This window comes from Lepidochelys olivacea (assembly GCF_965140295.1).
Source record: "Lepidochelys olivacea isolate rLepOli2 genome assembly, chromosome: 6".
NCBI classification, from domain to species: Eukaryota; Metazoa; Chordata; order Testudines; family Cheloniidae; genus Lepidochelys; species Lepidochelys olivacea.
This window is the reverse complement of record NC_140416.1, coordinates 5056945-5195028: the sequence shown is the minus strand read 5'-3', so window position 1 is coordinate 5195028 and position 138084 is coordinate 5056945. Positions and strand designations below refer to the sequence as shown.

General features: G+C 50.4%; 8 protein-coding genes and 2 long non-coding RNA genes across 18 annotated transcripts in view; 9 read left to right on the top strand and 1 right to left on the bottom strand.

The window, feature by feature from the left end:
* LOC311522647 (uncharacterized protein) overlaps positions 1-12449 on the top strand; it is a 12666-nt gene extending 217 nt beyond the window's left edge. Inside the window, exons 2-6 of the mRNA XM_084632098.1 lie at positions 903-1449; positions 2235-2352; positions 4320-5324; positions 9943-10065; positions 10433-12449. Of these exons, the coding sequence (XP_084488224.1) occupies positions 1042-1449; positions 2235-2352; positions 4320-5324; positions 9943-10065; positions 10433-11934 (3156 nt within the window). The 5' untranslated portion in view covers positions 903-1041 and the 3' untranslated portion in view covers positions 11935-12449. The remainder of the gene's footprint in view (positions 1-902; positions 1450-2234; positions 2353-4319; positions 5325-9942; positions 10066-10432) is intronic.
* A 1062-nt stretch (positions 12450-13511) lies between these two features.
* LOC311522920 (zinc finger protein 2-like) lies at positions 13512-21769 on the top strand. 3 transcript variants are annotated; one of them, XM_084632506.1, is made up of 6 exons: positions 13512-14089; positions 14492-14562; positions 14744-14870; positions 15440-15553; positions 16586-16816; positions 20459-21769. In XM_084632506.1, the coding sequence occupies exons 1-6, from the start codon at positions 13960-13962 to the stop codon at positions 20578-20580; spliced, it is 795 nt and encodes a 264-aa protein (XP_084488632.1). In that variant the 5' UTR covers positions 13512-13959; the 3' UTR covers positions 20581-21769. The 3 variants fall into 3 exon arrangements, with proteins under 3 accessions (XP_084488632.1, XP_084488631.1, XP_084488630.1); XM_084632505.1 differs by lacking the exon at positions 20459-21769 and having other exon boundaries at positions 13515-14089; positions 16589-20323; XM_084632504.1 differs by lacking the exon at positions 20459-21769 and having other exon boundaries at positions 13518-14089; positions 16586-20322.
* A 2611-nt stretch (positions 21770-24380) lies between these two features.
* LOC311522110 (uncharacterized protein) lies at positions 24381-30157 on the top strand. The gene is made up of 3 exons (XM_084631073.1): positions 24381-24511; positions 27482-27595; positions 27991-30157. The coding sequence occupies exons 2-3, from the start codon at positions 27505-27507 to the stop codon at positions 29652-29654; spliced, it is 1755 nt and encodes a 584-aa protein (XP_084487199.1). The 5' UTR covers positions 24381-24511; positions 27482-27504; the 3' UTR covers positions 29655-30157.
* Positions 30158-31856: 1699 nt separating this feature from the next.
* LOC311522334 (uncharacterized protein) lies at positions 31857-39328 on the top strand. 4 transcript variants are annotated; one of them, XM_084631552.1, is made up of 6 exons: positions 31857-32294; positions 32387-32555; positions 32780-32862; positions 33255-33381; positions 33752-33865; positions 34596-39328. In XM_084631552.1, exons 2-6 carry the CDS (start codon positions 32447-32449, stop codon positions 36002-36004), a joined length of 1842 nt encoding a protein of 613 aa, XP_084487678.1. In that variant the 5' UTR covers positions 31857-32294; positions 32387-32446; the 3' UTR covers positions 36005-39328. The 4 variants fall into 4 exon arrangements, with proteins under 4 accessions (XP_084487678.1, XP_084487677.1, XP_084487676.1 ...); XM_084631551.1 differs by having other exon boundaries at positions 34593-39328; XM_084631550.1 differs by having other exon boundaries at positions 33749-33865.
* A 12780-nt stretch (positions 39329-52108) lies between these two features.
* On the top strand, positions 52109-55711 carry LOC311521433. Its single transcript, XR_014711899.1, has 3 exons — positions 52109-52205; positions 54103-54188; positions 55287-55711. It is a non-coding gene; the product is annotated as an uncharacterized lncRNA (long non-coding RNA).
* An 11240-nt stretch (positions 55712-66951) lies between these two features.
* Positions 66952-68275, top strand: BORCS6 (BLOC-1 related complex subunit 6). The gene has a single exon (XM_084632686.1). It carries the CDS (start codon positions 67082-67084, stop codon positions 67796-67798), a length of 717 nt encoding a protein of 238 aa, XP_084488812.1. The 5' UTR covers positions 66952-67081; the 3' UTR covers positions 67799-68275.
* A 2080-nt stretch (positions 68276-70355) lies between these two features.
* On the top strand, positions 70356-80768 carry ITPA (inosine triphosphatase). The gene is made up of 8 exons (XM_084632503.1): positions 70356-70509; positions 71110-71167; positions 71267-71331; positions 74318-74391; positions 77032-77063; positions 78137-78252; positions 79264-79340; positions 80248-80768. Exons 1-8 carry the CDS (start codon positions 70411-70413, stop codon positions 80369-80371), a joined length of 645 nt encoding a protein of 214 aa, XP_084488629.1. The 5' UTR covers positions 70356-70410; the 3' UTR covers positions 80372-80768.
* A 5760-nt stretch (positions 80769-86528) lies between these two features.
* Positions 86529-114773, top strand: LOC311522015 (uncharacterized protein). Of its 3 annotated transcripts, none has more exons than XM_084630830.1 (8): positions 86529-86761; positions 96371-96456; positions 101391-101539; positions 106314-106455; positions 107568-107659; positions 108216-108342; positions 108756-108869; positions 109222-114773. In XM_084630830.1, the coding sequence occupies exons 3-8, from the start codon at positions 101447-101449 to the stop codon at positions 111615-111617; spliced, it is 2964 nt and encodes a 987-aa protein (XP_084486956.1). In that variant the 5' UTR covers positions 86529-86761; positions 96371-96456; positions 101391-101446; the 3' UTR covers positions 111618-114773. The 3 variants fall into 3 exon arrangements, with proteins under 3 accessions (XP_084486956.1, XP_084486958.1, XP_084486957.1); XM_084630832.1 differs by having other exon boundaries at positions 86530-86761; positions 101391-101533; XM_084630831.1 differs by lacking the exon at positions 86529-86761 and having other exon boundaries at positions 96111-96456.
* Positions 114774-115948: 1175 nt separating this feature from the next.
* Positions 115949-119758, bottom strand: LOC311522017. Its single transcript, XR_014712024.1, has 3 exons — positions 119619-119758; positions 118024-118217; positions 115949-117282 (listed from the first exon to the last, which is right to left on the bottom strand). It is a non-coding gene; the product is annotated as an uncharacterized lncRNA (long non-coding RNA).
* LOC311522016 (uncharacterized protein) lies at positions 119636-135378 on the top strand. 2 transcript variants are annotated; one of them, XM_084630834.1, is made up of 8 exons: positions 121026-121164; positions 121692-123816; positions 124084-124184; positions 127979-128120; positions 129352-129443; positions 129702-129828; positions 130216-130329; positions 130673-135378. In XM_084630834.1, the coding sequence occupies exons 4-8, from the start codon at positions 128018-128020 to the stop codon at positions 132223-132225; spliced, it is 1989 nt and encodes a 662-aa protein (XP_084486960.1). In that variant the 5' UTR covers positions 121026-121164; positions 121692-123816; positions 124084-124184; positions 127979-128017; the 3' UTR covers positions 132226-135378. The 2 variants fall into 2 exon arrangements, with proteins under 2 accessions (XP_084486959.1, XP_084486960.1); XM_084630833.1 differs by lacking the exons at positions 121026-121164; positions 121692-123816 and adding an exon at positions 119636-119746.
* Positions 135379-138084: the final 2706 nt, after the last annotated feature.

Genomic DNA, 138084 nt, shown 5'->3' with positions numbered 1-138084 from the left:
GAGCCAGGACTCCTGGGTTCTATCCTCTAGCACTGGGAGGGGAGTGGGGGCTGGAGGGTTAGAGCAGGGGGGGGGGGGCTGGGAGCCAGGACTCCTGGGTTCTATCCTCTAGCACTGGGAGGGGAGTGGGGGCTGGGAGCCAGGACTCCTGGGTTCTATCCTCTAGCACTGGGAGGGGAGTGGGGGCTGGAGGGTTAGAGCAGGGGGGGCTGGGAGCCAGGACTCCTGGGTTCTATCCTCTAGCACTGGGAGGGGAGTGGGGGCTGGGAGCCAGGACTCCTGGGTTCTATCCTCTAGCACTGGGAGGGGAGTGGGGGCTGGAGGGTTAGAGCAGGGGGGGGGGGCTGGGAGCCAGGACTCCTGGGTTCTATCCTCTAGCACTGGGAGGGGAGTGGGGGCTGGGAGCCAGGACTCCTGGGTTCTATCCTCTAGCACTGGGAGGGGAGTGGGGGCTGGAGGGTTAGAGCAGGGGGGGCTGGGAGCCAGGACTCCTGGGTTCTATCCTCTAACGCTGGGAGGGGAGTGGGGGCTGGAGGGTTAGAGCAGGGGGGGGCTGGGAGCCAGGACTCCTGGGTTCTATCCTCTAGCACTGGGAGGGGAGTGGGGGCTGGAGGGTTAGAGTGGGGGGGCTGGGAGCCAGGACTCCTGGGATCTATCCCCAGCGCTGGGAAGGGAGTGGGGTCTGGGAGGTTAGAGTGGGGAGGGATGCGGTGGGGGTTGGATCTGTGAGTCAGGAGTCCTGGATTCATTAAGTGGGTAGAAATTCCTAGAAGTTCTAAGAGACACCAACCTTGGGGTCACCCGCGCTGGGTCTGCCTCTCTCCCCACAACACTGGGGCTGGGAGGGGTGGTTCCTGTGTGTCTCATTCCTTCTGTGGCTCTAATTTCTCTTCACTCTCCAGAGAGGTGATCATCCTCTGGGCTGATCTCACCCCCCGCTTGGACGTGCCCCACCTGTACAGAGGGTGCTGCAGAGGGTCCATTGCTGATGCCAGGTGCTCCCCAGGGAGATACGGCTGTGCCCTGGCTCAGAGACGGGCCATGGCTGCCCAGGTGGCTCCCCCAGCTGCTCTCAGGCTCCAGTTCCAGCCCCCACCGGGATGTGGCCTGGTTCCCAAAGAAGAAGTGGAGGAGCCGGATGCCCACGGACCCATCGACATGGAGATGCATCGTCTGCGCTTCAGGGGTTTCCGCTACCAGGAGGCTGAGGGGCCCCGGGAGGCGTACGGCCACCTCTGCCTCCTCTCCCGGGCGTGGCTGAGGCCGGAGCAGTGCTCCAAGGAGCAGATGCTGGAGCTGCTGGTGCTGGAGCAGTTCCTGAGTATCCTGCCCCAGGAGATCCAGAGCTGGGTGGGGGGGTGTCACCCCCAGACCGGGGAGCAGGCTGTGGCCCTGGCGGAGGGTTTCCAGTTAGCCAAGCAAGAGCCCGGAATATGGCCACAGCAGGAGGTAATTTACGGATGTAAAATCATTAGAGAGTGGGACATGGGGCCTTTCCCCTCTAGGGGGTGCCAGCTCTGATCCAGTTCCAGTGGGGTACTGGCTGGCTCACGGGGAGGGGAATGGGTACACGGGACCTTTCCTCTCTGTTAGTAGAGCTACTGGGAAAAAATATTTTGTGGAGATGATTTTTCTCATGAAAAATGCCCGTTTTGCCCAACCAAAATTGTCCCTGGGGAAAAATTTCAGTTTCGTGGGAAATTTTTTTTTTTTTTTTTCTGTTGGGAAAAATCTCAATGTAGGCTTCTCGCCCCCCTGCCTGCAAGTCTCTCCTCACAGTCACTTTCTGCTGGTGAAATTGACAAAAAACTTTCTGGGAGGGCTGCCTGGGTGAAAGCCGCCTCTCCCCACACGCCTCACCTGGGACCGGAGAGGAAGAGAACCCAGGTGATCAATCCTCTGCTTCCTGGAGCGAAGGGGGAGGCGGAGAGTCATGGCTCTCGTCTTCTCCAGCCCCGGAGCTGTGGGCAGAGGCTGTGAGGTGGTCTGTCTGGTGGCTGGGAAGCTGAAAAACTTCCTCTGAGTTCTCCCCGAATAGACTTTTCTGTTAAAAACCCTTCCCCAGAAAAAAGCTGCTTTAAAAAACCCCCAACCCCAATTGGGGGTAAAAACGTTAAAAAACAGTAACATTTTTGACAGGCAGGGATTTCCCTTGTCTGGCCAGCTCTGTTTGCTGATGGGGAGTGAGGGGTATGTTGCTGCCAGCGCTGATGCGGGCGCCTTCGTTGTTCCAGGAGCTGGTGACATGGGAGAAGGAGGCTGCGTGTTCCTCTGGGGCAGGGCTGGCCCCAGAACATGGCCAGGTCTGCAGGGAGATTAAGGAGGAGGAGGAGGAGACTCTGATCTCGCCAGGTGAGGAGCTGCTTCCCCTCAGGGATCAGGAGCTGGGGGGCTCTAATGCACCTGGGGCTTTCGGTCAGGGCTCTTTCTGGGGGATCAGCCCCTGGAGCCCTCAGACCCTGCAGCACAGAGATTGTCACCCGTACAATACAGCTCCCACTGGGAAGCATGGGTGCTTCCGATCTTGCACCAGCCACACAACTCCAACCCCTTTTCTTTCTCCAGCAGAATTTCCATTTCCCATTTTGACATGACACCCCTGATGGGAAACCGTGACATTGGCTGTGACGGTTCCTGGGGCACCCAGAGCTGGGAGTCGCTCTGCTACCCCCTGCCTCCAATGCGAGGGATTCTTGCCCGTGGTGACTGGGGGTTAACTCCTGTCAGCCATTCAAGTGTTCCCCTCCAGGCTATGCCAGCCCTGTATCTGCCTTGCAGGTTAACAAGAGGTGCACCCCAGTCCCTTTGGGTTGTTCTCCCATGATATCCAACCCCTGACACTGGCTACTGACAGAAATCCCAGACCCTCTGCCCCAAAGGAGCAGGGTACCCTATGTTACTAGTTTTACCTTATATCGCTGCTCCTCTAAAGTCACCCAGTACTTGTGAGTGCTTCTAATAAAACAAAAATAGGATTATTTAAGAAAGGGTAAAGATTGAACTAGAAATGAGAGAGTGGGATGGAAACAGGTGGATACAACACACAACAAAATCAGAAAATGTGACCCTGGGTGCACACTTGAGGGTGCCCCCCTCCCCCTGTTAAGTCTGTTGCAGAGCTGGCTTGTTTCACAAGAACCAGGATCCAAATGTTCATGAAAATACGCCAGCTGCACAAGGGGTTTCCTCAGTAAATGGATCCAGGGGACCTCTCCCTCCTCTGTGTTAGGCTGAAACAGTCTTTTGTTTCTGTTCGTAGGCAGGGCGAACCCCTGTCATGTTGTAATGTTCCTTTGTTTACCTCCAGGGGCTTTTGATTGTTTACAGTTGCTTCTGATGGTTTTCCATGGATGGTCTTAGGCCTGGTCTACACTAGAAGATTAGGTTAGCTTAAGTATGTCAGAGATGGATGTGAAAAATCCACACCCCTGAACGACATAGTTCAGCCGACCTAAATCCCTGTGTAGCCTGCGCTAGGTTGACAAAAGAATTCTTCCATTGACCCAGCTACCACCCGGAGAACCTCTCCCACCAGCGTAGGGAGTGTCTACACTGAAGCGCAGCTATGCCGCTGTAGCATTTGAAGTGTAGACAAGACCTCAGTGTTGCACAAGAGTAAACAATTGAGCCTTGAACTGTATCACTGGCTAGACAGGGCAGGGTGGCAACACCCTCTCGCCTGAACGGGCCATCCCCGAGACTTATCCCCTGGTGACTAATTTCTATTCAAAGTCCTATAGTGTCCTGTCAGTAGAAATGTATTATTGCTTAAATATTACCTGCATGTACATCTCATAATGATTATGACTCGTGACACGTTACAAGCTTTCTGTAGATACCTTACATATTACCCCTTGTGGACGATTACCACGCCAGGCAATGCCTTTGGTACTGTGAGTTTGACAGGTCTCAGGTGAGATTTGTTCGCAAAGAACCCTTTGCCAAGGGGTCAGTGTGTCACACTGGCTCAGAGACCGTCCAGGAGTGAAGGAACAGCTGGGATCTCAGCAAAGCCGTTGGGAGCCCCCCAGTTCTGTCTTGTCTCACTCAGTGTCATCCCCAGCAGGTGCCCTGTCCTCATGGCAGGTGTCATTCCTGGCTCCCACTGCGGCAGGAGCCCTCCCCTCCCCCAGCCTTTCTCTGCGGGCTCAGCTGGGCTGTTGGGACAGCTCCGGTCCCTCCTCTCCCCTCAGGGAAGGGTTTGAGGGGATTCATTTCCTGCCCTTCGGGTTTTCTGCTCAGCAACAAACCCCTTTGCTGCCCCTTCCCTCCCCAGTGCAGGGAATGAGCCCCACCTGGATTCTCTCTCTCTCTCCCAGCAGATTCCAGGGCAGAGGAGGGGAATCCCCAGCAGGAGGGGTCTGTGGGATCGAAGACACGTGGGACATCACCGAGCCCCAAGCAGGGAGACCCCCTGGGTAATGGACTGAACTCATCCGCCAAGCATGAAATGAGTTCCTCTGGCCTCGAGACCCCAACGGAGGGGACAGTCAATCAGTCCGACTGTGGAGGAGAGAACCAGGGCGGGGCGTGCAGGCCGCGGGGGGAGCCCCTGGCTAAGAGCCCCAAGGCCAGGAGCCCCAACGCCTGCGCTGTGTGCGGCAAGACCTTCAGCAACAGCTCCAACCTGAAGAAGCACCAGACCACCCACACCGGGGAGAAGCCCCACGGGTGCCCCCAGTGCGGCAAGCGCTTCAGCCACAGCTCCAACCTGCGCAAGCATGAGCGCACCCACACCGGCGAGCGCCCCTTCCGCTGCCCCGAGTGCGGCAAGAGCTTCCGCGAGAGCTCCAAGCTGCTCCGCCACCAGAACACCCACGGCCGCGAGCGCCCCTTCCGCTGCGCCGAGTGCGGCAAGGCCTTCGGCGACGTGGCCCGCTGTCTGCGGCACCAGGCCCGGCACACGGCGCGGGCCTACGCCTGCGGGGAGTGCGGCAAGAGCTTCCGCCAGAGCTCCACCCTGCTGCTGCACCAGCGGGTCCACACCGGCGAGAAGCCCTTCACCTGCCCCGACTGCGGCAAGAGCTTCAGCGTCAACGCCAACCTGGCGCAGCACCGGCGTACCCACACCGGCGAGCGCCCCTTCCCCTGCGCCCAGTGCGGGAAGCGCTTCACCCAGAAAGCCACCCTGGTCAAGCATCACCGCACCCACCGGCGCGGCGAGGGGGCTGGCGACGCCGCAGGGCCCAGGCTGGTGCAGCACCTGCGGTTCTTCCCGGAGCAGGGCCCTTCGCCTGGCCAGATGTGGGAGATGCTGCGGCTGCAGCTGGGCGCCCGCTCGCCTGCCCCGGGGCCACAGTGGAGGGCTGGGGACGTGCCTATGGGCTGAGAAAGGAGGGGGACCTTGGCATGGGGCGGGAACAGAGACCCCCCTCCCCCGCCAGGAGAGAGCCTTACAGGACTTCCGGGGGGGCTACCGTCCCTGAGAAATGTCAAGACCTCAGGGGGAGGCCATGTGTGGGAGAGCGACGTTGATCTTTGCCAGGAAGACGCTCGCCTGAGAGAGAAACTGGGGAGAGTCTGCAGGCTCCGTTTCTCTCTGACTGGTATTATTTGTACTACGGTGGCACTTAGAGACTCAAGGCTGGAGCACGGGCTGCCTCAGGGGGCAGGGCTTTTCCCTTCTAGGGGGCGCCAGCTCTGAGCCAGCCACAGGATGGAGGGACTGGCTGGCTCAGAGGCTGGAGAATGGGACATGGGGCCTGGCCACTTAAAATGTCCTTGATCGTCTTCACAAACATTAGAGAGACCTTCCATGCCTGCCTAACCCCACCCCAGGGACTGGTTCCTTAATAGCCTTTATGGCCAGACAGATAGACGCTTCCAGGCAGGGGGGAGAGCCCATCTCCGTGTCTCCAGCACCTGGCTCCTCTCTCCACGAAGCATGGAGCTCAGTGGCAGCCGGGGGTGGCCCATCCTGGCTCCCAAGCAGCCGAAGAAGCTCCCAGGCTTCGGGCCAGCCCATCCCTAGGCTCTCGGCTCCAGTCTTGGCTCTCTGCTTTCTCACTGGGTGATCAGGGTCTATTGTCCCTATGCAATAAAGAAACTGTCCTAACTCTCTGTGTCCTTTGTGTTGCCCCCCCGGGCTTTGCCCCTTCACCCCCCTCACTGTTCTGTGCTCGCCCAACCTCGTTCCTTGAGAACAACCTGGCCTTGGGGTGCAGGGTTCCCAGGTGTTGCACAGATAAAACTACACAGGATCGTTTGAGGGGACAAGACCAGATGTCATGTTTATTATAAAAACACAATTTGATTTAAGACTAATAACTAATATCACACACACACACGCGCATGCGTTCTGTAGCTGCTTCATAGTTACCAGGCCTGAACGTACCTTGGGTTTGTAGTTTGTGGCAGCTAACTGGCCAGGAAAGCCGGGCACAAGGAAGAGCTAGGTCTCTGTTGGGCATGCACCCATACCCTTCCATGTTGGCAGCAGAATGTTACCCTCCAAAGCCTTCTGTCTTCTCCATGCTTTTTGTAGGCTTGAGTTTGAATCCAGAGTCTATAGGTCTTGCTGTGTCATGCTGCTTCTGGGTTCGGTGTGATTGATCACCGTCGATTGCAGACATGAATTTCAGCCTGGGACCTGGCTTTGATGTTCCTTCAATTGTACTTCTGTTCTTTTTAGGGTGGACTCTTCTTGCTTGGTCAGGGCTGTCTTCAGCCATTGGTGTTTACACTTTATTTCATCAGGACGGGCTGGGGCTGGAGGTTGAGTCCATCATCCATCCATACCTCATTCACACATCTAAACTAATAAGAATACAGCAGGGTTTAGCAAAAATGACGTGAGCATTTAAAAATGGAGTTTGGGAGAAGTTAAAATGGAGTTTGGGTTACAACATGGACAAGTGTAAGGAATGGCAGACAGTGAACAGAAGTTACAATATAGACAAGTATAATGAATGGCAAACAGTGAGCAGAAGTTACAATGTGGAAGCAGTGCAAGTTTCCGTGATTTAAGCAGCAATTGGATTGAAAGGGAAACTCAATTAGCCAGTTATTGGGGTACCTGGTTTTATGAATGAATGTAGTTTCATTCATAAAACTTTACTTATGTTTATATTAATAAAGTGAACAATTAAAAACAATTGCATTGATCTGTTCTACACAGGGGGGTCACTCATTGGGAACTGGGGTGCGGAATCCACCTGTCTGCCTGCAGCTGGGGGTGATTCTGGGTTTCCCCATCTGGTTGCCCCAGATCCCCCACTGGCCCGAGTGCTGCTCCTCATTTTCCCATGTAAACAAAGTGCCCCTAACCCTGGATCTCCCTGTACCCCAGACTAGCCCCCTGGGGCTTTCTGCCCCGCTCTAGGGCCTGGGCCCTGCAGGAGTCTGCTGCTGTCTCTGCCCTCATTGCCCGCCTTTAGCTCAGGTACTAGAGCAGTGGTTCTCAACCCACAGCCCAGTCAGCACACAGCTGCGGCCCGTGTGACATTCTCAGGGCCATACGGGTAGTATATAGATTGTGTGGATGTGACCACGTGACCTCTAGAGAGCTGCATACAGTAAATAGGTTGAGAACCAGTGAGCGAGAGGCCGGTGTCGTAAGACCCAACTCCAGTCTGATCCTCACATGACACTCATCCAGGGACTTGCGCTCTTTCTGTCTCTTTCCACACAAACCTTTATCTCCCTTGAGTTTTTAACACACCCCACCCCCTGCCCCATCCTGGCCTGGGAAGGAGCTGGATGGGATGGGAAGGCAATGGCTTCCCTCTGCAATGAGTTTGTTGGGTCTCAGCCCTACTGGGCCCCACAAATTTGCTCATGTGCGCTGACCAGCCTGTGCCCTGGCAGCTCGGACAGGGAGGACAAGGACTGGACAGGCCAAGGGAGAGGTCTCCAGCATCCCCCTCTCATATGAAGGGGAAAGACTCAGTACTCCACCCCCCAGGCTAGCCAGGCCCCTGCCCTGGGGGCTGTAGGACAGTGATTCTCAACCAGGGGTACGCAGAGGTTTGCAGGGGGTACAGCAACTCATCTAGTTATTTTCCTAGTTTTACAGCAAGCTACAGGCTTCCCTTGGGGGAAGGGATAGCTCAGTGGTTTGAGCATTGGCCTGCTACACCCAGGGTTGTGAGTTCAAACCTTGAGGGGGCCATTTAGGGGCCAAAATTGGGGACTGGTCCTGTTTTGAGCAGGGGTTGGTCTAGATGACCTCCTGAGGTCCCTTCTAACCCTGATATTCTAGGATTCTACATAAAAAGCACGAGCAAAGTCCATACAAACAAAACCTGTGACCTCGGGATCAAACGGCGTGAGGGTCAGGTGTAGCCGTTGCCAACCCCTCCGGATTGGCCTGGAGTCTCCAGCAGGTAAAATCTTGAGTTAAAGATGATGCCATGTGAGGCAAGCTCCGGGAGTACATGCCGCCCCGCCTGGCCCACTCCTGCGCCCAAGCTCCCCGCGTGACCTCATCAGCCGCTGGGGGGCGCCACCGAGCCACGCTGGGGGCACAAGTCCAAGTCACCCCTGGAGTTTCCCCAAAGACCCCTCACCCCGAAAGGGACCCTTCGCTCCCCGCTGCCTTCTGGAGGCGGGCGCGAGACAACGGGGGACCGGCGGCCGCTCCGCCCGTGGAAGGGCGCGGCAGTGCCCAGCCGGCGCTGACCCGTGCAGCCGCCTCTGGGGCGCGGCGCAGCGGCTGTTCATCGAGGGGGGGGGGGTCCCTCCAGGCCCCCGGGGGAAGCGCTGGGGTCGGATCTAGCGGGTTAAAACCATAGAGCTGCCAGCCGGGCCGGGGGAGGGGATGGGGAGGAGGCAGCGAAGGGAGCCACTTCCTGCTGCAAAAGCCAGCGGCTGCGGATCCGCTCGGCAGCGGCGGGGCTGAGCGCCCCGGGCAGGCACGTGGGTCCCCGGGCGCCGGATCCGGGTCTGTGAAGAGCCCGCCCCGGCCGGGCAGCCCCGATCCGGCCCCCCGCGGCCCGGTCCAGGCGCAGGGGAGACGCAGAGTCCCAGCGAGACGCGGCCCCGGGATTGAGAGAAACAGAGGCAGCAAATCGCTGCTTGGAGCAAGCGGCCACGGCAAGGAGGCTGGGCTGGCGGGGGCTGCGGGTCGGGATTGAGGGGCGCCGGCAGGGCTGTGTGGGGGGAGCCCAGGGCTGGGCTAGCAGGGGCTGTGGGTCGGGATTGAGGGGCGCCGGCAGGGCTGTGTGGGGGGAGCCCAGGGCTGGGCTAGCAGGGGCTGTGGGTCGGGATTGAGGGGCGCCGGCAGGGCTGTGTGGGGGGAGCCCAGGGCTGGGCTAGCAGGGGCTGTGGGTCGGGATTGAGGGGCGCCGGCAGGGCTGTGTGGGGGGAGCCCAGGGCTGGGCTAGCAGGGGCTGTGGGTCGGGATTGAGGGGCGCCGGCAGGGCGGTGTGTGGGGGGAGCCCAGGGCTGGGCTAGCAGGGGCTGTGGGTCGGGATTGAGGGGCGCCGGCAGGGCTGTGTGGGGGGAGCCCAGGGCTGGGCTAGCAGGGGCTGTGGGTCGGGATTGAGGGGCGCCGGCAGGGCTGTGTGTGGGGGGAGCCCAGGGCTGGGCTAGCAGGGGCTGTGGGTCGGGATTGAGGGGCGCCGGCAGGGCGGTGTGTGGGGGGAGCCCAGGGCTGGGCTAGCAGGGGCTGTGGGTTGGGATTGAGGGGCGCCGGCAGGGCGGTGTGTGTGGGGGGAGCCCAGGGCTGGCATAGCAGGGGCTGCGGGTTGCGATTGAGGGGCGCTGGCAGGGCTGTACTGGGGGGCAGTGTGCAGCCAGCCTGCTGTATTCACTTCTAACCCCAGTCTGCTGGCTCCTGAGAGCCGGGTCCTTCCAGCCAGCCGGGTCTCCGGGGTGGGCAGGGGGCTGAATATTTCTTCATGGTGCTTTGGTTATTTGTGCCTCTCCAGGAAGACTCCTCTCCCCAGTTCCTCTCGGTCCTGGCTCTGTGGTGACTGGTGTCTTTGGGTGTTTCCAGGGCCTGAGATTCGATGGCGCAGCCGGGCAGCCTGTCCCAGGAGGAGATGGAGCAAAATACACCCCTGGCAGCAGAGAACCAACCGCTTGCTGAGCATCCAGAGGATCCCGAAGCACAGCAGGGAACGGGTAACCAGTGGGGGCTGGGCAGTGCATGCACCAGATTGCGGGACCATGACGCCAGAGCTCGGGTCACCCACGGGGGCTGAGCGGTAGCTCTCACTCGTAGAGCCTGAGCTAAGGGAGAAGCTTCGCGGGCTGGCAGGTGGCCGCCAGTTCCTTTCTGTGGTGGAAGGATGCAGTGAGCTGCTCGGGGTTATGCTGGGCTATTGAGGCAGACCTGGCTCCTCCTCCTCTCCCCTCTGGGGTAGGATTTGGTGGGGTGGTGGTGTGTGTTTGCTTCCTGTCCAGCAGGTTTTCCGCTCCCTTTGCTGCCCGTTCTCTCTCCGGCGCAGGGAATGAGCCCTGGCTGGATTCTCTCTCTCTCTCCCAGCAGGTACCGGGACGGAGGAGGAAATTCCCCTGTGGGAAGGGCCAGTGGAACCGGAGCCGCACGGGCCGTCCCGGAGCCCCAAGGCGGGGGAGGCCAGCGAATTGGGCCGGCAGAGGCGGGCGAAGCGGGATGGTGAAGTGGCCCCGCCAGGCCGCTCCTCCCGCGAGGGGCCCATCATCTGCGGGGACTGCGGGAAGAGCTTCGCCAAGGAGTCGGAGTTCGTCAAGCACGAACGCACCCACACGGGGGAGCGGCCCTACCAGTGCCCCGACTGCGGGAAGGGCTTCACCAACAGCTCCAACCTCCTCCGCCACCAGCGCATCCACAGCGGTGCCAGGCCGTACCCCTGCGCCGAGTGCGGGAAGAGCTTCCGCCACAAGGAGCACCTGACCCGCCACGCCCACGTCCACGCCACGGAGAAGCCCCATGTCTGCGCCCACTGCGGGGAGGCCTACAGCACCCGCACCAACCTCCTGCGCCACCAGAGCGGCCACACGGGGGAGCTGCCCTACAAGTGCCCCGAGTGTGGCCGGCGCTTCGGGGAGGCGGCGGCGCTGGCGGGCCACGCGGTGATCCACAGCGGGAAGCCCCACGTCTGCCCCGAGTGTGGGAAGGGCTTCCGGCGCGGCTCGTCGCTGCGGGAGCACCAGCGGGTCCACACCGGGGAGCGGCCCTACGGCTGCCCGCAGTGTGGGAAGGGCTTCAGCCAGCGCTCCTCCCTGGTGCTGCACCGGCGCACCCACACCGGCGAGCGCCCCTACGTCTGCGGCGACTGCGGGCGCAGCTTCAGCGTGAGCTCTGCCCTCATCACCCACCAGAGGCTGCACACCGGGGAGCGCCCGTTCCCGTGCCCGGAGTGCCAGAAGCGCTTCAGCGACCGTAAGGCCCTCAAACGGCACCAGCGGGTCCACACCGGGGAGCGGCCCTACCGCTGCACCGACTGCGGCAAAGGCTTCAGCCAAAGCTCGGCGCTGGCCACCCACCAGCGCATCCACACCGGGGAGACCCCCTATGGCTGCGGGGCCTGTGGCAAGCGCTTCGGAGACCTCTCGGCCCTCAAGCGGCACGAGCGCATCCACACCGGGGAGCGGCCCTACCGCTGCGGCCAGTGCGGGAAAGCATTCAAGCACAGCTCGGCCCTGGCCCAGCATGGCCGCACCCACACTGGAGAGAAACCCTATGTCTGTTCCCAGTGCGGCAAAGCCTTCTCCCAGGGCTCCACCCTCATCCAGCACCAGCGGGTGCACACCGGCGAGCGCCCCTACCCTTGCCCCCAGTGCGGGCGAAGCTTCTCCCAGGGCTCTGCCCTCACCCAGCACCAGCGCACCCACACCAAGGAGAGCGACCCTCTGACGGGGCCCGGCGGGGCCCGGATCTACCGGGACCCCTTTGTCCAGCCGCGGGATGAGGACGACGAGGAGGACGGGGTGGGGGAGGTGCTGGTGCTGCCTCCTGGGACGTGGGACGCAGAGCTGGATGTACAGATCAAAGAGGAGCCGGAGTGATGGAGGCGGGTGGGAGCCGCCTGCCGTCTCCTGATTCAGCATGGCTGGATTTGGGTGTCATGGGGAATAGTCATCTCTGCACCAGGAATCCCCTCTGTACTGGAACTGGGGGCAAATTACCTGGGGTGGGGGCATCTCCCCCTTCACCACCCTCCACTCAGCAGGGATTATTAACCCCCATAGGCCCAGCCTATTGCTACCTGGATCTCACCTTCTCTGGGCCTTATTCTCTGCTCCTTCCCCTCTCCCAGGGCCGGCGAGGGGTGCAGGGGCTGGGAGCTCTAGGGGCTGCTCCCCACAAGGCCAGAGAGATGGATGCTCCCAGGTGGAGGGCAGCCCATCTCCTTCCCGATGCCAGTAGCCACCCCCTGAGCTAGTCCCCAAGGACTGATGTGTATGGCCTTTGCCCCCAAGGCTCCCGGGCCTGTCTGGTGTGACGGGCACAAGTACGTTTTTTATCCATTGTCTCTGTTTCTACTTCATCTTAAAACAATAAACCCCCAGTACCTCCCTCACACACAGTCCATGGCGGCTCTGCAGGGCCAGCGGCTGGCTCATGCTGTAGACATGCAAAGGGCTGCGAATGAGAGTGGTTAGATCAGTGAGGTGGTGGAACTTGGTGTGTATTTAGTGAGCCAGGTCTCCTGGGTTCTACCCCTGGCTCTGGGAGGGGAGGGGGTTTGAGTGGGGGGAGGGGCCAAACCAGGGAGTTAGGACTCCTGGGTTCTAAGTTCCGCTGCTGACCTGCTGTGGGATCTCAGGCAAGTCACTTCCCCCTCTATGCCTTGGTTTCCCCTCTGCACGGCCAGGATGAAGCTAATTAGCTCTGTTGTATGGCACCCAGATCTAGGGATGAATGATGCTCTGTAAGAGCCAGGAGCTGTTACTCTTTGTATTACAGTAGCACCTACAGGCCTCAGTCAGGGAGCAGGACCCCATGGTGCTGGGTGCGGCCAACACATCTCCTCGCACAGATTCAGGGCTGAGAGAGGGCTGAAAACTCGTGCGGTTTTCCCCTACAGACTACCTTGGAACCTTTGGGTCCCAACATTCCACCCGCAGCTGCCACGGAACCCTCAGGCCCCCAGCATTCTGCTCCTAGCTGCCATGGAATCCTCAGGCCCCCAGCATTCCACTCTGAGTGCCATTTTCAACCACCACGGAACCCTTCATCCCTGCCACCCCCATCCTGCTGCTGCAGCCAGGCTGGCACTGCCAAGCTCACTGCAAAGCCCTGTCTCCGATGCCTGCGCTCTGGCTGCTGCCACCCAGGGGGAGGGGTCCTTGGCAGCAGCCATTTTACTATCCATTGGGCCTTTTCTCCTTGAACTGGGGAGGGAATTTGGAACAGGAAGAGGAGGGGCATCCGTGAGCAAGGAAAACCTTGGGGGTGGGGGGGGGAGGCCAGCAAGGGGTGTTCACCAGAGTTGGGGTTTGGCCCGAGGGTCCAGGTCCAGACTCTTGGGATAAGTCACGCAACATGGGTAAATGGACGCAAGGGGCGTGGCCTTGGGGTTAGATGCCAGCTGAATCCCAGGAGCTCACTACTGAGTGTCTAGATTGCAACCCCACTAGAGTGCTGGGGCATTGACTTAAACTACTGACCCACAGGGGAGAGGGCCCCTACTAAGCCCCCTCCTGCCCCCTACAGCACAGCACCCCCTAGCACCACGCTGGGGCCAGCACGGACTGTGGGGGGGGAGAGTGCCCCCTGATAAGCCCCCCCAGCACTACATTCCCTACCACCGCATTGGGGTCAGCACTGCCTTACAGGGGAGAGCGCCCCCTGCAGCACAGCAACCGGTAGCACAGGGCTGTGATTATGGGGAGAGATGGGGCAAGCCCAGGGGCGGCGGGCTGCGATTGACGAGGGAGGGGGAGGCCCAGAGCTGGCATAGCAGGGGCTGCAGGTCGGGAGTGAGGGGCACGGGCAGGGCCCATTCATTTCCCTGGTCTAAGCGGATTGGCTCCGGGTGACACACGTGGGGACGTGACGCCGGCAGACGGGACAGGATCTCAGGCCCGATGGATCCCCCGCGCTCCCAGCGGGAGCCTGGTCCCTGCCCCGGTTCCCAGCCGGGGGGCGGAGGCCGGCGGCTCCCCCGGGGCTCCCCGGACCAGCCGCTGCCGGAGCCCCGCGGGCGGCAGGACGTGGGTAGGGCGGGGCTGGGCGCAGGGGCGGCGGGGCGCGAACCGGGTGCGGCAGGGCTGAAATCGGGAGTCGCTGGAGCTGCAGAGCTGGGCTCCGTGTGTGCGGCTGGAAGAGACTCGGCGAGTGTTTGTGTCTCGTGCCCCCGGGGCTGCCCGCAGGGTTCACGTGCCCCAGATCATGGGGGAGCAGCAGAGAGATGGCTCCGTGGGGCTGGGAGCTGTGCCAAGGGGGCTGGCGATCCCAGCAACCGCCCATGTGCCCCAGGATGAGCATGACCCCAGCAGGGCCCCCTGGATGTTGTGCCAGCCACGGGTCTCCAGCAGAGCGGTTTGCTCCATAGGGGGCCATGCACACGTCCCCGTGGGGCTGTGCCCTGGCCTCTGACCCCCCGTGTCCTCCCCACAGATCTGCCTGCCCTGGGCGAGGAGGGGAGCGGCCTGGCACAGGAGCTGGTGGTCGCTGCGGCTGGCTACCAGGTGAGATGCGCAGCGGGATGTGCTATCGGACAGTGAGCACTGCACCTTCCCCCTGGATCCTGCTCCACAGACTCCCCCTTTGGGCTCTCCCAGCTGTGCCCCTCGCTGCCCGCCCTCCGATCCAGCGCTGGGGGCCGTGGCTGGAGCGTCAGGTGCTGAGCGGGGTCCCTTCTGGTTCCAGGCGCCGGTGGGGTTCGAGGAGGTGGCCGTGTATTTCTCCCGGGAGGAGTGGGGCCTCCTGGACGAAGGGCAGAGGCAGCTCTACAGGGACGTCATGCAGGAGAACTATCAGACTCTCATCTCGCTGGGTGAGGTGCTGTTGCCCCTCGGGGATCAGGAGCTGATGTAGCGGGGAGCCCCGGATAGCTTCGTCTCAGGGCTCTTCCCTGGCCCTGTAGATTTCTGGGGGATTGGCCCCTGCCCCCAACCCCACAGGAGAGACTGTCACCCCCACAGCCCCTCATTGGAAGGGGATTCACATGGGGTAGTTTGATCCCCTCCCCCAGGGCTCTCCAGGGCACAGGTGGCTGCATGTCCTTGCTCCAGTTCACACAGGCACTGAATCCCTGTATCCCCCTCCCAAGGCAGCTCCGTGCCCAGCAGGGGTTCTGCTCTCTCTGCCGGGCTAGGAATGGCCCAGCGACTCCCTGAGCCATTCGGGCCTCTCACTGTGTGTTGAGATCCCTGACTCCCTTATGGGGGGCACAGCCCATTTCCCCCAGGCATCACCCTGCCCCAAGGGTCCCTGTGAACATATCCACCCCCACACCCCAGCAGAAAACAGGGTCGGGATTAAAACGAGGGCGCCTTCTTTGCACTGAGCCCTCCAGGGAGACTTCACGAAACATCATCTTGCCTGTTTCCTTCCCCCGAGCAGGATTCCCCGTCCCTGACCTGGCCGTGATCTCCTGGATGGAGCGAGGGGAAGAACCGAGGGTCCTGGATCTCCAGGGCTCCCAGGAAAGGGAGATCCCAATAGGCGCCCACATAGGTGAGGAATGAGTTACTCTGGCTCATAGAGCATCCGGGAGTAAAGGGAAAAGCTGGGATCCCAGCAAAGCCACTAGGAGCCCTCCAGTTCTGTTTGGTCTCGCTTAGTATTGTCCCCAGCAGGCACCTGTCCTCACGGCAGGCGTCACTCCTGGATCCCAGCAAAGCCACCGTGAGCGGCCCCCCAGTTCTGAACAGCAGCTCCCAGCCCCCAGGATTTAGAAGAGTCTGTCATGTCTTTTGCTCTTTGCACAACAGCAATAATCTGAAGAACCAATTCAGGCCCAGCTGCCCTGGTGTAACCACCAGGACTAATTACACACAGACGGTAAAGCCTAGCTAGGGGCATATTACACCTCTAGTGGCTTCTAAAACACAGTGAACACCACTAGAGGGCTCGCATGCTATTTAAAGGAATACTATGCAGTTCCTATACACCACAGAGATAACTTGAATCTCTAAGCAGCCAGGTGGGACACATTGGGGTCAGTACAGATTGTGAGGGGAGAGAGCCCCTCACTGAGCCCCCACTTTGCTCCTGGCAACACGGTGCCCCCTGTCGCTGCATTGGGCCAGCACTGACTGTGAGTTGAGGGCGCCCCCTACTGAGCTCCCAATCCTGCTCCCTGCAGCTCAGCGCCCCTAGTGTGGCACTGGGGCCAGCCCTCACTCAGCTGGTTGTTCCCTCAGTAGAACGGGTGGCTGATGTTACAGGACAGGTTTGTTCCTAGAGTTGGGGGACAGGACCCCAATGCCAGCTAGCAGTGCTTGAGAGACTGGCATGGGGAGAGGCCAAGACCCCCTAAGCCAACCAGTCATTCCCCCCATCCTGGTCAATTTTAAAACCAAGTTTGGATGTTTTTCTAAAAGATCTGTGCTACTTCAAAGAGGAAGTAATTCGGGGATGTTCTCTAGCCTGTGCTCGATAGGAGGTTGGACTAGATGATCTCTTCTAGCCTTGGAATCTATGAAGCTATGCATTTTGGACCTTGGTAAAATTATGATTCCCGCCTGGATTCTCTCTCCCTCCCAGCAGGTGCCGGGATAGAGAAGGAGAATTTCCAGCAGGAAGGGCCTGCGGGAGCGGAGCCGAATGGGACGTCCCAGAGCCCTGAGAGGGGAGATGGCAGCAGAACAGGACGACAGCGGGCAGAGAAGGAGCCAGGGCACAGGCGCAGGAGGGCAGGGCCCATCAGCTGCGGGGATTGTGGGAAAAGCTTCACAAAGAACTCGGAGTTAATCAAACACCAGCGCACGCACACGGGTGAGAGGCCCTACCAGTGCCCTGATTGCGGGAGGTGCTTCGCCATCCGCTCCAGCTTGGATCGCCACCAGCGGGTCCACACGGGCGAGCGGCCCTTCCCCTGCACCCGCTGCGGGAAAAGCTTCAAGCTTAGCTCGGCCCTGAGCCGGCACCGGCGCGTCCATGCTCAGGAGGGGCCCTGTTTCTGCGCTGAATGCGGCAGGGGCTTCAGGCACAGTGCTGCACTGACCCAGCACCAGACTGAGCACCTGAACCATGGAGACCCCACCAATGGACCTGTGGGGACACGGGTCTACAAGGACCCCTTTGTCCAGGCACAGGACCTCGAGGGGGAGGCTGGTGGGATGTGGTATACTGAGCCTGTGAAAGAGGAGAGTGGGTGATGGGATCTGCACTTGGGTTGTTGGTCTGGGGAGTGAGAAGAGAGCAGCTATAACGAATACAGGGACTGAACCTGTGATCTCTTGATCCAAAATCTGGAGCTGGGCTGTGAGGCAGTGTGGTCTAGTGCAGTGGTTCTCAACCAGGGGTAAACGTATCCTTGGGGGTACGCAGATGTCATCCAGGGGATACATCAGCTCATCTAGTTATTTGCCTAGTTTTACAGCAGGCTACATAAAAAGCACTAGCGAAGTCAGTAAAACTAAAATTTCATACAGAATGAGAAAGTGAGCAGTTTTTTAGTACTAGTGTGCCGTGACATATTTGTATTTTTATGTCTGATTTTGTAAGCAAGTCGTTTTTAAGTGGAGGTGAAACTTGGCAGTACGCAAGACAAGCCAGAAAGGGGTCCAGTAGTCTGGGAAGGTTGAGAAGCACTGGTCTAGTGGACAGAGCACTACATTAGGACTTTTGGGTTCTCTTCCTGGCTCAGCCTCGGGCTTGCTGGGTGGTCTTAGGCAACTCACGGCCACCTCTATGCCTCAGTTTCCCCATCTGCAAAATGGGGACAATGATACTGTAAAGTTCTTTGAGATCTTCTAATGGAAATCACTAGATAAGAGCCAGGCATAATTATAATGGCTGAAAAAATTTCATTTAAACTTTATTTTGATGAAATATTGGATTTTTGATTAAATGAAGTTTTTCCATGAAAAGTGTTCGCATTCCATGGAAAATGTTGAATTTTTTTGTTAAAGAAACAGATGCCCGAAAATAGAAAAATTTAAGTCGGAAACTGAAATGTTTCAATTTGTGTATGTGCCCTGATGCTTCCTGAGAGTTGTGGTTTGGTTGTACTCTATGGACTACATCTCCCATGATGCACTACCTCCCATCTCCTGGGGGAGACCAGAGTACATCATGGGAGATGTAGTCCAACCAGGTAGGCCACTGCCAGCCTATGGAAGAGAATGGGAGCATGAGGCACCAAAACTACAACTCCCATGAAGCATTTCCAAATTTACACTTTCTGTTTTGTCTGAAATTTTCCAATTTTTGCTGGAAAAAACAAAATTTTCCTTGAAAAATTTAGGCAAGTGATTTTTCCTCCTTTTCTCATCAAAAACTTTGGGGAAGGGGGGAAAGGGGAGAGGAGAAAACCCCCAGAAACATTTTCCATCGAGCTCCACCCTCAGTCCCCTTTGGCTTAAGTTAATTGACCAGACCCATTAGTTGGGAGGCAGTAGCGTAACCCACTGGTGATGTGTCATAGCTCCCCTTCTGTCCCTGATCCACAAAGGATGTGAGTCTGTTATAGCCCTGGTTAAAGAGGGTTTGGTCTTTGCTGTAACAGCTTATACTTTTATATTTTGAAGTCACTGGTGCAATCCTGGATGGTCTGACTGCCATTAGCAGCTGTGTTATGTGAATAAGCCACAAAGCAGTTGATGGAGGAAAAAGTGAGGCTGATTGTTTTGCTTCACAACAAACACCTCCAGGAATTAGTGCAGCCCTCAAGGTGCAAACTGCTCCAGAATGGGGTTAAGTTCCCCCTGCTCTGCCCCTTGCTCAGCAGGAATCATTAACCGTCTCACACACTGATTCCTGGCTCTGCCACCAACTTGCTATGTGACCTTCAGCCAGTCATTTTGCCATTGTCTCCCCTCCTATTCCTTGTCTTATTTAAATGGTGAGCTTCTGGGGTCAGGGACTGTCTCTCACTGTGTCTATGCAGCACCTGGCACTATGGGGGTCCTGATCTCAGTCAGGCCTATGCAGTGCCTGGCATGATGGGGACCTGATCTCAGTTGGGGTCTGTGCAGTGCCTGGCATGATGGGGACCTGATCTCAACTAGGTTTGTGCAGTGCCTGACACAATGGGGGCCTGATATCAGTGGGGGACTGTGCAGCGCCTGGCACATTGGGGGACTCAATCTCCGTTGGGGTCTGTGCAGCACCTAATACCACTGGGGCCATGATCTCGGATGGGGTCTGTGCAGCCCGGGCACACTGGGGGCCCTGATCTCAGTGATGACCCTTTGCATTAGTAATATAAATAATAAATTACAAATCCATCCTGATCCCTAATCTTAGGGCGTTCATGATTCACATCCCCAGCTTGGCTTTGCATTGTCTGTATCTAGAGGGGAAGCTTGCCCTCGCTCCTCCCTCTTCCCCTCCAGAGCCTCCTGCACGCTGTGAAACAGCTGATTGTGGTGGGCAGGAGGCACGGTGAGGGAGTGGGAGGCGCTGATCGGTGGGACTGCTGGCGGGCAAGAGGCGGGGACCTGATGGCGGGGCTGCTGACATATTACTCTGGCTCTTTGGCAATGTACATTGGTAAATTCTGGCTCCTCAGGCTCAGGTTGGCCACCCCTGATCTGGGTCAGTTGGAGCTTGGCTCAGGATTTGACGGATCTGGAGAGGAGTGGTTACTGACTCTCTGGCTTGAGAGATGTGAATTTCCTACCTTGTTACAGAGACAAAAAGGGTGGAATATGTTAAGTCTGGAAGGCACTGGAGAGATCAGGACTCCTGGGTTCTATCCCCAGCTCTCGCAAGGGAGCATAGTCTCGTTGGTTAGAGCAGGAGGACAGGGAGTCAGGACTTATAGGCATTCTGGCTGTGACATGCTGTGTTAAACTTTAAAAGTCACTTCTACCAGTACCTCACTTTCCTCATCTGTAAACCGAGGGTGATAAGACCTCCCTTCCTCCATGCAGAAGTTTGAGAGCTATGGCTGAAATGTTCTATATCTGTGTAAAATAAATGCTCTGTATGTAAGTTTTACGTGGTCCTAGGTTTAAAACACCATGGCTCTTCAGTGTGTGTCTAACACACGTGTTGGTGATGAATGCAATAGAACTATTAACGTTATATAAATTAAATCTACTCCCCCTGTTTGTCAGATCTAGCTTACTGTTATCTGTAGAGGACTAGAGGTGGTTAGAAATATGTTGATAAAATGTTTCCATCAAAAATGCCAATTTGCCAAAACGAAAACTATTTGTGGGAAATTCTTGACAAATTTCTTGACTGGAAAAAACCCCAACCCAACAGGTTTCAAATTGTTCAAATGACTTATTTTGACGTTTTTTAAATTAAAATTTTAATTTTTCCATTTCAACGCAGCTTTTCGTTTGGAAATGTAAGCTAATTATAGGGGGGAAATGACAAAAAAAGGTAAAAATTAAAGTGAAATATCATGAAATTATAATAATGAAATCTGAACCTGCTTTTTCTTTCTTTTTTTTTTTCCAGATTTTCAGCTCACTAAAGATGTCAAAATTTTAATTTGCATCCCAATTCAGGATGGGAAAAATTTCCAAAAATTTGAAAATTTTAATGGGACAGAAAACGATTTCCTGTCCTGCTCTGTGTAGGATCTCCTTTTGGATTTTCTCCTCCTCCTTTCTGATCACTACTCTTGTGTGCCCACCCCATAGCATGGGTAGGCAGGCCGAAGCTGGGATCTTTAGCCACTAAAGACGGTATAGGCCTCTGTCCCTATGAACTAAAAGATGGACTTATTTAGCAGGTAGCAGTAGTAGGTTATTCTCCATGCAGCTCCATGTCCCGGGGACAGATGGCACATTCTTGGCTCGTGGACATATTCCCCCTGTCCGTTCTTGAGCATCTCCATTCAAGTCCTTGCTCAGGGTCTACAAAGTGCAAGGCCAGGTGGCCCCATAGCTAGAGCTGCTCTCTCTAGTGTGTCTGGCCTTTCTGTCACACCCCGCTTGTATTTCTAGGGGCAGCTGCTACCACCCTAAAGGAGGCATGTGAAGTCCTGTCAATATGGATGCCTGGTATGGCTCTTTCCCTGCTGACTTTGAGCATGCCCAGGAGAAGCCCATCTGACCTTCCCAAGACAGCTGTGGCATCTGGCCTAATCCGGAGCCCGCTCGCCCTACTGTGGGCTGATCTGGTACCTGTCTAGTAACACTGGGTTCCTACAACAAGTCTTAACTGGTTCTAATTTAGCAATAACTAAGGATCTCTTCCACAACAGCCCATCAAGGAAAGGGGGTCACACTGGCACAGCAAATGTCTCCTTCAACTGCCATGGAACCTTCAGGCCCCAACATTCTGTCCTCCCGCCATTTCCAACTGCCACGGAAAGCCACTCCATATGGGTATCCTGCATTGTCTCCTCCTCTTGGACGAGGTCTGCCAGCTGCTGCTACCAGCAGCTGTGGAAGGGGCAGGAATGTTTTTTAGGTTTAGCTTTGGTCTTTTTATTAAGACCAAAGTTTAGATATTTAAGTCAAACCAGACTGCGAAGAGTTACAAAGGGATCTCACAAACCTGGGGGATTGGTTGGACAACCAAGCAGCAGATGAAATTCAATGTTGATACATGCAAAGTAGTGGATATTGGGAAACATAATTCCAACTATACATATGAAATGATGGGGTCTAAATTAACTGTTACCACTCAAAAAAGAGATCTTGGAGTCACTGTGGATAGTTCTCTGAAAACATCCACGCAATGTGCAGCAGCAGTCAAAAAAGCTAACAATGTTAGGAACCATTAGCAAAGGGATAGAGAACAAGATATACTTCCTCTATATAAATCCATGGTACACGCACACCTTGAATACTGCGTGCAGATCTGGTCGCCCCAACTCAAAAACATATATTGGAATTGGGAAAGGTTCAGAAAAGGGCAACAAAAAATGATGAAGGATATTGAACAGCTTCCTTAGGGGGAGAGATTGAAAAGATTGGGACTTTTCAGCTTGGAAAAGAGATGACTAAGGGGGGGATATGATACAGGCCTATAAAACCATTATAGGTGTGGAGAAAGTAAATAAGGAAATGTTATTTACTCCTTCACATAACACAAGAACTAGGGATCACCCAATGAAATTAATAGGCAGCAGGTTTAAAACAAACAAAAGGAACTATTTCTTCACACAATGCACAGTCAACCTGTGGAACTCATTGCCAGAGGATGTTGTGAAGTCCAAAAGTATAACTGGGTTCAAAAAAGAACTGGATAAGTTCATGGAGGATTGCTCCATCAATGACTATTAGCCAGGATGGGCACGGATGTAAAACCATGCTCTGAAGTGTCCCTAGACCAGGGTGGGCAAACTTTTTAGCTCGAGGGCCACATCTGGGTATGGAAATTGTATGGTGGGCCATGAATGCTCATGAAATTGGGGGTTGGGGTGCGGGAGGGGGTGAGGGCTCCAGCTGGGGGTGCAGGCTCTGGGGTGGGGCCAGAAATGAGGAGTTCAGGGTGCAGGAGGGGGCTCTGGGCTGGGGCAGTGGGTTGGGGTGTGTGGGGAGGGTAGGGGCTCCAGCTGGGGGTGCTGGCTCTGGGGTAGGGCTGGGGATGAGGGGTTGGGGATGCAGGAGACTGCTCTGGACTGGGACCAAGGAGTTCAGAGAGTGGGAGGGGGTAGGGTGACCAGACAGCAAATGCGAAAAATCAGGACCGGGGTGGGTAATAGGTGCCTCCAAAATAGGGGTAATAGGTGCCTCCAAAAGACAAAGCCCCATATATCAGGACTGTCCCTATAAAATCAGGACGTGGTCACCCTAGGAGGAGGATCAAGGTTGGGGTGCGGGAGGGGGTCAGGGGTGCAGGCTCCAGGCTGTGCTTACCTCAAGCAGCTCCCAGAAACAGTGGCATGTCCCCCCTCTGGCTCCTAAGTGGCTCTGCATGCTGCCCCTGCCTCAAATGCCACCCCTGCAGCTCCCATTGGCCGTGGTTCCCGGCCAATGGGAGCTGCGGAGGCGGCACTTGGGGTGGGGGCAACATGCGGAACCCCTGGCTGCCCCTACGTGTAGAAGCCGGAGTTTGCCCACCCCGGCCCTCGACTCTGTTTGCCAGAAGCTGCCAATTGGAACCACGGCCAATGGGAGCTGCAGGGGCAGTGCCTGCGGACGGGGCAGTGCGCAGAGCCGCCTGCCCATGCCTCCGCGTAGGAGCTGGAGGGGGGACATGCCGCTGCTTCCGGGAGCTGCTTGAGGTAAGCGCTGCCGGAGCCTGCACCCCTGACCCCCTCCCATGCCCCAGCCCTGATCCCCAACCTGCTCTCCGAATCCCTCGGTCCCAGCCTGGAGCACCCTCCTACACCCCAAACCCCTCATCCCCAGCCCCCCCCCCGACTCCGCACCCCCAGCCGGAGACCCCAACCCCCTGCCTCAGCCCAGAGCCCCCTCCCACACTCCGAACCCCTCAGCGCCAGCCCAGAGCCTTCTCCTACACCCCAAACTCCTCATCCCCAGCCCCCCCCGACTCTGCACCCCCAGCCGGAGACCCCAACCCCCTGCCTCAGCCCAGAGCCCCCTCCCACACTCCGAACCCCTCAGCGCCAGCCCAGAGCCTTCTCCTACACCCCAAACTCCTCATCCCCAGCCCCCCCCCGACTCCGCACCCCCAGCCGGAGACCCCAACCCCCTGCCTCAGCCCAGAGCCCCCTCCCACACTCCGAACCCCTCAGCGCCAGCCCAGAGCCTTCTCCTACACCCCAAACCCCTCATCCCCAGCCCCCTCCAAGTCTGCACCTCCAGCCGGAGCCCGCAGCCCAGCCCCCTCCTGCACCCCAGCCCCCTCCTGCACCCCAACCCCCTGAGCCAGTCGGGTGAAAATGAGCTAGTGAGGGTGGGGAGAGTGAGCACCCCCACAGGGGATGGAATGAGTGGGGTGGGCGGGGCCTCCGACAAGGGGCGGGGCAGGGGGCGGGGCAAGGGTGTTTGTCTCAGCAGGAAATGCTCCTTTGGGGCATGGGGGCCAGCCCTGACTGCGAGGGGAGAGCGCCCCCTGCTGAGCCCCCCACGCCAGCCGGGGTCAGCAGTGGGCTCAGCGGATTCCTCTGCCAGCGGCCGGCAGGCAACCCCAGAGCGCAGCGTGTGCATTTAACGTCCTGCAGTGTCCCTTCCCAGACTGGGGGTGAGGGCCCCCCCAGAAATGCTCATGACGCGCAAACTTTACTTTTGAATCAGTCTCATGCGAGTCAACCCAGCTGACGTGATTTTTAAACCACTCCTGCTTTTTCACCCGGGTCACAGGGGTTTTCAGGCTAATCTCGTGATTGTGAATTTTGGGGCGATTCCCTTTCGCGGCTGACAACACGGGGGGGGGGGGGGAAATGCAGGGTTAAGGCCACTGAGTTCCCAAGCCGGAGAGAGAGGCGCAGGAAGTGATCTGAAATGGGGACGCAATAACCCACGGACCTTCCTGGGCCAGCCCCCATCACCCGGGCTCGCTTCGGAGTCACTCCCTGCAACCTGTGTGCAAAGGGGCTGAATCCCCGTCTGCAGCCCCAGGGCCCCGGAGGGAATCGCCCTGGCCGGAGCGGTGAGAGGGGCGGGGAGTCCCAGCGAGAGGGGCAGGCAATGGGTGCAAGCAGCCAAGAAGAGCAAATGAGAACAGGGCTGTGGGTTGGGATTGAGGGGTACCGGCAGGGCTGTGGGGCAGCACGGAGCCCAGGGCTGGGATAGCAGGGCCTGTGGGTCAGGATGAAGGGGCACCAGCAGAGCTGTGGGGGAGCTGCCAGCTGTACAGTGACTAGACTGTTTCCCAGACCCAGTTCAGGTTGTCCCAGGGTGGGGATGCGCCTCCTCAACAGAGGAGCTCCAGAACGAGGAGGGGGAGCTGCTCCCCAAGTGGCTGGAGCTTGGGGGCTGCTAATGTGGCTGATTGTGTTTCCAGCAGGGCCTGCTCCTCGTGAGAGTGGCCCTGGGCTCTAGCAGAGGGGTTTGATCCCTAAGGTACCTGGGCCAGAGTGGGTCTGGTCCCTGACCCTGTTTCCCTTCCAGATTAGCACCGGCTGTCCGGTCCGCATGAGGAGGGGAGTGATGGAGGGCAGGAGCCCCTGCCCTGGCTTCTTATGCCTGGCTTCTAGGTGAGCTTCTGCCGAGCCACCTGGGTTATCTGGCCTACCAAAGTCTCCCCTCCCTTCTCCTCCATTTCTCCCCCATCTATCCCCTTTATGCCCTATCCGCAGGGTTTCCCACCCCCAGGGGATGGTGGCGACTTGGCAGACCCTTCTCATGGGCGCAGGGGCCACTGATTCCCCCCTCCCACCCCACCGAGAAGCAGTTGTTGCCCATTGGTGATTGTATGCCACAGATCTCCCCTCAGTGCCTGACCCACAGAGGATAGGAGTCGGTTTCAGCCCCCTTTGCAGAGCCTTGGTTCTTCAGCTCAAGCTGCAGCAGCGTGCTCTTAGTTCTGCAGGTCCCTGGTGTGTTGGCTGAGATGGTGGCCATCACAGCATCTTGCGTGGAGATGAGGCCTCTCTGCTCAGCAGCACAGCCCAAGTCAGAGGCAGGAATCCCAGCTCCCTCCACCTGCCAGGGAACATGCTGGCTTCTCCACGGGCCTCGGTGTGAAGTTGTGGGGAGGATGTGGGGTGGCGCAGTTGGTTCAGAGGAGCAGAGGTAGTGGAGTGAAAGGCGAGAGAGACCATCTCATGGAGAGAGGGGTATCCTGGAGGAGACAGAGTTCAGGGGTGGACAGACAGACGTGTTTCGCCCAATTCCCACAATGCTTTGTGCTCTCAGAGGATCATGAGGCGGGAGGAGAGTTTAGCCATTTTATGACATGTGGACCAAAATGGAGGCTGAGAAGCAGCGAGGCATTGTGGAGGAGCAGAGCTGTTGTCAGGTGGCTATCAGCTTCTCCGTTCCGGGCCAGCCGAAGCGCTTGTGAGATCACAACTCGAGGCTACAAGTGAAGAGTTGTAGCAATCTCCAGAGGCTGAGCATGTGCATGAATCATCCCGGCTGGCCGGGTCTACAGGGCGGCAGCCTCCGTCTTGGCCACTCGCAGACAGGAGACTGTTTGGAAGCCGTAGCCAATCTGAGTGCGAAGCCCAGAAGGCTGTAGAGGGGAGGTACTTTGGTTGGGGTCAGCTCTTCAAAATCTCTCCCTTTGCCAGCCAACATGATCTCCCTAACTGGGAAGGGTCCAGAAGGTGTAGCTGGAGTTGTCTATTTCTTTATCTTCCTCGCTTAGAGAGGGCAGGTTTGGTACCAGGAGCCAGTTAGCAAGGACCAGAGGATTTAGAGAGATACAGGGTGCCCCGGAGTCTCCCACCACTTCCTCTCAGGTTTCACTCTAACTTCCACATGTTGGAAAGGGTAATCCACCATGTTCCCACAGAGCAGCCCTGGCTCTCTAACAAGATTGATTTAGCTCACTGAAGAGAAGGTGAAAAGGTAACTTGATCACAGTCTATAACCACCTTTTGTAGGGAGGAGATTCTTGAGGGCAGAGGACTCCATTAACCTAGTAGGCAAAGTAGGAGCAAGATCCAAAGGCTTGAAGTGGAAGCTAGATTACTTCATCCTGGAAATAAGGCACACATTTTAAACAGGGAGTGTGATTAACCAGCTTCTCAAAGGAGGGAGTCTTGAAATCCAGATGGGACCTCTCCTTCTAAAACTTATGCTCTAGTTCAACCACAAGTTATTGGGCTGGATACAGGAATTGCTGAGTGAAATCCTCTCACCTGAGTTATCCAGGGAGTTGGACGAGATGGTCAGAACAGTCCCTTTTGGCTTCAATATATGGATCTTTTGATTCTGTTGTAGGAGCATATCCCTTCTCTTCCTTTCCTGCCCCAGCCCACTTCTTAGTAATCTCTCTCTTCCAAAACCGACACCAAGGAAACCTCTCGCTGCTTCCTTGCTCTCTTGGGGTTTCGCCATAAGCTTTCTGTGGTGCATCTTGTGGCTCATGCACTGATTTTGTGGAGGGAAGGGAATTGGTGCAGTGGGTTGTGATGGGGGTCCCTTGTGGTTCCAGGTGTCAGTGACTTTCAAGGAGGTGGTCGTGTGCTTCTTCAAGGAAGAGTGGGGTGACCTGGACGAAGGGCAGAGGCAGCTCTACGGGGCGTCTTCCATGAGCATTATGAGACACTGATTTCGCTGGGTGAGGAGTTGCTTCTCCTTGAGGATTAGGAGCTGGGAGAAGCATGTGCCCACTGAACTGCCCAGGGCAACTGCTGGGGTCATCTGCATTCTTGGAAGAGACTCGAGTCAGTTAGCAAGTTTTAAAATGGCTTAATAGTTTCCATTTGCATGAGCCCCCCCAGCCTCTTTGTGTTTGCATCCTTGACTCCCCTATAGGGGAGCAGCCCATCTCTCCCCACTGGCATCTTACTGCCCCAGTGCGTCCCCATGAACTTTCCCCCTCTGGGATACTGTGTTTCTCCCAGCAGAGAACATGGTCAAGGTTAAAATCTGGGAGCGTTCCCTGTATCAAGCCCCCATGGGAGATTTCACCAAGGGCCATCTTGCCTGTTTCCTTCCCTGTCAGCAGGATTCCCCATCCTTGACCTGGCCATGACCTCCCGGGTGGAGCAAGGGGAAGAGCCGAGGGTCCCGGATCTCCAGGGCTCCGAGGAAGGGGAGATCCCCAGAGGTGACCACACAGGTGAGGAATGAGCGACACTGGCTCGGAGACCGTCCGGGAGTGAAGGGAAAAGCTAGGATCCCAGCAAAGCCACAGGAGGCCCCCCAGTTCTGTCTTCACTTGCTCTGTATTGTCCCAACAGGAACCCTGTCCTCATGGCAGGTGTCACGCCTGGATCCCATCTGCCCTGCCTAACTCCGGTAGGAGTCCTCACCTTCCCCAGCCTTTCTCTGAGGACTCAGCTGGGCTGTTGGGGCAGAACCTCTGCTCCCCTGCCCTCAGGGAAGGGTTTGGGGGATTCGCTTCCTGCCCATCAGGTTTTCTGCTCAGTGACAAACCCCTTTGCTACCCCCTCTCTACTCAGCGCCGGGAACAAGCCCCAGCTGGATTCTCTCTCTCTCTCTCTCTCCCAGCAGGTGCCGGGACGGCGAGTGAGAACGAGGAGGAGAATCACCAGCGGGAAGGGCCCGTGGGAGCAAAGCCACATGGGACATCTCAGAGCCTCAAGCGGGGAGAGGCCGTCGAGAGCCAGGGTGGGGTGGGGCTGGGACAGGGGAAGGCCCAGGCTAAATCCGCACACCAGGCACGGCACAGGCGGGTGGGCCGTGTCATCTGTGGCGACTGCGGGAAGAGCTTTGTGAAGAACTATGACCTCTTCAAGCACCAGCGGGTCCACACAGGAGAGAAACCTTACAGCTGCCCTGACTGCGGGAGGAGCTTCGCCTTCCACTCCACCCTCAGCAAACACCAGCACATCCACACCGGCGCCAGGCCCTTCCAGTGCGCCGAGTGCGGGAAGAGCTTCCGGCAGAAAGGCCACCTGACCCGCCATGGCCGTGTCCACGCCGGGTTAAAGCCCTACGTCTGCGCTCACTGCGGGGCGGCCTACAGCACCCGCACCAACCTGCTGCGTCACCAGAGCGGCCACACGGGGGAGCTGCTCTACAAGTGCACGGAGTGCGGCCGGCGCTTCGGGGAGATCGCCGCCCTGGTGGCGCATCTGGTGGCGCACACCGGGGAGCGGGCCCACAAGTGCCCCGAGTGCGGGAAGAGCTTCCGGCGCGGCTCATCGCTGACGGAGCACCGGCGGGTGCACACCGGGGAGAAGCCCCACGTCTGCCCCCAGTGCGGGGAGAGCTTCATGCGCCGTGCCACCTTCAACGACCACGTGCGGGGCCACTCAGGGGAGCGGCCCAACGTCTGCGACGTCTGCGGGAAGAGCTTCACCAAGCGGCACTCGCTGCTGCAGCACCAGCGGTCCCACACCGGAGAGAAGCCTCACCAGTGCCCCGACTGCCCCAAGAGCTTCATTGCTAGCTCCGCTCTGGTGCAGCACCGCCGGATCCACACCGGCGAGACGCCCTATCGCTGCGAGGAGTGTGGGCGCAGCTTCAGCCAGCGCTCGGTGCTGACCACGCACCGGCGGCTGCACACCGGCGAGCGGCCCTACAAGTGTGGCCAGTGCGGCAAAGGCTTCAGCCAGAGCTCGGCGCTGACCCAGCACCGCCGCACCCACACGGGGGAGTCGCCCTATGGCTGCGCCCAGTGCGGGCGGAACTTCAGCGGTATGTCGGCCCTCAAGCGGCACCACCGGACCCACACCGGCGAACGGCCCTTCCGCTGCAGCCAGTGTGGGAAGGGCTTCAAGCAGAGCTCCACGCTGGTCCAGCACACCAGGATCCATACGCAGGAGAAGCCCTTCTCCTGCACCCATTGCGGCAAGAGCTTCAGCCAGCGGTCGGCTCTCGCCAAGCACCAGCGGACTCATGCCAAGGAGAGCGGCGGCTCCCACGAGGCCGTGGGGACGCGGTTCTACAAGGACCCCTTCATTCAGCCGGGGGAGGGTGGCAGCGAGCCCGAGGAGGTGGTGGTGGTGCTCCCGCCGGGGACGTGGGATTGTGAGATGACCCCACGGGTGAAGGAGGAGCCGGGGACACCCCTGCAGGTGAAGGAGGAACCGGAGCCGCCTCAGCATATTCAAGATGGGCCCTATCAGGTTAAACAGGAGCAGCCGGAACTGCCACGGGAAATTAAAGAGGAGCCGGCACCCTCCCTGCAGATTAAAGAGGAGCCTGAGTGAAGGGAAGATTTTTGGGAGGGGCTGGATTGAGGGTTTGGGCATCGGATGGTGCAACAGGAATTAAACGTGGTGGGGCTCTTTCCAGGGACACTGAGCCACCCGCCTACCCAGACAGCCGGGGACAAGATGGAGGGGTCAGAGCCCGGGAGGTCGGAATAAAAAATGAAACACAAACTTTATGAAGGAAAAATGTAAAGGGCAGTTATGTTCTGCTTCTCAGGGGTCCCGGGCATCTCTTCGGTGGAGGTGGCCAACAAAGTGCCCCAAGTTGGGGTAGTTTTCCCCCTTCCCCACTTGGCAGGGATCATTAACCCCTCCCAGGCCCAGCATGGTCCCTAATGGTAGAGCTGTAGCATTTTTAGCCTTGGTAATGGAGACCCCTGGCTCTGTGCCACCCATGCCTAGATGAGAGTGAAAAAATGCTTTTCATCAGGAGTTTTTGCTGGTGGTTTTCTTTTTCTTATTTCTCCCCGGTCAATAAACAGTATCTTAGTGAAGATGAACTCTTCTCTGTAGTGTGGTAGCCCCTAGGAACCCCACTCATGGACCAGGACCCCACTGTGCTCGGCGCTGTACAAACACACACCGAAAAAGCAGTTACCAGAGCGCAGATTTGACTGTGGAGATGGAGGGGGCGATTGCCAACGTGCTGGCAGGGGAGACAGGGTGTTGGGGGGAAGAAAATAAAAATGCCATCCTCCACGGTACTCCGAGTCACGAATGGCCTTGGAGAGGCTACAAGGATTATCTTCGTAATAGATCTGTGGAGGGCACGGTATGCCTGCCTATAAAGTACATAGATTCTCTTCGCTGTGATGTCTGAGACTCTTTCTCCACAGCTGCAGGAGATTACTGATCTTGGAGATTTCCGATTACTGATCTTGGCATAGAGCTTCCTTCAGCTGTCATGGAGCCTTCCTGGCCGCAGCATACACATTTCCCGCCATTTCCAACAGCCACAGCCACCTCCCCACCCACCAGGCCCTTTTCCCTCCATTTCCAACACCACGGGCCCCAGTGTTTGAACCTCCCACTATTTGCAACTGCCACAGACCCGTCAGGCCTGAGGTCCTCCCCAGAGTCTGCTGAGGGGAATTGGGGTGGGCTTTGCAATGGCTGGGCTCCATAGCTGATCTTTCACCTCAAATTATTGCACAAACTGTGAGGCGGGAAAGGGAAGAGACTCCTGTACCCCGTGACGCTGTGTGGGATGGGGAGGGGGTGAGGAAGTGACTAGGAACATCCAGGGGTGGATTGAGCCGGGACACCAGAGTTCAAGCCCCAGCCCTTCGGAAGAGATGTGTGATCGGTACCGAACCAGGCACCATCTCAGCCCAGCACTCCCTGTACAACATTGGGGTCAGCACTGGCTGAGAGGGGAGAGCACCCCGCACTGTTTAAACTGACAGGGGTCAATAGTGGGCCAACAATGGAAAGCAGAATCGTATTCCCCCAAAGAAGGCCATGCATCCATCAGTGTGACCATAGAGGGACATAGGCGTGGGGCGTAGGCTTGCGGGGAGCGCTGCAGCACCCCTAGGTTTTGCATCCCCAGCTTGCGCCCCTGCCGCCCAGGGTCCCTGCTGCTGGCCCTGCACCCCTCTGCCCCCTGAGGTTCCAGCTACAGGCTCCGCTGCTGCCCGGGGGCTTCGCTGCCAGCCCTGCACGTGGGGTGCTGGCCCTGTGCCCGAGGGCTTCACTGGTGGCCCCAGGGTCCTGGCCACCGGCCACAGGCTGCTGGCCACCAGCCCCGCATGCGAGGTTCCGGCGACTGGCCTCATGGCCAGGACTCCACACTTGGCCCGAGCTGTGGCTCCAGCCTCTGCCGTCTTACCCCGTCCACGTCCCCCAGTCCCAGAGACAAGGCCCTGCTCCTGGCCCCAGCTCTAGGGGGCGGTAAGGGGCACGGACAGGGGTTAGAGGGGTGCAGCTTAGCACTCCCCACTCCAAAAACTGCTCTAGCACCACTGTGCAGGGAGGGCTGGCGAAGGGCAATTTCCAGTGGAGTTGCAGGCTTCCCTGGGGGAGCCTATATCCCAGATCCTCAAAGATATTTAGCCTCCTAACGTCCATTGAAATCTCCCCCTTACAACCAGTGCCCCAAATCACTGGAAGTTAGGAGCCTAAATACCTTGGAGGGCCTGGTCTGTGGTGCACAGAGCCAGCAGGGATGGGCTCACTCATCAGAAAAGCAGTGTTTTCCGATCTGGGAAGTTAATGGGTTAAAACCAACAATCTCCCAAACCTGCCTGTGGAGAAGCGGGGACTGTAATAGCACTGGGACCTTCCTGTCCAGCCCCCTGCATCCTGGACTCAGAGTCAGTCTTGTGCATCCCTGCAGCATCCTCAGGCCAGGGCTCAGGGGAATCACCCCAGCTGGCTGGGCAGTTAGCTGGGGGCACCAGGTGCTGGGCAGTTAGCTGGGTGCTAACCAGGTGCTGGGGGCACAGAGAGCAGCAGCCATAGGTAGCTCCAGGGGAGGGAGAGAAACAGCAGCAGAGGCAGGAAATCGCTGCCTGGAGGCTGGAAAGAAGCAGCCAGGATTGAGGAGCAGAGGTGGGGGAGTTTGCAGGGCCCACGGCAGCTCCAAGCCAGAGCTCTTAGCCTGGAAACCCCAGAAGCCTTGAGGGTTGCACCACGGTGAGGCCTGAGCTCTCAGCTGTGCTTGCCCTTTGTGGCTAGGATGCAAGCACCCCTCCACGTAATGCTCCCCTGTTATCTCTTTCTCCCAGGCTCTGTTCAAGTCCTGTTTGCAGTTCAATGAAGCTGGGCAGGAAGTGGTTTCAGACAAGATGGATTCCCCGAGCCTCCAGCTGTTGCAACTGAAGTGTGTATCCCAGGAGGAACTTTCAGGATCCTGGAGCGCGCCGTCCCAGGAGCCCCGAGAGCGATGGGAAAGGGGTACTGAGCAGGGTGCTCGGGATGGGGTGGGAGAGCAGCTGAGGGGGCACTGGAGGGCTAAGACCTGTGCCAAGGGGGCGGCCCTGCAAGGGGTGAGTGGGTGCCAGGGGCTCAGCACGACCCCAGCACGTGGGAGCAGAAGGGTTTGTCTTGAAGGGGGAGATACCCGCATTGGGACCCCCACATAATACATTCTTCACATTCCCCTCCCTGGCCCTTCCCAGATCAGCTTCTGCCCCAGATATCTGAGGAGGAGAGCGATGATGAGCAGGAGTCCGTGTCATCAACCCCCATGGTCGGCTTCCAGGTGAGCTGCGTGGTCAGCCCATCCTCGCTGTCGAAGGATGGAGCTCAGCGTCTTTCCTACGGGACATTAACTGGTTCCTCTCTGAGGCTTGGAGGGATCATTCAAAAGCCCTCTGGGCACCAATCCCGCTCTGTCTGCGACTTTATTTTGAACAGCAGTAGGGTGCTGGATCCTGAGGCACTGAAATCTGTTGCACAAGCCCATTGGCTACAGCAAGGGAGGGATTCAGTCCTATTTTGGGAGTAGGGAGAATTTTTTCCCTTGTGAATATCATCCCATCCCCTTTCTGCCCCACTCTCCCTCTTCCTCCCTCCCTCCCTCCCTGACACTCCTTCCTCATTCCTGCTTCCCGCTGCTGTCAGATGGGACTGTTGGGTCTCTTGTGGTTCCAGGTGCCAGTGTCATTCGAGGAGGTGGCCGTGTTTTTCTCCCAGGAAGAGTGGGGGCTCCTGGACGAAGGCCAGAGGCAGCTCTACAGGGACGTCATGCAGGAGAATTACCAGGCTCTGATCTCGCTGGGTGAGGAGCCGCTGCCCCTTGAGGATCAGGAGGTGGTGGGCAGGGTGGTTCAGAGGTGGCCAAGGTGGTTTTGGCCCATCAGATAAGTTATCTATGTGGGGTTAGATCTGGGTTTTATTTTTGTCGTCTGCCTGCATCCAGCTCACCTGTGCGTGGGAATCCCTGACTCCCCTACGGGGTACAGCCCGTCTGCCCCCAGGCGTCTCATTGCTCCAAAGGGTCCCTGTAAACATTCCCCCCCTGCTTGGATCCTGCGCTCTACCCAACAGAGAGCGGGGCCGGGGTTAAAACCAGGGCATGTTCTCTGTACTGAGCCCTTGGATGAGATTTCACCACGTGCCGTCTCGCCTGTTTCCTTCCCCGCCAGCAGGAGTCCCCATCCCCGACCCGGCTGCGATCTCCTGGATGGAGCGAGGGGAAGAGCCGAGGGTGCCGGATCTCCCGGGCTCCCAGGAAAGGGAGATCATGAGAGACGCCGGCACAGGTGGGGAATGAGCGACACCGGCTTGGAGACTGTCCGGGAGAGAAGGGAAAAGCTGGGAACGCCCGCCCAGATCTGTCTCAGTTACTATGGCAACGCCCACAGGCCCTGTTCAGGATCTGAGCCCCACTGAGCCAGGGCTGCACAAACACAAAGATAGACATGGTGCCTGCCCCAAGGGGATTACCCTCTTGAACGACAAAGGATGGGCGAAGGGGAGACAAAGGATGGGCGAACAGGGTCTGGTTGGTATCTCTAGACATGTTAGACCCTAACAAGGCAGGGCCAGATCCTCAGCTGGTGTAAACGAGTGTTACTGCATTGGTGTGTATGCAGTGATGCTAATTTATACCAGCTGAGAATCTGGACCCATTGACTCCAGTGGAATTACAGCCAGTATATACTGGCTGGGGATTTGGCCCATTCTCTTCACTGCATTGGGGTCAGCACTGACTACATGAAGAGAATGCCCCTTATTGAGCCCCTTTCCTTCCCCCACTCCCTGCAGCACAGCGCCCCCTACTGATCAATGCTGAGGCGAACTACTGGATGCTCTCTCTCTACTTACGATGTGAGCCATTAGATCCATGTCACCGTCGTGGTTCTGCCGAGCTGTGGTAATGTCCAGCTTCTTGAATGAAGGGTTCCCGTGAGATGAGCCTGTTTCTGATCCCAGTGGAGATATGGAAGCACATGGTCAGACCCTGGCTGGATTCTTTCTCTCTCCCAGCAGGTGCCAGGAGGGAAAACCCCCAGCAGGAAGGGTCTGCAGGGGTGGAGCTGCACAGGAAGTCCCAGAGCCCAGAGTGGGGAGAGGCATCTGGTGGCGTGGGATGGCAGAGGGGGAAGCTGTCTCAGCAGGAAAGCCCCAAGGCCAGTGGTCACCCGCGGCCAAGAGAGGGGCCCATCATCTGCGGGGATTGTGGGAAAAGCTTTGGGAAGAGCTCGGAGTTCATCAAACACCAGCGCACCCACACGGGCGAGAGGCCCTACCAGTGCCCTGACTGTGGGAGGAGCTTTGCCATCCGCTCCAACCTCCTCCGCCACCAGCGCATCCACACCGGTGCCAGGCCTTACCCATGTGCCGAGTGCGGGAAGAGCTTCCGCCACAAGGAGCACCTGACCCGCCACGCCCACGTCCACGCCGGGTTAAAGCCCTACGTCTGCGCTCACTGCGGGGCGGCCTACAGCACCCGCACCAACCTGCTGCGTCACCAGAGCGGCCACACGGGGGAGCTGCCCTACAAGTGCACGGAGTGCGGCCGGCGCTTCGGGGAGATCGCCGCCCTGGTGGCGCATCTGGTGGCGCACACCGGGGAGCGGGCCCACAAGTGCCCCGAGTGCGGGAAGAGCTTCCGGCGCGGCTCGTCGCTGACGGAGCACCGGCGGGTGCACACCGGGGAGAAGCCCCACGTCTGCCCCCAGTGCGGAAAGGGGTTCATGCGGCGCTCCATCCTCAATGGGCACCGGCGCACCCACACTGGCGAGCGGCCCAACGCCTGCGGGGAGTGTGGCAAAGGGTTCACCCAGCGCTCATCCCTGCTGCAACATCAGCGCACCCACCGGGGCGAAAGACCCTACCCCTGTCCCCAGTGTGGGAAGAGCTTCAGCCAGAGATCGGCGCTGACCACCCACCGGCGGCTGCACACTGGGGAGCGGCCCTTCCGCTGCGTCCAGTGCGGGAAGAGCTTCAGCCAGAGCTCGGCACTGATCCAGCACCAGCGGACCCACACCGGCGAGACCCCCCACTGCTGTGGGGACTGTGGGAAGGGCTTTGGGGACCGCTCGGCCCTTAAGAGGCACCAGCGCACCCACACGGGCGAGCGGCCCTACCGCTGCACCCAGTGCAGCAAGAGCTTCAAGCAGAGCTCGGCGTTGACACAGCACGTTCGGATCCACACTGGGGAGCGGCCCTATGTCTGCCCCCACTGTGGGAGGGGATTCTCTCAGGGCTCGGCTCTGGCCCAGCACCAGAGGACTCATGCCAAGGAGAGGGGCCTGTCAGACGTGCCCACTGCCAGCCGCCTGTACAGGGATCCCTTCATCCAGCCAGGGGATGTGGAGGAGGGGCAGCAGGGCTGCCCCTGGGGACACAGTGCACCCAGCCAGGCTGAAAGAGAAGCCGCAGTGATAGAATCATAGAAATGTAGGACTCGAAGAGACCTCAAGAGGTCATCAATTTCAGCCCCCTGTGCTGAGACAGGGCCAAATAACCTTATCTCTGGTAGGTGTTTGTCCCACCTTTTTCTTAAAAACCTCCAATGACGGGGGTTCCACAGTCTCTCTCGGGAGCCTATTGCAGAGGTTAACTACCCTTAAAATTAGAAAGTTTTCCCTAATATCTAACCTAAATCTCCCTTGCTGCGGATAAAGGCCGTTGCTTTGTGTCCTTCCTTCAGTGGACAGGGAGAACAATTGATTTTCATCCTCTTGATAACAACCCTTGACATATTTAACGGCTGTTCTCAGGTCCCCCCACAGCCTTTTCTTTGCTCTAGACTAAATGTGCCCAGCTTTTTAAGAGTTCTGCTAGGTCAGGTTTCCTAAACCTTATATCATTTTTGTTGCTGTTCTCTGGACTCTATAATTTATTCACATATTTCTGTGGTGCCCAGGATTTGACACAGTTCTCCAGCTAAGGCCTCACCAGCGCCGAATAGACCAGGACAATTACCTCCTGTGTCTTACGTAAGACACTCCTGTTAATCCACCCCAGAATGATACTAACCATTTTTGGTCATCTTTATTGGTTCTCACTCATCTTTATTGAATTTTATTGATGCAGGTGGGCAGGGTGAGAGGCTGGATTTGGGCATTATGGGGAACAGGAGGAGGCGTTTTAAGTCATATCTATCAGAAATCCCGTTCTTTCTGGGGGCACGTCCCCCTCCCATACTCCTCTCCCAGCAAGGATCATTAACCCCCACAGGCTCAGCCTGTCCCCTAATGTCTGTGCCCATCCCATGTGGGCCCCGTCTCTTCACTCTCCAGGATCTCACCAGATCTAGCCATCCTTCTCTGCTCCTTCCCCTCTCCTGGAGCCAAGGTCAGGGGTTCGCAGACTGATCCAAAGCCCATTGAAGTCAGTGGGAAGACTCCCATAGGCTTTAGTTCAGCTTATTAATTTCTCTGAGTCTCTGTTCTTAAAGTGTAAAATGGGGCTAATCAAAATTCAGATGATGAGCTCTTTGGGGCAGGAACTGTCTCTCACTGTGTGTCTGTGCACGGCCTGGCACAACTCATTTATTTATCGATTCATTGATGCCAATGCCAGAAAGGACCACTGTGATCATCTAGTCTGACCTCCCGTGTAACACAGGCCAGAGAGCTTCTTCAAAATAATTCCTAGAGCAGAGATTTTAGAAAAACATACAATCTTTATAAAAACTAATTTCCCCCTACTGTTACTCACACCTTCTTGTCAACTGTTTGAAATAGGCCACTCTCACTACCACTACAAAAGTGATTTTTCCTCTCTTGGTATTCTACTGTTAATTGAATTGTCTCGTTAGCACTGACCCCCCACTTGGTAAGGCAACTCCCATCTTTTCATGTACTGTATATTTATACCTGCTACTGTATTTTCCACTCCATGTATCTGATGAAGTGGGTTTTAGCCCACGAAAGCTTATGCCCAAATAAATGTGTTAGTCTCTAAGGTGCCACAAGGACTCCTCGTTGTTTATGCTGATACAGACTAACACGGCTACCCCTCTGAATCTTGATTTAAAAATTGCCAGTGATGGAGAATCCACTGCAACCCTTGGTAAATTGTTCCAGTGGTTAATTCCTCTCACTCTTCAAAATTTATGCCTTATTTCCAGTCTGAATTTGTCTAGCTTAAAATTCCAGCCGTTGGATCATGTTATACCTTTGTCTGCTATACTGAAGAGCCCATTATCAAATTTCTGTTTCCCAAGTAGGTTCTTATGGCGTGTAATCATGCCTTTCCTTAACCTTCTCCTTGTTAAGCTAAATAGCTTGAGCTCCTTGAATTTGTCACTGTAAAGCAGATTTTCTAATCCTTTAATCATTCTTGTGGCTCTTCTCTGACTTCTTTCCAATTTATCCATACCCTTCTTGAATTGTGAGCACCAGAACTGGACACAGGATTTCAGCAATGACCGCATCAGTGCCAAATACAGAGGTAAAATAACCTCTTTATTCCTCCTTGAGATTCCCCTGTTCATGTATCCTAGGATCGCATTAGCCCTTTTGGTCACAACATCACACTGGGAGTTCATGGTCAGCTGATTATGCACAACAGCACCCAAATCTTTTTCAGTCATTGCGTCCTAGGAGAGAGTCCCCCATCCAGTAAGTATTTTGAGGTGGAGGCCATCCAAACTATACAGCCCCCCTTGCCCCACAGAAGATGGGCAAATGTTCTACAAAACCAAAGCCCTACATCCTACACCACTTACCAAGCCAGGGGTTCACTTCCAGAATCTTTTGTCTTCCTTTGTGCCAGGGACAGGAAGGATCTCAGAGAAGATCACTTAGGCCAGTGATTTTCAACCTGTGGTCCGTGGACCCACTGGGGTCGGTAGACTATGGCTAAGGAGTCTGTGAAAGGTGACTATGAAAATAAAGTTTCAGATCCCAGAAAAGGCATTCTATTTTTATGATCAATCAAAAGTATGTGAATACTACAGGTTGAAACCGAGAATTGTTGTCGTTACCGTAGAAGCCCACAGTTTAGCCCCCTTTCTTGCGCTGTGTCAAATGCCGTGCTGAGCACGTGCAATATTTATAGTTGAATTCTGTTCAGCCAGTTTTCAGTCTAAGACTTCTGTGGAAGGGGTCCACGGACCACAGGCTGAATTTTGAAAGGGGCCCACATAGCCATTCGAAATTTTTTAGGGGTCTGCAAATGAAAAGAGGTTGAAAACCACTGACTTAGGCATTCTCCTTCTTCAGCACATTTCCCAGTCCTGTGGTGTCATCTACAATCTGCAAGATATCCCATGAGAGATCTGCAAAATATCCCACAGCACAGTGGGGACCCCAAGCTCGGTTGGGAGTCTATGCAGTGCCTGGCACAATGGGGCCGTAATTTCAGTTAGGACCAGTTAGCTCTATTGCAATACACTCAGTAATAAATTTGGAGATCTCTCCACTAGAAATCAGACCAAGATCTATTCTGTCTTTTCTTAGCTTGCTTTGGTTCCGGTGGTTTCATATTTCCCATGGATGCCCCCTCCTCCTCATATAGTTATGCATCTAATCCATACATCCATCCGTTCCCACCTACCTATCCAACCAATTTATATTAGACCCATCTCCATACATACTGTCTAAGACCCTCCTAACTGGTTATGTGTAATTTCTTGACACTCTCGTTGGTACAATTTTGTGCATTCTAATTTTAGTCTCACCACTAATTTAAGAGGAATCTTGTGTGTACAGAGCACATCAGCAAGTTTTTTTGATTTGTGCATAACTTTTATTCTGGAAAATTCAATAAACAAGATGTCAATTTAAAAAGAAAAATCATCTTCCTGGGTTTTTTTGCTTGTATTTTTGTCCTCAGATTGTTCCAGATGTCTTGATTTTGTATCCAACTACCTTGAAATTTGTCCAGGTTCTGGGCAGTAGGGCAGTACTCCTCCCAGTAGGAGTAGTGGGGGGGCAAACATCCTGATGAGCTTGAAGATGGAGCTTGATAAATTTATGAATGGAATTACTTGACAGGTTTGTCTATGCTAGTGGAGGACTGGAGTCAATGGCACAGGAGGTCCCTTCCTCTCCTAGGTTCCTATGAGCCTCACTGACTGGGAAAAAATAAAAATATAGCTCTCTGTGATAAATCTGAGAATGCTCTTTAATAATTACCTCTATGCTGTCTGGAGCTGTCACTAGAGCCATATGTCTATACCATATAATGAAGTAGATATTTCACGCTAGGGGTGTGAAGGAGGGCAGACACTTTTTCTACTAGTTGCCTAGCAGCTTAAAATGTATAGATTCTAGTCTGACCTGTATAGCACAGGCCATTAATGCCACCCAGTTATCCCTGTAACGAGCTCAATGTGTTTGATTGAAGCATCTTCCAGAAAGGCGTCCCATCTGGATTTGAAGAGATGGAGAATGCACCAGTCCCATTGAGAGTTTATTAACCTTTGCATCACTTATTCCCAGTGGCTATAGCTAGAGTTGAGGGGGGCAGAGTTAAGGTTGCATTGTGTGTGTCGGGGGTGATGTATATATACCTTAACTCTTTCCAGGTTTTCGGTGGGTTAAGTTTAGCCACTCTCCACACTCTGGAAAGGTCTAAGACAGCAGTGGACAACCTACATTCTGCCTTAACAAAGTTTTTGGTTTAGCCTGAAGAGCAGCTAGTCTTTATGAAGGCCAGCAAGAGCTCAGCTGGGTTAGAGAGCTGGAGCAAGGCTTCTGTGGTAGAGGAAAGAACTGAGTTATTAGGCAATTCCCAGTGTCCATCACAGCTCCGCAGCCAATACAGAACAGCTTTCCATGTCTTTCCCAAGCTCTTCCCACACATTCCTTGCAATCTCCCGGAACGTCTCCATACCCCGTTCACTCCACCGCTTCAGGCAGCTTCCAAAATGATAGCTGGACTTACACACAGCTATGACACCCTACACTGCCCTGCACTCTTATCTCCCTTCTCACCAAGCTTTCTGTGTGTTGTTAATTGGTATTTAATGCGCTGAAAGATAGCCAATCTTTATCTGTCTCCTACGTGTGGTGGTTGCTGTTGGTAATAATACATAGTGTTTGATCATTTGCTTGCAAATCCCAGTCAGGAATCATCACAATTTTCACGCAAGGTGACAAGTTAACAAAGCATGGCAGAGTGCTGTATAGAAAAACACATCACTGGTGCTCATTGACAAAATGTTGCCTCAAAGCCTCCCTGATTCGAATAGCCTCCCATAATGCCCCTCTAATAGTCCTGGTATCTGGTTGCTCAAATTCAGAAGACAGGTGATCCACCTCCACACTCCACCCCGGGGGGAAACTTTTCACCCTTAGCCTCACAAATATTATGGAGTGCGCAGCAGGCTGCTATGACCACGGGAATATTTTCTTCATTTAGGTCTAACCTGTCGTAAAGTCAGTGCCAGCATGCTTTTAATCTGTCAAAGACACATTCTACGGTCATTCTGCACCTGCTTAACCTATTGTTGAAGTGCTCCTTGCTGCTATCTGGGTTTCCCATGTAAGGCTTCATGAACCATGAAAGCAAGGAGTACATTGGGTCTCCCAGGATCACTATGGGCATGTCAACATCCTCTCCTGGACTTTTCTGGTCTGGAATGAAAATCCCTGCTTTCAGCTTTCTGTACAGGCCAGTGTTCCTGAAGATTTATGTGTCATGCACCTTCCCGAACCACCCCACACTGATGGCAGTGAAACACCCACGATGATCCACAAGTACCTGGAATACCATAGACAAGTACCCCCTTTCTGTTGATGTACTCTGTCACAAGATGGTCCAGGGCCAAAATTGGAATATGTGTGCCATCTATTGCCCCGTCACAGTTAGGGAATCCCATTGCTGCAAAGCCATCCACTATTTCATGCACATTGCCAAGAGTCACAATCCTTCATAGCACGATTAGCTGCTGCCCAAACAGTTGACTTCCTGACTCCAAACTCATTCGCGACTGACCAGTAGCAGTCTGGAGTCGCCAGCTTCCACACAACGATTGCCACATGCTTCTTCACTGAGAGGGCAGCTCTCATTTTGGTGTTCTTGTGCTGCAGTGCTGAGATGAGCTTCACACACAGTTCCAGAAAGGTGGCTTTCCGCATCTGAAAGTTTCTGCTCCTACTCGAGATTCCCCTGGTCACGCATCCAAGACTTGCCATAGCTCTTTGGGCCACAGCACTGCACTGGGAGCTTGTTTCAGCTGATTGTCCACAATGACCCTTAAGTCCTTTTCAGAGTCACACCATGCCCAGAACATGTGGTGAACTTGACTTGACTAATCTTAAGGAAACCCAGAGAGCAGAGTGATTTCTTTATAGAACTGCTTTAATTTTTACAGTTAGGTGGTCCCTAGCTTCTAGATGGTCACTACAGAAAGTCCATTCTTGGATGACAGTTCCTTCACAAAATCCGCCGTGGTAGCCACATTGTGGATGGTCTCCAAAAATACAAAAACAGGAAATGTGTGAGGCCCATGATGGAAAAACTGGTACCATCCTTCCATGTAACTAATGGCTCATCAGCACCTACGCTCCCTCACCATTCTCTCATTAACACATGGCAGTTTCTGGATTCTTGCATCATGAAAAAATAGGGAAGCAGCTGTGAGGGCCTAATCAAGGTAAAAGTTTATGACCCACTCCAGAGATGGTTAACCTAGAAATACAGAGCTACTTTTAGAGTTTCATTAGAATAAATCCCATTCACAATATAACAATGAAAGTTTTCTCAGGCCCAATTTGAATATGTGATATTTCCCACCCAGAAGCAAATGTCCTAATCTGGAGGCGGGGTGGGGGGTGGGGGTGGGAAGCAGCCTTTCGATCTTTACTGCCCACAGTAGCTGACAGGGGATTGATTTGTCTGGAAGATCCAGTAACCACCTGGAGTATCTTGCTATTTCAGATATGATGCTCAGATCAGAAAGCCATCCCTTCCAGCACTGTGTCAGTGAGCCAGCAGTTCAGGGAGATGGTCAGTGACTGGGGTAACCAAGGATTCCTGTTACCCATAATTCCAGGCACTTGATGAGCTACTGCTCAGCAGATGCTGATCAGCAGCTACCTGACCCTCGCTAAAGTGTGTGCGTGAAAGGTTTTGAGGCAGCTGGAAATGGTGGGAGGATGGAATGTTAAGGGGATGAAGGTTCTTTAGTGGAAGCTGGAAAATGGCGGGAAAATGGAGTGTTGAGGGGATGAACGTTCTTCAGTGGCAGCAGGAAAATGGCGGGAGGATGGAGTGTTGAGAGAATGAAGGCTCTTGGGTGGCAGTTAGCAATGGCAGGAGGATGGAACGTTGGTCCCAAAGGTTCTGTGGCAATGGGTCGAAACATTAGAACGGGGGCCAAATGGAGAAAATCGGGAAGACTTTCCCTTTCAGGGCAGCTGAGGAGGAGGAAATTTCAGTAGGCAACATATCCCCTATCCAACCCAAACCTACCAGAGGCAGAGGAATTTTCTTCCCTCTTCCCCGCAGCTTCCCTGGAGGGCAAATATTTAGGGGAAAGATGTAGGGTCTTGGCCTTGCTTCCGCTTCATCCAATATTCCACCCCTGTGCAATAAAGTACTGTGTGACCAAAGTTCTGTTGCACAATCCTTCTGGTAAAGGAATGGAGTCCCCCCTTGAATGTTAGTTGCTGATGCGGAGTTGCGATGCTCAGACCTATGTAATATGGATGTGGCAGGAAAGCTTTGGCTCTGTGCTGAATAGATTTGTATAAGGGAGTGAGGAGATAAATCCTGGAGAGATCGGGCATGTCTGGATTCCCTGTGGTTTTCTACAAACACTCATAACCATTATGAGCTCCTTCTCTCTCTTTGAATATTGCTAAAAAGCACCCAAATCTGGGAGCACCCATCTGTCCAGCTTGTTTGGGAGGAGTCCCTCAGGTTCCCAGCGGGCTGTTGAGCTCACCCTGACTGCTCCCAAGCCTTGAGGCTGTGAATCCCCTCAGACAAAGCCTCTGGGAGAAGGGAAGGGGCAGAGAGAAAAGCCCAGAGTCAGCAAGATACAGGGGAGCGACGGAACGGGGTTCCTCCTGGGATGGGTACAGACGTTAAGGAGTGAGATGGGCCTGCAGGGGTTCATGATCCCTGCTGAACATGGCAGATAGAACACTTTGGCCCCAGCTCCAGCATGGAGGGGGCGTGACGTTATATGATTACAATATAACCATATAGAACATTGTTGCAACCACTGTTATATATTTTCAGCAAACCTTGTACAAAGGTTGTCAAGTGAGGTATCTACGAAAAAGTTATGATTTGCTGGTTATGATTATGCTATCTGTATGCATGTATCATTTTTGTATGTGAAGTTATAAGTATTGGCTCTATACTTGGATTTCAAATGTTGGCGCCTGGGGTAACATCCACAAGGCAGCTAGCCAGCACATCTTGGAGGGACTGTTCAAATTAAGTGGTTCATCAAGAAACACTTGGTTAACAATGGGCCATGGGAGACACCCAACTAAACTGAGTGGACTGTCATGTAAACGTGCTGTCTGGAGTGCAGGTAATGGTGTCCGGCAATGACTGAGGGAAATTGGGCATGAACATGTGACTTAGAATCATAGATGATTAGGGTTGAAAGAGGGTCATCTAGTCCAACCTACTGCTCAAAGCAGGACCAACACCAGCTAAATCATGCCAGCCAGGGTTTTGCCAAGCCGGGCCTTAAAAACCTCTAAGGATGGAGATTCCACCACCTTCCTAGGTAACCCATTCCAGTGCTTCACCACCCTCCTAGTGAAATAGTGTTTCCTAATATCCAACCTAGACCTCCCCCACTGCAACTTGAGACCATTGCTCCTTGGTCTGTCATCTGCCACCACTGAGAACAGCTGAGCTCCATCCTCTTTGGAACCCCCCTGCAGGTAGTTGAAGGCTGCTAACAAATCCCCCCCGCCCCACTCCTCTCTTCTGCAGACTAAACAAGTCCAGTTCCCTCAGCCTTTCCTCATAAGTCATGTGCTCCAGCCTCCTGATCATTTTCGTTTCCCTCTGCTGGACTCTCTCCAATTTGTCCACATCCTTTCTCTAGTGGGGGGCCCAAAACTGGACGCAGTACTCCAGATGTGGCCTCACCAGTGCCCAATAGAGGGGAATAATCATTTCCCTCGATCTGCTGGCAATGCTCCTACTAATGCAGCCCAGTATGCCATTAGCCTTCTTGGCAACAAGGGCACACTGCTGACTCATATCCAGCTTCTCATCCACTGCAATCCCCAGGTCCTTTTCTGAAGAACTGCCGCTTAGCCAGTCAGTCCCCAGCCTGTAGTAATGCATGGGATTTTTCCGTCCTAAGTGTAGGACTCTGCACTTGTCCTTGTTGAACCTCATCAGATTTATTTTGGCCCAATCCTTCAATTTGTCTAGGTCACTCTGGACCCTATCCCTACCCGCTAGCGTATCTACCTCTCCCCCCAGGTTAGTATCATCTGCAAACTTGCTGAGGGTGCAATCCACACCATCCTCCAGATAATTAATAAAGATGTTGAACAAAGCCGGCCCCAGGACCGACCCCTGGGGACTCCACTTGATACCAGGTGCCAACTAGACATCGAGCTGTTGATCACTACCTGTTGAGCCTGACAATCTAGCCAGCTTTCTATCCACCTTATAGTCCATTCTTGCCCATGTGACTCCAAACTCCATCTTGTTGCTGTGATTTTCCACAGTAAGAACAATGGGATGCCCTCCATATTGCAAAAGTTATAAAAGGCCCTGGAAACACCTCCATTTTGTCTTCAATCCTGCTTCTTACCTCTGGAGGAGCTTTGCTACAAACTGAAGCTCTGAACAAAGGACTGAATGACCCATCCAAGCTGTGGATGTACTCCAGAAACTTGACCTAAGCCAGCAGTTTATTCCATCACTGCTACAAGCCTGAACCAAAAACTTTGCCATTACTGTATGTAATTGATTTCTTTAACCAATTTTAACTTTCTTTCTTTCTTTCTTTCTTTCTTTCTTTCTTTCTTTCTTTCTTTCTTTCTTTCTTTCTTTCTTTCTTTCTTTCTTTCTTTTGATGAATAAACCTTTAGCTCGTAGATACTACAGGATTGGGTGATTTTTGGGTAAGATCTAAATTATATATCAACCTGGGTGTGTGGCTGGTCCTTTGGGATCAGAAGAACCTATTATTTGGTGAGACTGGTTGTAAAGAACCACTCATCTCTGAATCCACTGTTTTTGGTGGTGACATAAGAACTGGAATGCCTGAGGAAACTGCCTTTATATTTTCTTGTTAGCCAATGTGGTGAAACTGGAGTTTACTTTTGTGGCTGGTTTGGTATATCTTATAAAAGAATAACCACCAGTTTTGGGTTGTGTTTGCCCTATTTCTTGGCAGTTAGTCCTGAATTTGGCATCCCCATTTGTGACCCACTAAGGCCCAATTACAAGGGGTTCCCAGTGTCCACGTGTTTAAAACAATGTTAAAATACTGGAAAGGGTGGAGAGAAGATAACACACATTTAAACCTTTTAACACTGGGAAATATACAGGTAAGATAGGTGCTATAGCCCAGCCCTACCGCCTAATATTTCACACACTCACATATCTGCCTTTTCCAACTGCCATGGAACCTTCATTCCCCAACATTCCATCTTCTTGCAATTTTCAGGTCCCTCAACATTCCATCCTCCTGCCATTTCTAATTGCCTTGGAACCATCTGCCTCTTAGAAATGCTTCTCCAGCTCCACAAAAAGTCATTACTTGGTGGGGAAAGACACGTCGTCATTTGGCCCACACACACTTTAGAGAGGGGCTGCCTGCTTCTGGTCAGCATCTCCTGAGCAGTAGCTCACCAAGTGCCTGGAATTGTGGGTAACAGGAAGCCTTGGTTACCCTGGGCACTGAACGTCACCCTGAACAGCTGGCTCACTGACACAATGCTAGAAGGAATGGCTTTCAGGTCTGAACATCATGCCTGAAATAGCTAGGCACCCCGGACGGCGTCTGGAGTTTTCAGATAACTCTATCTCCTGTCTGCTGTCATGGACGGTAAAGATTGAAAGGCCATTTTTGCCAGAATGGGAGGTTTGCTTCGGTGTGATGGCTCACATATTCCTCCCTGCCCCCAAGACGCACACCTCTGTTGTGTATTGGAAAGGAAGGATGGTCCAGTGGCCAGGGCACTACCCAGAGACCTGGGTTCAATTCTCTGCTCCACCACAGCCTCCCTATATGGCCCTGGCCAAGTCACTTAGCCACTCTGTGCCTCAGTTTCCCATCCGGACATTGGGAGTAGTAGCCCTGCCTGGCTTCACAGGGGTACTCTAAGGATAAATATACTGCAGTTTGTGAGGTATTCACTTATTGCAGTGTTGGAGGCCAGATAAGAACCTTAGTGTGTGGTGGGCCAGCTGCATTTCAGTGGTACTAACCCTGAGAAATTCAGCCAGATGCTTGTGTCCCAGCGTAGGTCTACTCTACAAAGAAAGGCGCGCTCTTAACCGGAGTTAACTTGGGTTAAGACAGCTGTAAACACATGGTAGCTTGAGTTAAAGTCTAGATGGGTCTGAGCAGACTTCAATAGGGGAACAACACTGCCATTAAAAACCCACAGCTGGCCTGTGCCAGCTGACTCTGGCTCACAGGTCTGGTTACTTGCAGTACACCTCCGGGCTCAGGCTGGGCTGAGGTGGGAAGTCTACACTGCATTTAAACACCCCTGCAACTGGAGTCACCTGGCACAGGCCAGCCGCGGGTTTTTAATTGCAGTGTAGACGTACCCGGAGTGACTCCTGCATCGTGTTTGTGCAGGGGTGAGTCTCCGTCTTCAGCCCCGAGCCCCAGAGAGAATTGCTCCAGCCGGGTGGCGAGTAGGGGCACTGGGCACAGGGGAGACGCAGCGAGAGTTGCAGCAAGCGGAAGCCCCAGGGAGGGAGAGAAACAGCAGCAGGGGCAGGAAATCGTTGCCCGGAGAAAGTGGCTGCAGTAATGAGGGGATCAGAGCCTGAACTGCAGCTGGGCCTGGAGAGACACATTACCTCCCGCCCCCTCAGCCAGCTCCAGGACAGGGTGTCTGTGCAGCTGAGCCCAGCAGGGTGTAATCCATGGGGCCAGATCACCAGCTGGTGTAAATGCCATAGCTCGTCTCCAGTTCACACTGGCTGTGGATCTGGCCTTGGGTGTGTCCGTCTCCACAACGGTGCTTTGCTCTGTAGCTCCCGTGTCTGCCCCTGGGGTCCCACTCTCGCCCCAGGGCATGTGACAGCATCTTTGTTCCTCACAGCTCTGCCCCTGCCCTGATGGCCATCTCCGGCGAAGAGGAGAGGAGGGAAGGGAGGATGATGGACTTGCTCCATGCGCTCCACTCTCAGGTGAGCTGGCTAGTGCTTTGCCCTCCTGGGGTCCCAGCTTTGCCTCCTCTGGGTGGTACCCCCGTCCCAGTGCCAGCCCTGCAGCAATGGCTGTGCCCAACACACCTGCCCAGGCCCTTCGTCCTTGGGGAGAGGCTGTGCCAGGCCCTGGCAGCTGCCTGGTCTGTCATGGCACTTCCCGCAGGAGTCCAGCTTCCCTCACCTGGCTCATTCGCTCCTGTGGCCCCTCGCTGGAGGAGGAGAATGGTGTTCAGCCAGGCCAGGCCGCTGTGGCTGTGGTCAAAGCACTGGGCTGGGGCTTGAGAAAGCTGTGTTCAGTGCCTGTCTCTGCCACAGGCCTCTTGCATGGCCTTGGGGCAGTCACTTTGTCTCTCTGGGCCTCCATTCCCCCTGTATAGAATGGGTATAACAACCCTTCCTTGGTCTTTCTTGCCTCTTTAGACTGTGAGCTCTCCAGTGTAGTGTCTCACACTGCAAATGTGTGCAGCTCCCAGCACAATGGGGGCCCCGATCTCGGTTGGGGTCTGTGCGGCACCTGGCACAATGGGGTCTTGATCTCTAACCCTTTCTCCCTTGGTCTTCTCTCTCCTCTGTTTCATCTTGCATCTTCCAGCTGCCCATTTCCCTGTCCCCAACACTGATCCACCTCCCATCTCTCCACCACATCGGAGTAGTAACACATTCTAGGCAGGAGCCTGGTGCTAGTACCTCCCCTCACCTGGATCGAGCCCACCGCAATGGAACCCATGTCATGACTCTCCTGATGTGGCTGGTCCCCTTGCAGCCTGAGCTCTCAGATTGTGGCTAGAGCGGCAGGTGCTGAATAGGGTTCCTTGTGGTTCCAGGTACCAGCGGTGTTCGAGGAGGTGGCCGTGTATTTCTCCCGGGAGGAGTGGGGGCTGCTGGACGAAGGGCAGAGGCAGCTCTACAGGGACGTCATGCAGGAGAATTACCAGATTCTGATCTCGCTGGGTGAGGAATCTACTAAAGATTTCCCTTCGGAGTGGGTGTGTGTGTGTGTGGGGGGGGGGGGGGCATGACTTAATTGCCCGGTTGGGCTCTCTGACTCCAGGCTGTGTCCACTCACTTTCATTCCTGGGGGAACATTCCCAAAGGCTCCAAAGTGTTCGTAACAGGTGCTATGTCTGAATCATATATGTGTGTGGGGATCCCTGACTCCCCTACAAGAGGTGCTGTCCACCTCCTCCAAGTGTCTCCCTGCTCCAAAAGGTCCCCGTGAACAATTCCCCCTCTATTCACATCACACGTCCCCTGCCAACTTCAAGTCATGAGCCGAAGGCTGCAGCGAGTCCAGTCTCTGACACAAACTTAAATTATTGTATTTGCTGTTTCCTTCCCCACCATCAGGATTCCCTGTCCCTGCTGTGGTCTCCCAGATGGAGTGAGGGGAAGAGCCACACATCCTGGATCTCCAGGGCTCTGAGGAAAGGGAGACCCCAAGAGGCTCCGGCACAGGTGAGGAATGAGCGATAGCAGCTTAGAGACAGTCTGGGGGTGAAGGGAAAAACTGGGATCCCAGCAAAGCCACTAGAAGCCCCCCAGTTCTGTATTGTCTTGCTCAGTATCATCCCCAGCAGGGCCTGTCTTCATGGCAGGTATCACTCCTGATTCCCACCCTGCCCGCACCTTTTCCCTGAGGGCTAAGATGGGTCACTGAGGCAGAACTGGCCCTCCTCTCCCATTTGGAGAAGAGTTTGGAGTGATATAATTAATGCTTATGAGCATCAGTTTATGGAAAATAGATCCTGGCAAACAAACATTTTTTTTTTGGGCAAGATTTCAAGTTTGGTTGATAAAGGTAACAGCATTTATGTAATATATTTAGGCTTCTTTATGGCATTTGGCTTTGTACTGCACAACATTTTGATTACACAACTAGGACATTAAAAAATGAACATGGCACACATTAAATGGATTCAAAACTGGCTAACTGATAGGCCTCAAAATGTAACTATAAATGGAGACTCATCATCAGGGAGGTGTATTTGTAGTGTGGTCCAAGAGGGATCAGTTCTTGGCCTTAAGCTATTGAACATTTTTATCAATGGTTTGGACATAAAATAATCACTGCTAAAGTTCACAAGTGACACAAATATTGGGGGAGTTGTAAACAATGAAGAGGACAGGTTATTGATACAGAGCGATCTGGCAGCATGTGTGTTTCTAGTACTCCTGGGGGAATTCTGTGCCTAAAAATTCTGCAACAGAAAATTAAAAATTCTGCACACAATATTTTCAAATTCTGTAAAATTCTGCATATTTTATTTGTTAAAATAACAAGACAATATAATCACACCAGTTTCATTTATTTTTGGTCATTTATTTCAAAATGCCTGTCAACAAATATGTCTGTAACAATACAGACAACAAAAAAGATTCAGAAAATGTTGTTTGACAAATAGATTCCTTATTAGGCATATTAATACAGAACTCTGAGTAATAATTCATTTAAACTATAATACAGAACCGTATTTCTCGTACCCTTAGAAGCAGTGCAAAGGCTTGGGGGAGACAGGGGTAATGGAGGAGCTGAGGGAGAAGGAAGTAATTGCTCAGAAGGAGCCTGGATGTGAACTTGGAGGGTTGTTGGATATGGGTGGGAAAAGTATGGAACAAGCGGGAAGGGACATGCAAATCCTGGCTGACCCCTAGCCTCTCCCATTCAGTCAGACACATCTGCCCTGTCCTCATGTGTCCCTGCACCCCCATGTGTCCTTGCACCCCCTGTCCACATGTGTCCCTCCACCTAAGTTCCCTGTAAGCTGTGTGGCTGGGCAGAGTTGGGGGGGGGAGAGGGAGGAAGAGAGGGGAGAGGGGTGCTGATGTCAGGGTGTCCCCCTCCCCATGCCCCTGTACCCCATCTCCACAGAGTATGTGTGGGGGACACACGGCAGGGCTCAGGATGGAGGGAGCTTGCTGGCAGCTGCTGCTGTGTCTGAATTTGCTGATCTACTTAAAAGGGCAGCATACTTAAAGTGGGGTCAGCATATTTAAAGAGACAATGCGTGTCTCTGTCACACACACACAGTGTGTGTCTCTGTCATGCACCCACACACACCTGGTGTGTGTCTCTGTCACACACACACACACACACACTGTCTTTCACACTCACCTCCCAACACATACTTGTATTTTTGTTGTTGTTGTTGTTACTTCTTGATACTTCTTTCAAAGTGTGTAATTTTAGTTTTTTGGCTGCTCTATGCATTTCATAATTTTTATTTCTCTCTTAAATTTAAATTTAATTGTTTGAGTTCTAAAATGCCTAACCTGTCCTGTCTGGAGTAATTATCCCTATGGCAACTTTTAAAAAATATATATTATATCTAGGTTTTTGGTTTCTACTGGTGGTGCACATCCACACATTACCTCGATATGGTGCACATAACAAAATTCATTCTGCACAGCGATGGAAAAAATTAGAAGGAACACTGCCCTCCACCCCCACTCAGACACCCTCTCCCCCCTCCCCCTGTCCCCATATGTCTCTGTGTCCCACTCAGCAACTCCCCTGTCCCTATGTGGCCCTGTACCTCCCTCCTCCCTGTGACCATGCACCTCCACTCCCATTCAGCCCCTTCCCCAATATGTCCTCCCACACTAGCTGTTATGAGCCCCTGTCTGACCCGCCCCCGCCCCCTCCCCCAGGACCGCACGGTGTCTACCCATAGCCTCTGTCTCCTGACCCACTGTGAAGAAGGCTCTGCAGGCTCTTTCTCTTCCCTAGCTGGCTGGAAGTGACTGCTGTGTTCTAGCGCCACAGTGCCCTCTGGTGGGCAAAAGGTGAAACTGCAGAAGTTATTTTCTGCTGGGAGCTGCTGCCTTGTTCTAGAGCCACAGTGCCCTCTGGTGGGCAAAAGATGAAACTGCAGCAACATTCCAGCAGAAGCTTTTTCCTACCCAAAAAATTAAAAAGTTGTGTGGCTCATTAATTATGAGCGCACGCAGTAGCGCAGAATTCCCCCAGGAGCTGTGTTCCCTGCGTGCTTGGGCGGCCACGCAGGAGAGATTTAAGTGCCGCCCAGCTGATAGCAGAGCACGCACAGCTGGCAGCATGTGTTCAGGTGCCCTTCCCCCCACAAAAAGAAAAGGACTAACACGGCTGTTACTCTGAAACCTCCCCCCACGTTGCTCCATCCTGCAGCTGCTTCTAGGACCCTCCTGTTGGCTCTGCAGAGCAGGGGTGGGGGTGGGGGAGGGAGCTGATGTCAGGGTGTGCCCCTCCCCCTGCCCCTGCCTGCACCCCATCTCTGCAGAGCAGGCCAGAGGGGACAGCCTGGCTCAGAAGGACTCAGAGCTGCTGAGCTCTGAATGGTGAGTGTCTGAGTGCCTTTCTTAAAGAGACAGGTTTCAGAGTAGCAGCCATGTTCTGTGTGTATATAAATCTCCTCACTGTATTTTCCACGGCATGCATCCGATGAAGTGAGCTGTAGCTCATGAAAGCTCATGCTCAAATAAATTGGTTAGTCTCTAAGGTGCCACAAGTCCTCCTTTACTTTAAAGAGACAGTGCACTTGTCAAGGTTCCTCCCCCACTCTGAACTCTAGGGTACAGATGTGGGGACCTGCATGAAAAACCTCCTAAGCTTATCTTTACCAGCTTAGGTCAAAACTTCCCCAAGGTACAAAATATTCCACCCGTTGTCCTTGGACTGGCCACTACCACCACCAAACTAATACTGGTTACTGGGGAAGAGCTGTTTGGACGCGTCTTTCCCCAAAAAATACTTCCCAAAACCTTGCACCCCACTTCCTGGACAAGGTTTGGTAAAATGCCTCACCAATTTGCCTAGGTGACTACAGACCCAGACCCTTGGATCTGAGAACAATGAAAAAGCATTCAGTTTTCTTACAAGAAGACTTTTAATAAAAATAGAAGTAAATAGAAATAAAGAAATCCCCCCTGTAAAATCAGGATGGTAGATATCTTACAAGGTAATTAGATTCAAAAACATAGAGAACCCCTCTAGGCAAAACCTTAAGTTACAAAAAAGATACACAGACAGAAATAGTTATTCTATTCAGCACAATTCTTTTCTCAGCCATTTAAAGAAATCATAATCTAACACATACCTAGCTAGATTACTTACTAAAAGTTCTAAAACTCCATTCCTGGTCTATCCCTGGTAAAGACCAGCATATAGACAGACACACAGACCCTTTGTTTTTCTCCCTCCTCTCAGCTTTTGAAAGTATCTTGTCTCCTCATGGGTCATTTTGGTCAGGTGCCAACAAGGTTACCTTTAGCTTCTTAACCCTTTACAGGTGAGAGGAGCTTTCCCCTGGCCAGGAGGGATTTCAAAGGGGTTTACCCTTCCCTTTATATTTATGACAGCACTGTTTCTGAGATTTCCCCAGGAGCCAGCTCACACAGTCTCAGTCTCTGTCTCTCTCTCTCTCACACATACACACTCCCCCCTCCCTGCTCATGTACCCCATCTCCACAGAGCAGGGGAGAGGAGACAACAGGGCTCAGGAAAGAGCAGGAGAGCTTTCAGTGAGTGTCTTAAAGAGACAGGTTTCAGAGTAGCAGCCGTGTTAGTCTGTATTGGCAAAAAGAAAAGGAGTACAAATAAATTGGTTAGTCTCTAAGGTGCCACAAGTACTCCTTTTCTTTTTTTAAAGAGACAGTGCATGGCTTTCCTCAGCAGCCAGCACACACACTGTCTGTGTCACACACACACACTGTATCAAATACACACACACACAGCATCTCTGTGTCTCAAACACACACACTGTCTACGTGTCACACACACACATACTCTGTCTCTTGCACACTCAGCTCCCAACACATACTTGTATTATTGTTGCTGTTGCTCCTTGGTACTTCCTGCAATGCACGTATATTCGCTGTAATTTTATTCTTTCAAAGCATTATTTTAGTCTTTTAACTAGTCTATGCATTTCATGATTTTTATTTCTCTTACACTTAAATTTAATTCTTTGAGTAGTGAGTTCTAAAGTGCCTAACCAGTCCTGGCTGGACTAATTATTCCTATGGTAACTTTTAAAACATATATATTCTATCTAGGTTTTTTGTTTCTACTGGTGTCGCACATAGGCACATACCTCGGTGCACATAACAAAATTTATTCTTTACATGGATGGAAAAAATTAGAGGGAACATTGCCCAGGAGTAGTCTAGGCCCTGAGCTGTGGGATGAACTATGTTCCAGGCATGCTGTCTCTAACTACATATTTTCTCTTCTCAGGTCTGCCCTGGTGGTTGGCCCTTTGGGAGGAGCAGAGTGATGGCTGTTGGGAGGCTGAGGTTTTGCATGGCAGGTTCAGCCTTCAGGTTAGCAGCACAGCGGATATAACTGCTCCCCCCCCACCATCACCCATGGTTCCTTCTCACCTCCTGTCTGCTCCGTTGCAGCTTTTTCCACCTTCCCACTGACTACCAGCCCCAGGTTCTCTCTGGGGCAGGGTTTGGGGAACATTTTAAGCAAGGACCCTTTGCACGTTTAAGTGTTATGAGTTCTCTTAGAGTGAGGCACTAACCACAGACCTTGGGGACAAGCCCACAGCCTGCTAAGCCCTTTCTAGGTCTGGCCAGGAGCATTGCCCTGAAAAAGAGCCAAGAGATGCTGCCATTTGTTCCAAGTTACTCCAGCACTCTCACTTCAGGGCAATGTGTGTTTCAATAAAGCCAAATATAAAGTCACATAGTGAGGAACAAAGAACTCAGACCATACTTACAGGATGGGGGACTTCATCCCGGGAAGCAGGGATGCTAGACAAGGACTTGGGGCTCCTGGGGGATAATTTGTGGAACAGGAGCTCCCAGCAAAACAGAGCGAATGTGATCCATGGATGTAGATGTAAGCAGTGTCAGGATGAGCTCCACCCTGACATCTGGTGGTGAGGTGTGGCAAGTTGTGGAAAAGAACTTCAGGGGCCGATCTCATTTGCATAGGCACACCCACCACGCCTAGAATGAGACCATAGCTGCCCAAATGGTCACTTTGGCTGCTGTGGGATCCCCAGTGTCTCTGTTATTGGGGCAGGAAGAATAAATTGTTATTACCCTGATTATGGGAACTGTGCTTGGAACTGTACATGGCCTTTTGTTATGATGGAGGGATTCACCATCAACTAAGTAGCACTCGCTAGGCAAGGGTCATGGGTTCCAAAACTGTGTGAATGGAGAGAGGCTGGGGACAAGTATTAATGCTTGGTGGCATGGGCCCCCTGGTGAGGGCCTTACATGCTAATTGCACTTCCTCCTCTCTCCACTGTGGAATATCAGAGCTAATTTTGATTTCATTAGAAGTCTAGTTATAGGCTGCTGAGCTCACTTTGGGCTGACAGTGCACCAGCACTGGGGCTCCCCTATTATAAGCTGAATTCACCTAAGAGCTGAAATCACTGAGTGTTGTGTTGTGTTAAGTAGTGGGGGAGCCTGAAGATATATTGTGGAGCAGTTTGCGGGACGGCTGGTGAAGCAGTTCGATGCGGCGCAGTGTGTGGATGGCAGGAGCTGCTTGTGGGCCGTGGAGCTGAGCGAAGGAGTTCGTGGGGCGGCTGACGGAGCGGAGCGCAGCTGAGCGAAGGAGTTTGTGAGGCGGCTGGCGGAGTGGAGCGCCGCTATGGGGCGGTCAGCTTCAGATCACGTAAGGTGCTTCTTACCCCTGTCCCATTTCCACCTGGGTTGGGAGGTAAAGCTCCGCAGATAAACTTTCGAACTCTGGGGCTGCCCTGACCAGGGACAGAGACTTTTGGGGCATTGGACTTTTGGGACTTTGGGTGATTTGGGGTTGCTGGACTCAAGAACCAAAGGGAAAAGGGCATGCCCCCAATTTGCCTGGGGTGGGTTTTTTGCTCATGGGTTGTGCTATGAATCCTGTTGGTGGTGTTTCCCCAACATAATGCCACATTGTTTCTCTCTGTTATTAAAAGACTTTTGCTACACTCAGACTATGTGCTTGCGAGAGGGGAAGTATTGCCTCTTGGAGGCGCCCAGCGGGGGTGGTATATATTGGTCCCAGGTCACTGGGTGGGGGCTCGAGCCGGTTTGCATTGTGTTATTGGAATGGAACCCCTAGATATTGAACCCGGCCCTTGTTGCTGCCAACTCTGACGGGCAGAAGGGTTACATATAAACAGGGGAATCTGGAGTAGCAGAGACTTTACTTTATCTCTGTATTCGGCACTGGTGCGACCACTCATTGAATACTGTCTTCAGTTCTGGTGCCCACAATTCAAGAAGGATGTTGATAAATTGGAGAGGGTTCAGAGAAGAGCCATGAGAATGATTAAAGGATAGGAACACCGGCTTTATAGTGATAGACTCACGGTGCTCAATCTCTTTAGCTTAACAAAGAGAAGGTTAAGGGGCAACTTGATCACAATCCCTGAGTACCCACAAGAGAACCCTTCCACACCACGCCTTTCAAGATCCGTGGGTCCTACCCATGCCTATCAAAATAAGTGGCGTACCTCATCCAGTGCACTACATGCTCCAGTAACAACGATGTGGGTGAAACCAGACAATCACTACACTCTTCAATGAAGTCACACAGGAAAATGATGAAAGACGAAACCACCCTGTCACCTCTGGGTGAACACTTTTCACAAAGTGATCACTCCACATCTGACCTCTCAGTCCTCATCCTCAAAGGAAACCTGCACACTTTCAAAAGGTTTCAGAGGAGCAGCCGTGTTGGTCTGTATTCGCAAAAAGAAAAGGAGGACTTGTCGCACCTTAAAAACTAGCCAATTTATTTGAGCATAAGCTTTCGTGAGCTACAGCTCACTTCATTGGCTGCAATCAAAAGCTGACCCTGGGTGCTTAAATTCATACCTTTGAGATACACTAAAAAGCATGGGCTACGTCTACACTACAGACCTATATTGGTATAACTATGTAACTCAGGGGCATGAAAAATCCACAAGCTAAGGTTGTGTCTACACTAGCACTTTTGTTGGCAAAACTTTTGTCGGTCAAGGGTGTGAAAAAACACCCTCAGACCAACATAAGTTTCATCAACAAAAGCACCGGTGTTGATGAAATAGCACTATGTCGGCAGGAGAGCGTCTCCCACTGACGTAGTTACTGCAGCTCGTTGGGGGTGGTTTAATTATGCCGGCAGGAGAGCTTTCTCCCGCTGGCATCGGGCGGCTACGCAGGAGGCTTTACAGTGGGGCAGCTGCATCGGAACAGCGGTGCTGCTGCAAGGTCCGTAGTGTAGACATAGCCTAGCCCCCTGTGTAGACAGCACTATGTCGATGGGAGAAGTTCTCCCATCAGCGCAGGAGCCTCTTCACTTAAGCGCTACAGCGGCCTTGTGAAAGTAGAATGAATTATATTGAAATTATAATTCATTAAAGAAATGCTACTTGAAGGGTTTGTTGAAATATAGTTGTCAGGAAGAGAAACATTAAGGAGTGTGAGACAATGGGTCCTCAAACTAATTAACTTAGAGCTCCTACTGAGCTAGGAGATTGGTAAACGTTAGTATGGAAATAAGATATGTATGTATATTTGTCAGTTTCTGCTTCCTTTTGTCTCTTATGTCAGATTGGCTTTGGCTTATTTGTATAAATAAGTTAGCTTGAGCCTCAGAGAGGGACTCACATATCTGGGTGCATTGGCAAAGCGCTTTGCTAATAAACAGAGTGGTCTGACAAATTATGTGAGTCCTGAATCTGACTTTGACAACCTGCACGTGGTCTTAATACAGAGACTGGATTTATGGCTTATTACAACAATCTATAACCCACTAACCTCCCTTTTCCTCTTATGACTATAGTGGTATTAACGGGCCACTTCACCTGGAATGGTCCCTGTGACAGGATCCCCAGGGTGCAGTCTGGGACTATGGGACTGCTGTGCCCCCTAAACTCTCCAACCTGGGCTGTCTCTCACAATGCTTTGCTTTGCTAGTGACAAACAGCAAACCCCTCCCGGCACTGTGATCACTCAGCACAACCGTATGTGGAGCACCCACACCCAGCTAGATTGCATGAATGCTCCCAGAGCCACTCATGAATCTAACAGAAAGAAAGGCACCGGCCAAATTCCCCCCAACTCCTAGCCTTGTGCCTCAGGACTATACCATCTTGCACTGCTCAAGACCCTTTCTTGAGCAATGCAAATTTATTAATTAGTTCACCACTTCATCAATGGAAAGTGGACATACACCAGCCTTTCTAACCTGAGCAGATTTACTAAAAACTTCAAGCAAACTCACTGGTAAAAACAAACAGTAAAACAAATTTATTGACTACAAGGCCAAAGTAAAATAAAATATAAGCACGCAGACTAATCTCTCAACCCTATTAGACTGGGCAACATCTAGATTAAGCAGTTTTTCTCTCCCTACTGGATATTGCAGTTCATAGTACACAGGTTTCACCCTTGAAACCTGGGCCAGTCTCCTCCGTTGGAGTCTTCAGTCTTCAGAGTATCCTTGTTGCTTGCAGCGTAGGTGGAGGAAGAAGAAAGGCCAAGCATATGGCTCCTGTTCTGTTTTATATCCTTAGTCCATGTGTTTGGAGAACACAAGTCCAGGCATGTCTGGTGAGCACTGCTGAGTCACCAGGCAAGGTTGAGCAATTCCCCTGGTGTGGCCTTATGCAGGTGAGTCACTGAATTGTAACTCCTCCGCTGGACAATGACTGTTGATGGTTGTTTGACACCCTCCTGGGCATTGGTTACTTTCCTTGCTGTTGTCCCTGGAGAGCTAATATCTGGCCAATTCCCCAACTTACAGCATGTTTTACTGACAACCATACAGCACACTCTCATAACTTCATATGCACTAATGGTGTACATATTTAGATAGAGCAGAGACTTTCACCAGATCATAACCTTTCCCCGATACCTTACATGGCATGCTTTATATGCAATATCACAAATATATATATAAATGAGGAATATGGGGGTTACAGGGTGCTTCCCCAAGGTATAGAATGTCACAGTCTCTTAGAATATGTGTTAACGACTTACGCTAAACTATCTCCTCCACCTTATGTTTAGCTGTGATACTCCGAGGCCAGGCCTACACTACACACTTACTTCAGTGTAACTATGTCACTCAGGGCTGTGAAAAATTCACACCCCTGAGCAATGTAGTTATCCCAACCTCAGCCCCCTGTGTAGACAGCGCTATGTCAGTGGGAGAGCTTCTCCCACTGACATAGCTACCACCTCTCACGGAGATGGAGTAACTAAGCCGACTGGAGAACTCTCTCCCATTAGCTTAGAGCGTCTTCATCAAAGAGCTACAAATGTATTAATTTAAGTTAAATTTATTAATTAATAATGTATTAATTTATTAAATTAATTTAAGCAGCAGTGTTTGTAAAGTAGATCTGCCCTAAGTACCTTTCCCAGACCAGAAGAAGAGCTCTGTGCAGCTTGAGAACTTGTATCTCTCTCCAGCAGAAGTCGATCCTGTAAAAGTTATTACCTCACCCACCTGGTCTCTACAAAGGGATCAGATATTTGATAATGGGCTCTTCTGTCTAGGCGAGGGAGAAATAACAAGATCCAATGGCTGTAAGCTGAAGCTAGACAAATTCAGACTGGAAATAAGGTGTAACATTTTTACCCGTGAGGGGAATTAACTGTTGGAACTATTTACCAAGGTGGTGGTGGTTGTGGTGGATTCTCCATCACTCGCAATTCTTAAATCAATATTGGATATTTCTCTAAAAGCTCTGCTCTCGTGCAGACAGGAATTAACTCAGGGAGGTCCTATGGCCCACATTATAAAGGAGATCAAATAGATGATCACAGTGGTCCCTCCTGGCCTTGGGATCAGTGACTCAGTGAGCCCAACAAGGATGATGCTATAAGAACAAAGATTTGAGAAATTGCGTGCTCGGCCTCAGACCAAGCAGCGGGGTGGCAGCTGGAGAGTCAGGTGCTGAGCGGGGTTCCTTGTGGTTCCAGGCACCGGTGGCGTTTGAGGAGGTGGCCGTGTATTTCTCCTGGGCAGCGTGGGGGCTCCTGGATGAAGGGCAGAGGCAGCTCTACAGGGATGTCATGCAGGAAAATTACGAGACTCTGATCTCGCTGGGTGAGGAGATGGTTCCCCTTGGGGTTTAGGGGCTTGTGGGTGGGGGTAGGGAGGGGGAATAAACAAGGGGAAATAGGTTACTTTTTATAATGAATCAACCATTCCCAGTCTCTATTCAAGCCTAAGTTAATTATATCCAATTTGCAAATTAATTCCAATTCAGCAATCTCTCTTTGGAGTCTGTTTCTGAAGTTTTTCTGTTGTAATATCGCAACTTTCATGTCTGTAATCGCGTGACCAGGGAGATTGAAGTGTTCTCCGACTGGTTTATGAATGTTATCATTCTTGACATCTGATTTGTGTCCATTTATTCTTTTACGCAGAGACTGTCCAGTTTGACCAATGTACATGGCAGAGGGGCATTGCTGGCACATGATGGCATATATCACATTGGTGGATGTGCAGGTGAACGAGCCTCTGATAGTGTGGCTGATGTGATTAGGCCCTATGATGGTGTCCCCTGAATAGATATGTGGGCACAGTTGGCAACGGGCTTTGTTGCAAGGATAGGTTCCTGGGTTAGTGGTTCTGTGGTGTGGTGTGTGGTTGCTGGTGAGTATTCGCTTCAGGTTGGGGGGCTGTCTGTAGGCAAGGACTGGCCTGTCTCCCAAGATTACCGGAAAGTGACACTACCGCTGCCCCGACTGTGGGAGGAGCTTTGCCCACAGCTCCACCCTCAGCAAACACTGCAGGAGACACACCGGGGAGCGGCCCTATCAGTGTGCTGAGCGTGGGAGCCGCTTTGCTCAGAGGTTCACGCTCATGCAGCACCAGAAGATCCACAGGGGAGCCAAGCTCTGGAGAGGGCTGTGAGCACAGGGGACAGCCCGGCTCACGGCCATATCTAAGAACGTTCACTTCCCCGGCTCTGATGGTTTTGCGCCTGGCTTTAACGTGGTGGTTCCAGACACTGTAATTTCTCTGTCTTGTGTGGATCTAGACCCTGCCTTCCCTATGCCAACGTGCCAGCCATCTCTCACCAGGATCAATTGGAACTGCCTCTCCGGCTCAGACTGATTGAACTCAGGACCTCAGAACCAAAGAAGTACCTGCCTGCACTAAAAAAGCAGCCACCTTAAAGGGAAGCCAGGAGCAGACTCATATCCTTTCTAGGGTGACCAGATGTCCTGACCATCCCGATTATTAGGGGCTTGATATTACCCCCTCCCATTACCTCCTTCCCGCCCTCCCTGATTTTTCACACTTGCTATCTGGTCACCCTAATCCCTCCACTAGGAGCCAGAGCCCAACATGGGTCACCTGCTGCCGCTGCTTCCAGTGCTCAGCCACCACTTTCACAGAAGCAAGATAAAATCCTGAGTGAGACACTTCTGTAATGGAATACACCCCTGTGTTCGCACCCTACTGAAATAGCGGTTGTACAAAGTATGCCTGGTGAGGTTTCATTTGAAAACTCACACCTGGCTGATCAGTAAGAGCATGCTAAAGTTCACATCGCAACATTATATGTAAAGGTCTGAACGTAAGCTGAAATCATGACTGAAGTGTGTTTCCCAGTTAAGTCTGGGGAGTGGTTAACCCAGTTTCTCAAAGACAAGGGGCAAGCTGATGCCCCACACAGGTGTCAACAAAGCTAATGGGCCATTACCTACCAAGTGGCCATGTCTGGCAAGACCAGGTGGCAGGCACAAAGATCTATATTGAGCAAAGAGAGAGCATGAAGGGTTTTCCTCCTAAGACTAGCTGTCTCCTAGTTCGCAGCCAGAAATGCTTTTCAATGAGGAACAGGAAACTATAAAAAGGAGAGGCAAACACCCCAAGACACCCCTTTTTCTCTCCCTCTCTGTCTCTGGCATCACGCCTAAGAAGTCAAAGGAAAACAGCTATTGGACTTTGGGGGAAGGAGTCCCGACCTGATGAGTTTGGCCAGTAATCTTTCTTGATTCATGTGGTCAGAAATTTTGCTTAAAACTAATATAGTTTGTGAAGTTAGGCACCAGTAAGCGTTTAGCTTTACTTTTCTTGCAGCCATTTCTGACTTTTATGTCTCATTGCTTGCATTCACTTAAAATCTCTCTCTTTGTAGTTAATAAACTTGTTTTATTGTTTTATCTAATCCAGTGTGTTTAAGTTAAAGTGTTTGGGTAACTCTATTTAAGATAACAGGCTAGTGTATATTATTCCCTTAAAGGACTGACAGACAATATATTTGGACTGTCCAGGTGAGGGCTGGGCACTGAAAAACATACATTTCCGAGGGAAAGTCTGGGACTACGTTGGGGTCACCCTGCTGTATAACCAAGGTTGGTGAGACCCAGGGTGTGACTGGCAGGCTTCAGTTCTACAAACATGTCTGCGAGTGACCTGCATGCTGGTGGCTGATTGTGAGCAGTCCAGGTTGGAGACTACAGCAGCAAGGCATTGCAAGGCCCCCCTAGTCATGGGGGGCAGGCGACACAGCCTCTCACTGGTCTGGATTGTACCCCTGTATGTCACAACTCTGATCCTCCTTTATTTTCGTGACAATGTCAGGTCAGTAATTGCATTTTAAAAAATTATATTAATTAGGGATTACCTTTCCCCCCACCCCACCTCCTTATGCACTTTGTAGTTTGTATTAGCCCAGATCCCCTCAAGGATAGGCAGCTGCACATATAAGAACTTAAGAACGGCCATACTGGGTCATATCAATGGTCCATCTAGCCCAGTATCCTTACTTCCAACAGTGGCAAATGCCAGGTGCTTCAAAGGGAATGAACAGAGCAGGCAATCATCCATCCCCTGTTGTCCATTCCCAGCTTCTGGAAAATGGAGGCTAGGGACACTCAGAGCATGGGGTTCTCCATTGATGGACCTATCCTCCATGAACTTACCTAGTTCTTTTTTTAACCCTGTTATAGTTTTGGCCTTCACAACATCCCCTGGCAAGGAGTTCCACAGGTTGACTGTGCGTTGTGTGAAGAAGTATTTCCTTTTGTTTGTTTTAAACCTGCTGCCTGTTAATTTCATTTGGTGACCCCTAGTTCTTGTGTTATGTGAAGGAGTAAATAACATTTCTTTATTCACTTTTTCCACACAATTCATGGTTTTATAGACCTTTATCATATCCCCCCTTAGTCACCTCTTTTCCAAGCTGAAAAGTCCCAATCTTTTAAATCTCTCCTCATATGGAAGTTGTTCATTACCCCTCATAATTTTTGTTGCCCTTTTCTGTACTTTTTCAAATTTCAATATATCTTGTTGAGATGGGGTGACCAGATCTGCATGCAGTATTCAAGATGTGGGCATACCATGGATTTATATGGAGGCAGTATGATATTTTCTGTCTTGTTCTCTATCCCTTTGCTAATGGTTCCTAACATTCTATTACCTTTTTTGACTGCCGCTGCACATGAAGTGGATGTTTTCAGAGAACTATCCACAGTGACTCCAAGATCTCTTTCTTGAGTGGTCACAGCTAATTTAGACCCTCATCATTATATATGTATAGTTTGGATTATGTTTTCCAATATCCACTACTTCGCATGTATCAACATTGAATTTCATCTGCCACTTTGTTTCCCAGTCACCCAGTCTTGTGAGGTCCCTTTGTAACTCTTTGCAGTCTGCTTTGGACTTAACTATTTTGAGTAATTTTGTATCATCTGCAAATGTTGCCACCTCACTGTTTACCCTTTTTTCCAGATCATTTATGAATATGTTGAACAGTACTGGTCCCAGTACAGACGCCTGGGGGACACCACTGTTTACCTCTCTCCATTCTGAAAACTGACCATCTATTCCTACCCTTTGTTTCCTGTCTTTTAACTAGTTACTGATCCACAAAAGAAACTTCCCTTTTATCCCATGACTGCTTACTTTGCTTAAGAGACTTTGGTGAGGGACCTTGTCAAAGGTTTCTGAAAATTTAAATATACTATAACCACTGGATCACCCTTGTTCACATGTTTGTTGACCCACCTCAAAGAATTCTAATAGATTTACAAAAGCCATGCTGACTCTTCCATAATAAATCATGTCTAATATCTTAGGTTGGTTTGCCAACTGTGTGGTTTGCTTTACAGTAGGACTTTCTCCTCTTTTCTACTAATACACCTTGTTTTTAGTTCAGATCCTTGCAGTATTGACTTGTGTCTGGGATGTTCATGCAAAGTTGGCCTGAGTGAGGTCACCTAGCACCCCACATCACTGGAAACCTCATCCACTGCCTCACCTGTCCGAAACCCACCCGACATAGGAATCTTAGCCAAACACACAGATCAACCAGTCCTTTCTTCTAACAGGCAGCCAAGGCCAGGGCTGTGGCCTGGAGCTAGGTCTGAGCCCCAGAACCTCACCTGCAGGCTTTCCTTGTGGGGGGAAAAGTTTCAGACCCTGGGTCACATCCTGGCCTCACTGCAGTGAATGGCAGACCTCCCACTGGTGTCAATGGATTTCACTTCATGAGTGAAATGAGAAGGGCATAAAACGATAAGGAGACATGCACAGATTGGGGTCTGTTTCTTGGCTGTTACATCAGTTCCAATGGACTCATACAAAACGTATGTAATATAGGGGAGACTCAAGTCCTATCTATCTGCCTGTCTCCACACACTCACCTCTATCTGTTGACCCATACACATCCCTATATCCATCCGCATACACACCCCTTTATTTATCCATCCATCCAACCCCCCCTCCCCAAGCCCCCACCTATTTATCAGGACTGAACACTGCTGGGATCTTGCCCCGCTTGTCTCCATTCAGAATGCTGCTGCAAAGATCGCTCTCCTAGCCAGTCGCTTTGCCCGTGTCACCCTTCTCTTTGAATTCCTCCACTGGCTCCCCTTTCTCCAGCTTGTCAGTCACTTTCTCCAGCTGCTTGTCTTCACTGGCAAGAGACTGCAATGTTTATTCCCCATCCTACCTATCATCTCTCATTCAGCACCAAGAGGTCGACTCCCTCCTCTGGTTGGCCCATGATTCAGCCTACTCATGAAATTCGCAAACAAGCCCCTTTGTGCTTTTTAATGTGCTGCCCCTCAGGCTTGGGAGGAGCTCCTCAAAAACATCTGCAAAACGACCTCTTCCTCCTTCTCCTTCAAATGCCTCCTCATAACACTCCTTTGCTGCAATGCCTATAAAAAACTCGACAACTGTCAGACTGCTGGTGCACTGAGACCACTGCTGATCCTGTGACCCATTATTAGCTCATTGGTTCCTTTTACTGCCCTGTCTGTCTCTGCTCTCTTTTGCTTTAAACTCATATTGTATGCCCTTTGGGGCAGGGGATGTATTTTTGTTTTGTGTTTGTACAGTGCCTAGCACAGTAGGACCCTGGGCCATGACTGGGGCCCTTAGGAACCACCATAATACACCTCATAGACTTTAAGGCCAGAAGGGATCATCCTGCATGTCGCAAGCCACAGAACCTCCCCCCGGCCCTCCCGTAATAGACCCCTAACCTCTGGCTGAGCTACTGATGTCCTCAAATCATGAGTTAAAGACTTACAAGTTACAGGGAATTCACCATTTACACTAGTTTAAGCCTGCAAGTGACCAGAGCCCACGCTGCAGAGGAGGGCAAAAAACGGCCCCAGGGTCTCTGTCTATCTGACCCAGGGGAAAAATCCTTCCTGATCTCAAATATGTCTTCTCTCTTCTGTGTTGTATCTTTTGCTCTTTAGACAACAATAATCGGAAGGAATCACAGCTGGGTTCAAAATAACTGTGTTTTCTAAACATACGCTAGAGGGGCATGAGCTCTGGGACTCCTGGTATCCCTCCATCCCTGAATGCCCTCCTCCCATCCTCTCTATTTCAAGGTCTCCCTGCAACCCCCCAAACCCTGCAATGCCAGGGCCTCTGTGTGCCCCCTTCCCCTATACCCCCCAATTTCCCTCCCCTCACAAGGGGTTGGGTGCCCCCTGTGAGGGGTTCTCTGTGCCCTCCATTTCCCCATACCAGGATCCTCTATTCTCCCCACCATGCCAGGGCTCTGTCCCCCCCATTTCCTCATCCCCCGTAGCAGGATCCCATTCTCCCCACCATGCCAGAGGCTCTATCCGGCTCCTGCCAGGGAAATACATCCTGCTGCTCTGACTGCTTATGAAATCAGACATAAGAATACAGAAGTGTCGCAAGCCACACTAGTACTGAACAATTGCCGACTTTCTCATTTTTACCATGTCATTATAAAATTAATCAAATGGAATATAAATATTGTACTTACATTTCAGTGTACAGTGTGTAGAGCAGAATAAACACGTCATTGTGTGACATTTTAGTGTGTACTGGCTTCACTAGTGCTTTTTTGTGTAGCCTGTTGTAAAACTGGGCAAATATCGAGATGAGTTGATGCCCCCCCCCCCCCCGGAAGACCTCTGCCTAGCCCTGGCTGAGAACCACTGCTTTAGGCAAACACAGGTGACTGGGCTCAATACGGAGGCAACTGGGTGAGATTCTGTGGCCCATGCTATGAAGGAGGTCAAGGTAGATGATCAGATTCCTTCTGCCTTAAGATCCATGAACCAGCAGGAGAGTGAATTTGTGTGGGGGGGTGGAGGGTAAGAAAACCTGGATTTGTGCTGAAAATGGCCCACCTGATGATCACTTTAGATTAGCTATTACCAGCAGGACAGTGGGGTGGGAGGAGGTATTGTTTCATATTCTCTGTGTATATATAAAGTCTGCTACAGTTTCCACGGCATGCATCCGATGAAGTGAGCTGTAGCTCAGGAAAGCTGATGCTCAAATAAATTGGTTAGTCTCTAAGGTGCCACAAGTCCTCCTTTTCTTTTTGCGAATACAGACTAACACGGCTGCTACTCTGAAACCCTTCACTTCCGTGACCCTTTCCCTCCCCCTCTTCTCCCTCCATCCCTCTTCTGTCTCTTTTTGCTACTTTCTCTTTCCTCATCCTATTCTCTCCCCATCCCATCCCTCTCAATCACATTCACACCCTCTCCTGTCTCGTCTCCTCCCCCTGTCCTGGTGTTGCTCCTTGTGATTTGCTCTCTGCCTCTGGGAGAGCCCAATCAGGGATCCCCCTGCCCGCAGCTCGCTCCTCCTTCTGGGAAAGGTGCACAGAGGAAGCAGGGAAGTGGGCAGACTGGATCGCTGGCTTTCTCCCTGAGTCCCTCCCCAGGCTCCTCCTCCGGTGCCTCTGTCCCCCTCCCGCGCTCTCCCGGCCTGTGCGCGCTGGGAAGCCCCAGGCCGGAGCATGGAGAGGGGCGCAGGCCTGCCGCAGCACATCATGGCCCAGGTGCGCGTCCAAGCCCCGGGGGCCGCGGCCAGCCGGGAGGATCCGTGCCGGGAAGGCTCGCGGAGGCAGCAAGCGGCTGCCGCCGGGGACAGGCTGGCCGGAGGGCGGCTGCTGGACAGCCGCAGCTTGGATGGGATCAGCCAGGCGTACGGGGCCAGCCGGGCGCAGGAGGGGCGCCGCGCCACCATCTCCAGCGCCCTGGAGCTGGAAGGGACGGTCAGCCACGACGGGGACCTCACCCACTTCGTGGCCAACAACCTGCAGCTGAAAATCAAGCTGAGCTCCCGGGGCAGCCTGGAGGAGCCGGAGCCCCCGGGCCAGCCCTTCCCGGGGCTGGGGCGGAGCAAAGCGGCCGACATCCCCCCCATTGACCCCGCGGTGCTGTCGGAGCTGGAGCGCCTGACCCAAGAGGTGGCCCACAAGGTGGACCAGATGATGAGGAGCTTGAACGGCAGCATCCAGAACATGACGGCCCTGAGCGTGGGCTACATCCAGACCTACCGGGACGCCGTGGACAGCTTGGGCGAGTCCGTAGACATGAGTATCAAAGGGATGTACACCCTGATGGCCCGCTGCGAGGAGCTGGACCGCTCCATGCAGCCGGTCCACGCCCTGGCCAAACAGATCCGGGAGATCAAAAGGACCCTGGAGATATTGGAGTCACTGTGCAAGTAGGGCCGGTGGAAAACATTTCGCAGCTGCTTTGTTACTATCGGGGGAGGGGGGCCGCTGTGCTGGTTGCAAACTCCAAAAGGGAACATGTAATGTGTGTGGTTGTGTGTTTCTTTCATGTCTTGTGCTGCCATAAGCCTGTTACACTAAAAGCAGACACTGCTTTGCCGAGGATGTGTCTGAAAGGGGCTAATGTCCCCTGACCAATTACTTGAAAATTTCCCACCCTCCCTGTTCGTTAGAGGGGATGATGCATGCTCAGGATTTCAAAGGACCCTAAGGGAATGATGCTCTCAAATTCAGTAGGAACCCAACTTCAGTGAGAGTTGGGCTGCTTTCAAAATCCCAGCTGGGAAGAATTGTCAGCTGGACAAGGAATAGTGAACTGGATTCCCTCATCTGTGTATTTCACCTTTCCCTGTAAAATAGGAATATTTATACTTAATAAAACCATTCTGCAATTTGCCAAACAACTTAAAATGTGTCCATAGGAAAGAACTTCTGCTATTGAGGCTTCCCGGTGTTATTTTCAAAAGAGCCCAGCATTGCTCTTGCCTTGCTCCCTTTGAAGTCAAGGGGAGGTTTACCTTTCATTTCAATGGGTGAAGAACAAGGCCCACCCTGAGTGGTTTTGAAATTCCCATGCTCTCCATATTCAGCAGCTGAGGAGTTTGCCCTACAAGTGGATGTGCAGGATGCCGGCTCAGAAGCAGATTCTGAATCCTCTCTCAAAACCTCTGATGACTCTCACATTCACTTCCACATTTAGCAGCTTAACCTGTGACCTATATTAAATATGGAAGAAATGACAGCTGTGTACATATGCTCTGTGGACCTTATACCCTTCAACTGGTTAATTTCCTTGTTTTAGTACAGCAGGGCTGCATGTATTTAATATTTGGCATGTGGTATGGAAGTGCTCCTTTCAGTGTATCTGGGGAACAGAAAGAATTAGCTATAGAGCCCCAAGGCCTTCCTCAGTTCCAGAGAGGACCAGGGTATGCTGTATGGGGGGGAACTTAATAAAGACAGGAACTTCCTGCTCTCAGCTGTTTCCTCATCTAGAGGTGTTAAGTGACTCCCCTGGCTCTGAGTCTCTCAGCCCCTTGGTGCACTAAGGCATTTCTCTCCTGGTAAGACCCTACTGGAATGGCACACCTCTGTCTGAGCATTGCTAAAGCCCAGGGGAGTCAGGTCTAAAGAGGAGTGGAAGCGGGAGGGGATCAGAGCCTGAACCCCCACTAGGCCCAGAAGGGATCCCCCCCAGCAGCCCAGGGGCAGCCCGGAAGTGTGGGGGGGATGTGCAGCTGGGCCTAACAGAGTCCCCCTCCCCGTGGGAGCCTGCAAACTGGAGTAGGGCTAGGGTGACCATGTGTCTGATTTTCAACCGGAACACCTGGTTGAAAAAGGACCCTGGCAGCTCTGGTCAGCACCCTCAACCGGGCTATTAAAAGCCTGGTCAGCGGTGCTCCAGGGCTAAGGCAGGCTAGTTCCTACCTGTCCTGGGGCACCACGCTGTGCCCCGGAAGCTGCCAGCAGGTCCGGCTCCTGGGCTGGGGGGCCATGGGGCTCCATGCGGTGCCCCCATTCCGAGCACCGATTCCTCACTCCCAGTGGCCAGTTCCCGGCAAATGGGACCTGGAGGGGGGCAGTGCCTGCAGGCAAGAGCAGCGTGCACCACGGAGCCTCCTGCCCCCGCCTAGGAGCCAGAGCTGCTGGCAGCTTCCCGGGCACAGCGCAGTGCCAGGGCAGGCAGGGAGCCTGCCTTAGCCCTGCTGCGCCGCTGACCGGGAGCCGCCCAAGGTAAGCCTGGGCCCCAGTCTCCTACCTTAGCCCTGAGCCCCCCCAAACCGAAGCCCCCTCCTGCACCCCAAATCCCTCATCCCTGGCCTCACCCCAGAGCCTGCACCCCCAGCCCAGAGCCCATACCCCCTCCTGCACCCCAGAGCCCTCACCCCCCTGCACTTCAATCCCCTGCCCCACCCCAGAGCCCCCTCCCGCACCCTGAACCTCTCACCCCCTCCCGCCCCCCAAAACCCTGCCCTAGCCCGGGGAACGTGAGCGAGGGTGGCGGAGAACGAGCCACCGAGGGAGGGGGAACGTAGTGAGCGGGGGGCGGGGCCTCGGGGGCGGGGGGCGGGGCGAGGGTGTTGGGTTTGGGCCAATAGAAGGTTGGTAACCCGAAGCAGGGCAGCGGGGAGGTAAAACCCCTGGCGACCCCCCGGCCCCGATGGCGGCAGAGGGTCTGTTCCTGGGGGGCGGGGCTGCGCGGGGGGCCCCGTTACACCCGGGCAACAGCATCGCCCTGCGGGGTCTCCGCAGCCCCCCGCCCCCTCCGGCGGGGCATCGGTTACCGGAGCAACCCGACCCCGCACTTCCGGCCTCCAGGGCCGTAGAGCTCGGGGTGGAGTGGGGCAGACAGGCGCTTCCGGTCCGCTCCAGCGAGTAGCGGCTTGGGAGACCGGAAGTGTTTTGTCCCCGAGCATCCATCGCCTTCGTCAGCGGAAATGCGTACCCGGCTCCTTTCGGGCCCCACGGCGGTCTCTCCTCTCATTGGCCGGTTCCGCGGGGCGGGGCTGGGGGCGTTGCCCTGGGTGCCGGGCGCTGAGACTGTGATGGGCAGGTCAGCGCGCAGGCGCTGTGGCTCTGTTATGGCGGCCGCCGCCGGGAGGAACGTGGTGTTCGTGACCGGCAACGCCAAGAAGCTAGAGGAGGTGGGTGCGGGGGCAGGGAGCCGCGCGGATTGGGCGGAGGGGGCCACCGTACCGGAGTGAGCACGGTGTCCGCCAACTCCCGGAGGAGGGGCGGGGCCGCCTCCCGCGTGCGGTGCTTCCTCCCGCCCCCGCAGCTAGCCCCGCCCCCTGCAGTCACTGCCCGGCCGCTGCGGGTGCCGCCATCGTTAGGCTCCAGAGTTAACGGCCGGGCGGGCCGTGGCTCGGCCTCCCGCGCCCGCAACCGCCGGGACTGTCGCTGCCCTGGGGACGCTCCCGACGCTGAACCTGTCCCCGGACGAGCCCCGTCGGGGGGGCGGGCCCGCTCCCCTGAACCAGAGCCTGGTGGGAGCCTTAGAGCGAGTCCCCCCTCGCCATCCCTGGTCCTGGACAAACACTGCTCCCATCCGGCGCTGCCCAGCGCCCGCCCTGCTGCCAACTTCCTGCCACCCCCCCATAGTGCGTGGGTCTGAGGCAGGTGGCGAGAGCCCCTGTGGCTGCGAGGGATGGGACCAAACTATCCCCCAGTATCTCACACACTGGGTTAAGTGCTGTCTCCCACCCGCAGAGCTTGCTGAACAGCCGCTGTCTTGTTCCCAACAGGTCCTTCAGATCCTCGGGGATGCGTTTCCCTACAGACTGGTCGCAAAAAAAATGGACTGTAAGCTCGTGATTTTGTTTCTCGCTCGTTAAACAGTAACATTTCAGCAGCCATTGGCCAACCTCCCCCCCGCAATAATCCCTCCTGTTGTTGTTGCAGTGCCAGAATACCAAGGGGAGCCAGACGAGATCTCCATTCAGAAATGTCGGGAAGCAGCAAATCAGGTCAAGTCCTTTTCCGCTTTTCCCACTTCCACAGGTGTAAGTCAAAAATGAATACAGATTAACAAAGAGTTTAGGCTAAATGGCCCAGCTGTTACCCACCGCATGACAACCCACCCGTTTGGCACAGAGTTGGTGGGGAATTAAATGGCCATGGACTGACTGGTGCCAACAAAAAGGACGCAGAAGATTTGAATATAGCTACAGAGACATTCCAATGGAAGCCCATATGAGAAAGGGTCATAAATGGGGTCTGCCGCGGCAAAGGCCCTTCCCTGGCCTGATCGCACTGATCTCTAGGACTGAGAGTGAGGTCTGCTCAGTTTCTTTGGCAGAACATTCCTACAACTGGCTCTGTCCTAGATTATTAGTATTCTCATCTTCCAATCCGGTAGAGCAGGGACATGGTGAAGGGTAGTGTGTCCATCCACAGATCTCCGGCCTCTCACATCCCTAGAACAGAGGCTGCCACTGTTACTAGGTACAGTAACTCCTCGCTCAACGTTGTAGGTATGTTCCTGAAAATGCTACTTTAAGCGAAACAATGTTAAGTGAATCCAATTTCGCCATAAGAATGAATGTAAATAGGGCGGGTTAGGTTCCAGGGAAAGATATATATATTTACACATACACACATGTACACAGTATAAACTGTTTGTTTAAAACTTATAATACTGTACGTAGCAATGATGATTGTGAAGCTTGGTTGAGGTGGTGAAGTCAGAGGGTGGAAGAGGGTGGGATATTTCCCAGGGGGATACCTTACTGCTAAATGATGAACAAACACTCCACTGAGCCCTCAAAGGTTAACATGTTGTTGTTAATGCAGCCTCACACTCTACAAGGCAGCATGAATGGAGGGAGGGGAGACAGCATGGCAGACAGTCACAGTGTGAGAGAGAGAGGCGCATTGCCCCTTTAAATATGCTGACCCCACTCTAAGTACACTGCCTGTTTAAGTAGATCAGCAAATTGAGACAGCAGCTGCTGCCACTAAGCTCCCTCCTTCCTGATCCCAGTCGTGTGTCCCCCCACTGCTCTGTGGAGATGGGGGGCAGGAGTGGGCAGAGGGGGACACCCTGACATTAGCACCCCTCTCGCCCCCCTCCCCCCCCCGCAGGAAGCAGGAGGCTCCCAGGAGTAGCTCCAAGGCAGAGGTCAGGAGCAGCACGAGGCAGTGGGGGGAGGGACAGCTGAACTGCCCGGCATAGGGTGGCTGCTACACAGGGAACTTAGGGGAGCAGGGAGCTGATGCGGGGGGCTGCTAGTCCACCCAAGGTCCAAGCCCCCACCAGCTAACTGCAACGATCTGCTCTTCCTGCAAGCAGTGGACAAAGCAGGCGGCTGCCAAACAACGTTATAAGGGAGCATTGCACAACTTTAAACGAGCATGTTTCCTAATTGATCAGCAATGTTACAATGAAACAGCGTTAACCGGGACGACGTTAAGTCAGGAGTTGCTGTACCTATTGCGGGCAGGAGCGGCAAAAGCTCCTTAAAAATGTGTGTGTATGGGGGGCCACTGGCACCACCCATTTCTCCTAGGCTCCACCCTTGCACTGTCCCTTCATCCTGTGCCCCACCCCTTCCTGCCGAGGCCTTGCCCCGCCTCTTTCCCAAGGCCCCGTCCTTGCCCCGCCTCTTCCCACTGAGAACCCAGCCCCTGCTCGCTCCTTTCCACATGTCCTACAGCCAGTAAAAAGTGGGAGGACATTGCCCTCCCTCTTTTAAAAGTGATGGGGCTATGGCTGCATGGACCCGCTGTTCCGGTGCCCCTGATTGCAGGTACAGGGTCAGCGCCTTTGATCCCCTCTTATCATTTGGGTGGCAATGAGGTAGTATTGTGTCCAGTTTTGGGCCCCACACTACAAGAAGGATGTGGAGAAATTGGAGAGAGTCCAGCGACGGGTAACAAAAATGATTAGTTTCAGAGTAACAGTCGTGTTAGTCCGTATTCGCAAAAAGAAAAGGAGGACTTGTGGCACCTTAGAGACTAACCAATTTATTTGAGCATGAGCTTTCGTGAGCTACAGCTCACTTCATCGGATGCATACTGTGGAAACGGCCGTTTCCACAGTACGCATCCGATGAAGTGAGCTGTAGCTCACAAAAATGATTAGGGGTCTGGAACATATGACTTATGAGGAGAGGCTGAGGGAACTGGAATTGTTTAGTCTACGGAAGAGAAGAGTGAGGGGGGATTTGATAGCTGCTTTTAACTACCTGAAAGGTGGATCCAAAGAGGATGGATCTAGACTGTTCTCAGTGATAGCAGATGACAGGACAAGGAGCAATGGTCTGAAGTTGCAGTGGGGGAGATTTAGGTTGGATATTAGGAAAAACTTTTTCACTAGGAGGGTGGTGAAACACTGGAATGCGTTACCTAGGGAGGTGGTGGAATCCCCTTCCTTAGAAGTTTTTAAGGTCAGGCTTGACAAAGCCCTGGATGGGATGATTTGGTGGGGATTGGTCCTGCTCTGGGCAGGGGGCTGGACTAGATGACCTCCAGAGGTCCCTTCCAACTCTGATATTCTATGATTCTATGATTCTCCACCAGCCAGTGGCAGGTTGTCATCCAAAGAGCACAGGTGCAGATTTCTTTCAGACTCAAGAAGCCAGTTAGGCCTCGGGCTCCAATGAAAGCCAGGACTGTGCAAATGTAGCCCCCTGCATGTTAGGTTCCTCCAGCACTGGCCCCCCAGTGAGGGCGATACCCATATGAATGCTTTAGATTAGTTCTCCTCCGACTTCCAAAGGAAAGCTTATTCCCTCTGCCGTGGTAGTTCCCGTTTTAACTGCAGATGCGGAGCACAGGGTTCGTCGCTTGTTCTCTTAGCCTCCGATTTAAGGAGCTTTAATGGATATTGTGTTTTTATGAAGCCTCTAACACCATGTGGAACTGTAATGGATTGTAACCTAAAAGGCCGTTTAGGAGAGGGTGCCTTCCCCTTAGATCTAATATTTCTGTTTTTTTGACTTCCCTCTGCAGATTCAGGGACCTGTTATAGTAGAAGATACTTGTTTGTGTTTCAATGCCTTGGGGGGCCTCCCAGGACCATATATGTAAGTAGGAGTGAATATGCTTGTAGTTCTTTCCTGTACTGCGGTTTGACTGGGGCTATGGGTTTCTGAGATGTGAGTCCTGGGGGCTCTCCAAATCCCACTAGCAGAACTCTCTTTTCTGCTGTTTGCTGTCCGAGCTCCTGCAGCTTCATCCTGAAGAGTGGGGCAATGGGGAAGGGATTTGTACTCACCTGGTCCCTGCTTTGCACTTCATGCGTGGTGCACGGGATGGATTGAACAGCTCAGTGAGCCTGATTTACTCCCAGCTACTGGCCCTGCAAAGGAATCCCTGGAGGCTGATCCATGCACTCCAAACTCAGCACGGGCGTCATTTGGAGGGTTGGGCTCTTAAACTGAAATGATGGTTTAAAGTGATTGGACCAAACTCATCCTTTGTGTAACAACTCTTTACATAATGTGCATGATAATAAAGTTGGGCCATTTCCTGCACAAATCCAGGTTCTCTCACCCCCTCACCCCCCTCCCGAAAACCACACGCACAAACTCACTCTCCTGCTGGTAATAGCTCATCCAAAGTGACCATTCTCCCTACAATGTGCATAATTAAGGTGGGCCATTTCCAGCACAAATCCAGGTTTTCTCACATCCCCCCACCCCCATACACACACAAACTCACTCTCCTGCTGGTAATAGCTCATCCAAACTGACCACTCTCCAAGTTTAAATCCAAGTTAAACCAGAACATCTGGGGGGGGGGGTAGGAAAAAACAAGAGGAAATAGGCTACCTTGTTAGCCACTCCCAGTCTCTATTTAAGCCTAAATTAATAGTATCCAATTTGCAAATGAATTCCAATTCAGCAGTTTCTCGCTGGAGTCTGGATTTGAAGTTTTTTTGTTTTAAGATAGCGACCTTCATGTCTGTGATTGCGTGACCAGAGAGATTGAAGTGTTCTCCGACTGGTTTATGAATGTTATAATTCTTGACATCTGATTTGTGTCCATCTGCAGTTTCCACGGCATGCATCCGATGAAGTGAGCTGTAGCTCACGAAAGCTCATGCTCAAATAAATTGGTTAGTCTCTAAGGTGCCACAAGTACTCCTTTTCTTTTTACTCTGAAGTCATCAGGGGAGGAATTTTGTCCATTCTGCCACTGCAGTAGAGAAAGAGCTTCAGAGTTTTGTTAATTCAAATCGCTGGATTTATTTTATTATATAATGGGGGACCCTGGAGGCTGCTGTAGTTCAACTGGTAACAAGATTTCTAAATTTAATCGCTCATAACTAAGGCTAAGGTTTAGTCACGGGTATTTTTAGTAAAAATCATGGACAGGTCACAGGCAGTAAACAAAAATTCACGGGCCGTGACCTGTCCCTGACTTTTATTATAAATACCCCTGACTAAATCTTAGCTGCTCTGGGGGGGCCCCGAGGGACTGTTGCTTCAGGGGAGCCCTGGGGGCCAATGGCTGACCCCTGCTCTGGCAGTTGGGGCTGACTGCTGACCCCACCCGCTGCTCTGAGGCCCCCCGGGACCATGGCTCTGGGACAGCCCCCAGAACCGCTGCTGCTCCAGTGGCCAGCCACATTGACTGCTTTTCCGGCGGCCCTGGGGCCGGCTGCTCAGGCAGCCCTGGGGCCAGCCACACCAGCTGCTGCAGCTGTGGAAGTCCTGGAGTTCCCAGAAAGTTACGGAATCCATGACCGAACCACAGCCTTACTCATAACTCCTCTAGCAAAGACCTACTATAGCTCTTGGTACTGCTTTTTAGTTTTGCAATTTCTCCACAATTTGCTCTGCTTGTTCAGGTTACTAGGGCAGAAAACATGGAAGGCGGAATGTGATTATGTACTTCTGTAACTCATCTTCTTTATTTCTTACAACAAAACTGGGCAAATGATCACTCCCCAGATGTGAGTTAATTGGCTTAGTGATTCTGGAAGGAGGAAAAAAAACTTAAGATGAAGGATTTTTTTTTACCATCTCACTGCTCATTTGTGGGAATTACACTTCTGAACACTTGGCCTCTGGAATACTTAGCGCTTTTATAGTTCTCTTTATTTAAAGAGCTCCCAAGTATTTTACAAACTCACCTATGCGAGGTAGGTATTCTTCCCATTGTACAGGGGGGATTGCTACCGCATGGAGCGCTTAAGTGATTTCCCCCAAATGTACAGCAACTCAGGAAAAGAACCCAGGTGTCTTGGGTCTCTGCTTTAACCATTAGACTATGCTTCCTCGCTAAAATATTGAACATACATGCTAGGTGGTACGGCACAACAGACTGGCACGTAATCTGAATAGCAAAAGTACTGGAGTAGAATCTTGGGCTAAAGAGCCACAGGCTCAGTTCTTTAAGAAATAGGCACCAACCCTGCAATGAACTCTATGCAAGTTGACCCCTGGCCCAGGGAGGAGACCCATTGATTTAGTATGACCCACGTGGGTCTGTAACTTGCTGGCTTGGGGTCTAAGTCTGCATTTCATAATGTTTGTTAATATATAGCCCGGAGTAAGGTTTACTAAACAGCGCAAGTTCAACAGGGATTCATGGTGCTAGGAAACCTGTGCAGAGAGAAATCAGACCTAGAATGTTGCGCTGGACATATTTCCATTGTTGATGGCAATGGCAGAAAATAACCCTGCTCCTGACACTTGTGTTCTCTTCTTACATTTCAGAAAATGGTTTCTAGAGAAGTTAAAACCAGAAGGTATTTCCCTTCGAATTACTGCTCTGAATGGGATTTGCTGTTCAGAATCACATGCTCCTGTGCAACCTAGCAATAATGTGAAATTAATCCCTTTCCTCTCTGGGCTTTCATGGCTCTGCACTTGACTGGTTGCTTTGCCATCTCTGGGACCGCTCACTTCTCCCCATTCCTCACGGTCTCCATGTGTCCCATCATGTTCTGCCCTTAGCCCCTCCCTTTGCTCCATCTCCACCTTATCAGTGAGTAAGATCATCTGCTCTGATGGCTTCAGCAGCCATCTCTGTGCCGATGATTCCCAAATCTACCTCTCCCACTCTCTTCAGAGTCATATCTGTCTTGGTACTGATGACTGCTCTTCCTAATTGCCCTGTAGTTATCAGTTCAGCATGGCAACACAGTAGTACAACCTTCGTGTCACCCCTCTTTCCTTTCCCCTCCTCACATCTAGACTATTACTGAATCCTGTCACTTCTTTTCCAACCTATCCAAAATCCATCCCTCCCCTGTATGTGCCTTCCTGATCTCCTTTTTACTGATCTGATCTTCCTGTCACCCACCTCGTGTCCCTCCAGTACCACCAAATTCCCCTTCTTTGTCTGCTCTTCTGACTACACTCTGGGAGCTCCCTCTCTGCTGCATAATGCTGTCACAAGTATGGACAATGGGAAACAGACTGACCCCAAGTGACAGGAGATGTAACCTTTAGTATCAGATGAATAAAACCATTATCTTAGGCAGTTATGTAGCATGTCATCTAGGCATTGCAAAACATTTCAAAAACATTCATTAAGCCCCCTTGCAAGGATTCTGTGGAAAACTCATGAGTAGAGTCCAGGAATCCTGATCACCAGTCTCCTGAAATACCCGTGAGACACCATTCCCTGCCTAATCCCGGTAATACTCCCTCACCCTTGTGAATGTGGATGCAGTCCGTGGGAGGCCTGCCACGGGGGCACAAAATGTTATCTGTTTGGGGTTCCCCCTCCCCTCGCTCGTCGCAGATTGCCTCTTGTCAGTTGTGCTGTGTGCTGAATGAAACGTGGAGATGATGGAATCCTTCTTCTGTTGCTTAGGTCTGTACAAGCTGTTAGCGGGGTTTGAAGACAAGTCTGCTTATGCTCTTTGCACCTTTGCATTCAGCACTGGAAACCCGGAGGACCCGGTGAAGCTGTTCAAAGGCCAAACTTGTGTAGGTATTCAGATCACTGTGCAAAAGAAGCCTCTGCAGATGGGAGTGAGGGGGCTTGTAACGTGAGTCCGTTAACAGCACTAATTCACATAGGGCTCATCTTGGCCACCTACATCCTTATTTAGTTACCTACATGAATGGCCTGATTTTTCCAGGGTTGCTGAGCCGCTGCAACTCCCAAAGACTTCAGTGGGAGATGTGGATACTCAGCACGTCTGGAGATCGGGCTACTCATCGTGGTGCCGAGGGGCACCTGAGTTTGAAAACGTTGGTTAAAGGTTCTGAATGATCCTCCAAGTTCTCTTGTCTCCACTCCTGAGTCTGGTGGCTCTTCAGCCGTCCAAGCCCTTTAATGCTAGGAGCAGAATGTGTGGCTGCACCGTTTCAATGAGCTGGTAGCGGTGCTCCAAGCCCCATCACTCAGCTGCACATAGTTAACCCTTTCCTCAGATGTCCGTCTTTCCAGACCCTATCATTTTCATTTGGATATGTGGTTGCTCTTCTCCGAACTCCCTCTAATATGGCTACATCTTGCTGGTACTGAGAAGCACAGAAGTGACCGGTCTTCTCCCACCATCCATGCCCAGAGTTTTCTCCAGCCAGCCTTAAATCTTGTTGCAGTTGCTCTCTCCTGCTCCTATGCCTGTTTGCTAGTTTATCCTTCAGACAGTCAGGAATTCTTATTGGGGGCGGAGTCCTGAAGCCTCAACGCCCTGGGATGTGTATGTTGAGCAGGCCTGCCAGGGGAAGGTGGAGAGCAGTGCAGGAGGTCTGTCTGCCTACGGCATGGACGTAAGAAGATGGAGCACTAAACCAAGAAGTCCTAGTTGTTTACCTTGGCCTTGTTTTGCGGGAATGCTAAGCAATATTGTAGCTTTTGGTGGTTTTACAAAGCAGAGGTCTAAAATGTAAGAGGTTCATTTTTCCACGTGTAATGATCTGGAATGTAAATGTGGCAGAGCAGTGCTGAGAAAGAAACCTCTTATTTTTTCTTCCTCCTCGAATTGGCAGGGTCGCATTGTTGAACCCAGAGGCCCCAGAGACTTTGGCTGGGATCCTTGCTTTCAGCCTGACGGTTATGACCAGACGTAAGTGACTCTTTGCCTTTAATTCTTTACTTAAGAAAATCCAAGAAACCAAAGGTTCTGTTAATGCATCAAGTGGAACCCACTTACAGTGAGCTCTGCCAGAGGGAAGTTGAGATGGGCTTAAAGCAGAATTTTACATCTGAACAGCTTTGACCATGGGGGACGTGGCTCGGAACCTCACAGCTCAGACTGTCTCAAGCCTGTAGGGCAGAAGACCTGAGTGTGCAGCGTGTTTCTAAAGAACTGTTTCCCACCCTAGGACTCCTCACAGACTTTGGAGAGATGCAGGGACGGTTCTGCTCTTGTTTTCTAGTAGCTGCTGCTAGTTAGTGGACTGTTGTAGGAGTCAGATATGTTTTTAATTGACTCTGACTTTAAGTGAGCTGCATCAGCCTGCCTAGAGTAGTGTTGTTAAATAAATGGACAGAGGTGGCCTTGCACTAGGGCACATGACTGCACAAGTCCAGGACAATGGAGACCCAGGCCCAGGGTCTGACTCTCCTTTGGGAACTGAGCTGCACTCAATTCCTTGCCCTCTGAATAAGATGACAAAGGGCTCAGTGAGTTAAGCCTGGCAAGAGAGCCTGCTTGACTCCCAAGTAGAAATTATGTGACAAAAGGTTGGTGCCGAAGTAAAGCCCAGAGTCAACAGAGGGCGCCCTAATCTGCACGTACAAAGCAGGCCAAGGGAACCACTTCTGCAAAGGAATGTAACAGTTACAGAATGCACGGATCTGGTCTGTTACCAGCGGCATCTCTAAGGCCTGGCATTACACTAGCCGGTGAAGGGAGCGGTCTCAGCTTCTCAACAGGCCGCTGGAGCTCAGGAGCACGCAGTTACCAAGTAAACTGTGGTTTAGACTGTTGGTTGGGATTGTGGCCATTCCTGTTTTCTCCTCCTCCCCAGGTATGCTGAGCTGCCCAAGGCAGTGAAGAACTCCATCTCTCATCGCTACAGAGCACTCAAAGAGCTCTCCGGCTACTTCAGTCAGCAGAACAACCCAGCAGAAGCCACCTCCACTCCCAGTTAGGCTTCCGGTGTCTTGGGCTACGTCCACACTGCAATAAATACCCCACGGCACCGAGCCTCGGAGCCCGGCTTGATTGACTCAGGCTCGCGGGGCTTGGGGTGTGGGACTAAAACTTGCAGTGTAGTTGCCTGGGCTCGGGCTGGAGCCTGGCTTTCGCTGGTTTTCGGAGCCTGGGCTCCAGCCAAGTCTGAACATTTCCAGTGCCATTTTTAGCCCTGCAGCCCGAACCCCATGACCCCAAGTCAGCTGACCCAGGCCAGCCGCGAGTCTCTGATTGCAATGAAGATGTGCCCTTGGGGACACCAGACTTTTACAGAGAGTTGTATGTGAGATATGGGGTCCATTTGTGGTTGTCTGTACTGTCTATGTAGAATAAAGCTGCCCACTTTAAAACTGGGATGGTTTTCTGCTTCCTTTTGTTGCTTCTGAGGAGCCTGAAGAAGCCAGTGGGTCTACACTGATTTTTAGGGGCTGAAGTGCACTGGATACAGAGTTTGGTGTTCACGTTATCCCACAGCTTGTCCCAGGCCGGTGGCGTATTTGCAGCTCACCCTGCCTCTTCTGTTCTCCCCTATGCTGTTGCCCTATCAACAGGATTTTTTTGGGTGGTGATGGGAAGATCAGTCAGTGGTCATTGCACAAGATCAGTGGGAAAAATGACGATCATTTCCCCTTTGTGTATTGTAATCCTGATGGCTAAAATGCCTGTGAAAAGTATCTGACAGCTTGTCTAATGACATGAAAGTGTGATGCAAAGGTCACTACCACATCCAGATTAAATTTACAGCGCTAGTTTGCTCACCACCCTTCCCACCCCCTCCTCTGAGCCTGCTGTGCCCTCGCGCCTCCACCACCTTTGCCTTTATTTCTGTCTTTCCTGAACAGCACGTACCACAGGCGCTGACTTTGTCATTTTCCACGGGGTGCTCGATCCACGCTCCGCCCCAGAGCTGGTCCCACCCCTACTCTGCCTCTTCCTGCCCCCGGTCAGCTTATTCCTGCCATGTTCTGCCCCTCCTCCGAGCACCTCTTGCCACCTCTCACGACTAGTCCACCATGTTTCTGTTATCCCTGTAATATCTGGTTTCCCTTCCTGTGTCAGTAGTTCTAATTCATCCGTTTTGTCACCCAGGCTCCTTGCATTGTGTACAGACATCTTTGTGGTTTCTGCTTGGCTTTGCCCAGATTCCTCACCTGATTAGGAACAATCATTCTACTGCCAGTATCATCTACCTGACTGTTAGTATCATTGGTATTGGCACTACCTTTCCTCTTGATGTCCATTCTCTTCCCCTTTGTTGTTCCTTTCTCCATTGCTGTATCCTCTTTTACTTGATTTTCCTCCCACTAGTATTAGACTCGGGCGTGGAGATCCCAACGGTCTCCCCAGAATTCCTAGTTTAAAGCTATTTGAATCAGTTGTACCAACCTCCATCCCAGAAGTCTATTTCCCTCCCTATTCAAGTGGAGTCCATCCCAGGAGAACAGTCCTCTGCCCGTGAATTCCTCCCAGTGGTCGAATATCCCAAAGACCTCCTTATAGCATCATTGCCTGAGCCATCTGTTGATGATCATAATCTTCTCTCCTACTCTTGGGACAGGTAGAATCTCACTGAAGATCACCTGAGCCTCCATTTCTTTAACGTCTTCCCCAGCCTGGCCTAGCCTCCCTTGATGCGTTCTAGTGGGAAACTAGCCGTATCTTTTTTTTCCTCACACGAAGGACAATCTGTGTGTCCTCATTACATAAAGGGAGCCCCACACAATATACCCAACAGAGATTCCTGCCCTTTTATGATGAGGGAGCCCAATGCAACCCTTCTGCCAGGGGGAGCCAGCAGCAACAGGGGCTAGGTTCAGTATCTAGGGGTTCCTCTTAACAATACAAAATAGAACTGGCTTAAGCCCTCATCCAGTAATCTGGGAAAATTTAACACCATCCGTAGGTGCCTCTAAGACAGAGGTTCTCAACTGTGGTCCACTGTTTGTTCAGGGAAAGCCCCTGGCATGCTGGGCTCGTTTGTTTATCTGCCACGTCTGCAGGTTTGGCCGATTGCTGCTCCAGGCCAATGCGGGGTGCGGGCCGAGGGATGTGCTGGCTGCCCTTCCTGCAGCCCCCATTGGCCTGGAGTGGCGGACTGAAGTCCTCTCATGACTGTCTGTTCTTGGTTAACAAAAAACTCAGAGATGTGTTCATAAGGGTTCTAGGGTTGTCAACTTTCTAATGGCACAAAACCAAACACCCTTGCCCTGCCCCACCCCTTCTGCGAGGCCCCGTCCCCGCTCTCTCCATCCCCCCACCCTCACTCACTTACTCCCTCACTCATTTCACTGGGCTGGGGCAGGGGGTTGGGGTGCAGGAGGGATGAAGGCTCTGGCAGGGGTGCAGGCTCTGGAGTAGAGCCAGGGATGATGGGCTTGGGTTGTAGGAGGGGGATCTGGGCTGGGGTTGAGGGGTTTGGAGTGTGGGAGGGGGCTTCAGGCTGGGGCAGGGGATTGGGGTGTGGGGGGGAGGGCTTCAGTTGGGGGTATGGGCTCTGGGGTGGGGTTTGGGATGCAGGAGGGGGCTCCAGGTTGGGGCCAAGAGGTTCAGAGAATGGGAGGGGGTTCGAAGCTGAGGCAGGGGGTTGGGGTGCAGGAGGGAATTTGCATGTGGGAGGGGGGTCAGGACTGGAGCAGAAGGTTGGGATGCGGGGGGGGGGGGTGCTGGGTTCAGGCCTCAGCTCTTGCACCAGGCCCAGTGCTCCAGGCTCTCTTTACTACAGCTTCTGGGCTAGCTCCTGCTGTGCCTTAACAGTGCTTGTAACTACTACTTGTTTCCTCATCTTTAGATTGTGTATTAATTATACTGATTACTTAAGAATCCCCAGTTATCACTTTGAGGGTTGACGGGTTCTTGCCCCAAGATCAGGCCCAGTATTTATTATATAGTTGGGAAACCCGATGTGCACAGTTGTAACACTCACACTGTAGGAACTCTTTTATACTTACAAATATAGTTTATTAATACATTTAACATAGTCACAAACACTCCAACTCAGTAAGATATACTACAGAATGTATCTCTGCACTTCCATATACTCTCACCATCTCCTGTAGAACAACCTGCAGTGTTAGCCATCACCTTCCTCATCACCATCACTGTGCTCCTCATCACCAGTAGCCATCACTCTGTCACCTCCCAAGGACTACATCTCTTGCTCCTACTGCCCCTAGGCTGGGATGCCACTTTTATAATACGTTACGCTGATACCGCTACGTTTGATGCATATTCAGTAGGGGATTTTCCCCCTTTTCCTTATTTGTATTTCCTCGCCTTACTAATGTTGGAGTGTCTTTTTCCTACTGGTCAGTATATCAGTGATCACAGCTTATTATCGTATATGTCAATTCGTTACCATGGCCCTTTTGTGATTAGGTATCACATTTGTTATTTCTGTCCTAACCGGTTATTTCAGTTCTTTCCAAGTTGTGGTGTACCAGTTAATTTTAACCTGTTAATTTTAAAAGGGAATGAATTTAGGAAAGCCCCTATGCCAACCTACTTCAACGCATCCTGTATGTTAAAGGTCGCAGCCATACATGGACCTTATGCTTTAGCTCATCACCATCTATCCAGGTGAAAAGTCCAAAACATATGTACGCTAACTTTGCCTTAGGTCAACAAACAGGATGTGGCCTGCAGGTCCCTTGTGTTAGAGCCAAAATATACTCTAATATAAATCTATAATAATATAACAAATAATCACACCCATACAAAAATAAGAAACTTATAAGAAAAGATATATAGGCAAGCAGCCATTTATAATAAGGCTCCTTCATGGGCTCCAGGTTTGTATAATTTTTGGTGGTGGCCAGAATGGGTCCAAGACCTGTCCCTGTAGCAGGGCACTGATTCACCGGCACGGTGCCTCCTGTTGGTTGTCTGGGAATTAGCTCTTTTTTTGCCTCGGAGCGCCCTCTGCTGGCCAGTGGCTCGCCTGATCAGGCCCCATGTCCCTACCGGACCCCAGTGCCCCTTTACCTCGGTGTTCTGCCCTAGCAGTACCCCCACACTCTGGGTCTTCCTTCCCAGGGGGACCCCCAACGCTCTGTGCCTGCCTTGCCTCAGTGGCTACTGCCAGTCATCATCTAGCCCCCTCTCACTGGGGCAGACTGTAGTCTGTAATGGCCACTCATCATTGGCAAGGGGGATTAGGAGCAGCTGCCTCTGCCAATTCCCAGGCTGCACCTCTGTAGCCCCAGTACTTTTGTAGGCCTTCAACAAGGCCTTCAGCCTGGGGAATTGCCAGGCTGGAGCTCCCCAGCTCCTCTTGCCTTTCCCCAGCCCTGTTCTGCTTCAGGTACCTCGCTCCCAGGCAGCTAGCCGGTCTCACTACAGCCACACCTGGGGCCACCTACCTCTCCAGCCTCCCTCAGTTGCTCTTAATTCCTTTTACCTTGGAGTGGGGCAGCTGCCCCACTACAGTCCCCCACACCTTCCTTGTAAGCCGATATATAGCCTTACCCCTGTCCACCCCACCCCCACAGCTGGGGCCGGGAGCAGGGCCATGTCCCTGGGAGGGGGGACCCAGACAGGAGAAAGGGGGATGAGGCTGTGGCCACAGCTGGGACCCCGAGTGTGGGGCCGGGAGTGGAGACCCAGCTGGCAGCCGAGCCCCGGGCACAGGTCTGGCAGTGGGTCTCCGGACGGCAGCTGGGACCCTGTGTAAAATGTTTCCACATCCCTAGTTCCCGCGCCTATGAAAATAAGGTTAAGCATGCCTTTCAAGTTGATGCTCAGTGGACAATTATGAACAGAGATATTGTTCACATCAAAATGAAAGTAAAATATTAGCCCAAACATTGGTGGAGCTGGGCCCGTGTTCCTGAATATTGGTGGAGCACGGGCACCACAAGCCCATAAAACTTGCCGCCTATGGGCTCCTTTACATCACTCTGGTAATGTAGGGGCCTTAAAACTTTCACAGTTTTAAAGCTTCTGGGGGACTTGACTAAGAATGGGAACAGTTAACTAACAATAGGAACATTAACAATGTTACTACATAGACAGACTGCTACATTTCTGCCTCAGAGAATGAGATCAATTAACCATCAACAGCAACTTTAACTGTTAGGAAACAGTCAGGCTGCTACATTTGTGCCTCAGAATATGAGACCAATTAACTAACTGGCAGGCTGCTACATTTCTGCCTCTAGCCGGCCTTGTGCATAATAAAAAGCCCTACCTTTCCATGCCAGTGAGCTGCAGTAGCAAGCGAGAGGGACAGAGTCTCTCTCTCTCTCTCGTTGGCATGCACGTACATCCAGCCCCGCTCTGCCTCCCCATGGTGATCAACCACGCAGGCACGCACGCCCAGCCCCCCTCCCCTGTTCTGAGGCTGCTCCAGGAACGCTGGAACAGACACGCTGCCGGGGAAGAGACGCGTGTCCCCTGGCAGATTTTTTTTGCGTTTTTCTGCACGGGGAGGCACAGAAAACTGCGGGCCACATGAATTCTGTGCCCGCGCAGTGGCGCAGACTTCTGTCAGGAGTGAAGTCCGGCGTGGACTTTGGGCGCATACTTGGCTTGCGAGCCCGTTCTGAAGCCTGTGCTGTGCTGGAGTACAGGCCGTGTGGGGCCAGTAGACCTCGGTGCCACACAGGGGGCGGCAGGTGACCCCCCCCACCCTCTTGGTAGGGCGGCACAGCCATTGGTTGTGGGAAGGGGGTGCTGTGGCCGTTACAGAGGGGGACAGGGGAAGTTCTTGCCGTGGCCATTAGATGCGGGAAGAGGGAGGTGGTCGCTGTGGCCCGCAGCACAGCCTTCATCCCCCGCTGGCTCAGCACCGGCTGGCAGAAGAGGCAGCAGGGCACAGCCCCACCCTGGTCCTGGTGCGAGGGGCCGTGGGGGCTCTGGACCAGAAGGGTCTGTCCCTGGTCTCTTCCCCAGGAGAGGTGACGGGGCTCCCCGCTGCTCTGAGCGCCCCCAAGCCCCCCTTCGCTGATCCCAGCCCCCCACCCCCCTTCTGCAGCTCCCCCCTCCCTCAGGATCCTTGCCCCAGGGGCTGCTCCCCCCAGCTGCTCCTCCCACACTCCCAGCCCCAGGACACTGCCCTATGCCCTCACCTCCCCCCTCCCGCCAGCCTGGGGGGACAGGGACCCTGCAGGCCGCTGAGAGCTTCCCGCGCGGCTCGCTGCCCCGGCCAGTAGGGGGCGCGGCGTGTCCGGCTGTCCGAGGCACGTGTCCTCACCCCGCCCGGGGCGGCGATGCCTGGGCCGTAGAACGCTGCTATTGGTTAGCAGGCTTGTCATTCCAGTCTCCTCTCGGCTGCCGATTGGGGGAAGCCCAGGAGGGTGGCGGGAGGCTCGGTCCCCGGCTCCCGGGGACTTGGCCGCGCGGCGCTGCCGGTGAGAGCGCGGGGCGGGGCTGGCGGCGGCGGCGGGTTTCCCATCTCCCCCCCCCCCCCGCCCCATGCCACGCGCCCTGTCTGCATGGGGTCGTTGCCGCGGCAGAGGGGAGGCGGGCGCCCTGGCGGTTACTGAGGGGAGCTGTGGAGGCGGGCGCGGCGGCCGTTACGGGGGGGAGGGGCAGGCGGGCGCGCGCGGCGGCCGTTGCGGGGGGAGGGGCAGGCGGCCGTTCCGGGGGGGGCCGGGGCGCTCCCTGCCAGTGGCCGAGGGGACCCCCGCGCGAGGGCGGGGCGACTAGCAGGTCGCCGGGGGAGGGGGAACATCTGCCCTGGCCGCAGTCCCAGGGCGTGGGGGGCAGAGGGGCTCCCCCCCCTTTCCGGGGGGGCGCAGCTCAGCACCCGCTCCCCGAGAAGCGCCCCCCGCGCTGGGCCGGGGCAGGTTGTCCCCAGCTGCTAAGGGAGACCTGCCCCCCTGCAACATCCACCCCCCCCCGCCCCCGAGGCGCTACTGCTGCGCCCTGGGTTCCGTGTTTAAAACAATCCGGATTCGGTTCCTGTGTCTACACAAAGCCTCCGAGCCCGCCCCAAGTGCCCCCTCCCTGCTGCTCTGACTTGCCCTGCCCGAGCCCCCCGCCGTACGCGGCCTTTCCCGCCTTTCGCCGATTTGTCCGGTGTTTGCCGGCTCTGAGCATCCCCTCATTTACCTTCCTGAACGTTTTGCCGCTGGATGCCCTTGTGCTACTCCTATTTTAATAGGAAATAATCACTGGTCATATTAATAGGTGCTCCTAGCTTCAGCAGTCCTATCTCACGGTGTTTCTAGTATAGTGCTTCCTGTTTGTCTTGCTGTGTTAGATTTTCATTCTACGTTTTTGTCTTTAATCCTTTTATTGATATACAAGTTTAGTGCTGTGGGAACAGAGGACTTCAAGGTGGACTGATTTTCTGGGTTGCTGTCCAAACTTCTTCACTTTCCTTTGATCTGCCAATGGGGATGGCCTTTGTCAACTGTTACTTTGTCTCTTTATCCAGAACCCTAATGCTATTTCACCTCACCACTGGAGTGTACTATTTGGTTCCCAAAGATTTATTAAAGGCCAGTTTTTGTAAAGTTTGAAAGCACCTAGATGCTTTTGAACATCCCACTAGTCATCTAAATACCTGGCCCTATATATCTAAAAATTATCTTATGTAAATCCTTCTCAAAGGCAAATTTCTACTGTAATTTTTTTTTTTTACTAAATATAGGTATAAAGCCCCAAGATAGACTGACAACCACAAGCATTCAAAAATCATGAGTCATACACCTAAAAGTCATGAAGTTAAACACATACATACATTTTGGGTTCTTTTAATTTGCCTTTTTGTTTCTGAGCCTTTAGGGCATACTAGCTTCATGCTTTTGCTGTATTTACCCCAAAGATTCCATATACTGAAAAAAGTTGTACATTCCTACAACATTCAACACCATTTTTGACTTCTGGTAATGTGTTTTCCTCCCCCTGTTTGTAACTGCAAACTTATTAAAAATTCTTATTTCTCTAAGTAATTCCCCATCCTGCAAATATTGAAGTTTACACTTTCCTCTACTATTACTTCATTTGTTGCATACATAGATATTAATTTTTGTACCAAACTGTTTATTCTTCTAATTACATATTTTAATTTCATTGTCTTTTATGTATATTTTGTTATGGCACATTTCAGTGATGTTCTTCATTCTGACAAGTTTATTGTTCTTTACTGCCAAAGTCAAGGATTTTTTTAAACAATGAATATACTGTTACTTTTTTGCATTGGTTGGGTGGGGACATGGTGGTGATATCACCTAGCTTGTCTTTTGGTGAAACTAAAAGTGCTTTGGGTCCACTGTGTTTTTACAGGTTTCAGAGTAGCAGCCGTGTTAGTCTGTATTCGCAAAAAGAAAAGGAGTACTTGTGGCACCTTAGAGACTAACCAATTTGAGCATAAGCTTTCGTGGCATCCGATGAAGTGAGCTGTAGCTCACGAAAGCTTATGCTCAAATAAATTGGTTAGTCTCTAAGGTGCCACAAATACTCCTTTTCTTTTTGTGTTTTTACAGTGGGATAGGTAATGCATGTGATTAAAAGCATCCCTTTTCTTAGCACCTAGGACACAGATGTTAAATGAACCATTATTATTCAGAACTTGACAACCCTGTTACTGATTATGTGGCTAACACTGCTCCTTTGCCATCAGATGTATTTGCGTCTGAATGCCTGCAGCCCCCCAGTTACGTGGGTATCAGGAAAAAACAGTTAAAACATTTTAAACTAAAGCATTAATAGAGATTTTTCCTCCCTTAATTTCACTTATTTCCTTCCCTTTAAGTTATTAAAGGCTAGTCTACATGGTGTGACACTAAAGGTGTGACATTAGTGAACATAAGTTACAATGCCTTACACCTCTGTGTGAATGCTCTCTTTCAGAATTGGCCTTAGATTTGCACTGAGAGGGCCATCATAGAAGATTGTAGGAGTGTTTCCCCTAAAAACTATTAATCATCAGGGCTTTTACTTGTTTTCAACATTTTTAAAGTTTTGTATAGTCCAGGTGCCATCCACATTTGATTTTTTAAGTCCAAAGCGAAGGGGAGAAGCAGTGGAGCACTCATCTTAGCTCTTCTGATTGTTGTCCCCTGTAGAAAAGCATTTGCAATATTTCACAGGTATCAATTTTGACCCAAGAAAATTTCAATAAATTGAAATATAAGGTTAAAGGTTAAATTTTGAGGCGATCTCTTTCCTTCTCTCTGCCCTGCACTGGTCAGGACATCTTTCATGAGCAGGAGAATGAAGGCCTCATCATGTCATGTATAATGGGGCTTTTGGCATCTTACTGAAAATTAGTGGGTTTTTTGGTTGGCCCTCTCCCAATATAAAAAAGGGGGGGGGGGCTGATGAGAACTCAGGATCCTGAGACTGACAGTCCCCAGGGCCAATGGGGAGAGGGCAGTGCTCCAGGTCAGCCCGATTGACAGGGCAGGCAAGCCAGTGAGGGAGTCAGGAACTCGGGGGCCCGTCCTCTATGTGAGCTGGAGCTGCCTGAGCCAGATCAGGGCATAGCTAAGGAGAGCAGCAGCCTGAGCTGGGCTGGAGGCAGTGCAGCAGCACTAAGCCAGAGGAGCCAGGTTGAACTGGAGGCAGAGGAGCCAGAGCTAGGGGTCTGAAGCAGCACAGACCAGCTGTGCCCATGGTGAGCCAGGGCTGAGCTACAGCAGGGAGCTGTGGGGTCAGAGTCAGGATAGCAGATGCTGGCTGTACCACAAGTAACACTGCAGCCAAATGAGGTGAGCAGCTGGGGAGAGTGAGAGGGGAATCCTGGGCAGAGGGCCCAGTGCAGGGAGACGTTGCCAGACTGGAGAGGGCACGGGAACTAGGGTTGCCAGGTGTCCGGTTTTCGACCAGATCAGCCGGTCAAAAAGGGGCCCTGGCAGCTCCAGTCAGCACCGTTAAAAGTCCAGTCAGCGGTGCAGCAGGGCTAAGGCAGGCTCCCTGCCTGCCCTAGCTCTGCGCAGTTCCCGGTAGTGGCTGGCATGTCCCTGCAGCCCTTAGGCGCAGGTGTGATCGGGGCGAGCTGCCCCTGTCCTGAGTGTCGCCTCTGCAGGTCCCTTTGGCTGGGAGCTGCAGGGCGGTGCCTGCAGGCACGGGCAGCGCGCACCACGTGGAGCTGCTTGGCTGCACCTCCGCCAGTCTGCGTAGGATCCAGATATGGCAGCTGCTTTCTGGGAGTCTTCCTTAGCCCTCTGCACGGCCAACTGGGAGCCGCCTGAGCTAAATGCCATTTGGCCAGAGACCACACCCCGAACCCCCTGCCCCAAGTCGGAACCCCCTCCTGCACCCTGATTCCCTCTTACAGCCTGCACCTCCTCCCACACCCCAACCCCTGCCCCAGCCCTGAGCCCGCATCCAAACTCCCTCCTGGAGCCTGCACCCCTGCCCCAGCCCTGAGCCACCTCCCAGAGCCTGCACCCCTGCCTGTGCTGGAGCCCCTCCTGCACCCTGAATCCCTGATTTCTGGCCCCATCCTGGAGCCAGCACCCCCAGCTGGAGCCCTCACCCCCTCCCGTATCCCAAACCCATGCTCCAGCCCAGTGAAAGTGAATGAGGGTGGGGGAGAGCGAGCAACGGAGGGAGGGGGGGTGGGGCCTCAGAGAAAGGGCATGGGGTGGGGCAAGGGTGTTCAGTTTTGTGCAATTATAAAGTTGGCAACCCTAATGTGAACCCTATGGGAGGGCCAATATGGGGAGAAGGGTCTTGCCACCTATAGCCTGAGGGCGTGTGGCCACCACCGGAGCAGGTATCTGACCTGTGGTATCACCACAGTGCAGCAAAGGCCTGAGAAGGAGGCCTGGGATGTGTGAGAAACAGACTGTGAACGTTTATGGCTGTTTATGGTGTTCCCCATGCTCATATGGTGGGGTCCTTTGTTCCTTTAAGCTTTTCTATTTTTTCCCTTATTTTTCTCACAGTTGCTGTTTAATAAATTGTATTTGGTTTGAACTAAATGTAGTGATCAGTTGGTCAGGGAAGTACCTGGTGGGGAGAGAGAACCTCAGAGTGGGGACACCCCAGTGCCTGTCCTAAGGGAGCACAACAAGACTGCGGGTTAAGCTCCCCCAGGAATCCTGGGTCCAGCCGTGTCGGGGTTACAAGGAGTCTGCACAGAAGAGTGGAAGGGGAGTCTTTGAGGTCAGGCAGGTCTCCATGTAAAGGGAATGGGAGCGGGGACTCGGATCCTTTTGCTGTCTGATTCCACCACGGTAGTGTAGGGAACTTTCCTGGCTTCTACAACAGCGGGATCATCCCCCCCCGCACTTACACTGGTAGATCCTGCTGTGCACACAGAAGGTTTTGGCCTAGCTGTACAGTGATCCACTCTATGAGCAATGCATATGAAGTGGTGGCTCTCTTGTCCTATTAGAATTAACCAGTTGATCCATATTTTTGGTGCTCTAACTGTAAAGATTCCCCTTTGATCTCACCTCTCCCTGCTTGCTAACCACACATGATATAAGCCTTTTCTTTTACTATGTGTTCTCAGGAAAATATAACTTACAAACATAGCTTTGCTTCTTACACTTTTCATATATTATGATACTAATATTAATGAGACCAGATTGCGATATTTGAAAAGGTGTGAGGTTACAATTCAATAGGTGGCAACAAAAATATTTGCAGGTCACTTAAAACATTGTGATGTTGTGTCTCTTGGGATGTGGAAGACCCAGCATCAATTTCTTCCTCAGGCAGAAGGGGAGAAAATATTTGAACAGGGGTTTCCCAGATCTCATGTCAGTGCTTTAACCCCTGGGTTAAAAGTTACAAGGTGGGCATTACCTCCTCCTCTGGCTGTTTTGTGTGCAGTTAGGCACCTACCCAGCTCATTCTCAAAAGAAACAGATTGGGCCTCTAGGCTACCTGGCTCTAGGAGAAGGGTTCCCGTTCGTGGACTTGGGGATGAACAGTGTCTGAGGAGTGGGGCTTAGTACACACCCCTCTGGTGAGTGTCTCCCATCAGCAAGTTTAGGTGGCTCCCCATCTAGCATCCTGGCTTTTATGGATCCCACTCTGTGGTGCCTCTCTCTCCCTGTTCATTGTATAGGGAGCATAAGTCTCTTACTCAAGCTTTGTGAATCACAGAGGTGTTCCTGTGACTTTTTAGGCACCAAAAACATAGGCAATGCAATGCTCAGCGTCACAACACCTAAGTCCCGTTGTAAATTTAGTGCTTAGGCCTTTTCTTCACTGTTAAAAGTGATTTATGTATTTTTTTAATTTCAGGGTAACTTAAGGTGCGGGAGCTATTCTGAGGTAAAAACACACCGAGGCCAAGGCACTTGGTTTTAGCAGTGAGGAAAAGGCCTGAGAAAATGTCTCTGGAATATCAGGGGGCGCTGTGCTTATGTGTTTGTACCAAAGTAGAGAAGTACAAATTTTGTTTTGAAAACTGGATCAATATGTGTAACAGTTAGGGATGTAAAAGTTTAACTGGTTAACCAATAAGCTTGATGCTTATCGGTTTCCGTTAACGATTAAACTCCACTGCTGCCCCGTGCGCCCCAGGGTCCCAGCTGCCGCCCCGTGCGCCCAGGGGGCTAGCAGCTGGGACCCCAGGTGCACGGGGATGCTGGGCATGGGTGGCAGCAGAGCCCTCGGGCGGCAGCGGAGCCCCACATAAAACATGGAGGTGCTGCAGCACCCCCTGCACCCCTAGTTCCCTGGTTAAACATTTAACCGATAGAATTTTAATAGGTTACATGGTTACTTTTTTTACACGCTATTTACATGCCTAGTAACAATGACAATGGAGGGAACAATATATAAGGAACAATGGTTGATTTTCTGCCTAGTTGGTGTTTCATGTGCGTTAAATTTCATGTTCAGTGTTTCATGTACATTAAATATTTGTTTATTATAGAAATTCTATGCAATTCTCTACAATGCAGAGTTCAATAAAGAAAAAACTACACCTCCATTCAGGTTTTTACTTACAATAGCCCTGATGTGCACAGTTGCAACACTCACACTATAAGAACTCTTATATTTACAAATATAGTTTATTAATACATTTAGCACAGTCACAAGCATCCCAACTTAGTAAGATAGATACACTACAGAATATACATCTGCACGTCCATTTACTCACACCATCTCCTGTAGAACAACCTGAAATGTTAGCCATCATCTTCATCATCGCCATCACCTTCCCCCTCATCACCAGTGGCCATCACTCTGGCACCTCCCAAGGACTACATCTCTCTCTCCTACTGCCCCTAGGCTGGTTGCCACTTTTATAATACGTTGTGCTGACGCCACTATGTTTGATGAATATTCAGTAGGGGATTTTCCCCCTTTTCCTTATTTGTATTTCCTCGCCTTACTAATGTTGGAGTCTTTTTTTCCTATAGGTTAGTATATCAGTGATCTCAAATTATTATCACATACGTCAATTTGTTACCATAGCCCTTTTGTGGTTAGGTATCACATTTGTTATTTCTGTTCTAACTGGTTATTTCAGTTCTTTCCAAGTTGTGGTGTACCTGCTGAGTTTAAAATGGTATGAACTTAGGAGAGCCTGTATGCCAACCTGCTTTAAGCCATCCTCTATATGAAAGGTCGCAGCCATACGTGGACCTTATGCTTTAGCTCATCACCATCTATCTAGGTGAAAGGTCCCAAACATATGTATGCTAACTTTGCCTTAGGTCAACGTACAGGATGTGGCCTGCAGGTTCCTTGTGTTACAGCCAAAATATTCTCTAATATAAACCTATTATAGTAAAACAAATAACCAAACCCATAAGGAGATATATAGGCAAGCAAGCAAGCTGGCCTTACATGTATCTCATGTACCTGTTATCTACATCAGTTCGTTGCCAGGACATTTCTGTGGTTGACTCATGTACCTGTGGTCAGAATTTGCCCTTAAACTCTATTTTCAGCTCCCCAAGTACTTGGAGTTTTCGTTGGGTCGTTTATCTGTGCAAAGTTTATCTGTTCAAAGTTCACAGGCTACCCCTGCAGGGCAAGAAATCTCTGTCAGGCTTGGGGTTGGGCTGGGGATGAGGGGTTTGGGGTGCAGGAGGGAACTTCGGGCTGGGGTGTGGGGAAAATGAGGGCTCCGGCTGGGGGTGGGAGAGGGGGTTGAGGGGTGTGGGGGGTGAGGGCTCTGGCTGGGAATGAGGGGTTTGGGTGTAGGAGGGGGCTCCGGGCTGGGCCAGGGGATTGGGGTGCAGGTGTGTGTGTGTGTGGGGGTATCAGTGGCGCTTATCGTGGCTCTGAGGAAGTGGCCGCCAGGTCCCTGCAGGCCGTAGGTGCATGGGTGGTCAGGCAGCTCTGCGCATTGCACTCTGCCTTTGCACCCACAGGTGCTGCCCTCCACAGCTCCCATTGGTCACTCTTCCTGGCCAGTGGGAGCTGCAGAGCTGGTACTCAGGGCGGGGGCAGCGTACGGAGCCTCCCTGGCTGCCCATGCATCTAGGGGCTGCAGGGACCTGGTGTCCACTTCTGGGAGTAGCGCAGAGCCAGGGCAGGTAGGGAGCCTCCCTTAGCCTCGGGCTCCTGCTGCACCGCCAACCAGACCTTTAACGGCAAAGGAAAAGAAAGAATGGTGGGGCAGAATTGTAAGGCATGGAAGGCACACAGAGCCTGGGACAATGGAGGACCCTGGTATGGGGAATGGAGGCACACAGATCCCCTCGCATGTGGCTGAGGGGGAAGTGAGGTGGCAAACTGGGCCCCTGATATGGGGGAAGGGTTGGGGAAGGTTTGTAGGGAGTCCCTGAAATAGAGTGAGATGGGATGGTGGCATAAAGGAAGCTTGGGGAAGGGAATGGAGAAATGTGTGTGCAATCAGCTTGGCCAATAGAAGCAATGGAGTTATGTTTGAGCCAATGAGTCAAAAGGCTTCTGAGCCTAGCTTGGAGATGGCCACTTAGTTCTCAGATCATTCACTCATAGAAATGTAGTGCTGGAAAGGACCTCGAGGTTATCTAGTCCATCTCCCATGCTGAGGCAGGACCAGGTAAACCTAGACTATCCCTAACCAGTGTTTTGCAGCCTGTTCTTATAAACCTCCTATGATGGGGATTCCACAACTTGTGTAGGTAACCTGTTCTGGGCCTTAACTATCCTTATAGTTAGAAAGTTTTTCTTAATATCAAACTTAAATCTCCCTTGTTGCAGATTAAGCCAGTTGTTTCTTCTCCTGCTTTCAGTGGTCAAGGAGAACAATTGATCAGCATCCTCTTTAAAGGAGTCCTTCACATATTTGAAGATTGTTATCAGGTCCCCCCTCAGTCTCCCTTTCTCAAGACCAAACATTTCATATTTTTTTATTCTTTCAGAAAGCCTATTTTATGAGGAATTTTTTTTTCTTTGCTCTCCTCTCCAATTTGTCTTAAAGTCTGGCACCTCAAACTGGACACTTTAAGAAAGTGATAAGGCATGTAAAAATAGAAAATATAACACTATAGAAATGACAAAGTTACAAAGCAGTAGCTAATAAGGCAAATGTTTAATCCACATGAACAAAAAAAGGATTGTCTCTGTCTCTCACTGTCAGTCCCTTCTACACTAGCCAACTATATACTTTGAAAAGGGAAAGCTGGAATATCCATATCTTATTGCTTATTACTGAAAAAGGAGAAGTAACTCAGGACATTGAGTGGGGGAGAAAAAAGGGGAAGTTCCTTACTCCAGCATGTTCCTGTTGTAACAAGCAGACCCAGAGGGGTAGAGTTTGCTTTAAGGTTAAAGCTTCCTGGTGAGGACTCTGCAGAATAATTTCTTCAGTCTGACTGGTTGAAAATGGAAAGAGCTATAAAGAACTCTCCTCTGATAATCATTTTTTGCTGAAAAAGGAGGAGGAGCTCAGGACTCTGATGTGAGTGAAGTGGGAAGTTCTTCCCTGCAGCTGCAGACACAGAGCAATAGAGTTTGCTTTAAGCTCAGAGTTCCCCGTGAAAGCCTCTGAAGAAATAATTTCTTTGGTGCAATTGGTTGAAAACCGACTGTATTTGAAAGGTGTTTCCTGAGTTACAGAAGTATTTTACTCTATTAGAATCTTTCTGTTCTCCAATCTCTAGAAAGCACCAGGAAGAAACCCAATCAACTCAGAGACTCAGCAATGGCAAGAGGAACCACTGGAGTCCATGGCTAGACAAAGAAAACTGTACGTACTAATTTCCTTTTAGTCGCCATTCTGCCTAGTGATATTTACATCCAAACTTGCATTTCACACTGCTGTGCCTAGCAGAATGGGGTTGTGGTCCATGAGTAAACCTCTGAGGCACTGTGGTAATAAATACTACATTACAGGTCCACGTGTTGTAATAACTGGGGCAGTACAGGACTGTGGGAAAACTGCTAAAATTTTATAAAATGTTCCAGTCACCTATAACAAATGCCAATGGGAAACGGTTCAAAAGGGAGACAGACAGATTGGGTTACTCCCAACAAACAGGCTTACTAATCTAACTCAAAAGTCTGTCAAGATCATGCCTGGTAAACAAGAGGAATGTGGAATCAGAAATCAATGGAGGAAGTTTTTCCATCCAGCCACAGTTTTAAGTTTGTTTTAGCTAAAAAAGTAGTGAGTTGTAAGTTCTTAGCTTTGTTAACCTCTGAGAGGTTTAACTGTGATTTTGAAAGCATCTAATCAAATAAGATTTGTAAATCCTATAACTCTAGGATTGTGTTACGATTGTGTCTGGTAAACTAGAGGAGTGTGGGATCAGAAATCACTGGACCAAAATTGGTTAAGGTTAAGGTATGTATTCAGTAGCTGAAAATTCTGGCAAACTAGCAATTGTTGTCCAAGTGTGTTTTAGCTTGTTTGATTGGGCTAAGCATGCAAAGTCATCTGCTAATGTTCTTATTTGAAAAATCAGAGCATTTAACAATTTTGTTTGAGAGTTATTGCTGTTTTTAAAAACTTTTTACAAATGCTTTGTTTCTCTTTTTCTTTTGTGTATTTTAAGGTTTGTAGTTTCTGTAACTGGTAATAACTTTGAACCTTCAACGTAAAGGCATTTTTAAGCAAAATGCAAAAGTGATAAAATAAAGTGTTTTAAATTGGTAAAGGTTAAGCTGCTAAAGCAAACTTCTGCTCAGACAACATCATGAGTAACTCTTTTTTAACAGAATGCCAGCTTAATTCAGGGAGGCTACTGCATTGACTATACATTGAGTTTTAAAGCATCGGAAATGGTTGTTGCAGCCCCCAAGTTTTTTGTGATTGGAAAAACAACACAATTTGTCGGTGGTTGTTTTTGTGTATGTGAATCAGCACAGTTCTAGTGATTCAGCTTAGATCTCTGGGAGGGGCTAAATTGCCTCAGTGGCTGTGAAATGTTGGTGGGCAAGGTCTATCATAGACTAAAATCCCAGTGTATTTTACTACCTTTGAGTGTTATAAATGGCTCATGAATGCAACAGTGGTTCTAAAGAATGTTAGCCTTCTACATCTTTTTAAGAGGAGGAAAAATATAGGGCTAAAATCCCTCAAGGGGATTGCAAGTCAGCAATTTTAACCACTTGTGTATGATATTTTCATGGTTTATGTAAATGTGCAGCTTTAAATGAGGAGGAGGGTGTAGCCTATAGTATTAACCTGCTTGCTTGCATACATATACATATAATCTTTCTTTATAGTTTAATATAAATCTATAAACCTATTACAATAAACCAAATACTTAAAGTAAGTTTGGCTGTAATGCAAGGGACCTACAGGCCATATCCTGTATGTTGAGCTAAGGCAAAGTTAGCATATCTATGTCTGAGACCTTTCACCTAGGTAGATTGATAATGGTAGAATGGCATAGGGGGTTTCCAAGTCTGTACTCTCAAATTTAACAGGTACACCACAAGGAAAGAACTGAAATAACCGGGAGAATAAAAATAACATGTGTGTATATGATCTAATGTCATTAATATGTATGTACATGTCATCAATATACACAAACATACTAGCCCATGGAGTAAGTGTACCCTAACATTTTTGTGGGTGGGAAATAAAGTTTGAGCATAGAAGGAGGGTTCAGACACCTGCGCCCTGTAAAAGAGGGCCTTGCTAGAGAGGCTGTACTTGTTTTTCTTAGAACTTTCTAAGTTCCAAGGGGACTAGGCTAAACTTGGTTTCCCTAAGCTTTTGTTCTTAATTTTCTGTATTAGCTTTTAATTTTAAGTTTAAATTAGTTAAGTAAACTCTAAGTTAGCTTCGATAGCTCTTAGCTCTAGCTTCTTCTAAGCTTTGCGCCTCTCACTCGAACCTGAACTGCCAAACGCGAGGCTGATCCTGTGTCTCTCACCACTGGGTTATCAAGGAAGGGTATGAATATATTAAGCAAAGCTTTGTAGCATATAATACCATAATACCATGTGTATCTTTTGAATAGCACTCATACAATTGTAACTTTGTAACTCTGACTATTTTACCATTTAATTACTACTTCATTTATCTTAATAAAAAGTCTTTAAGGCTATATCTGTCTCAGTGTAAGCTTCCTATCATACCCCTAGGCTCCTTTGTAAATTCTGTGGATACTAATTTGGGACAAGAACCTTATTATCTTCTAATCAAACAAACTGCTGAGCCTAAAACCCATACTATCCAAATTAGTATTATTAACCTCCTAAATCAAGCAACAGACTGGCGAGCCAGGTAGGACACTCAAAGAGTGTGTGACAGGGATTTTCAGGGATTCCAGGCATCTTTAGACCTCTGGAAATCTCACCTGAAACATAAGTGAAGAGTTAGAATTAGAGAGCAAGATTGTGCGTTTTACTCACTCACTCTTAAGAACACAGGAACCTGATTTTCTGTGACTGCTTCTTGGCAGCGATCCCAGAATTTCCTGTTATGTACTGTAGTTAGACTTAGAGTTTTAGCTTAGAGGTTTTGAATTTAATCTTGCAAGATTAAAGAGTAATAGTGTTATTATTTAAAGTGATACATGCATTTAAGGGGCTTTGTTGAAGGTTGAAGTTATAATGAATGGCACCAATAAGATATTAGCAGTAGCATCAGGCCCGATGACCCACAGTAGTGGTGGCAGGGGAGTTAATAAATCTATATATTAATTGCTGCCAAGAGGCTGCAGTAACTCAGAACTTGTATGTTTCGAGTTACCTTATTTCAGTCCCCTCAACTCTCCTGGGCTGCACCTCTGATCTGTCTGCCTCAGTTTCCCCCAGCTGTTTGGCAGGCCCTGACAGAGGGAAAGAGACCTCTCGAACAGCTACAAGCCATCGAGGGAAGAAAGGAGAACACGCCCCCACCCCTCTATCATTTACTTGGGACTTATTGAACTAAGTGTAAAAAACAGTTTAGGGTGTTGTTTCCGTGAAGAGATGCCTTCAGTTTCAAAGTAAAGAACAGCAGAGTGTTCATTATATAGTTTATTACATAGGCTCATCAGTAGTGAAGTTTTAGAATTGAAATAAGTTCTACGTTACGTGTTAAGATGAGTGGAGCAAGGTCAAGAGTAGAGTCTGTTGGAGTTACCCGCAGTCCGGCTTTAAAAAACTTTGCCAGAAAATACATTCAGGAACATGGAGGAGGTTTAGTACAACTGAGAAATAGCTAAATGATCTCTAAACATTGTAACCCATGGGGTTTTGTAAGTGAGGTGTTTAATGTAGAAACAGAGTAAAAAAAAAGAAAGGCTAAACTGGTGAAGGGAATAGCTGTTGAATGTCTGTTCGTGGCTTGTAGTTTGCTGGGAAAGAAATTGAATAAAAAATTAGAGTTACTCAGAAAAGTCCAGCAAACTTTGGATGAGAGAGGAAAGGTTATTCAGGATTTAACAAATCGGTTACATGTAGCGTCAGAGAAGCGGTCAGTACTTTCCAAAAGAAGCAGGAGATAAAGAAAACGTTAAAACGGTGCAGGTACCAAATACAGGAAGCAGGAGAGGAAGCACGTTGTTGGCAGGAGCAAGTGAATGCCAGCTTAAAATCACTGGACGGCTACAAATCAGACCAAGGTCGGCTGTTGAAAAGAATCGAAGAGTTGGAAAAGACAGAAAATGTATTAGAGGACGACAAAGGATCAGTTCCTATCCCTATTGGCATGGTGAAACTGATGAAGATAGAGAAACCTGCAGGGCCAATTACTAAAAGTAGGGTGAGAGCGTTAGTTCAGGCTGATACAGTATCTTTAGGAGTGGAGTTGGAGATTGAGTCTCAGAAGCCACTGGCATGGTGTCTCCAGTGGAGGGGTATGATTTAAACAAAATAGTGGCTAATCATGCAAACCAACCTAAGTTACAGGCTTTACTTCGCAAGCATGCGGATGCCTTTGCTAAACACAAACATGATTGTGGATGTATGGCAGTCACTATTGTTGTAAAAGGAAAAGATGTATCAGCCCAGACCAAACTAGACAAACCCATACTTAGAAAAGACTATCAAGTCTTTGCTGACACAGGAAATACTACGTAGATGTACTTCCACTGGCAATTCCCCTATTTGGCCTGTGAAGAAACCAGATGGTTCTTGGCGTCTCACAATTAATTACAGACACCTAAATCAGGTCACTTGTGCCCCTACAGTGGTCAAAATGCCAGATATAATCGAGTCCTTTGATCCAGAGGCTGTGTGGTTTACTGTCCTTGACATCAGTAACAGCTTTTGGACATTACCATTGGCCCGCATTTCACAGTACCGTTTTGCATTTAAGTTTCCAGGGGGTCCAGTATTCCTAAACATGTTTACCCCAGGGATACAAAAATTCTCCAGCTTTATTCTATGCGCAAATGAGGTGGGTACTGTTGCAATTTTCTAAACCAACTATTCTGTTTCAATACGTAAATGACCTTTGTTTAGCAACACAAACCAAGAAGGAGCATCTGAAAAGGCTTGTCAAGCTCCTGCAGATCCTAAAGGAAGCAGGACTAAAATGCAATCTGGCCAAGGCACAGCTAATGGCCGACCGTGTCTCTTTCTTGGGCTTGACCCTGACAAAATGGGGTAAAATCCTGGCGTAACAAAAAGTAAATGCAATTCAAACATTGCCTTTACCACAGGACCAAACGGCTTTAAAATCCTTTTTGTGTTTAACTGGGTACCACAGGAATTTCATTCTCAATTTTGCTTCCATTGCAGGTCCCTTGTACCAACTGTTAAAGAAAAGTATCCAATGAAAATGAAATGAACAACGCATGGAAGCAGTATCCCAGCTAAAACAGGCCATTGTCAAGGCTCTGGTGTTGATCACTTCAAATCCTAAGATATTCTATCATCTAAAGGTAGTGGTAAGCATTAATACATTAGCGGCTGTGGCTTCACAAGAGAGGCATGAAAAAATCAGACCTGTGGCCTATGCCTCATGTTTAATGTCATCAATTAAACTTAAGTATAACAATTGTAAAAGTACCTATCGGCCACCAGTTAGGCCATACAATACTTTTTTTTTTTAATTGGCCTCAGCCCAATCATATTACACTCATTGCACACTCCCCTTCAGTTCTTACTGTCCAATAGGGTATAAGATGGGCAAGTCTCAAATGCTCGCCTAGCCCACTGGGCATTGGTACGGCAAAAACTATTGCAGTAAAACCTGTTAGGACACCATCTTTGTTACCAACTGCCCTACTGTACCAAGGGGAGCCACATGTGTGTCCCGATCTTAAGCAGTTGAATCTAAGGGGGAAGGAAAAAAAAACCTTTTCCAACCATTAATCCAGAAAACTAGTTATTTACCATCAGGGCAAACCTTATACCGGACTTAAAATCTATGCAGTTCCTCCTGAGGAGAAAAAAGAGCCTTGGAAGAAGGCATATTCATGCATTCCACATTTGGCTCAATATGCTAAATTAGCAGCGGTGGCTTGTGTGTTGGAGTACTGTGTGCAGTTCTCCATCACCACATACCAAAGTATCTGTCTGTTTGCAAACTCCGTATGGGTATGCAATTCTCTCGCAAAGTTTCTACCACGTTGAAAAACAAATGGGTTCACATCTTCTAATGGCTCACCTATTAGGTATGCATCGCTGGTAAAATACATCCGCTGGTTAGCAGTAACAATCGCTGTGCCAGGATGCCAATTAAAGTAAAAAAAATAAAAGCTCACTAAAAATTAAAACCCTATGCTACAAAAAATGGGGGAGCTAATAAATTAACCCCAAAAGAAGCCCAATCAGGGGAATTCTAAAAAAATAAATACATCAAAAATATTCTGTTACTGCCCCTCGCCAAGGCATATTCTCAGGGAGGCCCTAAAATAGGTCGGCATGGAGCCCCAGTTGCAATACTTCAGGAACCACAAGCTAATCCAGAGGTGAGCAAACTATGGCCTGCAGGCCACATCTGGCCCACTGGACTGTCCTTCCCAGCCCCTGAGCTCCCGGACGGGGAGGCTGGCCCCCGGCCCCTCCCCTGCTGTCCCCCTTCATCCCCCATCCCCCGCAGCCTCAGTGCACTGCGCTGCCAGCGCTCTGGCCTGCCGCTCCTGCCAGGCAAGGTGGCGGTGTGGCTGCGAGCTCCTGCTGCTCTGAGCGGCGTGGTAAGGGAGCAGGGAGGGGTTGGATAAGGGGCAGGGGGTCCCAGTGGGCAGTCATGGGACAGGGAGCAGGGGGCAGTTGGATGGGGCAGAGGTTCGGCAGGGGGACGGTCAGGGGACAGGGAGCAGTGGGGGTTCGATAGGGGGTGGGGTCCCGGGAGAGAGCAGTCAGGGGACAAGGAGCAGGGGGTTTAAATTACGAATTGCATTTGTTAAAAGGAGAGGTTGGGGGCGTAAGGGTTTCTTGAAAATTAAAAAGGGGGTGTGATGCCGGAAAGTTTGGGAACCAATGGTCTAGAAGGTTTACCTGGTCCTGTCTTAGCCCAGGAGATTGGACTGGATGACCCTTTGAGGCCCCTTGCCACCCTACATTTCTATAATTCTATGAAATGCAAGTGAGAAATTAAAAGATCCTATGTTATGCTTAGGTAGTTTTATATTTGGTATGTATAACCTTGCAATTCCAATTGTGAATGCAAAGTCAGTCTAACATCCATAAATTGGAGTATTAATTAGATTCAACAAGGAGTTTTGGAGTTAAATGTTCTGGGGTTACTTATTGGAACTATCCCTTTATGTTATTGCTTCCATAAAATTTAATTTAAGGTAAAAATAGAATAATAGAATATCAGGGTTAGAAGGGACCTCAGGAGGTCATCTAGTCCAACCCCCTGCTCAAAGCAGGACCAATCCCCAACTAAATCATCCCAGCCAGGGCTTTGTCAAGCCTGACCTTAAAAACCTCAAAGGGAGGAGATTCCACCACCTCCCTAGGTAACGCATTTCTGTGCTTCACCATCCTCCTGGTGAAATAGTTTTCCCTACTATCCAACCTAAACCTCCCCCACTGCAACTTGAGACCATTGCTCCTTGTTTTGTCATCTGCTACCACTGAGAACAGTGTAGAGCCATCCTCTTTGGAACCCCCTTTCAGGTAGTTGAAAGCAACTATCAAATCCCGCCTCATTCTTCTCTTCTGCAGACTAAACAATCCCAGTTCCTCAGCCTCTCCTCATAAGTCATGTGTTCCAGTCCCCTAATCATTTTTGTTGCCCTCCGCTGGACGCTTTCCAATTTTTCCACATTCTTCTTGTAGTGTGGGGCCCAAAACTGGACACAGTACTCCAGATGAGGCCTCACCAATGTCGAATAGAGGGGAACGATCACGTCCCTCGATCTGCTGGCAATGCCCCTACATATACATCCCAAAATGCCATTGGTCTTCTTGGCAACAAGGGCACACTGTTGACTCATATCCAGCTTCTTGTCCACTGTAACCCCTAGGTCCTTTTCTGCAGAACTGCTGCCTAGCCATTCGGTCCCTAGTCTGTAGCGGTGCATGGGATTCTTCTGTCCGAAGTGCAGAACTCTGCACTTGTCCTTGTTGAACCTCATCAGATTTCTTTTGGCCCAATCCTCTAATTTGTCTAGATCCCTCTGTATCCTATCCCTACCCTCCAGCGTATCTACCACTCCTCCCAGTTTAGTGTCATCCACAAACTTGCTGAGGGTGCACTCCACACCATCCTCCAGATCATCAATGAAGATATTGAACAAAACCGGCCCCAGGACTGACCCTTGGGGCATTCCACTTGATACCAGCTGCCAACTAGACATGGAGCCATTGATCACTACCCATTGAGCCCGACTATCTAGCCAGCTTTCTACCCACCTTATAGTCCATTCATCCAGCCCATCCTTCTTGAACTTGCTGGCAAGAATACTGTGGGAGACCGTGTCAAAAGCTTTGCTAAAGTCAAGGAATAACACGTCCACTGCTTTCCCCTCATCCACAGAGCCAGTTATCTTGTCATAGAAGGCAATTAGATTAGTCAGGCATGACTTGCCCTTGGTGAATCCATGCTGACTGTTCCTGATCACTTTCCTCTCCTCTAAGTGCTTCAGAATTGATTCCTTGAGGACCTGCTCCATGATTTTTCCAGGGACTGAGGTGAGGCTGACTGGCCTATAGTTCTCCAGATCCTCCTTCCCTTTTTAAAGATGGGCACTACATTAGCCTTTTTCCAGTCATCCGGGACCTCCCCAGATCGCCATGAGTTTTCAAAGATAATGGCCAATGGCTCTGCAATCACATCCGCCAGCTCCTTTAGCACCCTCGGATACAGTGCATCCGGCCCCATGGACTTGTGTGTGCGTCCAGCAAAAGAAACAGTGAAAAAGCAAGAGCACCAGCTGCATTTCTGGGTGTGCAGCCAAGAGTTGATTATACTCTAAAAGAGGAACTAAAGCCTGATCTCCACTAAAACTTATGCCGGCGTCGGTAATTAAAGATTGCTGGCCAATGTCTTCAGACAAAAGCACCAAGGGAATTTGTAAAGATTTAGTCCATACCTTGATTATACTAGCATAGTTTGGAAATTACTACCCGCTAAGTAAGAGATGGCTTAGCAAGCAGGCACCCTTGTCCAGATGATCAATGTGAAATGTAAAACAAAGTGTGTCTTCAGTTTTGAGGGTCAAAACTTTTTTGATCTGAATATGACAAATACATCTTGAAACATGAAGCTGGACACAGGTAAATCATACTGACATACATCAGACTGGCTTTCTCATTTAACAAGAAACATAGAACAGATGGTTTTCTGGGTATTTTAATGTTACTCCAGAGTTCAGCATCTTCTTATGACAAGGCTTTGTCTGACACAGAGGCCAAAGGTAACCTAACCGTTCTGGTATGATGTTGACTGGAGTTCCTTTATGGGAAAAGCACTCAATTAAATCAAACTAGAGCTAATCTCTCACTACCAAAGACAAGTACACTGGAAAATGTAGAGCACGGGTATAAAACTTTGTTTGGGCCAAAAAGGGTCTTGAAAGAGGAACAGTTAAATCTGGATCTGGTCGAGGTTCAAACAAAAAGATTTTAATTAAATAAAATTCTGTTAATTCATACTCTTGAGAAAATTGGATACCCCTTTGAGTGATGCTCCTCAAATGTAGAGAGATTATGTTACAAGGGAAGCTCTTTCAGGAATCAAATGTCATTTTTCTCTCTTTGTACAGCACCCAATACAATGGAATCCTGGCCTATGACTAGGACTCCTGGGCTCTAGGGTAATACCAATAAATAATAATAATCTTAATTAAAAAGCATAAAAAGAGCCAACTACCTGCATGAGTGCAATTGTGATCTGATATTCCTAGGTGCCATGACCAGTCCAATAAAAGCCAGAATTGAGGTAACATCACCTGAGTGCGGAAAGGGTTCACTAGGAAGAAAAAAGCAGCACAGGAAGGAAGAAGGCTTGGTTTGGGCAGAAGGCTACAAGGAAGAAATACAAAACAGAGGGATCTCTTCTAGTCATCAATGGGCAGAACCCAACTGATATTGGTGAAAACTGGAAGATGGAAATGTGGGGGAGACACAGAGCCCCTTTCATGTGTGTGGCAGGCCCATCAGCTTTCAATAACTCTGTTTAGTAGAGAATCTGAGAGGCACTTGTCACTGCCCCTCAGATGATACCTTTGTCCCTCACACAGAGCTAACAACATATTTGTTTCCCAGGTCTCAGTTTGTGTGATCGGAAGAGAAGGGATTTCTGAGACGATGGAGCCGCTGTCCAGCTCAAGGTCTCAGAGCTTCCACCACCCAGGACCACAACTGAGCTGTGACCTCAGAGAGAAGCTGCAGTATTCACGGCAACTAGGTAATAAGTTGTGTGTGGAGATGCGGTGATGTTGCGGAGTATGGATATCACAGCATGGAGGTTTCAGAATAGCAGCCGTGTTAGTCTGTATTCGCAAAAAGAAAAGGAGTACTTGTGGCACCTTAGAGACTAACCAATTTATTTGAGCATAAGCTTTCGTGAGCTACAGCTCACTTCATCGGAGCATGGAGGGGAGTCCCCAAGGCAGCCTGTTTGAAATCATCGGAACAGCATTTGCTTGTCTAGTGGCATGTGGAGGCTGGGTGAATCCCTGTTCCTAGTAGAGTCGTGAGGTCCAGGAGCGTATGTGTCTGTGTGGGTCCCTCTTACGCAGTGGTTCTTAACCTGGGGTGCACGCACCCCCTGGGGGTGCGAGATGCCCTTTCTGGGGGTGTGAGACATACCAAATTTTTTTAGAAGGTAAATCATTGAAAACACAAATTAAGCACAGGCACATAAGTACAACTGCTTTGTTTCATGAAACCTATGTATTTATTAGCATTATACATTTTTTAACGATGACTGTAATCTACAAACAAAAAATTTATTTTCAAGTTTTTAAGCTAATGGTAGTGAAATTATCTCGCTACAAAATACAGTGTACCAGCAGTTGCGGGGTATTTCTTGATGCATACACAGACAATGATGTGGCAGCGCTGTGGCTTTGTTTGAATTCAGTTAGCTGCTAACTGTTAGCGCGTTGGCTACAGTTTACTTCCATAGCAAAACTCCAACATCTCTGGGAAGTACTTGCCTATTTTTGGGTGCCTACTGTACTATTATTTGTGGTGAGTAATAACATAAAACTATTTTACATATATTTAATATGCATTTAAAAGTGTATAGGTCCCCCTATCTTTATATATATTTTTTCATTTCAGTAACCCTTGCCACGTCCAAAGAAACGCAAATGGAACGACAAAATTACTGCGAAATTAAAATAAATATATAATTCTCTCTTTCATTCTATAGTTATGATATATCTAGGTTTAAAGAACTGACCTACTTCAACGATTTTTGATAAGCGAGAACATATTTTGAGAACCAAAGGGGTGCAAGCTGCAGTGAAGGTTAAGAACCACTGCTCTAACGGTATCTTTGTCATCCTGTAGATCTTCCTGCGACCTATTTGATTGTTTCTTACGATAAGGGGAATGAAGGAGACCAGGATATGGTGGCCTCGCTCCATAGGTTCAGCTTTATGGTGAGTTGTGAAACAGTCCGCGCAGTTCCTCCTGCTGGGCCATGCTGCTTCCTTGTCTGTCCTCGCTCGTTGCTCTCACCTCCTCCTGGCTCCTCCATTGCTCAAGGGTCTTCCCAACGTTTTCTTCCCCATCAATAAAATAATCACACCCCTTTCTTTGGGAGGTGCCTTGTGCATATGGAGCTTTTCCAACATCCCGGATAGCTCACTTCATGCCCCTCCAGTTGCTCAGGATTAGCTCCTAGCAGTACATCCCATGACTGAGCGGTGAGACTATCATGGGAACAGCATGTGCTGAGTGGGGCTCCCTTGTGGCTCCAGGGGCTTGCTTGAGTGGCCTGGATTGGGACTAAGAGCTCTGAGGGGATGGGTAGGCTGACTCTGGCATCTCTTGCTGTGTGGAGGAGGATGAGATAGTGGGAAATGGGATTCCTTCCCCTCCTCCAGTGCTGCGTTGATGGTGATGGCTCTGCCCTTTGCTGCTCAGCTTGTGCCTGAATGGTGGGATTGTGGCCAGACCAGGCAGGTGCTGAGTGGAAGACCCATGTCATTTCAGATGCCAGTGACGTTTGAGGAGGTGGCCGTGTACTTCTCTGAAGATGAATGGGCTCTTTTAGGTGAAAAGCAGAAGGAACTCTACAGAGATGTCATGCAGGAGAATTACAAGACTCTCATCTCGTTAGGTGAGGAGTTGCTATCGTCCCCGTAGTGTAGACATGGCCTAAATCTTTTATAAGCAACACAGCTCATTTCCCACCATACAGCCTGCTTGCTAAAATGTGATACACGAATCTTTTATAAACTATATGGATTATGTCTTTCCCCTTCAGCAAAGACAATCTTGGAATGTTCTTTGTAGTTAAGTGATTGACGAATACTTAGAATCATAGAATATCAGGGTTGGAAAGGACCTCAGGAGGTCATCTAGTCCAACCCCCTGCTCAAAGCAGGACCAATCCCCAATTTTTGCCCCAAATGGCCCCCTCAAGGATTGAACTCACAACCCTGGGTTTAGCAGGCCAATGCTCAAACCACTGAGCTATCCCTCCCCCCAACTTAACACGTTGTGATGCATGTACCTCTTTCCAATGAGCAGGATTTACAATCGCTAAACCAGATGTGCTGTCCCAGATGGAGCAAGGGGAAGAGTTGTGGATCCCAGATATCCAGGGCTCTGAGGAAAGGGAAATCCCAAGAGGCACTATGACAGGTGAGGAATGAGTGACACCAACTGAGAAACAATCTGGGACTGGGGAAAGCTGGGGTCCCAGCAAACCCACGGAGTCCTCCCCCTGTTCTGTCCCATCTCATCTGGCTCACTGTTGTGCCCTGTCCTCCTGGCTCCCAGTCGTTCTGCCTGACCCCTGGCAGAAGCCTTTTCCTCCCTCAGCCTTTTTCTTAGGGCTCAGATGGGACTTTGAGGCAGAACTTGCCCCTCCTCTGCCACTTGGTGGAATATACTTCCTGCCTATCAGGTTCTGTTATCAATGATAAATCCCTTTGCCGCCCCCTCTGTCTCCAACGCATGGAGTGAATCCCATCTGGATTCTCTCTCCCAACAGGTACCGGGACGGCAAGTGAAAACAAGGAGGAGAGTCCCCAGCAGGAAGGCGCTGTGGGAGTGAAGCTGCACAGGATGTTCTCAGGAAGGCCGCGGTGCCCTGGTGGGGCAGATGCCAGTAAGAGTCAGGACAGAGTGGGGCAGCAGAGAGGAGACTCTCCAGGCAGGAGTAATTCTACTCACAGCAAAAGAGGTTTGAGGAAATCCACAGACACCAACGCCCACCCGGTAACCCATATTGTGTTGACCGCAAATACCATCAATGAACTGGGGGAAAGAATCAGTAACAGCTCGCTCCTTTTTCAACATTGTCAGGAAACTAGTGTAGAGAAGAGTGCCGTCAGGTGTAGTGAATGTGGCAAAAGCTTCACTCGACAAGAATACCTTCAGATACATCTGAAAATTCACAGAGGGGAGAGACCCTATAAATGTAACAAATGCAAGAAAAGTTTTAGACACAAGACAAGCCTTGTTCTTCACCGTTACACAGTCCACAAGTCGGAGAGACCCCATAAATGTCCAGACTGCAGCCAGCTCTTTATCCTGAGAGAGAGATTTATTCAGCATCAGAGAATCCACAACGAAGTGGCATCTAGAGGGTTCAACGATGGGATTGTGAGTGAGAACAGGGACAAGAATCCCCAGAAGAAGGGGTCTGGGAGAGCAAAGCCAGACATGATGATGTCGGGGAGACCCCAGTGCCCTGAGTGGGGAGATGCCCGTGAGAGTAGGGGCAAGGTGAGAGAGCAGCATGGAGACCCTCCAGATTGGAGACAAAGTAAATCCACTTGCAGCAAAACAGGCTTAAGGAAATCCAAAGACGCCAGCACACAGCATAGAGACTGCATGGAGAAGAGACCAAATACAGGCACTGAACTTGGGGAAAGTTTCAATAACTGCTCTCTCCTTATTAAGCATCATCAAACTGGTGCAGAAAAGAGTGCTTACAAGTGTAGTGAGTGTAGGAAAAGCTTCACTCAAGAAAAATACCTTCAGATACATCTGAGGACTCACAAAGGAGAGAGACCTTATAAATGTAAAGAATGTGGGAAAAGCTTCAGTCGGAGTTCAGTGCTCAAAGATCACTCCATGAGTCACAGAATGGAACAACCTTATAAATGTACTCAGTGTGGGAAAAGATTCAGAGAGAAGACAATCCTTGTATATCATCTTTACATAGTCCACAGGGTGGAGAGACCATATAAGTGTCCATACTGTGGCCAGCAATTTGTCCTGAGAGAGAGACTTATTCAGCATCAGAGAATCCACAAAGAAGAGGAACCTAGAGGGTTTAATGATGGGATCATGAGTGAAGATGAAGCTAAGAATCTCCAGCGGGAAGGGCCTCCCGGAGCAGAACCACAGAGGACATTCTCAGGGAGACCCCGAGGTCCTGAGCAGGGAGAAGGCTGTGGAAGTCAGGGCATGGCACGAAGGAAGCAGAGACACCCTGCAGGCAAAAGAGGCAATATATCTAATCAATGTGAAAGAGATTCCAAGAAATTGAAAAGCACCATCACGCACCAGGAGACCCATACTGGAGCACAAACAAACACAAATGGTGACAATGAGAAAAGCTTCAGTAGCAACTCAGCCCTTTCTGTGCATCAGAAAATCCACCTGGAAGAGAAACGTTACAGCTGTGCTGAATGTGGGAAAAGCTACCACCAGCATGCTCACCTTCGAAGGCATCAGAAAAACCATACAGGAGAGAGACCCTATGTATGTGCTGACTGTGGAAAGAGCTTTGTGTACAGGTCAATACTCAGCAGACATGAAAGGACCCACAAAGAGGAGAAAAACTATAGCTGCACTGACTGTGGGAAAAACTTCAGTGAGTACTCATACCTTACTATGCATCAGAGAATCCACAGGGAGGAAAGACCCTATCAGTGTCCTGACTGCGACAAAAGCTTCAGGCTGCGAGGACACTTTACCAGTCACTGTAGAACCCACACAGGGGACAAACCTTATAAATGCACCGAATGCGGGCAAGGCTTTGGGCGGAAATCAACCCTGACTAAACACATGAGGATCCACACCGGGGAGCGGCCCTATAAATGCACGCAGTGTGAGAAAAGCTTTCGTCAGAAGTTCGCCCTTTCCCAGCATCAGTTAATACACCAGGGAGAGAGGCCTCACAAATGTACTGAATGTGGGAAAATCTTTCTTCAGAAGTCCCACCTTACCACGCATCAGTCAGTGCATCAGGGAGAGAGACCTCACAAATGTACTGAATGTGGGAAAAGCTTCAATGACCGATCAAATCTTGTTAAACACTTGGCAAAACTCCACTTGAAAAAGAAACCCCATATAGCAAATGTGGCAAAGAGTCCTGTGGCACCTTATAGACTAACAGACGAAAGCTTATGCGCCAATACTTCTGTTAGTCTATAAGGTGCCACAGGACTCTTTGCCGCTTTTACAGATCCAGACTAACACGGCTACCCCTCTGATACCATACAGCAAATGTAGCTTCAGATTAAATAGATCTACAGCTGTAATAGAAAATAATGGAGTGGTACTTTTTTGATTCTGGTGAAACACTTTTCCTTTCATACTTATTCTAAAATACAAGGTTTAAGGAGGATGGGTTGGTAGTATTGCCTAGTTTCTGATTATGGGAGTAAGATGTGTGAGGGGGACAAAGCTGGTGAAGAGAGGAACTGATCTTTCAACGGTTTTGGGGATGGTTAGTGGGAATTTCAGGGGAGTGGAATTGAATTTTGCAAGTTGACCAGCGGCATGCCATCTATGGATTGCATTCCCATGTGAGCCCTGAATAGGACTTCCTGACTGGCTGTGCCAGTGGGACGATTCCATCCGGCCCCTGAACACACTACAGAACAAAATAGCATCCTCCGGACATTATGAAGACACGGGTATTTTAACATGGCACTTTATAAATGGATTAAAACCTGGCGAACTGAGATGTGTCAAAATGTAACTGTAAACAGGAAATCCTTATTGAGCGGGTGTGTTTCTAGTGGGGTCCTGCAGAGATCGGTTCTTGATCCTCTGCTTTGAAACATTTTTATCAATGACCTGGAAAAAAACATAAAATGATCACTGATAAAGTTTTCAGATGACACATAAATTGGAGGAGTGGTAAATAATGAAGAGGACAGGTCACTGATTCACAGTGAACTGGATCACTTTGCAAACTGGGCAAAAGAAAACTATATGCATTTTAATGTGGCTAAACGTAAATATATACATGTATGAATGAAGAACGTAGGCCATACTTAAAGGATGTGGGATTTGATCCTGGAAACGTGGGACTCTGAAAAAGATTTGGGGTGTGGTGGATAATCAGCTGACTATGAACTCCCAGTATGATGCTGTCTCCAAAAGAGCTCATGCAATCCCGAGATGCATAAACAGGGGAATCTCGAGTAGGAACAGAGAGGTTATTTTACCTCTTTATTTGGTACTGAGGCAACTGTGTTTTTTAAACATGTCTCAGGGTTTATCTACTCCGGAAGTTTTACTGGTATAATTTTGCCAGTATGGTTATAGTGGCATAACTTCCTGTGAATAAGTGTGTCAATATGGGGCGTTATGAGTGCATCTTCACCTGGATCTTCCATCCCCAGCATCAGTCTATTCCATGGCTCTTGTAAGGGGTTAGGCACACTGTGATTTTTCCTGTGTGGCAGGTACCCTTAATTGTGCCAGTGTAACTGGTAATGCAAGTCCTACTTCCTCCCTGAGCTGTGCATTCCAGAGTCCACTGACGGTGTCTGAAAAAAATACCCATAATCTTTGGTACAGGGACCTGCCGCTCATCCTGCATGGAATTGCTGCCCAAAATGTTTCACAATTTACTCCTAAAAACAGAGTTGGGCAGAGTGCTGGGTATGAACTGGAAAACAGAAAATGCCCTGTTTAACTTACAGCTGGTTAAGCCTGAGTGTGATTTGTTAGCTTATGAACTGAAGGCCCCTAAGGCTTTGCAGCTATACAAAATGTATAAAGGATATGTGTGACAGATTGCAATGCTTGCTGGTGAAAAAAGTAATGGAGAGGTACTGAGACTGATGTTTTAACCATTAATTGCAAGTCCTAAATATTTTGCTGTGTAAGGGACATGCGAGTGGTATGAACAAAACAAGGAAGTAACTAGGTTGTAAACAACTGAGGTATATGTGATGGTATAAACAAATTGGAACAGACACAGATGTTGACACTTAAAGATAGGTCAGAAAAGATTTTTACGGCTTGCCTTGGGACAAGATTCCCATGATGCTTTGCAGTTAACATAAAGCTATCTAGCAAAGAATGGAATTTTACAATGCAGTAACTGATGACATATTTTATATAAGATATATTTTTGCAATGTACTAACCGCAACATATTTGAAAGATATGTAATGAATAAAAATGTCCAAAAAAGGCCATAAACAATGATTAACTACTTGGTGTTCAAACACTTGGAAAATTACAAGGAAGAGGGAACTGAGGAAAGAGCCTTAAGGGAAGGTCTACACTATGGGGCTAAGTCGACCTAAGTTACGCAACTCAAGCTATGTGAATAACATAGCTGGAATCGACGTGCCTTCAGTGAATTTATTATGGTGTCTACACCGTGCTGGGGTTAATGGGAGAAACTCTCCCATCGGCTTACCTTATGCTCCTTGTACCGGTGGAGTACCAGAGTCGACGAGAAAGCAATCGGCGGTCAATTTAGCGGGTTTTCACTAGACCCACTAAATCGATCCCCGGAGGATCGATCGCACATTGATACCCTGTAATGTAGACAACGCCTAAGATATGGAGAACTATACACCAAAAGGAGGCAATAAATAAGAGTTGGAATGTTGAACTAAGAAGAGTTTCAAAGTAGCAGCCGTGTTAGTCTGTATCCGCAAAAAGAAAAGGAGTTCTTGTGGCACCTTAGAGACTAACAAATTTATTTGAGCATAAGCTTTCGTGGGCTACAGCCCACTTCATCAGATGCATAGAATGGAACATATAGTAAGAAGATATATATATATATACACACACACACAGAGAAAACTGTATATATACACATACAGAAAACATGAAAAGGTGGAGTAAGAGGCTAATTAATTAAGATGAGCTATTATCAGCAGGAGAAAAAACCTTTTGCAGTGATAATCAAGATGGCCCATTTAGACAGTTGGCAAGAAGAGTTACCAGGGTATAACTACCACAAGAAATCATAAGAAAGCAAGACCATTGGCAGACAGGATCCAGACTATCTGAAGCTATGGAGAAGGCCTTCCACAGTTGTAGGTAATTGTATGCCTCTCTGTATGTGCTGTCTTGACTGTTTAGTAAATTCATTCAAAGCTGACTTGTTAACCAAATCTAAATTTAAGAGAAGGCTATTCATTAAACATATAATCACACTTAAAATCCTTATCCATTATTAGCTATTCATTTATTAATTATTGACAAATTATTGGTTGATTATCAACACAAGAAATATGTAAACTACAGTCACTGGAAGACTGTTTTCTGTACTGGTAATGTCTGACCTTTCTGTATTATGCTGTTTTAGTGTTAATCAATAAAGTGATTGAGCTGAGTTCTCTGAGGTCTCATTAGCGGATGACAAACTTAACCAGCAACCGCCTCAAACCACTTACAAGATCACATTTCTAGCTGTAATGGGAATGGGGCCTCAAAGTGACTGGATTTCATGAGGACAGAGGACAGTGTCCCAGCTGTGTGACGCATTAAGGGGAAGGGATTACAGATCAAGGAAGAGATGCCTTTTTTAAAATTTCTCAATAGACTGATTTAACAAAGGTAGCACTACTTTACACTATTAACTCTGGGTGCTATTAATTAAACATGAATGCCCCAGTGAAAGTGGGTGGGCCTGTTACGAAACAGTGAGTTTGTGTATTTCTTTGGTGGTGCTGGGGACTGTTGTGACATTGTAACTCACAACAAAAACACCCGCATGGCTCCTAGTACTAGGGAACACGTTGCTTTTTCTCTGCAAGGTTGTGGGAGTAAATCCCTGGTTCCTGAAGAATTTCTAAGGGGATCCGTTTTTGTTCAGCTGCCTGCTCGTTCCCTCTCACTGGGAAGAGTCTGGGATCTGAGCCCCTCTTCTCTTACCTGTCTGCAAAATCAACTCTTTCTTCAACTGCCATGACGTTGTTCAGTCCCAATAGCCACATCAGAGCAGACCAGTTGTTCAGCTAGTCCTGTGTCTGACAGCGGCCAGCGCTACACGCTTGGTTGGATCATGCAGGAAACCCCGTAGTGGACAATTATGGCAAAATCTGTCCCTAGCAAAAGTTTCTGCCTAATCCTGTCAACCAGTTGTTGGCTTGTGCCCTGAAACAGATTCGTCATATATACATTATATATTAGTTCAGCTAGTGTAACTCTGGAGGTTCTCATGATCTATATTTCTATCCGACCCTTTTTCAAAATTCCATGATTTCCAAATCTCAATGCTATCTAGTGGAAATGAGTTCCATAGGGTTATATATCTATATATGAGATAATCTAATCTGATCTCCTGTATATCACAGGCTTCTACATTTCACCCAGCTACCCAATAACTTACTTCAGAGTAGCAGCCATGTCAGTCTATATCCGCAAAAAGAACAGGAGGACTTGTGGCACCTTAGAGACGAACAAATTTATTTGAGCATAAGCTTTCGTGAGCTACAGCTCACTTCCTCGGACGCATGATGGATTCATCCGATGAAGTGAGCTGTAGCTCACAAAAACTTATGCTCAAATAAATTTGTTCGTCTCTAAGGTGCCACAAGTCCTTCTGTTCTTTTTGCCAATAACTTATGTTTGCCTAAAGAACACCTAGAAAGGCATCCAGCCTTGATCTGAAGACATCAAGAGACAGAGATCCACCACTTCCCTCACAAGTTTGTTCCAGTGGTTAATCACCCTCACCTTTAAAACTTGGGAATTTATTCCTAATTCAAATTTGTTTTGCTTCATTTTGCAGTCCTTGGCAGTGGCTCTTCCTCCATTACATTAAACAGCCCTCTAGGGCCCAGCATTTTCTCCCCGTAAAGGCATTTAAATTGTAATCAAGTCACCGCACCTCTGAATCTTCTTTTTGAGAAGCTGCACACATTGAGCTCTAAGTCCCTCACTGTGAGGTATTTTGTCTAGCCCTGTGATCATTTTGTGGCTCCTCTCCAGTGTTTCAACATGATTTGTAAAATGTGACTACAAGAACTGTACACAGTATTATCGTATCAGTCTCACCAATGTGGTACACTGGAGTAAAATCACTCTTGCCCTACTTATTACTCCTCTGATTATACATCCAAACATCACATTAGCCCTTTTCGCCGCAGGATCACACTCGGGGCTCATGTTCAGATGTCTGTCAACTGTGACCCCTAAATCCTTTTCAGAGCCACTGCTTTCTAGGATACAGTTGCCCGTTCTGCAGCCAAGACCAGCATTCTTAGGCGGACGACCTTGTGTTAGACCCGCAGTAGAGGTCTCCCTACGGGACGGGAAGCAAGTAGATAGCGGATGCTGTGTTGGTATAGAATACTCTAAATGCTCTTTACTGATTACAAAACAAACCTTTCTCACTCCACATTCACACCCCAAACATACTATGCCAGAGTCCAAAGGTCAGAATGGTCCCAATGGTCAGTTGAGGTTCCTTCCGTCAGGATAAGATCATAAGATGCAGGGAGCCAGCAAAAACCACATCTATATCCACATGGGGCTCTGGATCAATAAACAATTCTGATTTGTAAAAATCATAGGAAACCATTTATACGCATTCCATTGCATCATCCGTTCTTTGCCTTCGTTTACTAGTCCTTCTACCCACACAATTCCAAAGACACAATCCTGGGCAGGCCGCCATGATCCAATGTGCCATTTCCTCCAATTCTTATACAATTTTATATCAGTCCAGCTGGTGTTGTTTCCTTTTCTGATGATTTTCTGTATTTTTCTTGGAACATAAGATTATTTTTGCCCAAATAGTTCTAATAGTCCTTGACCTTAAGTTCTTGCTTCAGTTGCCAACTTTCAACGCACGTATTCATGTCAAGTACGCGTCATTCATATCAGGCCTCAATGACCTATAACACATTACATGGTATATGAATCACGATGTTTGTATGTGTATGTGTATATATATCCCAACACTTGTATGTGGCTGTATTGTTTGTTTGGTTCTCCTTGAATTGTTATTACCTGGCAATAAATAACTTTTATGGTTAAGCTGGTTGTTTCCCTCCCTCCGTCCCCGTCTCTTTTGTGTTTTTGGCTTCCCCATTTACTCTGCAGCAATGCTCCTCTTACCTAAGCTAGAGATCCCTGCAGTGCCCAACAATCCTGTGGGGTTTTCTCATCAAGCGGGTTACTAGCAGAACAATTGTAACGGGAAAGTGGGGATAGGGACGTGCTGAACCTGTGGCATAGGAGGGTGGCAACTTGGAAGTGCTGCTCGACTCAGACTGTTGTTCTTCGAGGTGTGTTGCATGTGTCTATTCTGCGATCCACCCTCCTGCCCTCTACATCGTAGTTTTCTGGAAAGAAGGAATGGAGGGGGCGAGGGGATGGCTGGGTGCCTTAACGACAGGTATCGCTGAGGGGAAAATTTTCAGCAACTGTGCTTGGGGTGCACACGCACCTAGAAGGAATGGACGTGTGCAACATGTCTCAAAGAACAACCTTTAGAGAAGGTTAGTAAACACTTTTTTAAAAATTAAAGCAGAGATTCTCACATGATCACCTGACTTCATGAGCAAGGCTTTAAGAAAAGCACCAAATATTGCAAGAAGGGATAAAATGGCTAGATATGCAAACAATGCACTCACCTCAAGACACGAACAACTTCTTCAGGGTTCCTAGCTTCCTATCTTCCAGCTCTGCACTGCAAAGTGCTAAACAAATCCAATATGTAGACTGGAAATTCTTTGGGGGCAAGGACCTTGTCTCCTTATTTGAGGAGTGTCCTATGGAGACCAGGAATTTCTCTCCTTTTTAGGTGAATAAGCACACTCTTTGGCCTCTGTAAAAATAACAGATGATAGTTTTCTTTTAATGAAAGCTGAGATTCTGCTGTAATCACATGACTCCTGGAACTGGGGCACTAAGTAGAGACTTGTAGTGTCTATCCCTTATTTAAATGCCTCCCAAAGTCATTAATGCATGCCAAGTTAGGGCTGCTCAGTGGTGCCTCATGTCCTTCCAGACTGAAAAGTGGCTAAACCTAAACCTTTGAAAACCAGGAAATACAAAGTGAATGCCATATGTGCCAAGCCCCTACCACTGGTGTTAAAACAAAACCAAAACTGATGTGTCCATGACTGAATACAGGGCTTCAGAGGGAAGACCAACCCAGAAACCCACGTGGATGGCAGACTACCTGGATTCCTAGGAGTTTCAGCAGTAATATTTTGGTTGCTGTTTTCAAACTCTTATTAAATGGAAGTGGGGAATGGTGTAATGATCAGTGCAGATAGCACCTCCACCAACAGCTGGTGCATCTTTATCTTAGGCTTAAGTTGTCTTGTTTTCATAGTGTGTGTTGTCCTGGTTGGGAAGGGCAGGGTTAAGGGTGGGGAGGCCACTAGTCCCGTATTAAACCAGATGGTCCTCTTTTTTGAGAAGCGTGTCCTCCTTTCAGTACTGGGACAAAACCAGACATGGTATTGGATGGGGGACAATGTTCTGTCCCCTCTGACTCTTAGAAATGGCACCCTTCATGCAGTATGACCTCGCACGTAGGTCATGCCAGTGAGGACAGCGCATTCTTAAAAACAGTGGTCTCCGTGTGGCGTGACTTCGCACTCACCATGAGTATGAGGGCACACCAGCAGGGGCAGGGTGGGTATGCTCTTAAAGACGATGTCCCCCGTGTGGCAGGATCTCACACTCACGTTGTCTCCACAGTTTCTGGAACTATCATAGGGTTTTCTTAGGGTTGCCACCTTTCTAACTGCTGCTAACTGGATCCTTGAAGCCCTGCCCCTGCCCTGCCTCTTCCACCAGTCTCCCCCTCTTCACTCAGGCCCCGCTCCTGGATTTGCTTCCCTTGCTTGCTGGATTGTCTCAACCTCCCCGCTCCTGCCACTGGGCTCCCTCTGTTCTGGGGCTGGGGTGGCAGCTGCTGCAGCCTGAAAAGGAGCCTGCCTGCAGGCAGGAGGTGATCCGGGCTGGCACGGGTTAACGACCTGGCGTCTGATCCCGACTCAGGGTCATTGGACTTTGTACTGACCAGACACTGCCACATCCCCATTTTGACCAGACTTGCCAGTCAAAAAGCTGGCACCTGGCAACCTTAAATGGCACCTGGACACAGAAGCGAAAAACCGGACTGCCCAAGTAAAACCCAGACAGGTGGCAACCCTAGTCCTCCGGAACATGTGAGCGGCCACCTTGGTTCAAGGGCAGAGGAAACCTGTCTTACCCGTGTGTATTGGAGTTGTTAGTTGCAGTGTCCTGGTAAATCCCGTGATTTCTCTGGTTGACCTATGGCAGCATGTCTGGTGAATGAGAAGAAACCACCACAGAGGTGGTCAAATAAACCCATGGACGGTGAGTTATATGGGCCCATGGTGCCCATGCTCCAGAAAATTCAGGGCCTGGGGGCCCGGCTCCACCAATGTTTGGGGTTGGGTCTCTCCCCCAGCCCCGCATGCCTCCCCCGCATGCCCCCCCCCGGAGCGTCCCTGCCTGTGCCCTGGGCAGCAGGCTGCTGCCTGCCACGCCGCGCCGTGCTCCCTCGCCAGCCGCTGCCGGCTACAAAAGGGACGGGCACCTGCGGCAGGATGAGGTGGCTGCACAGCTGCCGCCTGTGGAGGGAGGAGGCGCACACAGGATGGCAGCCCCCCCCAGCCTTGAGCCCCCTCCTGCACCCTGAACCCCAGCCCCACCCTGCAGCCCTCACCCCCGTACCCCAACCCTCTGCCCCACCCACACCCCAAACCCCTCAGCCCCATCCCGCAGCCCTCACCCCCGCACCCCAACCCTTTGCCACAGCCTTGAGCCCCCTCCTGCACCCTGAACCCCACATCCCCAGCCCCACCCTGCAGCCCTCACCCCCGCACCCCAACCCTCTGCCCCACCCCACAGCCCTCACCCCAACCCTCTGCCCCAACCACACCCCAAACCCCTCAACCCCACCCCACAGCCCTTACCCCCGCACCCCAACCCTCTGACCCACCCACACCCCAAACCCCTCACCCCAACCCTCTGCCCCACCCACACCCCAAACCCCTCAGCCCCAGCCCCACCCCAGAGCTCGCACCCCCAGCCAGAGCCGGCACCCCATGCACCCCAACCCTTTGCCCCAGCCCTGAGCCCCCTCCTGCACCCTGAACCCCACATCCCCAGCCCCACCCTGCAGCCCTCACCCCTGCACCCCAACCCTCTGACCCACCCACACCCCAACCACCTGCCGCACCCACACCCCGCACCCCAACCCTCTGCCCCACCCACACCGCAAACCCCTCAGCCCCACCCCGCAGCCCTCACCCCAACCCTCTGCCCCAACCACACCCCAAACCCCTCAACCCCACCCCGCAGCCCTCACCCCAACCCTTTGCCCTAGCCTTGAGCCCCCTCCTGCACCCTGAACCCCACATCCCCAGCCCCACCCTGCAGCCCTCACCCCGGCACCCCGACCCTCTGCCCCACCCACACCCCAAACCCCTCTGCCCCACCCCATTCATTTTGTTATGTGCATCAGCACGCAGGCGGAGTGCGGTGTGAGGGCAGGACTCGGACCGGCTCTGGGCACCCCCAAACCCGAGACAACCCTGCCCCCCCCCCCCCCCCGCCTCTCGTCCCCGGCGCTGGCGGGGACCCGGCCGGGGGGTCGGGGGAAGCGAATAGCGGCGGAACTTCCCCTCCTCGGCGGCGCTTGTTTCCTCCGGCAACTCAGCGAGCCCGGTCCGCCTCTGGCTGCGGGCGCGACTCCGGGGTCCCGGCTGGTGAGAGCCCCGGGAGCCGCGGTGAGCCGGGGATCGGGGCAGGGAGGGAGGGAGAGACGAGCTGCCCCGGCGGGAGAGCTCCGCCGCGGGCCGAGCCGTGGCCGGACAAGGGGGGCAGAGCCTGAACCCAGCCCAGCCGGCTCCCGGGGAGCACAGGGCGCGGGGGGGTCCCTGCAGCTGAGCCTTGCAGGCTCCTCCCCACGCAGCCGGTTCCCGGGGTGCAAAGAGGGGAGGTCTGAGCCCGCAACGCCCGGGAGGGGTCCCTGCCAGCCGGCCAGCAACTGTCCCGCAAAACAACGCGTGACAAAAAGCCTTGGTGGGGCGGACGCAAAAGGGCCGGTGCAGAGGGAGCCGTGTCCACACGCGGGGCAAGGTGTCCTGCTTCAACCACCCCTGCGTTTAAAGCGGTCCAGTGCCCCCAGCCCAGCATATGGATATAATTATTTTATTACAAAGGTGCTTGCACGGAAAAGGGAGTAAGCTACCCTGGTGTAAGGCAAAGCTCAGATTCAGTTCTCCTAAATTCAAGTTATGCTTTTTTTTAAAAGGCCTGTGTAGCAATGTACAGCAGTCGGCTGAGAAAAGGAGGGAAGACCTTGAGCCATGTGCATCCATCACACCGTTACTTCTTATTTCTGCCGCTGCCCAGGCAAACAGGACGACCGCCCTGATGACGGGCACGCTGCGATTGTCTCCACCACAGAGCCTTGGCCACCAGAGCCTGTGCGTGGAGACACCGCGTACGCCCACAGGAGGAGGTTTTCTGCCAGCATGGCTGCCCCACCTCCTCAAATGACGCTAGTTACACCAGTGTTTCTCAGATGGGGGGGGGCCACCAGGGTCTTTTCTTGGGGCCACAGCCTCCTGGGCAGTGATTGGGGGCACAAAGCAGTGACCCCTCCCCCAGGACCCCCAGCAGGGGTTGGATCCTGCCCCCTTCTGGAGCCAGAAATGCCAGAGGAGCAGGCAGCTGGTGTGAGTTCCCCACCTTCCTAGGGGCGGTGGGGCTCGAGCTTTCGACTTCAGCCCTGCAGTGACAGGTGACCGGCTCCACACATGGGGCTTTGGCATGGTCCGTCAACTGGTCCTGGGCTCATCGCTCCCACATCGTCCCTGGTTCCCACTGCCTCCTCTGGCCCTGGGCTTCGGTCATGTGGCAGCAGACTCCATCCCCCAGGCTCTAGCTGTGGGGCCCCAGGATCTGGCTGTGGGGCTTCTGGATCTGGCCCCAGCCACATGGCAGCAGGTGCCAGCCCCAGGATCCACCCCTCTCAGCCCCCGCCTGTCGCCCCTGGTCACCCGCTGTCTCTTCCATCCCTGGGCTCTGGCTGCGCGGCAGCGGGCTCTGTTCCTGGCGCCGGCCTCAGCCTCTGGTCATGGGGCTCCAAGATCTGTGTGTGGGGCTTTGGGCTCTGGCCCTGGGCTCACCCCCCTGATCCTCGCTGCGTCCTCCAGCCCCGGCCTTTGGCCAGGCAGCGGCGGGCTGTCTCCCGGGCTCCATCTGTGGGGCCTTGGGATCCAGCCATGGGGCTTTAGGCTCTGTCCCCAGGCTCACCACCCCCTGCCCATCACCCCTGGCCCCCACTGCCTCCTCCATCCCCAAGCTCTGGCCTCACGGCAGCAGGCTCCATCCCCAGGCCCTGGCCTCTGGCTGTGGGACCCCAGTATCCAGCCGTGGGGCTTTGGGCTCTGGCCCTGTGCTCATCGCCCTCCATGACCCCGGACCCTGCTGCTTCCTCTGGCCCCAGTCCCCAGCCACAGGGCTTTGGACACCGGCACCGTGCTCAACCCCACCCATTGCCATTGGCCCCTGCTGCTTCTCCTGGCCCCTCACCCACCCCCCATCCTCCCTGGCTGCCACCACCTCCCTACCCACCGTCCCATCCAGGTCTTTGTCCCACGGCTTGCTGGGGCTAGTAAATCTGCTGTGAAAAGTGAAATGTTTATGTTTTTTAATAGCGCTTTTCACTGCCTCCCAGTTAGCTAGCAAGTCTGCTTCTGTGAAAAGTGATTTTAACAAACATACAAATATCACTTTTCACAGGAGCAGACTTACTAGCTAGCAACTAAAAAAGTCTTTTAGACAACTAAAAAAGCAAAAGAAACAACAACAACAACAAAAGACAAGAAGAACATGCAAAGCACGTTAGTTTTGTTTCTATTCTGTTTAGGTCCAGTAAAGAATAGAGACAATTGTACAATATTTTTATTACCGAGTTTGCAAATAAAAAAACCCCATCATAAATAAATTACAGTGATGTGGACATGTGTATGTGCATATTTATTTGTTTTTCCTAACGTTAATTAAGTATGTTAGGAAAAATTGTCAGAGTGGCTGCCAGCAAGGGATGATTGTTACAGCAGATGTTTCCTGTTGGGGAATCAACAGGGAAGAATGATGGTGGGATAAGAAGGATCCACTGAGAGATACTATCTTAAAGAATTGTTAGTCCTCCCAGCTGTCCTCTAACCATGTCTTCACACATAAATCAGGTAAACTGAGAATATATAGAAATGACACTGCAACATATGTTTCTGGCAGAATATGCTTGGCAATGAGGTTTCCTTTGTCTGAAACCCTATCTAATCAAATTGATACAGAAACTTAGTTGGCAGAGTGAAGACTGCACATCCCTTCCAGATGCAGGACAGACACGTCAGCAAGAAAGGGTGGTAATGTAGCTATTTCTTTCCGTATAGTGCTGTACTAATCTCTGATGAATAATCTGAGATTAAATAATTCCAATCTTGAGTCATTAATTCAGACATGCAACAGCTTTAAGGTCAAAGGTTCCAATGAAAGAAAGCCTGTGAAGAAATAATTTCTTTGGTGCAATTGGTTGAAAACCAACTATAGTTGACAAGCCGTGGGTCCCTTGTTTAATAGGTGTTTTCTGAGTTACAGAAATATTTTACCCTACTAGAATCTCTGTTTTCCAGTTTCTAGAAACCACCAAGAAGAAAGTCCATCAACTCAGAGACTCAGCAACAGTAAGAAGAACCGCCAGAGTTCATGGCTGGACTCGGAAAGAAAGAAAGCTGTACGTGCTTATTTCCTTTTAGTCGCCATTCTGCCTAGTGATATTTACATCCAAACTTGTATTTCACACTGCTGTGTCTAGCAGAATGGAGTTGTGGTCCATGGGTAAACATGCTACATTACATGTATACCTGTTGTAATAACTGGGGCCAGATAGGCCTACCCCAACTGTGGAAAAATGGCTAAAAATTTATAAAATGTTCCAGGCACCTATAACAAATGCTAATGGGAAACAGTTTGAAAGGGAGACAGACAGATTGGGTTACACCCAACAAACATGCCTGCTGATCTAACTCAGAGTGTGTCAAGATCATGACTGGTAAACAAGAGGAATGTGGGATCAGAAATCAGTGGGGGAAGTTTTAAGCCACAGCCTCAGTTTTAAGTTTGTTTTAGCTACAAATGAAGTGAGTTGTAAATTCTTAGCTTTGTTAATCTCTGAAAGGTTTAACTGTGATTTTGAAAGCATCTAATCAAATGAGATTTGTAAATCTTATAAATCTAGGATTGTGTTTCGATCGTGTCTGGTAAACAACAGGGGTATGATCAGAAATCAGTGGACCAAAATTGGTTAAGGTTAACGTACATACTCAGTAACTGAAAACTCTGGCAAACTACCAATTGTTATCCAAGTGTGTTTGAGCTTGTTTTGTCTGAGCATGCAAAGCCATCTGCTAATGTTCTTGTTTAAAAAATCAGAGGTTTTTGTAACTTTGTTTGATAGTTATTACTGGTTTTAAAATCTTTGTACAAATGCTTTGTTTCTCGTTTTCTTTTGTAGTTTCTCTAACTGGTAATAACTTGGAACCTTCAACATAAAGGCATTTTTAAGCAAAATGCAAAAGTGATAAAGTGTTTTAAATTGTTAAAGGTTAAGTTGCTAAAGCAAAGTTCTGCTTAGATAACATTTTTTAACTGAATGGCAGCTTAATTCAGGGCTGTAAATTGAGTTTCAAACCACCGGAAAGGGCTATTGCAACCCTCAAGATTTTTGTGATTGGAAAAACAAAACAATGTGTTGGTGGTGGATTTTGTTATGTGAAACAGCACAGTTCTAGTGGTTCGAATTAGACTCTGGGATGGGCTAATTTGCCTCAGTGGCTGTGAAATGTTGGTGGGCAAGGTCTATCATAGACTAAAATGCCAGTGTATTTTACTACCTTTGGGGTAGCAAATGGCTCATGGATGCAAAACTGGTTCCAAAGAACATTAGTTGGTTGCTTCTTTTTAAAAGGAGAAAATATACAGGGGTAAAAATGACACGAGGGCTAAAATTTCTGCTAGTCAGCAAGTTTAACCACTTGTGCGTGACATTTTGGTGTAACAATGGGCTGGATGAATGCACTATAAGGTGGGTAGAAAGCTGGCTAGATTGTCGGGCTCAACGGGTAGTGATCAATGGCTCCATGTCTAGTTGGCAGCCGGTATCAAGTGGAGTACCCCAAGGGTCGGTCCTGGGGCCGGTTTTGTTCAATATCTTCATAAATGATCTGGAGGATGGTGTGGATTGCACTCTCAGCAAATTTGCGGATGATACTAAACTGGGAGGAGTGGTAGATACGCTGGAGGGGAGGGATAGGATACAGAAGGACCTAGACAAATTAGAGGATTGGGCCAAAAGAAATCTGATGAGGTTCAATAAGGATAAGTGCAGGGTCCTGCACTTAGGACGGAAGAACCCAATGCACAGCTACAGACTAGGGACCGAATGGCAAGGCAGCAGTTCTGCGGAAAAGGACCTAGGGGTGACAGTGGACGAGAAGCTGGATATGAGTCAGCAGTGTGCCCTTGTTGCCAAGAAGGCCAATGGCATTTTGGGATGTATAAGTAGGGGCATTGCCAGCAGATCGAGGGGCGTGATCGTTCCCCTCTATTCGACATTGGTGAGGCCTCATCTGGAGTACTGTGTCCAGTTTTGGGCCCCACACTACAAGAAGGATGTGGATAAATTGGAGAGAGTCCAGCGAAGGGCAACAAAAATGATTAGGGGACTGGAACACATGAGTTATGAGGAGAGGCTGAGGGAGCTGGGATTGTTTAGCCTGCAGAAGAGAAGAATGAGGGGGATTTGATAGCTGCTTTCAACTACCTGAAAGGGGGTTCCAAAGAGGATGGCTCTAGACTGTTCTCAATGGTAGCAGATGACAGAATGAGGAGTAATGGTCTCAAGTTGCAGTGGGGGAGGTTTAGATTGGATATTAGGAAAAACTTTTTCACTAAGAGGGTGGTGAAACACTGGAATGCGTTACCTAGGGAGGTGGTAGAATCTCCTTCCTTAGAGGTTTTTAAGGTCAGGCTTGACAAAGCCCTGGCTGGGATGATTTAACTGGGAATTGGTCCTGCTTCGAGCAGGGGGTTGGACTAGATGACCTTCTGGGGTCCCTTCCAACCCTGATATTCTATGATTCTATGATTTTCACCATTTCTGTAAATGTGCAGCTTTAAAAAGGCAAGAGGAGTAGAGGGATGGGGGGGATAGATTTTCAATCTTTCCCCAATCTGGACTTTGAGCAAAAAATGTGACAAGAGCTAGTCTGTTTCTAAAAATCTGAAGACAGAGACCAACATCAGTTTTAAGTTTGTTTTAGGTACAAATCAAATGAGTTGTAAGTTCTTATCTTTATTAACACTCGAAAGGTTGAAATGTGATTTTTTTTTTTGTAGCATCTAATCAAATAAGATTTGAAAATCCCAATTTTGGGATGAGGAATTTGCAAACCTTGCAATACAACCAAGTACCTTTTCCCCTGTTTCTACAACAGCAGAGTTGCGAGTCAGCATGCGAGACAGAACTGCATTTTCTATCTTTGCTGTTCTTTCCTCTCCCTTTTTCTGTGCATTTGTCTGGTTTTGTCTTCACAGAAACGAGATCAGACTCTAACAACAGAAGCAACAGCTCCAGCCCATTTCAACTAACTGCTTCTCTTCCCCCCCCAAAAAGGAATTTTGTTACCATCCATAACATTATCAAAAAGACTGCTTGTCAGGGTTTCCTCCTCCCCCCTCTTGAATACTCTCTACAGCTAAAGGAAAATGGAATAAGGCATATAGTTGAAATGAAAGCCTTATGGAGTACTTTACATTTCAAATCCCTTAAGGGTCTTGAAAAAGGAACAGTTAAATCTGGATCTGGTACAAGTTCAAACAAAAAGGTTGCCATTAAATAAAATTCTGTAAATTCATACTCATGAGAAAATTGTAAAACTTTTGAGTGATGCCCCTGAAATGTAGAAGGATTATGTTACAAGTGAAGCTCTTTGCGGGTAAAGACTGTCTTTTTGTTGTGTCTTTTTTCAGTGTCTGATACAATGGGGTCTTGTCCCATGATTAAAAGTCCTGAACTCTAAGCTAACACAAATAAATAATAATAATGTTCATTAAAAAGCGTTAAAAGAGCCATCTACCTGCAGTAGTGCAATTGTGATCTGATATTCCGAGGTGCCATGATCAGTCAAATAAAAGGCAGAACTGAGGTAACATCACCTAAGTTCAGAAAGGGTTCACTAGGAAGAAAAAAGCAGCACAAGAAGGAAGAAGGCTTGGTTTGGGCAGAAGACTACAAGGAAGAAATACAAAATGGAGGGATCTCTTCTAGTCATCAATGGGCAGAACCCAACTGATACTGGTGAAAATTGGAAGATGGAAATGTGGGGGGACACAGAGCTCCTTTCATGTGTGTGGCAGGCCCATCGGCTTTCAATAACTTTGTTTAGTAGAGAATCTGAGAGGCACTTGTCACTGCCCCTCAGATGAAACCTTTGTACCTCACACAGAGCTAACGTCTATGTTTCCCAGGTTTCAGTTTGTGTGATTGGAAGAGAAGGGATTTCTGAGATGATGGAGCCCCTGTCCAATTCAACGTCTCAGATCTTCCACCACCCAGGACCACAACTGAGCTGTGACCTCAGAGAGAAACTGCAGTATTCATGGCAACTAGGTAACAAGTTGTGTGTGCAAAAACAACTAGGAGTCCTTGTGGCACCTTAGAAACTAACAGATTTTTTTGGGCATAAACTTTTGTGGGCTAGAACCCACTTCATCAGATGCATGGAGTGCAAACTAAAGTAGCAGGTGTATATATATTGTGATACAAGAGGGCCAGGGAGCAGTGTGAGAGTGCTAGAGGGGAAATATATAAACTCAAGGCTAATTAAGGTGTGGTTCCCTGTAGACTAGGGAAGGTGGCTGCAGGTTAATTGGAGCACCTGCAGTCAATTAAGGCCCTGTTAGGAACCTAATAAAACCCCCTGCTTCAGGCAGACAGGGGAAGAGGAGAGGAGATTGGAGGTGTGCTGTGAGACTTGGAAAATCAGAGAACTGAAGTAAGGGGGACCCTGCCCAGTATGGGAGGTAGACTCCCTTCCCCAGCATCTAAGGACTGCAGGTACCCCACCCAAGGGGGAAGAGGGTAAGAACCCATAGGGGTTGAGAGGGGCTGGGGCTCAGAGTGAGGAGCAAACCCAGACCCCTCTCCTGCTTCCCTCCTTTACCACCTTCCTAGGCCACTAGTGGGGCCATCGATGCCCCAAGAACAGGGGCAAGGGGTGGCATCTTAGCTCCCCGCCAAGAAAAGCGCAGGACCCACCAGAGTAACACTGGCCATCTTGTCTCTATGTCTCTATCTACACACAGAGTACGTGAAAAGACGGGAGTTGCCTTACCAAGTGGAGGGGTCAGTGCTGAGACAATTCAATTAACAGTAGAATACCAAGGGAGGAAAAATCACTTTTGTAGTGGTAATGAGGGTGGCCCATTTCAAACAGTTGACAAGAAGGTGTGAGTAACAGTAGGGGGAAATTAGTTTTTGTAATGACCCATCCACTCCCAGTCTTTATTCAGGCCTAATTTGATGGTGTCCAGTTTGCAAATTAATTCCAGTTCAGCAGTTTCTCCTAGGAGTCTGTTTTTGAAATTTTGTTGTTGAAAAATTGCTACTTTTAAGTCTGTTATTGAGTGACCAGGGAGACGGAAGAGTTTTCCTAGTGGTTTTTGAATGTTATAATTCCTGATTTGTGTCCATTTATTCTTTTGTGAAATCATCAGAACAGCATTTGGTTGTCTCGTGGCATGTGGTGAGCGGGTAGGTCCCTGTTCCTAGTAGAGTCGTAAGATCCAGGAGCATGTGTGTCTGTGTGGGTCCCTCTAATGGTATCTTTATTATCCTTTAGATCTTCCTGTGCCTTATTTGTTTGTTCCTTATGATAAGGGGAATGAAGGAGACCAGGATATGGTGGCCTTGCTCCGTAGGTTTGGCTTTATGGTGAGTTGTGAAATGGTGCTTGCTTGCAGTGGCCTGAGCTGGGGCTGAGTTCTGGCGGGATGGGGAGCTTTGAGGGCAGGCTGAGTCAGGCATCTCTTGCTGTTTGGAGGAGGTTGGGATCATGGGAAATGGGGTTCCTTCTCCCCCAGTGCTGCATTGACAGTGATGGCTTTGCCTTTTTCTGCTCCGCTTGTGTCTGAGTGGTGGGATTGTGGCCAGAGCAGGCAGGTGCTGAGTGGAGGACACATATCATTTCAGATGCCAGTGACGTTTGAGGAGGTGGCCGTGTACTTCTCTGAAGATGAATGGGCTCTTTTGGATGAAAAGCAGAGGGAACTCTACAGAGATGTCATGCAGGAGAATTACGAGACTCTCCTCTCATTGGGTGAGCAGTTGCTATCGTCCCCGTAGTGTAGACATGGCCTAAATCTCCTATAAGGAACACAACCCATTTCCCACCAGACAATCTGCTCGCCAAAGGGGGTTTCATGAATAATTGACAACCTATATGGATTGGTTTCAGAGTAGCAGCCGTGTCAGTCTGTATTCGCAAAAAGAAAAGGAGGACTTGTGGCACCTTAGAGACTAACCAATTTATTTGAGCATAAGCTTATGCTCAAATAAGTTGGTTAGTCTCTAAGGTGCTACAAGTAAACCTATATGGATTATGTCTTTCCCCTTCATTCCAAGATTTTCTTTGCTGTTCTTTGTAGTTAAGTGATCGACAAATACTTGCCATGTTGTGATGCATGTACCTCTTTCCATTGAGCAGGATTTCCTATTGCTAAACCAGATGTGCTGTCCCAGATGGAGCGAGGGGAAGAGCCGTGGTTCCCAGATCTTCAGGGCTCTGAGGAAAGGGAAATCCCAAGAGGCACTAGCACTGGTGAGGAATGAGTCACACCAACTGAGAAACCATCTGGGACTGAGGGAAAAGCTGGAATTCCAGCAAACCCACTGAGTCCTCATCTGACTCACTATTGTGCCCTGTCCTCCTGGCAGGTGTCAGTCGTGGCTCCCACTCGTTCTGCCTGACCCCTGGCAGAAGCCTTTTCCTCAGGGCTCAGGTGGGTCTTTGAGGCAGAACTGACCCCTTTTCCCTTCTGTGGAAAGATTTGGGGAATTTACTTCCTACCTGTCAGGTTCTCTTATCGATGACCAATCCCTTTTCTGCCCCCTCTGTCCCCAGCACATGGAATGAATCCCATCTGGATTCTCTCTCCCAACAGGTACCGGGATAGCAAGTGAAAACAAGGAGGAGAGTCCCCAGCAGGAAGGGGCTGTGAGAATGAAGATTCACAGGATGTTTTCAGGGAGACTACAGTGCCCTGACGGGGCAGATGCCAGTGAGAGCCATGGCAGGGCAGGACGGCAGAGGGGAGACCCGCCAGGCAGGAGTAAATCCACTCACAGCAAAAGAGGTTTGAGGAAATCCAAGGACACCAGTGCCCACCCGGTAATCCTTATGGGGGAGACACCAAATACTGTCAATGAACAGAGGGCAGGTTTCAGTAACAGTTCGCTCCTTATTCAGCACTGTCAGCAAACTGATGCAGAAAAAAGTGTCTACAAGTGTTATGGGTGTGGCAAAGGCTTCTCTCGACAAGAAAACCTTCAGATACATCTGAGAATTCACCCAGAGGAGCGACCTTATAAATGTAATGAATGCGGGAAAAGCTTCAGACATAAGACAAGCCTTGTTCTTCATTGTTACACAGTCCACAAGTCAGAGAGACCCCATAAGTGTCCAGACTGTGGCCAGCTCTTTATTCTAAAAGACAGACTTATTCAGCATCAGAGAATCCATTCAGGAGAGGTGTCTAGAGGGTTTAATGATGGGATGGTGAGTGAGAACAGAGACAAGAATCCCCAGAAGGAAGGGCTGGTAAGAGCAGAGCAGGACAGGATGTTGTTGGGGAGACCTCAGAGTCTTGAGTGGGGAGAAGCCTGTGGAAGTGCGGGAGCTGCACGAAGGCAGCATGGGACCCCGGAAGGGGGGAGAGGCAGCGTATCTATTCAACATAAACAAATTTCCAAGAAACTGAACTGCCCCATTGGCCACCAGAGCACCAATCAGGGAGCACAACCGAGTACAAGTAGTGATCAGAAAAGCTTCAGTAGAAGCTCAGCAGTGCATCAGAAAGTCCGTCCCAAAGAGAGACGTTACAGCTGTACTGAGTGTGGGAAAAGCTATTACCACAACTCGCACCTCCGATGGCATCAGAAAAAACACACAGGAGAGAGATCCCATGTATGCGCCGACTGTGGAAAGAGCTTTAACTGCAGATCGTCACTCAGCAGACATGAAAGGATCCACAAAGAGGAGAAAAACTACAGTTGCACTGACTGTGGGAAAAAATTCAGAGAGTACTTGCACCTTGCTTCCCATCAGACAATCCACACAGGAGAGAGAGCCTATCAGTGTCCTGACTGTCACAAAAGCTTCAGACTGAAAGGGGTCCTTTGTACTCACCGTAAAACCCACACAGGAGCTAAATCTTTTAAATGTACTGAATGTGGGCAAGGCTTTGGGCGGAAAGAAACCCTACATAAACACATGAGGATCCACACTGGGGAGCGGCCCTATAAATGCACCCAGTGTGAGAAAAGCTTTCGTCAGAAGTTTTCCCTTTCCCAGCATGAGTTAATGCACTGCGGAGGGAGGCCTCACAAATGTACTGAATGTGGGAAAGGCTTCAATCACAAATCAAACCTTGTTCAACACTTGGCAAAACTGCACTTGAAAAAGAAACCCCACACCGCAAATGTAGCTTCAGATTAAATAGATCTACAATCGCAATGGTAGAAAACAGTGGAGTGGTTTGTTTGTTTTTTTTTTTTAATTCTGGTGAGACACTTCTAAAATACAAGGCTTAAGGAGGATGGGTGGATAGTATTGGCTTATTTTTGATGATGGGAGGAGGACAAAGCTGATGAAGAGAGGAACTGATCTTTTGATGGGGTGGGGGGATGGTTAGTGAGAATTTCAAGGCAGTTAAGTTGAATTTTGGAAGTTGCGCAGCGGTATGCCATCTCTGGATGCAACGCATGGATTGCATTCCCATGTGAGCCCTGAATATGACTTCCTGACTGGCTGTGCCAGTGGGACGATTCCATCCGGCCCCTGAACACACAGGGAGGATGCCATTGTGTAGAACAAAATGGCGTCCTCCGCACATTGTGAAGACACGGGTATTTTAACATGGTACTCTATAAATGGATTAAAACCTGGTGAACTGAGATGTCACAAAATGTAACTGTAAACAGGGAATCCTCATTGAGCAGGTGTGTTTCTAATGGGGTCCTGCAGAGATCAGTTCTTGATTCTCTGCTTTGTAACATTTTTATCAATTACCTGGAAAAAAACCCATAAAATGATCACTGATAAAATTTGCAGATGACACTCTAAACCAGAGGATGATAAATAATGAAGAGGACAGGTCTCTGATTTAACAGTGAACTGGATCACTTTGCACACTGGGCACAAGAAAACAGTATGCATTTTAATGTGGCTAAATGTAAATGTATACATCTAGGACAAAATATGTAGGCCATACTTATAGGATGGGGGATTCCATCCTGGGAAGGTGGGACTCTGAAAAAGATTTCGGGTTTGTGGTGGATAATCAGCTGAATATGAACTCCCAGTATGATGTTGTCTCCAAAAGAACTCACGCAATCCTGAGATGCATAAACAGGGGAATATCAAGTAGGAACAGAGAGGTTATTTTACCTCTGTATTTGGCACTGAGGCAACTGTGTTTTTTAAACTTATCTACTCCGGAAGTTTTACTGGTATAATTTTGCCAGTATAGTTATAATGGCATAACTTCCTGTGAATAAGTGTGTCAACATGGGGCGTTACAGAGGTATAATGATACTGGTATATTTTATGCCACTTAAATTCCACATGTAGACAAGCTCTTAGCGAGAGCAGTTTTCAAGGTAACAGGTGAACAGGAGTAAGTCAGCCTTGCACCACCCCTACAGCAGCTTTCTACCATGCGCTAATGGGCTATAGCACTATTGGCTAAAGATTCAGCTCACTGTCAAAAGCATATGATTAATAATGGGATGCTGAGTGCATCTTCACCTGGATCTTCCATCCCCAGCATCAGTCTATTCCATGGCTCTTGTAAGGGGTTAGGCACATCGTGATTTTTCCTGTGTGGCAGGTACCCTTAACTGTGCCAGTGTAACTAGTAATGCAAGTCCTTCTTCCTCCCCGAGCTGTGCATTCTAGAGTCCACTGACAGTGTCTGAAAAAATACCCATAATCCTTGGTGCAGGGACCTGCTGCTCATCCTGCATAGAATTGCTGCCCAAAATGTTTCACAATTTACTCCTAAAAACACAGTTGGGCAGAGTGCTGGGTATGAACTGGAAAACAGAAAATGCCCCGTATAACTTACAGCTGGTTAAGCCTGAGTGTGATTTGTTAGCTTATGAACTAAAGGCCCCTAAGGCTTTGCAGCTATACAAAATATATAAAGGATATGTGTGACAGACTGCAATGCTTGCTGGTGAAATAAGGAATGGAGAGGTACTGAGACTGATCTGTTTGCAGATGTTTTAACCATTAATTGCAAGTACTAGATGTTTTGCTGAGTAAGGGACATGGAGTGGTACTAACAGAAATAGGAAGTAACTAGGCTGTAAACAACTGGGGCATATGTGTCGGGAATAAGCAAATTGGAATAGACACAGGTATTGACACTTAAAGATAGATCAGGAAAGATTTTACGGCTTGCCTGGGGGCAAGATTCCCGTGATACTTTGCAATTAAGATAAAGCACACCTCTACCCCGATATAACACGAATTTGGATATAATGCAGTAAAGCAGCGCTCCGGAGGGGCAGGGCTGCGTGCTCCAGTGGATCAAAGCAAGTTTGATATAACGCAGTTTCGCCTATAACGCGGTAAGATTTTTTGGTTCCCGAGGACAGCATTATATCGGGTAGAGGTGTATCTAGCAAGGAATGGAATTTTACAATGCAGTAACCCATGATATATTTTATGTTATACAATATATTTTTGCAATGTAGTAACTGCAACATATTTGCAAGGTATGTAATGCATAAAAAAGGCCATAAACAATGACTAACCAGTAGGTTTTGAAACAGTTGGAAAATTACCAGGAAAAGGGAACTGAGGAAAGAGCCTAAGGGCATGTATACACTTACCAGGGATCAATGCTGCTGCCGCAGTCAATGTACCGGGCATTGATTTAGCGGGTCTAGTGAAGACCCACTAAATCGACCGCAGATCACTCTCCTGTCAATTTCAGTACTCCACCACAATGAGTAGTGTAAGGTAAGTTGACGGGAGAACATCTCCCGTCGATGCAGTGCGGTGTAGAGACTACAGTAAGTTGATCTGAGCTATGTCGACTCCAGCTACGTTATTCACTGGAGTTGAGTGAAGTGGAGTCGGGGGTATCGACTTACCCCCGTAGTGTAGACAAGTCCTAAGATATGGAGAAGTATATACCAAAAGGAGGAAATTGATAAGGGTTGAAATGTTGAACTAATGAGAGTTACCAGAGTATAATTACCACAAGAAATCATAAGGAAGTAAGACCACTGGCAGACAGGATCCAGACTGTCTGAAGCTATGGAGAAAGCCTTCCACAGTTGTAGGTAATTGCATGCCTCTCTGTATGTGTTGTCTTGACTGTTTAATAAATTAAATCAAAGCTGACTTGTTAACTAAATCTAAATTTAAGAGAAGGCTATTAATTAAACATATAATCACACTTAAAATCCTTATCCATTATTAGCTATTCATTTATTAATTATTGACAAATTATTGGTTATCAACACAAGAAATATGTAAACTACAGTCACTGGAAGACCTGTTCTCTATCCTGGTAATGTCTGACCTTTCTGTATTATGCTGTTTTATTGCTAATCAATAAAGTGATTGAGTGAGTTATCTGAGATCTCATTAACTGATGACAAACTTAATGAGCAACCACCTCAAACGACTTACAGGATCACATTTCTAGCTGTAATGGGAATGGGGCCTCATAGTGACTGGATTTCATTAAGACAGAGGACAGTATCCCAGATGTGTGAGGCATTAAGGGGAAGGGATTACAGATCAAGGAAGAGATGCCTTTTTTTTTCATTTCTCAATAGGCTTCATTTAATAAAAGTAGCACTACTTTACACTATTAACTCTGGGTGCTATTAATTAAACATGAATGCCCCAGTGAAAGTGGGTGGGCCTGTTACGAAACAGTGAGTTTGTGTATTTCTTTGGTTGGGCTGGGGACATTTGTGACACTAGCTCACAACAAAAGCACCCCTTTTGGCTCCTTACTAGGGAACACATTGCTTTTCTCTGGAAGGTTGTGGGGATAAATCCCTTGTTCCTGAAGAAATTCTAAGGGGATCCGTTTTTGCTCAGCTGCCTGCTCGTTCCCTCTCACTGGTAAGAGACTGAGATCTGAGCCCCTCTTTTACCTCTCTGCAAATTCAACTTTATTTTTTCATCAACTGCCATGATGTTGTTCAGTCCCAATAGCCACATCGGGGCAGACCAGTCGTTCATCTCGACCTGTGTCTGACAGCGGCCAGCACTACATGGTTGGAATGTGCAGGAAACCCCATTGTGGACATGGCAAAATCTGTCCCTAGCAACAGTTCCTGTCAACCAGTTGTTGGCTTGTGCCCTGAAAAAGATTCGTCATATATACATTATATATTAGTTCAGCTAGTGTAACTCTAGAGGTTCTCATTATCTATATTTCTATCCGACCCTTTTTCAAAATTCCATGATTTCCAAATCTCAATGCTATCTAGTGGAAATGAGTTCCATAGGGTTATATAAACTTCCCTTAGTAGTTTGTTCCAGTGGTTAATCACTCACCTTTAAAAATTTGGTACTTATTGATAATTCAAATTTAGCTTGCTTCAGCTTGCAGTCATTGGTGGTGGCCCTGCCTTTTTCCATTAGATTAAACAGCCCTTTAGGAGCTGGGATTTTATCTCTATAAAAGCATTTAAATTGTAATCAAATCACTCTCAATCTTCTTTTTGAAAAGCTAAACCAATTGAACTCTCTAAGTCCCTCACTGTAAGGCATTTTGTCTAGTCTTGTTATAATTTTTGTGCCTCCTCTCTGTATGTTCTGTGACAGCCTCTCTGCCAGTGTGGAGGCTGTGCTGAAGGCCAAGCTTTCCACTGTAAGGCATGCAAAGCACAAGGCAAACTCTGTCAGTGCATACCCAGTGTCTAGTACAAAGTTACTATTTAAAAATCACTCCCCTTATTACACTGAAGTGCAATCCTGAACGTAATCTGTATCCCTAGCTATTCAGTGAACCGGTTTGCTGTTCCTGCCAAGGTATGACCTAGCGGCACGGGCAATGGGCCCTGTGCTGCAACTTGTGGGAAACATGGGCAGTGCTTGGTTACCAGGGACCAGCATTAACTCTCCCAAATACCGGTCTTTGTCCGAGGCAGCTCAGGGGGAGGGGCGTGGGGCAGCCATGAGAACACAGGACCCCCGCTTCCCTTATTGCTGATGGTATCAGGCACCCTGGACTTGCAGATTCTGAGGTCAATGCCCATCCCTGCCACCCAAACCACCAGTATGTTAGCAAAACTGGTTGAGGGACCTGGAAACCACAATGGGCGTGGGATCACATGCTCTATTGTTTGCAGTGTGAGCACCTGTAATGAAAACTTCCACCGTCTCCCGTAGGTGACCCGATGTGATATCAGTCTTGTGAGGGTAACAGAGGTGTCAAGGGAGCAGATGCTGCAAGATTTTGGATACAGACCTGGTCCTCGTGCTGCAATGATATGTACCGCAATGATGCCAGCAGAATTAATACTGTAGTGGCGTGGGAAAGTGTCCTTAACAGGCAAGTTGCCACTCCCAACAGATAAACTGCTATTCTCCACATTATACTGAGCTACTTTAAGCAAATCACTTCTACCTGGGTCAGGCTCACTTTTACAAACTTCAGTTGCCAGCAATCCATCACTCATAAAAAAATCTACCCTTTTCTTCCTTAATTAGGGCTTTAACCTGATCATCAACTTTAAGCTGCTCTAGAGAAACATTTCCCCCATAAATGAGCTCTCTTTGTGCTTTATCTAATTTCAGATTCACTTCTGAGATACTAGACAGACCTTCAGAGACTTCATTCACATATAAATTGCTTTTTTGCACAAACAGCTATTTTTCACCTTCCCCAGGTTAGAGACAACCTCTCTCTGGTCATAGCAAAATTGGTTAAACACAGGAAATTGCTCAGAGTCATACAACATACTATCATTGTTATAAACTGGACTTTCTAGATGATACATTTCAGAGTAACAGCCGTGTTAGTCTGTATTCGCAAAAAGAAAAGGAGTACTTGTGGCACCTTAGAGACTAACCAATTTATTAGAGCATGAGCTTTCGTGAGCTACAGCTCACTTCATCGGATGTAAAGAGTTCATCTTGTGTAAAGAGTGATCATCGGGTTGGGCCATTTCCGGCGCGGGTCCAGGTTTTCTCGCCCTCCGCCCCCCCACGCAGATTCACTCTCCTGCTGGTGATGGCCCATCCAAGGTGACAACTCTTTACACAAGATGAACTCTTTACATCCGATGAAGTGAGCTGTAGCTCACAAAAGCTCATGCT

Excerpts from the sequence above, each read along its gene's own strand:
- LOC311522015 (XM_084630830.1), top strand. The coding sequence starts at position 101,447 with ATGGAAGCAGTATCCCAGCTAAAACAGGCCATTGTCAAGGCTCTGGTG. Across the intron at positions 101,540-106,313 it reads TCTATCATCTAAAGGTAGTG|GTCTCAGTTTGTGTGATCGG; the intron begins GTAAGCATTAAT and ends TTTGTTTCCCAG. Across the intron at positions 107,660-108,215 it reads TCCATAGGTTCAGCTTTATG|ATGCCAGTGACGTTTGAGGA; the intron begins GTGAGTTGTGAA and ends ATGTCATTTCAG.
- LOC311522920 (XM_084632504.1), top strand. The coding sequence starts at position 13,960 with ATGGATCCCCCGCGCTCCCAGCGGGAGCCTGGTCCCTGCCCCGGTTCC. Across the intron at positions 14,563-14,743 it reads TCGCTGCGGCTGGCTACCAG|GCGCCGGTGGGGTTCGAGGA; the intron begins GTGAGATGCGCA and ends TTCTGGTTCCAG. Across the intron at positions 15,554-16,585 it reads CCCAATAGGCGCCCACATAG|CAGGTGCCGGGATAGAGAAG; the intron begins GTGAGGAATGAG and ends TCTCCCTCCCAG.
- LOC311522334 (XM_084631549.1), top strand. The coding sequence starts at position 32,447 with ATGGATTCCCCGAGCCTCCAGCTGTTGCAACTGAAGTGTGTATCCCAG. Across the intron at positions 32,556-32,779 it reads CCGAGAGCGATGGGAAAGGG|ATCAGCTTCTGCCCCAGATA; the intron begins GTACTGAGCAGG and ends GGCCCTTCCCAG. Across the intron at positions 33,382-33,748 it reads CCAGGCTCTGATCTCGCTGG|CAGGAGTCCCCATCCCCGAC; the intron begins GTGAGGAGCCGC and ends CTTCCCCGCCAG.
- LOC311522016 (XM_084630833.1), top strand. The coding sequence starts at position 119,683 with ATGGCAGCATGTCTGGTGAATGAGAAGAAACCACCACAGAGGTGGTCA. Across the intron at positions 129,829-130,215 it reads CGAGACTCTCCTCTCATTGG|GATTTCCTATTGCTAAACCA; the intron begins GTGAGCAGTTGC and ends TCCATTGAGCAG. Across the intron at positions 130,330-130,672 it reads CCCAAGAGGCACTAGCACTG|GTACCGGGATAGCAAGTGAA; the intron begins GTGAGGAATGAG and ends CTCTCCCAACAG.
- ITPA (XM_084632503.1), top strand. The coding sequence starts at position 70,411 with ATGGGCAGGTCAGCGCGCAGGCGCTGTGGCTCTGTTATGGCGGCCGCC. Across the intron at positions 71,332-74,317 it reads GTCGGGAAGCAGCAAATCAG|ATTCAGGGACCTGTTATAGT; the intron begins GTCAAGTCCTTT and ends TTCCCTCTGCAG. Across the intron at positions 79,341-80,247 it reads CCTGACGGTTATGACCAGAC|GTATGCTGAGCTGCCCAAGG; the intron begins GTAAGTGACTCT and ends CCTCCTCCCCAG.
- BORCS6 (XM_084632686.1), top strand. The coding sequence starts at position 67,082 with ATGGAGAGGGGCGCAGGCCTGCCGCAGCACATCATGGCCCAGGTGCGC.
- LOC311522110 (XM_084631073.1), top strand. The coding sequence starts at position 27,505 with ATGACCTCCCGGGTGGAGCAAGGGGAAGAGCCGAGGGTCCCGGATCTC. Across the intron at positions 27,596-27,990 it reads CCCCAGAGGTGACCACACAG|GTGCCGGGACGGCGAGTGAG; the intron begins GTGAGGAATGAG and ends CTCTCCCAGCAG.